General features: G+C 29.7%; 6 protein-coding genes, 2 long non-coding RNA genes and 2 pseudogenes across 10 annotated transcripts; 5 read left to right on the forward strand and 5 right to left on the reverse strand.

Annotated features, from left to right (window-relative positions):
• The first annotated feature begins 8,478 nt into the window (after nt 1-8,478).
• LOC107438668 (uncharacterized) lies at nt 8,479-23,551 on the forward strand. The gene is made up of 6 exons (XM_043049735.3): nt 8,479-8,667; nt 9,752-9,807; nt 12,217-12,318; nt 16,664-16,711; nt 18,631-18,684; nt 23,378-23,551. The coding sequence occupies exons 1-6, from the start codon at nt 8,565-8,567 to the stop codon at nt 23,426-23,428; spliced, it is 414 nt and encodes a 137-aa protein (XP_042905669.1). The 5' UTR covers nt 8,479-8,564; the 3' UTR covers nt 23,429-23,551.
• Nucleotides 23,552-34,144: 10,593 nt separating this feature from the next.
• Nucleotides 34,145-35,292, reverse strand: LOC107438664 (beta-1,4-galactosyltransferase 7 pseudogene; annotated as a pseudogene).
• A 9,221-nt stretch (nt 35,293-44,513) lies between these two features.
• LOC147806150 (uncharacterized) lies at nt 44,514-45,319 on the forward strand (annotated as a pseudogene).
• A 1,662-nt stretch (nt 45,320-46,981) lies between these two features.
• Nucleotides 46,982-49,633, forward strand: LOC147806151 (uncharacterized). The gene is made up of 2 exons (XM_087149562.1): nt 46,982-47,291; nt 47,334-49,633. The coding sequence occupies exons 1-2, from the start codon at nt 46,982-46,984 to the stop codon at nt 49,631-49,633; spliced, it is 2,610 nt and encodes an 869-aa protein (XP_087005688.1).
• Nucleotides 49,634-50,254: 621 nt separating this feature from the next.
• LOC147806152 (uncharacterized) lies at nt 50,255-51,913 on the forward strand. Its single transcript, XM_087149563.1, has 2 exons — nt 50,255-51,133; nt 51,230-51,913. Exons 1-2 carry the CDS (start codon nt 50,255-50,257, stop codon nt 51,911-51,913), a joined length of 1,563 nt encoding a protein of 520 aa, XP_087005689.1.
• A 6,204-nt stretch (nt 51,914-58,117) lies between these two features.
• On the reverse strand, nt 58,118-64,387 carry LOC107438665 (uncharacterized). Its single transcript, XM_071181408.2, has 3 exons — nt 64,297-64,387; nt 62,002-62,240; nt 58,118-58,876 (listed from the first exon to the last, which is right to left on the reverse strand). The coding sequence occupies exons 2-3, from the start codon at nt 62,236-62,238 to the stop codon at nt 58,247-58,249; spliced, it is 867 nt and encodes a 288-aa protein (XP_071037509.2). The 5' UTR covers nt 62,239-62,240; nt 64,297-64,387; the 3' UTR covers nt 58,118-58,246.
• A 4,292-nt stretch (nt 64,388-68,679) lies between these two features.
• LOC147806153 (uncharacterized) lies at nt 68,680-75,325 on the reverse strand. The gene is made up of 4 exons (XR_015428734.1): nt 75,196-75,325; nt 73,442-73,681; nt 70,654-70,729; nt 68,680-68,793 (listed from the first exon to the last, which is right to left on the reverse strand). It is a non-coding gene; the product is annotated as an uncharacterized LOC147806153 (long non-coding RNA).
• Nucleotides 75,326-78,571: 3,246 nt separating this feature from the next.
• LOC107447118 (transmembrane protein 231) lies at nt 78,572-92,234 on the reverse strand. Of its 3 annotated transcripts, none has more exons than XM_043049739.3 (7): nt 92,201-92,234; nt 85,713-85,885; nt 84,787-84,912; nt 84,458-84,601; nt 82,720-82,798; nt 82,535-82,640; nt 78,572-78,790 (listed from the first exon to the last, which is right to left on the reverse strand). In XM_043049739.3, exons 1-7 carry the CDS (start codon nt 92,217-92,219, stop codon nt 78,631-78,633), a joined length of 807 nt encoding a protein of 268 aa, XP_042905673.1. In that variant the 5' UTR covers nt 92,220-92,234; the 3' UTR covers nt 78,572-78,630. The 3 variants fall into 3 exon arrangements, with proteins under 3 accessions (XP_042905673.1, XP_021003241.2, XP_021003242.1); XM_021147582.4 differs by lacking the exon at nt 92,201-92,234 and adding an exon at nt 88,005-88,339; XM_021147583.4 differs by lacking the exon at nt 92,201-92,234 and adding an exon at nt 88,063-88,317.
• Nucleotides 88,534-93,564, forward strand: LOC107447119 (uncharacterized). The gene is made up of 2 exons (XR_001584485.4): nt 88,534-88,677; nt 93,269-93,564. It is a non-coding gene; the product is annotated as an uncharacterized LOC107447119 (long non-coding RNA).
• Nucleotides 93,565-100,493: 6,929 nt separating this feature from the next.
• Nucleotides 100,494-120,010, reverse strand: Dnaaf5 (Dynein axonemal assembly factor 5). The gene is made up of 10 exons (XM_016061956.4): nt 119,130-120,010; nt 115,904-116,114; nt 115,377-115,495; nt 113,836-114,068; nt 111,705-111,914; nt 107,533-107,676; nt 104,204-104,366; nt 103,825-104,114; nt 101,459-101,807; nt 100,494-100,664 (listed from the first exon to the last, which is right to left on the reverse strand). The coding sequence occupies exons 1-10, from the start codon at nt 119,770-119,772 to the stop codon at nt 100,534-100,536; spliced, it is 2,493 nt and encodes an 830-aa protein (XP_015917442.1). The 5' UTR covers nt 119,773-120,010; the 3' UTR covers nt 100,494-100,533.
• Between the last annotated feature and the right edge of the window lie 1,886 nt (nt 120,011-121,896).

The raw sequence follows: 121,896 nt of genomic DNA on the forward strand, positions 1-121,896 counted from the left end.
ACCAAAAAATACAAATAAAGAAACACAGGAAGGAAATTTGAATAATAGTAACAAGCAAAAATTTAGCCAGGGGTATCATTTTTATAACAAACTATTTACTAGAACACGGGGTCTCAAACAACGGTAAAAGGGGAAAAATCTCAAAAAACTCATGCAAGTTTTAAGTTCACGCTGAAAAACAATTGCGAACACGCTGGAAACCCTCATGCAATAATTGCTTCTTTTTAGCATAGAACAATTTTTTTACGAAACTTGAAATTATTTATTTAAAATATACGTTCTGTAAAAAACTTTGTTTGCTTACTCTTGTGCCCCCACTTACTAAGTTCGATATTCATTTCTTGAATGCTTTTTTTGAGCCAAATATGTTTAGTAAATAGTATGAAAGATCTTGTAAGATTCTATTTACATCTATTAAAGAGCATAATTCATTTAGTAACGAGTTTTTAAAATAACTATTTAAAATTAAAGGCATATTGTAATAACAAATTTAGTGAATTCATAACCGTAATTTAATATTTTTGCTTAACAAACAGGCCTGATGTATTAAACACAATTAGAGCACAATTAAACACAATTAGTAAATAGTATGAAAGATCTCATAAGGTTCTATTTACATCTATTAAAGAGCATAATTCATTTAGTAACGAGTTTTTAAAATAACTATTTAAAATTAAAGGCATATTTTAATAACAAATTTAGTGAATTCATAACCGTAATTTAATATTTTTGCTTAACAAACAGGCCTGATATATTAAACACAATTAGAGCATGCATCACATTCTGCATGATGCTGATCGTTAAGATCTAAATCATTCAACGAATCTCTTTAACTGTAATTTATAAGAGAATATTAATGTAATTTGCATCAAAAAATAATAATTGTAATAGGGTTAATAAGTTTAAACATCGATTCAAATAAGCTTGTTTAAAAATATAGCGTAATTAAATAATACCATACGTTATAATAAAGAAGCAATTATTTAAGTGTAAAATCTTAATTTAGGAAACAATCTAACTCAAAAACGTTATAAAAACACAGAAAAATGAGAAAAATAAATATTACAGGTAAATACCTTTAAATTTCGGATGCAAAACTATTTTACTGAAAAACAATCACTTTATGATTAAACTTTTATAATTTTATGACGATGACAACCAAAAAACAAGGAAATTAATATATATATATATATATTGAAGCAATTTGCACTAAACTGGGAATCTGGGAAAACTCTTTAATTTAATTTCTTCTTTCTATTAAAAGAAATTATTTTATTTTAATAAAAATTTCAATTGAAAAAAAATTTTATTTCTAAAATTTAGATTTTGAAGTTTGAGCTTTGAGCTATAAAGTTGTTATGGAAATTAGGCTCATCTTATTTGAAATTTCGTATTTAACTTTCCATATTTTAAAACAGTATTTTGTTTTGAAACAAAATCAAAAAAAAATTTTAAAAATAACTTTTTCGTGGATTATAAGTAGGACCGTACAAATTAACAAATTATCTAAAACTATTTTAAACTGAGATCTTAAAAATATCTCTAAAAAATTAATGATGCCTGATTATCGCTGTTAGAGTCTATACTTATACGTTTCTGGTTTTTTTCACCATCCTTGGCGTTTAATAAAATCAGTCAAAGCATAGATTCCATAGAAGGCATAGAACTTTTAGAAAACTTCTTAGAACCTCGAATTGAGTCATTCATGCTTTCAGAATCCTTATTATTTATTCTTCGTAAAAAATCAAAAAAGCACAGATTCTTAATGGTGATTATAATCACTATTTTGTGATAGATGGCAGTACCAAACATTAAACATGGATTCTGGTGAAAACTTTTTATTTTATTTTTATTTTAAAATAAGTTGTTTTATTTTAATAATAAAAATTTCAACTGAAAAAGTTTATGATTTCTAAAATTTAGAATTTGAAGTTTGAACTTTGAGTAATAAAAAAGGAAAATATGCTCATCTTATATCGAAATTTCACATTTAACTTTCCATATTTAAAAATACAATAAAAAATAAAATTTATTTTTAAAAATAACTTTTAGGCGGGATTATAAGCAAGACCATAGATAACGATAGATTTTGGGGGGGGGGACAAAATGCAAAATTTCGTTACTATAATTTCGCTTTAAACTCAACTAAGGGTCAAATTAAAAAATTTCTAAGAATTTTAATTTTCTCATGTTTTATAATTAAAAAGTATTTTTTATTATTCAGTTTTAACTATTTAGTACTATAGATATTGAAATATATTTGGTTTGAAACTCCTGAGATTTTCCCTTATTATCATATTGTGCTTTTTATCATATTGTAGCTGCGTCAATAATGCAGATTCACTGTTTCTAAGGTTTCATGTCAGAAATTTAATTTTAACCATTACATTTTACATAAACATACAAACTCTAAAATCAAATGCTGTAATTTTCTGTTGTAAAGAATGTGCTATATTTCTTTTTTCTGGGTCAAATTTTATTTATTTTAGCAATTTGTTCTAGCGTACTTACTAGCCCATTGTGCAGCTCTAGTGCGACGTAAATGAAGTACCTACCTATCCACCGCAAAAATAAAATGCAGAATACAGTTTTAACTGCGTTTTAACGCACTGAAACAGCGTCCGTGAGCGTCGAAGGCAATTTTTTACTAGAGAGAAATAAAGTTGATTTTATTGTTAGTCAACTTTCCCGTTATTTAGTAACTGCATTCAGGGAAATGTTAGTTTTCCTTATATTTTATTTATAATTTTAGTACCATAAATTATAAGAGAAAAAAGTATATAATCAAAAAATTTCTAAACAAGAGTGAGGAGAAATAAATAAGGAAAAAGTTATTTATTGAATTCAGCTACGTTAAATAATTCGCTTATTGAGTATTGAAAAGAAATACATTGCGTTCTATAAATCATTTGTTCACATCATGTTATATTATAGCATTTATAAGCTGTACAAATGAAAAAAGAAATTTTCAAAAAAATCTCATTTTATTCAGTAACTTTTAATTCTTTTAATCTTTGTTTCCATACGAGGAAAAAAATGAATTTAATTATTTACATTATTTCAGTTACACGTTTTTTTCTCCAAGATAATTGAACAAAGGAATTATATATTTTTATTTAAGTTTGATGTTAATGATTTGCTCGAAATGCGAAATTATGTTTACAGTTTAATAGGGCTGTCATTCCCAACTAATTGCAATTGTTACTGAAATAGAAGACGCAATAGCGTGATTAATGATTCCAGTTCATCCCTGGATTTACTGGAAGCTATAGGACATAAGCATAAAGAAGTGGGCTCTAGCGCATAATGGATGAATGAAGAGCACTCTTTTTTTTTATCTATAGTGTTTCCTCAAATGTGTTATTCTGCTTTAAGTTGTTCAAATTCGTTTATTATAAGATTTCTTTAAAACTAGGTAATGATTCAAAACTAAAATGAATGTTGAAAAATGCAGTTCTTATATTTGTAAATAATAGATATAAATAATTAAGAACCCATAATATATTTTTGTAGCTAATGAGTTAATAAATTTAAAAAAAAATTAATCTAATTTAAAAATACGAAACTTGTGGTTTAAAGTCATACTGTTTGTAAACTGTTTGTTTGGTAAATTTAATCTATTTTATCGTCTTAAAAGTATTGCTAATAAATTTAAATGTCATTTAATGTAAACTCCATTTTTTAATATATATATATATATATATATATATATATATATATATATATATATATATATATATATATATATATATATATATATATATATATATATATATATATATATATATATATATATATATATATATATATATATATATATATATATATATATATATATATATATATATATATATATATATATATATATATATATATATATATATATATATATATATATATATATATATATATATATATATATATATATATATATATATATATACACTCTATAACAAAAAAATCGACGCACCAAGAAGCAATCATCCGATTGCTTTGAAATTTCGTATGCATGAATGTTTTGAACAGATATGCAAATGTTTAAAATTTGGTGTCCAATGTACGAATAGTTTGATCTCTGGCGCATCGGAACTGCACATCCAGGAGAAGTAATAAGGAGCAGTTCCTCAACGGTTGTTAAAACTTTCGGTTTGTTTGCGATTCAGATTACCTTTCAACAACTTAAAAAATGCCTCGCTGCAGGATTCGCTCTCATTATGAGCAACTTTCAGAGTTTGACAGAGGTCGTATCATTGGATTGAAAGAGGCCGTTAGGACAAATCGGAGAATCGCTCGTCATTTAAGTCGAAGCGATGCGGCGATTCGAAGATGCTGGCGAGGATGGGTGGAAAATGGCAGAGTTCAGCGTCAGGATGGTAGCGGTTGACCTAGGGCTACAACAGAGCGTGAGTACAGAGTGATTGTCCGAGCAGCTGTCACAGCGCCTTCTTCATCTCTATCCACCATCAGACGTTCAACCCAAACACCAGTGTCCACCATGACCATTCACAGACGGTTGAGAGAGCGAAATCTACGCTCGCGGCGACCGTTACGCCACCTGCCACTCACGCCTGCACACTGCCGAGCCAGATTACAGTGGTGCATGGCTCGATCAGGCTACAATGATGCATGAGGAATGATGAACAGAGACACCGACAGGGGACGTATAGTCTTTAGCGAATCCCGCATCCAACTGTGTTCTGACGATCATTGAAGACGTGTTTGGAGACGCACAGGGCAATGGGGGGATCCTGCCTTCACTATTGCACGCCACACCGGCCCTCAACAAGGCATTATGGTCTGGGGATGCCATTTCCATTGACAGCCGAACCCCTTTGGTCGTCATTAGAGGTACACTTACTGCACAGCGGTACGTCGACGTCATTCTAAGACCTGTTTTGCTACCGTTCCTTTCGCAGCTCCCTGGGCTGGTTTTTCAGCAGGACAATGCCAGACCACAATGCCAGGTTATGTTGACCACAAAAACCTATTCTATGCTAATTTTGTTCATGAAAAGTTTTTCTGAGAATTAATTTACTTAAGCATAATTTTATTCAAATACTATCCTTATTTGTAGTAGGGATATACCAGCTTTTACTATTACTTGACATTGGCTATATACGTTGCTGTTTTTCTTCTTTTTTTTAGAAAGTTACATTAACCACCTATCTGAAGAAATCACGGTAAGCTCTAAAAAACACCGAGAAATTTTTTTTTAAATAAATTTAATAAAAAATGAGTGCGTCAGAAATTCGTATCATTTAGAAGGATGAGTTATTTTTTCGTAAACTACGGTATCGCAAACGGAGCGAAAACATTAATAGAGTATGACCCTAGTGTTTGTTTTGACAAGGAAGAATCTCCAAAACATAACACTGAGCAAAATATGATTTTAAAAAAAAGCTGCTGGTGTGTATGTAGTGGTGTAGTGCATTTGCGATAAACTATAATAATATTAAACCTGGTTTATCGAATACTCTGGAAATAAACTACAGCAAACTAGACAAAATGATATAGAATAGATAAAGATAAATAGCCTATATTTGTCCGCAGATTGACATTTATCTTATTGCATCACAACGTTAGACCGCACACTTCACACGTAACTAAAGCAAAACAATAAGAATTTGAACTTCATCATCCTTTGTACACACCAGACCTAGATCCCACTGACTACCACTTTTTCCTCAATTTAGTAAGCATTTTAGCAAGAAAATAATTCTATTAAAAAAAATACCTACTACGGAACTAGCTTTTAGCAAATTTGTAAATGTACTTAGGTACAGTTATATTTTCAACAAATTTCTTCTCATTCTGATAAGTAAATAAAATTTTGAACTTCTGAAGTTTGAGATATAAGTATTTTACCCATCTAATTAAACATTGTTTGAGAAATGCTGAAGCAACATTGTCTTACATCCCAGTAAACATTGCTGTACATTACGGTAAATATTAAATTACGCAACGATCAACGAAGCAACATCAGAGTCTAAACTAAAAATGCTAATTCAGCTTATTAAAACATTTTTATCCACAATAAAACACGTTACATCATTACGGATTAATCAGTTGTCAGTACTGAAGTACAAACGTCAACAAAATGTTAAAAAATCAAATACTTCAATAAAAAATCTTTTAATCTATAGACTTTTTTTTTTGTCTTCCCCTTTTCATTCAAGTTATGTCACATGCATGATATTTTTTAGAAAAATTAGCCATATAATTCTACAAAGGATATCAATACTGAAGGAGCTCTAGTTATATTCCTCTGTATTTGCCATTTATTATTTCAAGTATTGTTGAGATATGCTTCTCAATCAGTTTCAAACCCAACTTAAAAATATCAGTATAAAGCTATAATTTTTTAAAATTTAAAACTCAATCAGGAAAAATTATTTTAATACCTATTGATTTTATTATCCAATTGCGTTTTTGCATTAATGGTTTTTATGCACAGGAAAAGGACAAAAACCGTCCTGAATGCCTTGTTTCAAAATGATTTTTAAAGTAGGAAGGCTGAGTAAATGAATAAACTATTCATTTATTAAAAAAAATTCCCCATTATTTGTTTACATAGAAAAAAGGAAAACAGTATAACTATTTGTGCAACTTAGAACATAACTTTTCATTATTTTGCACAGTTAGCTTTTGTTTAGCTTTATTTAGGAATAGCTAATAAAGGAATCCTTAGTTTTTTTTTCTGAAATCATATTTGCTATTCGAGTGAACAATAATCTAAACTTGTGCCGTAACTGTTTAAGAACATTGAAAAATCAATTAAAACAGCATCATATCGAAAAATGTTTTCTAAAAAGAATATTCTATCAGCTTTTACTTTTCTAAATATTTATGAATGATTGGAAAAGAGAAAGTAGCGAGGGGGGGATATCTGTTGTCATGTTGAACATGATAAACTTGAAAATCACTTAAGTTATTTAACTTACTTTCCAATAAAAAAAGACAATCAATTTTGAAAATCTCCAGGGAATAAAATCAAAATGACATCCGTAAAATTTATCAAGAGGAAGGCTCATTTTTTTGCAATTTAAGTAATGCTAAAAAAAATTTTACACACTAACAATAACAAAAAGAAAACATTGTTCCTTTTCATAACCAACAAATATCCCCTCAGAAAAGGTAATACACTTACTTCAAATGTGTCCAATTAATAGATCAAAAAAATAGGTCAAAAGTCATAAGGATCAGTTTTTTGCCTGTAAAGAACAAAAATTTTATGAGCTAGGAATTGTGCTACTGCCAGCATGATGACAAAGAGTATTGGACCAGAATGAACAATATATAATTCAATAACATATTTATTCGCTGTAAGAAATTTATTTCATTTATTCACTGTTACTTTCTGAATTTCATTTATTCACTGCTCATTGCTACTCTCCGAACATCCCAATATATGTAACACAAATAGAAATTAAAAATGACAGGCATAGCTTATTAAAATATAGTTAAAACAAATTCATAATTGAAAATTCTGTGAATGGGCTTCATTATTTTTTGTTAATCTTAATCGAACATCAGCAATTTATATATTAATGCCTTATATTGGAAGATTACTAATTTTATTTATGCATATGTAATCACATGCTTTAAGTTTTTGAAAAATGCTAGTTGTAAATGGTCAAGGAAACGTATAGTTTTGTCATTCATGGTTTTATAACCAAACTTTTTGTAAACGGTTTCAAAACCATGAAGAAAAAATTTTCTTTACCGTAAACTTTATGGTTAATCGGATGGACAGACAGCTACCAGTTATTTTACCATAATTTCAGAATGAAAATTTAAACAGCGTTCATGGTGTTTGGGAGGAAAACGAATAAGGAGCGGAGATTAATATTTAGTGATACTTAACTTAATTTTTAAAGTGTTCTAGACTTACTTTTTAAAGTGTTCTACTTAATTTTTAAAGTGTTCTAGAATCAGAGTGCATTAAAAAACGATGTTACTTCAATAATCTGAATGTTTTGATCATTCGGTGTATGTGCATCCGGTACCAACTGCTTCAATTATTTAGATTCCACTGTAAAACAACCTAAAATAAATTAATAAAGATGAAGAGTTTTTTTTTTCAGTTTAGTTCATGAGCCTATTATCTATAATTTTAGCGTGATAAGTTTGGGGAAAAATATCCGATCTAAGACTAACAAAAGGAAGAAAGAGAGATAAATAAGGAAAATTCTATTTAAAAATATATCACGTTATCGAAATAAATTGTTTACTAAACATCGAAAACAAATTAATAGTGCTGCATGAATCAATTCTTTACATTGTATTACATTGCAACAATTAAAAAAAGCTGTGCAAATGAAAAAAAGGACACAAGTCTTTTTTTCCATGATAGAAAAATGGGGACCATTTATTTACGCTATTTCAGTTAACCTTATTATGTGTTAAGATAATTGAACAAAAGAAATATTACCTTCATCTTAATTTCAAGCAGTATGATTGCAACGCACGAAATACATAATTGCGTTTACTATTTAATAGGGCTGTCATTTCAACGGATACCTTATCTCACTGATACAGAAATCAAAGAATAAAACTCCTGCAAAATGTTTTCTGTCATGGGAATATTAATAATTTTTCCTTGTTTTGCGTTTGGGTTAACGCAAGAACATCTTAAACCATGTTGGATTTGGGCCATATGTGAAGCAGGTACATTATTTGCTTATACTTTACATTACGTTCAACCAAAAAAAAAACTATTATTCCTTTGATGAAATTGTCAACACTTGAGAATTATCCCCAATCATAGTTAAATGTGTTGCATTGAATGTTGTCTAAAAAAATATGAAATTACACAGCATTCTGAAAAAGATTCTGAATTTTAATCAGAAACTTAAAAATACCTAGAAAATTAAATCTCGTAATATTTCCCTCTCAAAAGTAAAAACGCTATTAACACCACAACGATTTTAATTTTTTTTAAATTGATATAAATTGTGTAAAATTAAATAAATATTGGTTGAGAAAAGCATCATATAAGTTTGAATAAAAATCAGTATTTATTTTGTTGTCAAATTCAAAGAGTAAATTCTTAGCAAAGTAATTTTTTCTTCTTACTTTAATTTGACATTTTCTTAAAGTGTGTTGTGATTTTTTCCCCTGATTCGACGTAAAATAATTAAATTTTTTTTATCTGTTTAAATTGGTTTCCAAGTGCAGATCTTGTTGTATCTTAGATTGCTTTATGTTTTTACTTTTGCGCAAGTTCAGGGTCTGATATTCGTGATTTAGAAAAAGGGTCTTATCCCGATCTGAAATTATTTCCAGTTCTTGGAAATTTGTTCGTCATTATGAGTTTAAGTCAAGAATACAGTACAATTGTAGCATCATACTGTGCAGTAAGAGGTCAATTCACCACAGTTATAAAGATGATTGCTAAAGGTGACAACCAAGTGCATGTTACTTGAAAAGATTTTGATTAACCTATTATTACTTTTAATTAATTAAAATTATTATTATTTTTTTTGCCCTATCCTTTATTATATTGTTACAACTCTTTTTCTTGGGGCATCAAATTGAGGATTTTGCCTAGAACTCCCACACACCTCCTGCATGCCACTGAATAGACTATACTTTTATAATTTTTGATACAATTTTTCGAAAGTTGCGAAATTACGTAAAATTTTAAACGATCATCATGTGTAATGTGTTTACAAAGTAATTTATATACTCTCTTATGGGAAATATTTGTCGAATAAAAAAAACATTTTAAATTTTAAAAACTTTTTTATAGATGTTGAATTCCGAAAAGAATTACTCAGCTGCTATGTCCCTGCATTCACAGAAAAAGTAAGTTCCTTAATTATTTCATTCATTTAAATTTAGGCTTAAAGCAATTCAAATAAAAGACTCACAAGCAATATAATTCCGTTCGTTTAATCATCAATTTACCCTATAAATGACCAAATTCTCTCATTTTTTATGCTGTTCTGTTCATAAGTATTAAATGACATGAAATCAATATAAATATAATTTTTAATTTTGTTTAAAAAGGTTCAAAATATCCATGAAATGTATGCAGAGTACAGAAGTTACAGTATTAATCAATCATTACAGAAGTTACAAATTTGAGATGGAAATAAGTATAGGGCTCATCATAATGTTTGCTACATTATGCATAGCAGCTCAAAGCCGTAAACTTCATCGTAAGCCACAAATCTCCCTCCCTATTATGAACTGCCTGCTGGTGCAAGTTTGAGCCAGTACTTTAACTTATCCAAATTAGCAAAATTTTGTGTTAAACTTGCGTTTTCTTGACAAGCTCGACGTGTCTGTCTCTAGAGCATTAAAGGAGGATACAGCATCCATCTTCAAGTCCATTTGCATATATTTTTGGACCATAAGATCAGTGTGCTTTAATGTGGACTGAGTTTGTCCCATTTAGATCAAACTTGATATTTTATTGGATATATTCACTTAAACTAGATGAAGTATTACAATTTCAGTTCTGAACAAATTTTTCTTGTTGGAATTGAATTAATATCTATAACCTAAGCAGAGATATACATTTAGGGTATTTTCGTCGCATTTATGGTAACCAGCCATTAGATGCGATAATCACGGTTCCTGAATGAGACAGTGCATTTTCACAACGTTTTCAGTTACTTGCATTTGTGTCTGTAACAGTAAAATCTTGCAATCAAATTTCGAAAACTCTCCAGCTAACTTGAGTGCTCTTTGAGTCCTAACTTGAGAGAAAACAATGCAAATTCAAATTGCTTCAGGATGAATGCATGCAGCATTTATCGTCAGTTTATCACAAAATTGAGTTTATCGTCAATCAAGATTACGATCATTTTAAATATGTCTGGAATACTTAAAATAGATCTGGAGCTCTTGTTTGGATGACTATTCAAGTTTCCCTTGTTTTTTGAATGCTGCATACAAAAAATATCACGATATTATCGTTTATAGGCATTTATTGAAAATCAAAACAATGACAACTTTAGAATTAGAACTTTATAACTCCGTGTTGAGTGCGAATAAAAATTTCGATCATTTTCTTATAGATAAAAACGAAATTTATTGTTATTTTATCACAAAATTGAGTTAATCGTCTGTCAAAATTCCGAACATTTTAAGATTAGCTAGAGTACTCTGCTCTGGGGGACTTTGAATGTTCCCTTTGATGTTTTGAGTGCTAAGCGCGGAATTTATCACTATATTATTGTCGATATGAATTAACCATCAACCACACATTCGACCACCATAGAATTATGACTTGAAAATGTTAACTGAAACTGTGTGTTGGATGATATTACAAGTTTTAATCGTTTTCTTATCGGGAAAAACAGAACTTTTTCGACATATTATCTGGAATTAAAATATATAGTCAAGTGAAATTCCGACCCATTTTTTAACTTTCTTATTCATGACTCTATCATGAATTAAAATTGCAACTGCTCTTCTATGCTTGACAAAATGTAAATTTCAAATCTAAAGTTGTCAACTTTCAACAAAAGTTCTATACCTGAAGATAATAAGAATTCATGTTTTTCCTATGTAAACGAAATGTATCGTCAAATGGAAGTTTTCGTCAATAACTGGACAATTCTAACAGCCTTCTGACTATTGCATTCCATTTTCAGTTGTTGCTCTGCTCATAGTGACAGTCCAACTAACAATTGTTTCTGAATGCCATGAGAAAAACTTATTTCCAATGAAAATTTCAACATTTTTCCAACTTAAATTTCAACTACATTTCTGGAACTGATATCAAAACAAGTTTTAATTTCGTTCTAAATAGTTTATAAGTACATTATAAGTACATTCTGATATCACAACTTATAATGGTGGACAGTAATTACAGAGAAACTGACGGGCAGCATTTCTCTGAAAATATGAATTGCTAAAAATGTGTTAGATATGTTTAATAACCTTGATATATAACTACGAATATGTTATCAATATACACTCACCGTGCTTTGTATTTATATTAAAAATTCACACTGAATATCTAAATCTAATAGAAAAATGTAAAGAACAGAGATTGACATTTAACACAAACAAACTGAGATTTCAATCATAATATTTCAGATATATAATAAACTTATTATGTTTAAAATGTGCAACTGGATGGCTTTAGCACTTAAACATAATTGTCATGCGAAAAATTAATTAAGTAAATACAAAGAACACAAATGTTACACTTTCAGGAAAACATTTTATTAACCGTAACCTCATCAAATTTATTTTCAGGACTTCAGTCAGGTTGCCCGAACAATTGTTACATATAAAATTCAATCTACAAATGCGACTGGTTTCTTTAAAGAATTTTGCGACTTAGGCCAAGAACTTCGGGTAAGTAGAATTATAAGCAAAATGTTAAAACATATATATATATATATATATATATATATATATATATATATATATATATATATATATATATATATATATATATATATATATATATATATATATATATATATATATATATATATATATATATATATATATATATATATATATATATATATATATATATATATATATATATATATATATATATATATATATATATATATATATATATATATATATATATATATATATATATATATATACAGTCTTAAAAATAACGTGAAAAGAGAAATGAATGATGCTCGTTGACTGGCGGCATGACTTCAAACAAGCACGTACAAGTTCGTACTAGGGTGATCTAAACACCAGAGTTACACACCTAGTTAATAGAAAATTAGTAAGTTTTATATAGACGCATCATAGCATGCAAATTTCTGATTTTCACAGTACAAAGGATTGCAATTTGGAAAATCTAATCCCGACAGCTTTCAAAAGATCGGTGATTATAATTTTATGTTTTGCTTTTCTCGCTATAACTTAAAAATTTTTCACTGAATGGAATGCATCTCATTTGGTGCCATTGCTATATAAAGCTTCTTAATTCTCACTGGGACGGAGTGTACACCCATGGTACATCCTACTGAGTATCCGGAAATCTTTTTCTCGATTTATGCGGACAGCTAACAAACCTCTATTCCTGCACATCATATGCTGTTTCAATTTTGAGTACATCAGGTTATCAATTTCGACAACAACCATTTTGACGCATTTTTGGTAAATTTTGTGAAACTGTTTTTTTACACTGCAAAATATAAAATATTGCGATCGGGTGAATTACACTGGAAGTGCAGCGGCTTATCGACCTACCAGGGTACAATGGCACTTCCATTCATAGGTTAATTTGCCACCTTAAGGATATAACTTTCACTTCCTAAATATTTGCCATAACAATATTAAGAGACAGTGTACTTAAATAAGGAATTTAATGCAAAACAATCTAGTACTCAGTCAAAATTGTTCGGATTCTTAAGTAAGATTTAAAAGTTGATAGCAGCAATGAACTTATTTATTTATTTATTTTTTTCATTTTTAATTTCACTTGTTAAATATTCTCGAAAAAGTTATAGAATATAAAATTTAAGCAGGCCTCATTTTCAAAGATTTTATATCCGATTCTAATTTTCACGGGTTTTAAGAAAAATATTTATAATAATATAGTTTTTTTGCTCTTTTTGCTCTATATTTAAAAAATTTATGTATGCTCCTTTTATGCTATCTAGTCGTAACAACTAGTGAAGCATTTTTTGGCAAATATGAGTCAGCCAAGCTACTTTATTTTCTAAAATAATTAAATTGTGTAAACTGAACTTACCAGATTTTAAAAGTAAACGAAACAGATTCAAAAGTATCATTGTATTTCATTGATTTTATATTTGAATCATTTTAATATTCTAATCAAAGCAGCTAATTTTATATTATATTTTATTACCACCGTTGAGCAGCTGATCCTATTATGAGTTAACTATCAATGCTCAACTCCGTATCCTTGCAATTTCGAACCCAACACAGAAGACAAGACAACGTCTGGATCAAGCACTGGAAGAAACTAGCCTTCGTGAAGGACTTTTTGATGGAACAGTAGCATATAAATTCCGATCCTGGTGAGGTGCTAGTATCAAGTCAGTAGGGCGTAGGGCCGCCACGCGCCTGAATCTCAGCGTCTTTCCCCCACCACAGGTTCCGTATTTATTCCGCCAGGACGAGTCCACCTGCCGTTCAAGGGGTGTCCGGTCATTAATGGCTAGATAGTGTATATAAATGCCGATTCGTGAGCTAGAATTTGTACCAGGATTGGCATTTATATACTTCTTGGAACTAACAAACACTTTTGCTACATAAGGAGGAAAACTACCGAAACCCTTCACGGTTACCCAGACGTAAAGGAAACTCAATGCTAGTCCAGTTCGTCGAGTATATCGAATCCAGTTTGAGTCACTCTCTGAGGATTTGATAGCGCAAATCCACCAAATTGCGAGGATGCATAATTTCGGCGTTTTATCCGTTGTTCCAACATGACCCGCAAATTTTCAATGGGGTACAAGTCAGGTGATTTTGAAGGCCATTCGAGATATAATTGAATGTCTGAGTGTTCACAAAACTAGTCACATTTTCTTCCAGTCCGATGTACTTTGCTGTTGTCATTTTAAAAAATAGGGGTATCGACAGCAAACTCTTCATGAAGATGTTGACTGAAAGGCAACACCTGATCATCCAGAATGTTCAAATAAACCTGTTGGCTCATGTTAGTGGGAACCTCAGTGAGGGGGCCCATTTCATAGTAAGAAAAACACCCCCAAAACATGACACACCCACCTCCGACTTTAACCTGACCTTGCATACAGTCAGTATAAAATGTTTCATCTGGTCGTCGGTGCATTCGACGACGTGCGCCATTTGAATAAAAGCAAAAACATGATTTTTCAGATCATATTACATTCCGCCTGTCCACGTTTGGTGATTTCTAGCCCTTTGAAGTCGCACAACGTTATGTGCCTGTGTGAGGAATGAGAATGGCCTCTTACGAGATGTTCGACTCTAAATGTTCATTGCAGCACCCGTCGCAGTGTTCTCTCACTAAGGGTTGGAATGAGCCTTTATTTGAAGTGAACTGGAGCAATTTCTGTCGGTTTTGGATACGATTTTGATTGACAAATCGTGAAACACGTCTTCGGTCCCTTTCATGCAGGATCTTTTTCCGACCACAATTCTGACGTCGTCTTTCGTGACCACGTGTATTACACCACTGCTTGTAGACACGTTAAAAAGTCCGCATTGAAACACCAGCAAATTCAGCAACTTCATTTACCGTAGACCTTGGGCACGGCTAAACACAATTGCTCCTTTTTGCCACACTCACTGTCACATCCTTACACTTACCAATATTTACACAAGATTTCTGCTTAAAACAAAAATATCTCACTGATGGCTTCTTACCTTTGATCACACTGATTCAGTGCGCATGCAGTTCAGCACGTCACTTGGCCACTGAGTCATCTAACGAAACCTACCGATTAGTCGGTGTTTGATCACTAGGGGGACTAATTTTTTGTCAGGTGAGCTTACTGTGACAATGCAGTGGTACAAGGACGAGATACTTGCAGCCTATGTGAGACTTTTCCATGGGGCATATGAATCAAATTTCATATTTATGGATTATAACGCCCATAAACAGAAGGCTGAGTTAGCGGACGAATACCTCCAATCGGTGAATGCTCAACTATTAGAGTCCCCTGTAATGTCTCCTGACCTTAATCACATCAAACACTTATGGGACACCCTTGGACGCTCAATTGCTGTTCGAAAACCATCTCCAACAACCATAGATGAGTTCGAGGGTGCTTGATGCAATAGTGAATGATGTTGCAGCAAGGATTGATAAAAACTCTGTTAAACATTACGAAACGCAGATGCGAAAGTTATGTAGCTGTTGAAGATGATTGTACATCCTATTAGACATGTTTTTCTCTGACCGAAAGGGTGTTGGTCAGTTTTTGGGGTAGACAAGTGACCAGTTTTCCTTTTTAGGGTGCAAGTTGTGCCCCTTTTCGTTTTCCCATATATTAGTCTAATATATGATGATATCTGACGAAGTTTGAATTTATTTGCTTTGGTAATTTTTTTTATTGCAAAAAAACAATTGACCCTTTACTTGTTCTCACCAGTGTATGCACATTAAAAGAAAAAAATGAACAAAGTTTATGCGTCTTGCAAATTGATTCTGATTTTTGGGCACGTGGACATATAGATCTCATCATATTAAGGATTTTCTGGAATGTGAAATTATTGAACGTACAGATATGCCATTCGGGTCACTGTACCTAAATCTGATAGCAAACGTTTGGGACTTCCCTTGACAGACAAGCTGCTGCCATGAGTCCTATTACACTGTCCTTACTGTTATAGCTGAAACAAGAGTTAAATCATGTTGATCTTGGAAAAAGCACATCTAGGAAAGTCCGAGTAGGAAATTCTAAAGCCTAGAAGCTAAAAGAGAGTATGCATTCCTTTCTGGAACGTATTTTTTAAATATATTGTAGACAATTTTTCCTATAAAATTGTGAAATATTATTTTTATGTGAAACAACACATCTGCCAAGTTTTTGATTTAGTTTTAAATTATGGTTGTGTAGGTTGTTTCTACTATTACAGAGCAGCTGTTAATGCTCAACACATATTTGTTGTTACATATTATAAGCTATTTGATCCGAAGTTAATATGTTTTGCTTTTGTACACGATTTAACATTGTTTAGCATATCATGATGAAAAGATTTTTATTTTTAGGAAACTGTTTCAATTGAATGTGTAAGAAGTACACTCGATTATTATGCAGTAAGGCATACATTTTTACTTTTTCCCTCTAACATAATAATCAGTTAATAATCTGTTTAATCAACTTGATGTACTCTACTTGATGAATAAATGTTAAAAAGTTAATAGTTAAATAATGAAAAGTTAATAGTTAAATATTCTAACTATAAAATTTTCCGAGATGCTATGGTTTAGCACAATTTTGAATAGATTAAAATAATAGTGAAATGTATGGGTTCATTAAAAGAATATTTTAAACATATTCTGAAAAGTATTTTAAACATATTAAGTATTGTAAAAAGTATGAAGGTCGAAAAATTATCTAAACCATGAAAAATGTAGGGAGTAATATTGTATATACCTTTATATAATTTATATAAAGTTAACTTAGTTTTACTTTATGTAAATTATATATAAAGTAATTATATATAAAGTAATTATATATAAAGTAATTATATATAAAGTAATTATATATAAAGTAATTATATATAAAGTAATTATATATAAAGTATAAATTATATAAAAAGTATAGCAACTTAAAGTTTATGTTCAATTCTAAAGTACTCGTGCTATTTTTTAACAGTTTTTAAAAACATTAAGTAGTGTTGCCACGAAGCTAAAACAATAACATATAAAAATGTAAAATTCTAATTAGAAAACTTTTTATGCAATTTAAATATAATTATGGATTACCTTCTGAAAACTTAAACTCGATACATTTAAGTATTTATTTCTAAACAATGAACATAATAAAATAATTATATAGGTAATGCTCTTAATAAAAATTTTAAAATCTTTATTTAAAATTATCCAAACACATTCATTAAAAGCGATGAAAGCGGTTTCAAAAGGAGTAAATTCAGGTAGAAAAAATTTTGCAAACGCTTATGAGTTTCAAGACTATTCAAAGATTTTATAATTAAGTATTAAAATCCATGATTTCGAAACTTTCTATGCAGTATTTAATGAAAGTAGAATCAGGTAAATAAAATTATACAAACACCTATAAATTTTAAGTTTGTATTAGGGGGACCTGAAACGAAATTTAACATCAAGACGAAATTTAAACATCAAGAATGATAAAGCGAAAATGCCAAATGAACATCTTATGTAAATGTTAGGAATTAACAGATTTCCCCAATTGGAAGCTTCTGCACAAAATAAAAAGGCAAGGAGTGGTCCTCTTTTCTTACTGTCGATGTAAAACAAACTGAAAAGTTTTTTTTCTTTTTTTTATAACCAACAGCTGACTGATTTTTAGTTTAAGGCTACCAATATTCAACTCCATAACCTTCTAATTTTGAACCCAATCCAGAGGACAAGGGAACTCCTGGATCGAGTATTGGGAGTAATTTGCCTTCGTGGAGGACTTTTTGATGGAGCTAACCCGCATTTGCGTTACATGGAGAGGAAGACCATGAGAATCTCCCGCGGTTAGCCTGACGGCAAGGGGACTCTAACCCATGATCCGTCTACCACTGAGGATATTTCACGTCAGCACTGTGGGCGGTGCAAGCCGGATGCGGAATTCGTATCGACTGGGATTCGAGCCAGGTTCGCCGCATTGGAAGGCGAGGGCTCTGTCCCCTAAGCCATCGCCGCTCCAAATAAAATAATAAAAAATATATATATACTTTTTTTATTATTACTATATTTACTTTTTTTATTGGAGGACTTTTAATTATATCTTTTCGTTAAGTGCAAACTTATTTATCCATGTACTCAAAAATATCAGTTTATTTTTCCCTAACTACATTAAGATTTACTTCAAGATCTCGATGTTAGCAAACTACGATTTTTTAAGCAATTTTTCTTCCATAGCATGCTACAAAATATAATGTCAAATATTTGATGCATTTTAAACTATTTAGCATAACTTCTTTTTAATATCATTCCCTCAACAGCCTGTTTATATTTAATTTTTTATTTCTTTTATTTAGGTAACCTGTGCTAACCCTTTGCAAGCTGACTGTGATCGCTTAAATAAAATAATAGTAATATTTTTTCAGTTTTTGTCTTTTTAAAAGGGATTTTGATTTTCTGTCATAAAGTGATGTGTATTTAAAGGGTGGTATTTTTTAGGCTAAAGTGGAATATATCAATTTATGAGTTTCTACAATATATCGGGAATAATGTATAATTACAATCATTCTATTAAAAAATAGAACTATTTTCTTCAAATATTTTGAAGTGACAGTCAATGTTCAGACAGTGTACGTCTAAAGAACAAACTATAATCTTCAAAGTGTTGTAAATTCTATAGTTGAATGCTGAAAATTAGTTCTATAGCCTACAACTTACAGACAAATATTTAACGCAAAAACAAAAAAAAATTCTCATAAAGGCTTTAGTATGAGAAAAATATTTTTTTTTAATCCCGAGTAAGTAAATGTTCGTTAAGATTCCAATTAAAGATTCACGAAAAATTAAGAAAAATACAAAATAAAGTATAAAAAGGTAGATATAAAGCGAAAAAGGAAAATGAATGATAATATTTTGAAAATGATTTAAAAATATTTTCATAGCTTAGTTGCAAGATTATAAAATATGAAATTGAATCGTAAAATAGAGAGTAGTAGGATATATTTTTAAAGCGCGCACACAATGAAGTTAAGAATCGTGTTTAATTTGTAAAAATAACAAAAGTATACCAGACTTTTTAAAATGATTTGTCTATTATAATAATTATAATTAAAATGAAAGGTTTTTAAATTTCATTCGAAACCAGAAAGTTTTGCCTTGTTATAAAGCGTGTTGCAACAAAAGATATTAGACTTGCCCCAATGTTTATCAAAAACTTAAATTTCAAAATAACGATAGTTATAAGTCTTTTTGTAAACTTCATAGAAGTGAAATATAATAGAGCGTGCACGCCCTGGTGCACATCACGATAATTTTTACTCTCATAATGACTGTAAGGCGAATCGAGAGAAAGTATTTTCAACCTTCCGTTTCCCTTTGTTATTTTAATGGAAGAGACTGAATGCTATAATTGTAAGGCCAAACGTTTTAAAAAAAGATTTATTTTTTTACCGCATTTAGTTGCACGGAATTGTTTTTATTTTTTAAAAAAGGACTTCATACGCTTCTCAGTAAGTTAGTTAGTTATATATATATATATATATATATATATATATATATATATATATATATATATATATATATATATATATATATATATATATATATATATATATATATGTAATGTTAAAACAATTATATATTAAATATAATCCTTAAATAGAGCATTTATCCAACGCGCAAACGTTTAAAAACTTTTCCCACAAGAAAGTAATAATATTGATCTAATTATCTCAAAAAATGTGATGATGTGGCTTTAGCAGCTTGGGAAATTGATCAGTCCCACGCTACTGAGACCCATTAACATTTAAATATATTGTCCAGAAAGATATAAAAACCCTCTTTCCAAGGTCAAATGTGCTATTCTCTACCCATCCACCAGCATGTAAGGTTGTCATTCTGGGGCTCTGGCCCTTACTTTAATAAAATTATATTATGATTCCTGCACTTTCCTGTATCTTTTTCAAGAAACACCGGCCACACTACGAACTTACAATGTTTAGGCTTTCAAAGCGTAACAGATAAGTCGGCAGTGATAGTTTCCTGTCGCGAAAAATTATTATTGAAAACTGAAAATGCTATTTAATTTAACAATGGAATACATCTTTTGATAATCGACTTTCGCTTCTTTGATTCGTAACCTTGGATTAGAAATTCGAATGCGTGGGTGTGGTTAAGAAGAACGAGGACTGTTATTTCTCTCTTTGTTTTGTCTTCTTCTCGCTTTAATCACCGATTAGAACTTTATTTTGATGACTTTGGAATTAAGAAACAGAAAAATTAAACGAATAATGTCTGATTCTGAAGAAAAACAGGTGGAAGCTCCAGCACGCGTTAATATTTCTCCGTGTGAGGATAAAAATTATTTTTCCCAACTGGATCAAGTATTTCAATAAAAAATGTGAAATCCTACATTTGGAAAAAAACTGGAAAATAAATAACATATCTGAATACCTGAAAAAAGACTTATTTACCTTCTACGTAAATGAATGCATAGAAATTGAAGAATAGACCTACTCCCCAGCATCGGTACAGAATGGAGCAGCCAAGGCAGTGGATTCCCCAAAATCAGTACAGAATGCAGCAGCCAAGGTTTGTGAATTCTTTTAATCGCTATAGAGTACCTCAGCATGATTCCCAGCCTCCGCAGCCCAGCAATAACAACAGCTGTCCATCAAATGACTATTTATGTGTGACATCGCGAGTGAACAATAAGAATTTACTAACTATAATGGACACAGGATCCAACATCACTATAATTCCGAAACATTTTATAGGACAATCAAAAAAACATTTGAACTCTACTAGGATTTTAATTTCGCAATTTCAAGGAAATATCAAAGGAAACCTCCAAAAGGTAAGTGTTAAAATAGGAAACATTACAAAAGTAATAACATGCGCCTTTATAGACACCCCTCATTCTGTAACTCAATTTCCTCCTGCTTATTTAATGTATGGAAAATTACCTTGTGATTCTCTTGTAAATCAAAATATTTATCCTCCAGTTGATGAAGCAAGAAAAATAGCTGCTCAAAATACCCAAGAGTTTTTTAAGAAAACCAAAATTCGTTATGACACTCATTTTTTGGAACCTAATTTTAAAGTTAATGATTTAGTAATTTACGAAGAATTCCATTATCCTAACACAAGGAAATTAAGTTCACCATATTCTGGTCCATACAAAATTTTAAAGAAATTATCTGAGGTGTCATTTGAAATTGATAAACCTAATTTTCTCACTAAGAAAGAATCAGAAATAGTACATGTAAACAAATTAAGGAAATTTTATCCAAGTCAACAGTTTCAATTGTATGTAAAAAATTCACAATAGCTTTTCAATGCTCGTATTTTCATATGTTTTTCATTTTTATTTTCTGCCCCTACTTTTGGAGTCCCGTTATTTTTTTTTTAATGCATCTATGTCTGAATTTTTTTATTACATGATGGTTGAGAGTTACTTCGGAAAATTTAGGTAAATTTCCTAAATTTTATTTTGCAAATGAAATATATAGAAATGGTTTTTTGAACCGTGGGACTCCTCACATAGAATGTTTCTTTACTTATGTTTTCTCCTCAATTAAGGATCAAGCATGAGTAAATAAACTTAAAACCCTATTTTTTTCCCGTCTAGTTGGGAATATTTTACCCAACTTAGACTATCAATTGTTATCAATGGATAACGCTTATATTTTTATTATTTTGGAATAAAGCATATCATTTTCTACAAAGATTTATAATGCACTTTGTATGTAAATTTTTATGCTATCGAAGAATTTAATTATCATGTGGAAAAGTAAACATTTTAAATTAGATTACTTATATTATTTGTATTATTTTATTTGTATTGATTTCTTCAAGTGTATGTCATATGTTGTGAATACTTCTACACAATATTTGTGAAAATACATAATTACTAATGAGAAAGTAAGAAAAACTATGTAAATGATAAGTGAATTTTAATGACTTCATGAATAATAATTGTTTTAAGAATGAAAAAATGATGATAAAGACTGCAAATATTCTTTTCCTCTTCTTACATGGACGAATAATTCAATAAGTTTAGCAAACTATACGTCTGAACAATGGATCCAGTTTATTTCAAGAGAAGAACTTTTCACAAGTTGTGAAAGTTTGGTTTGATTTATTTTTATATTAGATATGCCATGGTATATTTTGTTTTAGATATTCTAGAGTTGTTTTGATATTTTTTATTCTTTTCAACAGGAAAAGGAAAAATGTACATAATCATTATTAATTATTATAAAGTTATTAATTATTGTTATTCAAAGTTATGCAGAAATATTTAGTTACTTTTATATAAATGTTATTGTTGTAATACTTTACTTATAAATGTATAATATTGGACAATATACCAAAAAGAACAAATTTTAATTTGAAATCGCGTGAAGGGGAAGTTCTGACCAATAGGCTAGCATATTGATCAGACCTTTCTTCAGAGGGGGGGAATATTATGTAATGTTAAAACAATTATATATTAAATATAATCCTTAAATAGAGCATTTATCCAACGCGCAAACGTTTAAAAACTTTTCCCACAAGAAAGTAATAATATTGATCTAATTATCTCAAAAAATGTGATGATGTGGCTTTAGCAGCTTGGGAAATTGATCAGTCCCACGCTACTGAGACCCATTAACATTTAAATATATTGTCCAGAAAGATATAAAAACCCTCTTTCCAAGGTCAAATGTGCTATTCTCTACCCATCCACCAGCATGTAAGGTTGTCATTCTGGGGCTCTGGCCCTTACTTTAATAAAATTATATTATGATTCCTGCACTTTCCTGTATCTTTTTCAAGAAACACCGGCCACACTACGAACTTACAATGTTTAGGCTTTCAAAGCGTAACATATATATATATATATATATATATATATATATATATATATATATATATATATATATATATATATATATATATATATAAGTTTGAAATAGTACAAACTGATAATAGCTTATAGTTAAATAAGTTACTTTCTATATATTAGGAATGTCGCATTAAACGTGTGTAATTGAGGATTTGTAAATTTTGTGGATTTTGGTCTTTTCTGGATTTAATAATCAGTTACAATTTTTATTTTAGAACTGCTACATGAATACGTTGGATGAATATCATAGAAATGGCTATTGCTAAAGTTTGTCAAGATTGCTACTTGCAGTAATCAAAAACATCTTAAAGATGTATCAGCACTTTTTCTTTTTTCTTCTTTTTTTGTATTAAAACATTGATGGATAAAATAAAAGTCATTTTAATGGTCACTTATTTAGAGTCTTTTTATGACTACTTTTTTTTTAAAAAAATGTCAAACCAGTTGGTTTTATGAATCTCTGAATGAAATTAGTGATAATTTATTGTTGGAGATGTTTTACAAATCTTATTGTGTTGTAAAACTTGACTTGAAACCCACGCGACTGCAAAACGAATCGAGAGAAAGTATTTTCAACCCTCCGTTTCTCTTTGTTATTTTAACGGAAGAAACTCAATGCTAAAATTGTAATGCCAAAAAACTTAAAATAAGGTTGATTTTTCTGCCGCATTTTGTTGCACAATAAAAAAAAATTTAAAAAGGACTTTATACGCTTCCCAGAAAGTTAATTTATCAATTTTAGGAATTACAATGGTTTTGTTTATTTTATAAATGAAATTTTAGAATGTTCTTGTCATACTTTTAATTTTGGTACTAAGATATAGAAATTCGAAGTTTTAGAGACATCGTTGTTTCTTTCATTCTCTGTTTATTTAGGTTACATTTTTTTATTCTCTATTAATCAGTTGAAATTTATGTTCTGGGTTATTCTTAGGTTATAGATAATTATGGTTTAAAAAAATAATTATAACATTTTAATTCTTGATTTTTTTTTTCTACGTTAATGCATGTAAATCTATATTTTGTGTCAGTAAAAAAATTTCGGCAGAGATCATTTTAGGAATTTTTTATTTTTTAATGCAATTGTTACGATATTTGTTTACACTTTGACGAAACAAGGCATCACTTTTTAATACTCTAACGATCCTTGGGATGGTTTCATAGGTGACATATCACGTCGGTTTTCCCAAGTCCCAACTAAAAAAGTTTGAAAGTTTCATACCAATTCCCTAAGACAACTTTGCCATTTTTCCTAAACAACTTTATAAAGTATTTCATCACAAAATTATGGTTAACATAAGCATGATTATTATTTAGCATTTTCACATGTATTATATATGTTACCGGCAAAGTATGAAACGCCGGCATTGTATAGAATGCCTAGGCATTGTATAGAATGCTGGATGATTTTAGGCTAAGTATGAAATGTGAGAAGTATTACATACTTTCCCTAGGCATTGCATAAAATGCCTAGGCATTCTATAGAATGCCAAATGCTATTTAGGCAAAGTATGAAATAAACTTCCTGATGTCCTGTTGGGGTTAGTATGCAAATGATGTGTATGTTACTGTAAATAACTGAAATCAGTGGTTGTTGACTTTCACCGGTGAATGTTGACAATCATATAGTCGCTTTGGTGAGTGTCCGAAATATTTATTACATCTGATTTGATATTAATTTATTCAAATATAACTACCTTTATTCGATATTGTAATACTTACTGATGATAGATTAGAAGAAACATCAGTGTTTGGAGTATCGGGCAAACATATACCGGGCATTGGCACTTGACCTTAAGAAAACATCAGTGTAGGGTATACCGAGCAAATGTATGCCGGGCAATGGCACTTGACCTTAAAAAAACATCAGTGTAGGGTATACCGGGCAAATGTATACCGGGCTTTGGCACTTAACTAGACCTAGTAGGACTAGATCTTTGGTAAATGTCCGAAATATATACTAGGTCTAGTGCCACTGCTCAGTATACCCTACACAGATGTTTTTTGAAAGTCAAGTGCCATAGCCCGGTATACATTTGCTCGGTATACCGTACACTGATGTTTTTTTAAGGTTCAGTGCCACTGCCCGGTATACATTTGCCCGGTATACCCTACACTGATATTTTTTTAAGGTCAAGTGCCATTGTCCGATATATATTTGTCGGATACTCCAAACACTGATATTTCTTCTAATCTATCGTCAGTAAGTGTTAAAATATCGAATAAATTTAATTATATCCACGAATAAATTAATATAAAATCCGATGACGTTTTGAATATGTCATATTTTAATGACATTTTGACGAATCGGAGATGTATTTTATACTTTGCCGGTTTCTCATCTGACATTCTATTGAATGTCTAGGCAATGTGTGAAATATAAATAATTTCATGCTTTGCCGGCTAATTTTAGGCATTCTCTACAATGCCTAGGCATTCTATACAATGCCGGATTTCATACTTTGCCGGTAACATATACATTTATCATTTATCGAATTATAGTTTAGAATTTCTCTATTTTTTTCCAATCGCTTGAATATTTCTTTATAAGAAAAACGAAATTTCATTTTCAATAACATGTTCAGTATTTCTTTTCGCAAACCTTAAAGTTTTAATATAATAATATTGCTGGTTTCCTAAGACTTCTTGAATTTAAGATGTTTAAAATAGTTATAAGATTTATTAAAGCAGATTTGGAATTTATTGAACGTTTAACATTGACGATTTTCGGCAAATTTTAATCCATTGTAAGACACTACTTATAACTAGTTGCAATTCTATTTCAGCTTTTTAATGTAATTGTAACTAATATTAGTTTCGAAATTTGACATCCTGGCTAGACTTGTACTGCCTTTGTAATAATTGTATTACCTTTCTCTTTTAAATTACTGTCGTGGACATCACATGTGTATCTCCATGTCCTAAATAAAAATGTTTGAAAGGTGTAGGGTAGACTAACCAGTGAAGGAACACTTAAGCTTCGCTTGCCTTTTAAAAAATCATAATAATTTCAAAATTCGTAATTTTAGTTAAATGACAGTCTCAACATATTTGTTACTAATTGCAAATTATGTAACAAAAAAGGAAGAAAACTTACATAATATTGTTTTAAAGTTTCGGAGGTTCAAATAACTAGTAGTAAGAAGACCCAGTGAAGGAACAGCTCTTACCAGTGAATAGACACCCAGTAAAGGAACACTTAATTTTGGTTATTTTTTAATGCTCTCTATGAATTTATTAGCCATACAAATATTTAAAAGCAAGCCTATTCTTGAAATTATAACACACAAATACTTGGAAAATGTTAACTTTCTTTTGTAATCATGAATTGAAAATTAAAGTATCAACATATTAACACATACTGTTCATTCACTGGGAAATCTATGCCCAGTAAAGGAACATGCCTGTTCCCTCACTGGTTAGAAGTTGTTTTTCGTATTTTTAACATACTTTTGATGCGGAACATCACTAGAGGTACAAGAAAATTAAAGTTTATCTTTTATTTTCATTAACTTAGAAAAACATCCAGTAAAGGAACACTTGTTCCTTCACTGGTTTTTCATCGTTTGGTGATCCAGTGAATAAACACCCCCTTATCTCAGTACTTTATTATGCTATGATGCTTTAAAAAAAATGAAACGTATCTTCAATAACTATATTTTGAATTCTCTTTTTCACAGTGAGAAAAATAAAACTATTGCATGCAATTAATTCCTCTTCAAACATATACATGCAAACACTCACCTTATAATTTTTTCAAAGAAACAAGTTGTTGCAGAGAAAATAACAAATTCAAATATTTTTCCAGAGAAGTCTATTTGACCAGGTAATGCAAAACATCGCTAGATGACTTCCTATTGCTTGGCAGTAAGCTATTGTTACCAATCAATCTAAAGAAAAACTTTCAAATTCTTATTTTTAATCAATATATATGAAATGTTCTTTCACTGGGTAGTGTTCCTTCACTGGTTAGTTTACCCTACATGGGTGTCAAAAGAAATAAGGACGCCTGTAAAAAAACAAAAAAAGACGAGTTTGCATAAATGTACTTGTACTTCGTTTTATATTCGGTTAGTAAGAATTATTATCTCCTAAAAATGCTTCGAGAAAGTTACTTCTTTCTTCCAGCAACAAAACTAAGATCAAATGATAAAGCTAAGAGTAAGTTCATTTGTTTATATTCTTCTTAACTAATTTATTCTTTGTTAGTTTAATCATAAATATCGCTATTACTTGAAGAACTACTTAGAAGACAAAAACAAATCTTTTTTCATTTTTCTTGTCGGAATGAAACGTAGTTCTGTTATTTTAGAATAAAATTAGACTTGACAAGTTAATGTTACCTAATTACTCATAGTAATAAATGACACTGAGGAACAATTTTTGTTTATGTTTTTCTTTTCTGGTACATAATATCTTTTTTTACAAATCTTAGATATTTTCGTGTAGTTGATTTCAAATATACAAACAGTTTCTCCTTCCAAGTTTCAGTTTTTTAATGACATTTTTAGTCTATTTTTTGTCGAAATATACAAGTTAAAAAACGTTACATATAACAGGTGGTCTCTTAAACGTTGCGACAAACTTTAAAGGGAGTTAGAGCACATTATCAGGATCGAGTTTGCGTAAGATCCCATGCCCGGAAAAGTCGTCATGCTCCCTGCAATTAAAATTTATTCTTTATTTATCAAATTAGTTACTGAAGTGGTTTATAAAAGTCAAATTTTTAGAACTAGACAATTGTAAAACTAGCTGTCTAGACCAGAAGTGTTGATGCACATTTGAAAAAAAGTGATTCTACAGAGGGATTCCAAATTTTACAGTTGCAATTAATATTGTTTCTCGCATAAATAAAAAATTGTTATAGGTAATTAAAAATAAATTTGCGTACATTTAAATCAAGAAAGTTTAAAATGATGAAAATTGAAAACTTTTTACAGAAACTACTTGCTGTAGTTGAAAATAGTAATTTCATAAAATGCATCGAGTCATTATAAGTTTGTTTTTTTCAAATGAATTTATATATTTTTTATTTTTCGGTGAAACATTTGTACGCGAATTTTAAGATAATAAAAGAAATGATATACTAAACTTAAAATTATAGTAAATAAATTCGTTTTTTTTTTCAATCAAAAAATTTAACGAAGTTAACAAAATTTATACTTTAAACACAAACTACTAGCTTTAGTTGAGAATAAAAATTTTATAAAATTTATTGAATTTTTATAAGATCTATTCGAAAGTATACATTAGTTTCTACTTTTTTTCATAATCATTTGCAATTTTAATAGTGAAGGAAATAATATAGTAAATTTAATAAAATAGTAAATGAATAATTGTCGCATGCAATAAAAAATTATATTCGCTTATATTTAAATAAAAAAAAATTGTAAATTCAAACTTTGAGCACAAATTATCTGCTTTAGTTGAGAATATAAATTCAAAAAAATGTATCGAGTCATTATAAGTGCTAATGAAATGAATTCATAAGTTTCTTCTTTTTTTCTCACAAACATTTGAAAAATAAATTCAAATAGCTTAGGAATTATTGTATTTTAGATATTAAAACACCTTTTTCAATTAAGCCTCTTACTTTAAAGTCAGTGACTGTCATGAAAGTCCTCTGCTAGACTGTGTGGTTGATTTTATTCTAGCTTTGGAAGCAAATTTTTAAGATTTCAGCTGCTTGAAAGGAAAAATAAATCTTCCCTGATTATGAATTTTCCTTCATCAGTTAAATCTAACAGTTCCATTTTCTGCATAATTTCAGTCGGAATATCTATGTATTACTCACCTGTTTTTGATTCTATAATTCCATTCTTTCGATTCTATAATTCCTTTGTTTTCGATTCTTTTATAGATATCACGAATGTTTGCATTCAAGATAAGTTTGTTTCAGATACTACATTTTACTGACAAATTTTAGCAAATTTCATTAGTTTGAGTTTTAAGCAATAATTATGGAATGGAATTATTATGGAATATTTCAAATAATTGTTTTGAAACAGATTTCATAGATAATCATATTTCTGTTATAGATTTTGTTTGTCATAGATTTAATCGAATAATTGCATTTAATATGAACAAATAATATTATAAATAAATCATGATTTCATTGGATTCATATTTAAGCAGAGTTTAGCTAGAGTTACAAAACAATTTATCAAGTTTTTTTTTAACAACAAACAAACAAATATAACTTTATTGAGAACAAAACACATAAATACAAAGAATATATATTCATCGTCAAGAGGAAAATCCTGTCCAGGCGACAAAGAAAAGTAATACAATAAATTTAAAATAGAAATTTAAAAAAAAAAAAAAAAAAAAAAAAAAAAAAAGAAAGAAAAAAAAGATGGTATTACAATCATAAATTATTTTGCTCATCATAAGACGTCATATATTGTTGAGCACTGTAATAATAGAAAACAAAAAAAAAAACAAAAACAAAAAAAAAATGCATGAAACTATATATATAAAAAAATAAATAAATAAAAAAAAATAACAAAGGTAACATAAGAAATTCATTTGGATTGGCACAAGACTGGTATAAAAAATCAAATGCTTCCTTTAAAGTGAAAAATAGTGATCTAAATCGTCAATGTTCATCACAAATTGAAATAAAGCACGCTTAAAAGAAGAATATATTTTGATGTTTTGCAACTGAAATGGTAATTTATTATATAATTTAGGTGCTAAGTAAAAAAACTGTTTTCGTGAAATTTCTTTTGTAAAGAGGGGAATCTCATACATTTCAGTTGGTCTCCTTTCAGACACATTAGTTTTTAATTTGCATATTAATTTATTGTTGTGTAAATAGAGTAAAATACGAAAAAATACGTTATGGCGAAATGGTAATAGGTTAATTCTTGTATATATATTGGTAGTAGTTACACTTGAATTATTTATATTTAGAGAATTAATAATCTTGAAGCATTTATTCTGAACTGAGATTAAGGGAAGTAAATTAGTTTTATATTCACCGCCATATATTATTGCACCATAATTAATTAAAGAGTAAAACCAGGAGTAATAGAGTGCTTTCACAAAATTAAAATGAATTTTATTCTTAAGGTGATAAAATTTAACTAAAACGAAACGCAATTTTTTAACTAAATTGTTAATATGTGTTTTCCATTTTAAATTAGAATCGATATATAGTCCTAAATATTTGATATTATTTACAGATTGTAGAATATAGCACTGACAATTTTCATTAGTACTTTTGCAGGAGAGAGAGTGAAATTTTAAATTTAAGTTAAATTCTGATTTTCTTAAACTGAAATAAATATATTTAGTTTTATTTAGATTTAAATTTAAGTCATTTATTGTAAACCATTTTGAAATTATGCGTAAATCAGATTCAATTTGAAAAATTAGTTGATTTAAATCAGTGCAAGAATACAAAATTACGGAATCATCAGCATATGTTATTATCTTACCAAAAAGTTTGAGTTGACAAAAGTCATTGATGAATATAATAAACAATAAGGGTCCTAGAATAGATCCTTGTGGAACACCACGGTTTGAAAAAATATAATTACTAAAATTACTTCGGATTTTAACTCTATGTTCTCTGTTTGAAAGATATGAAATAAACCAATTTAACATAATTCCTCTGAAACCAGCAAATTCTAATTTTTTAATTAAAAGATTGTGATTGACATTATCGAAAGCTTTTGATATATCAAGAAATATAGCTACTGTTATCTTATTTTCAGCAATACTATTATGAATAAATTTTGAAAATTCCAAAAGAGCTTTTTCTGTACTTTTGCCTTTAATAAATCCATGTTGATTAACAGAGAAAAAATTAGTATGTTTTAAATAATTGTACATTTTATCAGCTAGAGCTTTTTCAATGATTTTGGAAAAAACAGGTAATATTGAAATTGGTCTATAGTTTGATAAGTAATTTTTATCGCCGGTTTTAAAAATAGGAGTTATGGTTGCTCTTTTTAAAGAAGTTGAAAATATGGATGACTTGATTGAGGTATTGATGAAATTAGTTATAAAATTTATATTATTGAGAGCAAATAGTTTAATTAATTTTACATTAATACCGTCATAGTCAAAGGAGTTTTTATCAGAAAGATAATTTATTAAGTGAAGTACTTCACAATCATTCAATTCTAGGAAAACAAACGAGGTTAAACTTGGTGAAATATATATTTGCAAACTGTTTGAATTTGGGTTTGAGGTACTGTAGGCATTTGCAAATGATTTATTGAATTGATCAGAAGATTCATAGTCGCTTAAAATATCAGGTAAAGTAAGGGATTTGCTCTGATTACCAATAATACTATTTACAAGATCCCATTTTTGTTTATTTGAATCACAATTTAAAAATTTGAATTTGAAATATTCTGATTTTGCTGTTTTAATTAAGTTCTTAAGCTCAGAAACTATAGTGTTGTATGCTGTTTTGTAAATAATATCCCATGGATATTTTCTAGTTTTTTTTAATAGTTTTTTCTTTCTTCGAATTAAAATCAAGATATTACTAGTCATCCAGTTATTTTTGGCTTTCTTGTTTGATTTATGCTTATATTTAAAATTATTTTTTAAATTATTGAGTTTGAAAACAAAACTTCGATATTGTTGATCAAGAGAATCTTGAGGATTGTAATTAAATTTGTAATTTGACAGATAATTATTGAGCTTATTATAGTTGATTGAAATTTTATTTTCAGCTTCCTTAATTTTATTTACCTCATCGTAATGAACACTGCAAAAGGTTGGATAGTGATCGCTTATGTCATTTATGAATATTCCGGATTTGATTGAAAATTTATTTGTTTTTACGAAGACATGATCAATGCAAGTTGATGAGGAATTTACTCTAGTTGGTTTGTCTATGTAATTTTGAAATCCAAATTGGCATAATAAATTAATATATTCATGAGTAATAAAATCATCACTTTCTGTATTTCAGAAATTTTTGAACTGTATTTCAGAATTTTTTTGCTTTCTGTATTTCAGAGGAGCTTAAAATTACTTTTATGGAAATTTAAATAATTGTGAAAAATAGTTTGTCTCTGTAATTAATATGCAAATAATAAAATTTTAAAAAAATTTAAAAACTTTATTTTTAAATAAAGTAAAAAAAGAAAATAATTCTGTTTTTTTTTTTTTTTTTTTTTTTTTTTTTATCAAAAATGAAAAACATAAGTCACATAACTTTTGAAAGACTTAGAAAATGATAGAAGCTCATTAAAAATATTATGCGCTCTATTTTTTTAAACTTTTAATTTTTTTCATTTTTGCTTTATTCTTTGTTTCGGAAAAAGAAATATTTTGTCCTTTTCAATCCTCTTTAAAAGTATAGATTTTAAAAAATTTTGTTTTATTTTATTAACGTCTTCTTTTTAGTTTTGTGTATTAGTTTTTTTAGGGAAAGTCGTTACTATAAAAAAACGAAAACTTTTGCAAGATAAAAAGTGTCAAAATCGTCATACATGGATGGTAAAGACATTTCTAGTGAAAGAAACCACAATTCTAAAAATTAAACCAAAATAGATTTTATTTAAACTTTTTGTATGGTGATTTTACCATTCGTTGTTGTTACTGTTTACCGGAAATTCTGTTTTCTAAAATTTTAGTTCTTTTCGCAATACATTTAATAACAAATACGGAACTCAAAATTAACTGTAACCAAATAAATGGCTTTTTAGCCTTGCTAATAAAGTATCACGATAACTTACCAAAATGATCTTCAGAACTATCAATCATTTTACCATTCATTTGGTAATTTTAATCTTTTAATGTCTTTGTCTCTAGCCAAAAAAAAAGGGAGGTTCATCTGTTTACACTTATACTGTTTATTTAAATGGTTGATAGGAATTAGATGAATAGTAACTATTTCTTATACTAATATAATTTCTCAACGATAGTTAAAGGGACAAGAATGATTGCTTCAAATGTTTAATTAAATTGCTTTAAAAATACTAAGCTCAGATTATTATACAGTTTTATCCATACTTTATGAGTTAGTTTTTATTTATTTATTTATTCACGTACACATGTGGTTTTTTTTGCAAGTACAAGGGACAACTGAGAACGTTGCAGCGAGTACCAAAATAGCGAGGTAACAAATATTGTCACCAAAACCTTAACGAGACTTTTACGACTGTAAAAAAAAGTATTCAAAACAAACACAAGCATTCTGATAGTAAAAATTATTTTTTATCGTACGTAAAAGCATTAATATTAAATGATAACAAGCATTATTGTTATTAAAATAATTGATTGCAATCTATTAATGTAACTTTTAACTTGAATTAAACACAACTGAAAGTAAAATGAACAATAATAGAGAAAGTGAGCTTCATCAATTCTCGTCAATTTTCGTTGTTCGTTAATTTTCTCCTTTGCTTACTTGTTTGATATTTGAAGAGGTTGCTTCAATTTCTGATAGAAGATTCACTTGAATTAATTTTTATTCCATCTCATCTCATCTTATTTTTCTTTTATTTTAGTCTTCTATTATTACGTTTCTGATTTTAATTCTTCTTTAAACTAAGAGTTTAAAAATGAAAGAACCGTTTAATTATTACGACGTGATTCTATGATATTACCTCATTTCCCTATATTTTAACATAAACTTATTTGCATCGGTGTCTAAGCTTATTAGCCGTTTCACACTTTTAATTTTTCGGTGTAAATTGCATTATCCTACTTTAAATTACCACGTTGAAGAGATTGAACAGATTACTTAGATCTTAATGAACAGCTCCATGCACAAAGTGATGCAATCACAGATTGAATTCATTACATATAGCTGTTTGGTAAACGAGAATATTAAATTTCGATGGTAAACTGACCAAATTTTTATAACAATATACCTAAATTTTTTAAATGTTATTTTAAAAATGGTAAAATTATTTATGTTCACTAATTGACCTTCATGCTATTCTGAAACAAATTTTATTCAAAGGAAACATTAATTCATTTAAATTAAAGAAATGCATGGTGGACGTGAGAACTGAGGTAAGCAAACAGTATTCTTCATAGTACTTATATCTTTCATTACTACTTTCAACTTTCAAGTTTGTGTACATGAAATAGCAAATTAGGAGTTTATGCACATTAATGGTTAAGAAGCCTTTTAAAACCGCCATTAATCTTTGAGGTCTTCATATCCAGCTTCGCACCAAGGAGTCAAAGTTATATTGCAAGTTAGTTTCACAACATGCATTACAACAGGGACTTGATTAATGACTAAATAGTGAGTCTTAAGTAAAAGGTATTGTACATCATCAAGGCCTCTTGAAGACCTACCTCTTTTCAACTCGGATTCAATTTCACCGTAAACACTTCTGTCGCGAATTCGTTCCGAAGAATCATGAATATGGTGAAAAGTATTATACATTCCACTACCCACGTTGTTAGGCCGGCTTAGGTTAAGATTGGCATCACGTATTCTTTCGTAGAAATCATCATCTTCCTTACCCCACCCCCAATATCGATTAGATAAACCATTAACAAGTTCAAAGTGTTCATTTGTTAGTATGAGAATTCCACCCACAAATGTTGAATATTGGTAGATGGGATGCAGTTCAGGAGAAGCAATGTGAAATGGTCCATTTCCAGGATATCTGTAACTTAGTTTTGGATTTAATGGTAACAAGTCAACGTCATGCATTGCAAAGTAGTCACAAATGTGGCGAGTTAGTTGATATCCCACATTTATCAGAGATCCTCGATTGAAGCGATACTTGTCTGCTTGATTAATTACATGTATTGAATGAGGGATTCTTTGTTGATTTAAAAAATTATGAATATGAGGAGCAAATTGAAGTAACTCCTCAAATGCATTCCGAAAAGGCACAACCACAGCAAGGTGATGTTTGTCCATGTCATTTTTTTCATCTGTCACTGAATACACGACTCTTGAAAACTTTGGTAAGATAAATGCATAAAGCATAACGCAACATGCTAAAATTATCAAAATTTTTAATACTTTTAAACGTGTATTGATAATACGGTTAACACAATACATACTCACCATAAATTTTTCTTCCTTCTCTAATCCACGTCAGAGTATGTTGATAACCTGTAATAATCTCTATTAAAAGATAGCAAGTTTATTCAGTATTTAAGGCTTCAGTAAGGATTCTGATCTGTCACGATATTGCAATTTTATATGTATATCCTATTTATACTTCTATAATTATAAGAACTCATAAACTGAACATATATTAATCTCAATCATTCAACTGCTCAAGTAAAAAGAAATCTTTCGATTCGAAATATTAATTTTAACCGTTACAGTAACAGTCCTCACATCAGAAAACTTTTGATCATGTGAGGGAATATTTATTTCTACTAAAATAAACGTCGAATGAACGTGAATATGGAAGTAATGCTTTCGGGTGGGAGGAAATTGCTATCTGAAAAATCATTCATTTTTTGTTAGTACAGATGGTAATTTCAATATTCCTTTCGCACATGTAAATTATAGATTCAAGATAAACTTTCACGTAGAGGTAAATACAGTCGAACCTCGCTAACTCGAACCTCGATTTCACGAATTTTCCGATATCTCGAAGAAAAAAAAATTCCCTTCAAATTTCCTATACACTCAATGTTTAAAAAAAACTTGATTTCACGATTTTTTTTCTAATTCCTCGATAACTTGAATTTTTTTCCATAAATCGTGTAGATTTTTTCTCTAAAATTAAAAAAATTAAGAATGGCTGACAAGGCATGGAATGATGTGCCTTCCTCTACGATAATGAATGGCTTCAAGAAGTCTGGATTCACGAAAGTAGTCAAACAATCAATATCGTTAATTCTGCTGAAAACTGCACCGAAAATGATTGGAACAGATTGACCGGACTCATGAAGCTTGATGACATGGAATTTCATGAGTTTGTAAACGTCTATGATGCAGTAACAGTGTGTGGTCCGTGGGATGACGATATCATCCCTCAAACGAAAGCTTCTTGTGAACTATCAGAAGAAGAAGATGAGGAAATCGAAGATTTACCGCCCAATGTTACTAACAAACAAGCACTTTCTGCAGTGGACACTGTAAGGAGATTTATTGAGAAGCAGCCGAATATGTCAGAGGAGACATTTAAAGCTATAGTCCACTTAGAAAGTGTTAGAGACAAACTTTCTTCCACATCTCTAAAGCAAACAACAATTGAATCTTTTTTTTAAATGAAAGTGTAAAAAGTGTTTTTAGAGTAAATATGGAATAGTAAATAAGGCATGTAAAAAGCATTTTTCTTTATTCTACCATCGATAACATGCGATTTTCGATAATTCGAATTTTCGATATCTCGATTTTTTTTTCTCCTCTCCCTTCAAATTCGAGATATCGAGGTTTGACTGAATCTTTTTCTTTTTCCAATGTCTGATATTGCTATAATAATATGTATTGCTTTTCCATCTCAGAAACTTTAGGGGAAAACAACTGTAATGGTTTGAAAGATTTATTTTAGTCGCAAATTTATTGACAAAAATTTCTGGAGTATTTTAAGTCATTCTACGAGTGTGAAACTATGTGGTCAGCAGAGGCCCTGATATCTGATATATTGGTCTCCTCCAATCGGAGAATGTCCAACTATTGGAGTGGCCTGAAATGCCCCTGTGCTAATCACATCAAACACGTATGGGGCACCTTTGGACACTGAGTTGCAGTTCGAAGATCAGCTCCAACAACCATGAAAGAGTTCGAGGGTGCTTGGCGCAAGAGTGAATGCGGTTGCAACAAGGATTGATAAGAACCTTGGTACACAGTATGAAACTCCCATGCGAGAGTTTCGCTCCTGTTAAAGATGATGATACATCCTATTAGACATGTTTTTTCTCTGACTGAAAGGCTGTCGGTCACTTGTTGTGCCACACAAGTTACCAGTTTTCTTATTTAGGGTGCAAGTTGTGCCCATTTTTGTTTTCTCATATATTAGTCTTATATATGATAATTTCTGACCAAGATGATGATACCTGACCATATCTGATATCTGATTATATTAAGAAAACATTTGACCAGTTAATTGTTTTCACCAGTGTAAATTAGAAGAAAAAATGGACTTAGCTCGTACATATGTCCGAGCAAGTTTATGCGTCTTGCAAATTGAAATTCTCAAAAAAAAGTTTTTTCAACATAATTAATATTCTTCAATGAAAAAATAGAACTTACTCAACGGCTTTACAAAGTTTTAAACGAGAATAATTAATTCATTTATTATTTCTATGCAAGGTCGGTAAACAACATCGCTTTTTAATTGAGCAGATAAGTAAATGAAAGGCATATGTGACATCTTTTTTTTTTAAATTAAGATAGGTAAAAATCTCGTATTTTTGTTTTTTGTTTTATTAACACTTCACAGCATTTATTTATTTTCGAATATCTAAGTGGATGAAAATCCAAGTGAAAGTTTCTTAAGGTTTTGGAAAAGTAAAATGATCTTAGTGCAGTTGCAAGAAAAGGTCGACAAAAATGCTTTAATTTAAACATCACAACAAATAAAGCAAAAATGTCAAGTGAACATCTTAATATAAGTATTAGGGATTAACAGATTTCCCCAATTGGAAGCTTCTGCACAAAATAAAAAGGCAAAGAATAGTCTTCTTTTCTTACTGTCAGTGTAAAACAAACTTGAAGGGTTTTTTTTTTATACCCGTCCTTGAACAGCCGACCCAATTTAGTGTTAACTTCGACTTATGTTCAATTCCGTAGCCTTGTAAATTTGAACCAATCCAGAAGGTAAGGAAACTCCTGGATCAGTACCCCCAGAGGTATTGATTTGTTATGGGAACATGGAGGACTTTGCGACTCGACAGATTTAATTTGTAAAAATAATAAAAGTATACAAGCAAATAATTATAATTTTAATACATTTGTTGACAAATAATAATAATTGTTGTAAACAAATAATTACAATTGCAATAAACCTTTTATTATAATTATAATAAAAGGTTTTTTAATATTTTATTCGAGTTAAGAAAGTTTCGCCTTGTTATAAAGCGTGTTATGACAAAAGATATTAGACTTGCCCCTAAGTTTATCAAAAACATAAAATTTAAAATAACGATAGTTATAAATCATTTTTTTAACTTCATAGAAGTAAAATATAATAGAGTGCACATCACGATAATTTTTGCTCTCATAAGGAAACCTACAAGACTGTAAGACGAATCGAGGAAAAGTATTTTCAACCTTCCGTTTCCCTTTGTTATTTCAATGGAAGAAATGTTCAATGTTCTTCTTTACCTTAAAACATGACAGTGATCCAAATTATTCCATTTTATTCATTTGAAAATCCAAATCTATACTTTTAAGATGACCTACCTTGTAAATGTAAACAATTAAGCACACAACTCGAATATCAAGTAATGTAGAGAATATTCATCATTAATTCAATATATTTTTAATTTAAATTCTAAAATGTAGAAAGCGAAGTTTTAGCGACATTATTGTTTCATTCATTCTTTGTTTATTTAGGTTGTATTTTAAATTTTCCAATATTTATTTTTTTAATTTCAGCAGCTTGGATTGAATTAATTTAGCACAGCATAACATTTTCTCAGAGAGAATTATTACTTACCTGTTCTGTAAATAGGGATTTCAGTAAACGCATCCTTAGTACTGTCGAATTTGCTAAAATGGAATAATTTTGCTTTTTAGTGTGGAACTTAGCTTCTTTTATTTAAATTTTCGATTCGTGTTACATTTTTGATAATTATTGAAACTTTTTTCAAAGGCATAACAAAACAAAAAAACATAAACTAACTGTCTCAGTTTAACTACTAACTCATTAACGTTCCCCAACATTTATTTTCCCAGCTCATACCTGACATGATTTGTCAAGCGTAAATACTATTTAAAGAACATGCAATAACCTCAATATTAGGAACCTCAGTTTTGTTCAAGCAGAACAGTAAGCTAACAAACTTCTCATCTTCTTTTAAATATCTGAAAAAACAATCGTCCAAGTTTAATCTATAAAAATGCCTAACATAGAACCCATGTGAAAAAGTTCATTTTTCAAACATCATTCTTGAACGAAAATTCCTGAACGGTGCTCAAAATTGATGGGTAAACGTGTATATCTGGAACTATAAAATAAACACCTATCTGGACGTACCTGGAACCTCACGTACTCATCCACACGGAATTCAAACTCCTCCATTTATACTTACGTATGGATTTATAATACGTATATATATATATATATATATATATATATATATATATATATATATATATATATATATGGCAGTACTTTTACTTTCGTTACTTGTACTTCGTTACTTTTTAAATTTAGTACTTTTACTTGTACTTTCGTTACTTTTTTAAGGAAACAGTACAAGTATTTGTAACGGAAATGTCGAATGAAATCGTTACTTTTTTCTAAAACTCGGTAAGCTTTCTAACAAAAAAAAAAGCTTTCGAAATGCAATTATTTTGCAAAATGAATAAAAATATTAATTAGCAAGTTATTTTCATTCATTTTCGAGTTTTATGCATTTGTTTAATACATTTTAAATAAAAAATTTTGGATTTTGCTATTACGTTTTTCAGTTTTCTTTTTGAACTCACTAATAATACATTTTTGTCTTAATACATTTTTTACTAAATACATTTTTACCTAGTACATTTTTTACTGAAATTATGTTTATGCCCGACCTAGTCAAACAACGCCCAGTCAAATCTCTAAGAACTTAAGAACTATTTGTGCTATTGAAAACTATTATAATTACTATTACTATACTCTAATACTATTACTATACTATACTATACTATACTATAATTACTATTACTATACTACTATAATTACTATACTCTTGAAAACTCGAAAGTATTAAATTAGCCGCAGATACTCAAATTCGTTTACAAATTTTAATTATTCCGTTACGCAGAAATGTTCGGAAAATGATTTTCTCACATGACTTCAGCCTTAGCCATTGTTACAAATAAAACTGTAGACAGTTCTATTTAAACTTATACTGCACGTTCAATTAGTTTTTACTAGCTCAAAGATCACAAAGCTATCTGGGTTTGCTTTGTTTATGTTTGTGCTTTTGAAACGTGCTTCTATAGAGTAAAACAATTTTAAATCAATGGTAATTTAAATAAATAAAAATAATAAACTAAAGATTAATACCAATAGATAAAATTTCTTTTTCGTGCAAATCCTTAAAAAGTTTGATATTAAAATTGCATTTGATTTTAAAATTATATTATGCAATTATATTATAAAATTATATTACAATATTCTTCCGAATTTAAAAATAAATTAATGTCCATAACTTTCAAAATTAAAAATAATTAAATAAATAACAGCAATTTTGCAAAAACATCAAAGAACATAAGAATATTATTCAATAAAATTTTAGGTTACTTTGAATTTTCGATTTCCTAGAAATGTACTTTTAAATCGTTACTTTTTTTGTTTAGTACTTGTACTTTTACTTGTACTTTTTACTCGTTACTTTTTAAAAGTAACGTTGCCATATATGTATATATATATATATATATATATATATATATATATATATATATATATATATATATATATATATATATATATATATATATATATATATATATATATATATGTACATAAATGTAAATTTATATATATATATATATATACATAAGTTTGAAATAGTGGAATAAATGACTTTATATATGTTAGAAATGTTGCATAAAAGTTTCTAATTGAGGATTAGTGAATTTTGGTTGGGCTTTTCTGGATTTAATAATCAGTTACAATTTTTATGTTAGAAATGTCACATGGATTCTCTGGATGAATATCATAGAAATGGCTATTGCTAAAGTTTGTCAAGATTGCTACTTACAGTAATCAAAAACTTCTTAAAGATGTGTCAGCACTTTTTCTTTTTTTTTTCTTTTTTTTGTATTAAAACATTGATGGATAAAATAAAAGTTATTTTAATGGTCAAATATTTAGAGTCTTTCTATTACTACTTTTTTTAAAAAAAAAATTGTCTGAACAGTTGGTTTTGAGAAGCTCTGACTGAAATTACTGATCACTTTTTGTTGGATATTTTTTTGCAAATTTTATTGTCTTATAAAACTTGACTTGAAATCCACTTGACTGTAAGGCGAATGAGAAAAAGCACTTTCAACCTTCCGTTTTCCCTTGTTGCTTCAATGGAAAAAACTCAATGCTAAGAAGGAGGACTTTATATGCTTCATAATAAGTTAATTTATCAATTTTTTGGAATTACAGTGGTTTTATTTATTTTATAAATGAAATTTTAGAATGTTCTTCTTTTTCTTAAAGCATCGCATTGATCTAAATTATTCCACTTTATTCATTCTAAAATCCAAATCTACACTTTTAAAACTATCTACCAAGTAAATGTAAACGATTAAGAACACAACTCAATTATAAAGTAATGTATAGAATCATTCATTATTAATACATCATATTTAAATTTTTAGTTCTTGTGGTGGACCATAACTTCAATAAATGCCAACAGATGGCGTCACTAGTTCTAAGAAAAACATTATTTTTATTTACTCATTCTAATTTTTACATCTTCTGATTTATTCATATTCGAGCTCTAGAATTGTTAATTTAGAGCTGTCAGTTGCATTTTTTTTTGTTATTATCTTTTTATATTATTGTTATTAAAAATGGTTTAAATTAAGTCTTTTTATTGTTTCAATAATTAAAACACGCAACCTTAAACAACTTTAATTATGTTTTAAATAATTCCCAATTTGGTGTTCGATCTGGAACACCTAAAGTGGTGACAACCGGACGAAAGAAATGGATTACTACTTTGTTTATTCTGTGCTTATGATGATGTATTCTACAAAAAACAAAATTTCAACAATTGTATTTTCATTTTATTTATTTCACCAGTGCCAATTTTAAAAGCGAATCCTACGAAATCCAAATCGAAAGTATGGGCAATTCTGATGATTTCTACGAAAAATAAAACGTGATGCCTGAGCCTGGTAAGTTTTGTTTTCCAAATTGATTGGTTTAATCGTAATATTTTCGATTTGTGTTATCGTGCATTGCCCTAAATTTGCTTCGAAACATTTTTTTTTCTTTAAATATAATTATTTTTATGTATCTTCTAATGCAGTGTTTCCCAACGTGGAGCCCACGCCCCACTGGGGGGCAATTTGATTGTTAAGGGGGGCAGTTCGAAAATGGACTCGACAAGAGTTTTACCTATTTGCTCCGGGCCATTTAAATACAATGCTAGATTTCGGTGCCAACATTGTAAGAAAAAAAGCAAATTCTTAAATAATTGCGGTCAATGAATATTATAAACTCGTTTGATGAGACCAAAATATCAACTGGGTTTTTGGCGTCGTCAAGTTAACTAACCTCCCTGCGGCATATGGCAGGCTCCGCGTAGACCCCTTGACGCTTTAAAATTTCGCTAAACAATGCAGTCGTTAGCATCTGAATGGCCCGTCGCAACTTCTGTAGTGTTTCGCAACATTCAGTGATAGAAGTCAATACCATACTATGTCTTTTATGCCTGCAATGCAACAGTAAAGTCTTTATTTACTGCTCACACTTCAACCCATAATTGTATTCTTGAGGCTAGTTATGAAATTTCTTTATTCATCGCTAAATTTGGAAAAAATCATACTATAGGAGAGAATTAAATAAAACCGTCAATATCAGCATTTCTTAAAACGGTTCTTGAAAAAGATGTAAAAGCTATGCCACTCAATAACAATACTGTTAGCAGAAGAATAGACGAAATGAGTGAAGATATTGAAAAACAACTTGTTGACAAGCTAAAAACAAGAAAATTCTCAGTGAAAATGGATGAATCAACTTTGATAGACAGTGCGGCAGTATTGATAACTTACGTAAAATATATTGATAAAGGGCATTTTGCTGAAGAAATGTTGATATGTAAAAGATTAGAAAGCACCACTACCTCCGAAGATATTATATAATAAGCTAATATGATGGGCAAGAAAAATTGCTACTTAAAATTGATGAAAGATGAGAATCCAGAAATGATTCTTGTGCATTGTGTTATTGCATAGGGAATAAAGTTGTGCATAGGGAAAACTTGGTAGCTTAAAACATCTCGCCTGCTCTAAATGAAGTACTTACATTCAGTAATAAAGTGTATCGATGCTATTAAAGCTAATGCCAAATGTGAGCTCCTCTTCAAGCTGTTTTGTGAAGAACAAAATGCAGACCATGTGAGACTTTTACTTCACTCTGAACTAAGATGGCTCTCTAAAGGGAACTGCTTGAAAAGATTCATGAAACTGCTTGATACTCTTAGTGATTTTTTAAGCGACAAACCTGATATGAAGTATCTGTTAACAGTCGAAGGTAAAGCATTTGTGAGTTATTTAGCCGATATCTCTGAAAAACTAAATATATTAAATAAGCAACTTCAAGGAACAACTAAATCTCTTGTTGATACAAAAACGAAGATATTTGGTTTCATTACCCTTATTGAGTTAAGTCTGAAAACAAAAACTTGGATCAGTTTAATTGTCCCCAAAAATTAAAAGTAAAAGATGCCGCTTTTACTTGTTATTGTCGATCATCTGAAAATTCTATCGGCTGATTTAAAAGAATGATTTTCTGATTTAAAACAAATAGATTTTTCAACACGGATGATGCAGCCAATGTTAGTGCATTTGTCTGTTATATGAAGTATGCAGTATCAAGAAGAACTCTCAGAAATGCAAAATGATAAATCAGTTAGAACTATTTATTTTATAAAAGGAGTGATGGCATGACTTTGTGAGAAAACAGAAATCAAGTACCCAAATTCAACCAAATATGCAAAAAAAACTATTGTTACCGTTTCCATCTTCATATTTAACTGAATGTGGATTTAGTGCTGTAAATGATTTACTGGTAAAAAAAAAGGAAATCGCCTGGATATAACACAGTGGGGAGACTTGAGGCTGAAGCCAACCAGATTGGAAACTAACATAAAATCTCTGTGCAGCAAGCGCAAGCATCTCTCTAAATAAAAATATTAAATTATTTTAGAAAAAATCTTTATGAAAATTATTTCGAATTTGAATTTTAGTTTTTCATTATAAGTCGAAATTTTACTTACTGTGTTTCGTCAACAATTTTCAAGAGATTTCTCACTGAAACCTATCATTTAAGTTTCTTATATGAACAATTCAATTTTTTAATATTAAAAATTATGTGTATGTCACATAGGGGGACATAAGAATTTTAGAAAGGCTTGAGTGGGGCACGGTACAAAAAAGGTTGGGAAACACTGTTCTAATGTATTCACATGATAATTTCGAAATGTATATACTATGTTCTGATGGTTAATATCTTATAATATTTAAAAAAAAATTTCAATTTAAGTGTTTATTATTCAATTTATGTGTACTTAAATATGGCTCCTCCAACTGATCCTAGTGTGACTGTAGATCCACAAATTTCTCACGTTGCGGTAAAACCACCGCCATTCTGGAAACAAAACCCGTCTCTTTGGTTCATTCGTTTAGAGGCGCAATTTTCATTAGCACAGATTTCATCTGATGAAACTAAATTTAATCATGTCGTGGCTGCTATTGATTCAGATATTTTGAGTTCTGTTAGTGATATTATATTAAAACCTCCGCTTACTAATAAATACGAAGAATTAAAAAAACGTCTAATTGAATTGCATTCCGAAAGTGAATCTTCTCGTATTCGAACATTACTTCAAGGCCTCGAGCCTTGACAACCCCATCACAATTGCTTATTCGGATGCGTAAGCTTGGTGGAGATTCAGTCGGCGAACCTCTGCTAAAATCCCTTTGGTTAGGACGATTACCAAATAGCACTCAATCCATCTTAGCTGCACTCAACGAAAATTTAAATCAACTCGCATCCATTGCGGATAAAATTCACGATTTAACTCCTCATTCCTCGATTAACGTAGCTCAAGTGCAGGCGGCAGCCCAGAATACTGTTCTTCAAGCCCAGATTGACCAATTATCGAAACAAGTTGAACAATTAACTTCTATTGTACAACAACGACCAACTCGAAGTGATAATTCTTATAATAGATATCCCAGATATCGAAGCAATTCACGTAATCGTTTTCGAAAGTATAAAGATCCAGCTAATGGGATGTGTTTCTACCATACTAACTTTAGTGATAAAGCCACTAAATGCAACTTACCTTGTTCTTTTCGCCAGTCGGAAAACACTTAAGGCGATTTCATTCCGGTCAAAATGACGACCGCCATATTAATCGGGTATTATTGGCCGATTCGAAATCGAAACTTTCTTTTTTAATAGATACCGGTGCGGACATTTCAGTCCTTCCTAAGACTTATGCTCCAAACCTTAAATTACAGGAAGATTTAACTCTCTTTGCGGCCAATGGTACAAAAATTGCAACTTACGGGACAAAACGAATTGCACTTGATTTGAATCTACGCCGCCACTTTATTTGGTCATTTGTTGTTGCTGATGTAAAGCAACCAATAATCGGAGTAGATTTTCTTAAACATTTTAACTTACTGGTTGATGCCAAAAATCATAGAGTCATTGATGCTAACACTAAACTTACTTCAAATGGTCGTATCCCAAAGCAAAATTCTTCCGATTCAAGCATCACAATTTTGATTAGCAATAGCGTATTTGATAAAATTCTTAGTGAATTCCCCGAATTATTAAATCCATCACAACCTACTAATGCTAATAAATCAAATCAAGTTTATCACCATATCGAAACTAAGGGTCCTCCGGTATTTTCGAAACCAAGACGTCTTGCCCCAAATGTTCTTAGAACTGTGAAAAAAGAATTTGATTATTTATTTTCTCAGGGCATCATTCGCCCCTCTAAAAGCCCTTGGGCAAGCCCCTTGCACGTTCTAAAAAAATCAAATGGTGAGTACCGTCCTTGCGGAGACTACCGTCGTCTTAATTCAATAACTGTGCCCGACCGTTATCCCGTCCCTCAAAACTATATTTTCTACCTTAGACCTAACCAGGGCGTACCATCAGATCCCTATTAACCCCCCTGATATACCAAAAACCGCTGTGACCACCCCTTTTGGCGTTTTCGAATACACCGCAATGCCTTTCGGGTTACGCAAAGCTGGGCAGACTTTTCAGCGTTATATTGACCAGGTCTTGGGAAAATTCGATTTCTGCATACCCTATTTCGACGACATCTTAATATCATCCTCTTCAGAAAGCGAACACATTGACCATTTAAACCAAGTTTTTTCTCGCTTAAGAGATTGCGGCCTTAAGCTGAACCAGTGGCGTACGCAGAATTTTTTCAAGGGGGGTGTTCATAATTTTCTGAAACTACTAAAAGAAATTCGAGTCTGTAATAAAGCACTATTATTTCCCTAATTTAGACAGCTAGACAATTTTGACTTTTTATTTAAACAACATTGTTTAGTTAAATTTTGATTTGATTTTTTAAGTTTAAGAACATAATGTAATATTTTCTGAAAAAAGTCCAATGTAGTAACACTTTGAGGGCCACTTTCACATTCATCAGATTTTGTTATGCTACAAACGTTTTCTTCAACGGAAGTATCACATTTGTTCCAGACGCAAGTGCGTGAACGCATATGCAGTGATTATTTATTATATTATTTATTATATTATTTCTTACATTATTCTTTTGTTGGCAACATGTATATATTCTTTGTGTACTTTTGTGATAGTAAAAGAGTTTGTTCCTTTTGATACTTGTTTTAGTGTTGATTGTAATTAGGAAACATTTACGTTTACAACCAACACATTTTGGTGCCGAAACAACTCGGTTTAAAATTAAATACGAATCAGATGAATAATTTACGCAGTCACTCTTTTAAAAACTAGCGAAACGTCAAACATCAGTATTGCTCAATGATGGAGAAACCAAACGATAAAGAACTTGGCGATAGTCTGGCACTTTTGAAAAGAAAAAGAAGAACAGTGCGAGGTAATGTTACTCGATTTATTACGCAATTAAATTCTGATCTTTCTGAAACCTCTGACACTTTAAATGAAAATGTCGAATATATTAGTCATCGGCTTTCCGATTGCTTGTTAGAAATGAAGAAATTGGATAACGACGTTCATAGTTTATTAACAGATGGTGATTATGACAATGATATTATTCAATGTGAAGAATACGTGGATAATGCCGAACTCGCTATCTTTAAAGCAAAAAAATTTGGTAGTAGAAATAATTTTGAATTTAATACGTTCCAATCGCCAGAAGTAACCGTTTCTCAAATACCTGTTACACAAGTACCCGTTATGCAATTACCCGTTTCTCAATCTCACACAGTGAAACTTCCGACTATTAAACTCGAGACTTTTCGAGGTGATATTGAACAATGGCAGTGTTTCTGGGAACAATTTAAATCTTCTATTGACGATAATAATAGTTTATCATTAATTGATAAACATGTGTTTTTGCGAGGATATTTAGAAGATGAACCAAGACGGTTAGTCGACGGAATCAGTGTTAGTGCCAGCACATATGAAACTACAAAAGCTCTTCTTCAAAACCGATATGGCGACAAAAACAGAATAATTCAAGCCCATTTAGACTTTTTGGAGAATATTTCGCCAATACGTAATCCCACTCCTATTGCATTGAATGAAGTATTTATAGAATGCAACAGAAGACTAAATGCTTTAACGGCTTTAGGAGAGGATATCAACGCTTACGGGCGAGTTTTGGCTCCAAAAATTTTACGTGCCTTTCCGGATGATATTTATCGCCGATGGATCATTTACGCAAAAAGAGAGAAAATATCTGAAGGTGATATGAATAAACTAGTGCAATATTTATCTGAAGAAGTAGAAGGTGCTCTCACAACACTAAAAATTCGAGGTGAGCAAAACTTTGATTACACATTTAAAACATCTACTGCAGCCTTGCATGTGAATTCTAAAAAGATCAACCAGACTAAAAAACCATCTCCATTTTGCCCCTTCTGTGAAATTAACGGTCACTGGCCGCAAGATTGTACGAATATAACTGATATCGATACTCGAATCCAAAAATTAAAAACCTCTGGTAGATGCTTCCTGTGTACTAATCGTGGCCATAGTATAAAAAATTGCCTTCGCAGAGATAAAGCGTTCTGCATAAGATGCAAAAAGAAGCACCATGTCTCTATTTGTAAAAATGACAGTTCAAATCAACCTAGCCAATCTATTTCTACAAATAACATCGATACTCGTACACCAAATTTTACTCACTTACAGACTGCTCGAGTATATATAACTGGCCCAACTGGTATTACTAAGCTTACAAGATGCATTTTAGATTGTGGAAGTCAAACCAGTTTCATTCATTCACATCTTGTAGACTACCTAAAATTAGATGTTATTAGCTCTGATTCACTTGAAATTCATGCATTCGAATCATCAAATCAGGCTCAATCGAGACGCAAAGTAAGATTTAAACTATCAAGTATTTGGAATCAGTCAGAAATTTATCTACATGCATTTGAAAGTTCTAACAGATATGCAGTTCATCCATCAGTTCCATTAGAGATTGCTTCTATGGCTCACAAGAAAAAATTTAGGCTTGCTGATCCGAATGACACCATTCAAGAGATGCCTATAGAAGTTTTGATTGGTGCAGATTTTTACTGGACGGTGGTGAATTCTGAGGTTCCTTTCAGACTTTCGGAAACAATTGTGCTCATTCCATCAATCTTTGGCTGGATTTTGTCTGGATCCAGATCTGATACATCTGTCGCTTCTTTATCGTCAGTTCATAATATCAGCATCACATCACCATATATTTTGGATGATCAAGTTAGGAAATTCTGGGACTTAGATACTTTAGGTATTAAAGCCATGCAAGACAAAAAAATGTCCATTCGCAATTCTGAAATATTGGAAGACTTTCGCAGTTCTTATGAAGTCCTAGAAAATCGTCGTGTTGTTAGATTACCTTGGAAGAAAGACGTTACTCTTTCTTCAAATAACTATCACGTAGCATCAAAACGCCTCAATACATTGTGCAAGAAGCTCCAAACAGATCCTAGCTTAAAGGAAATGTATGTTACACTCATGGAAGATTACATAGACAAAAGGCAAGTTGAAATAGCACCGGAAAATCATGATAAAGAAGAAAAAAGCTATTACATACCCCATCACGTAGTCATTAAAGAAAAAAACGCAGAAATTAAGGGACGAATAGTGTTCGACGCCTCTTCTCACACACCAGACCATCCATCATTAAACGATGCTCTAGAACAAGGTCCCAACTTACTTCCAGAAATTTTAGCCACCTTATTACGGTTTCGTCTTCACAAACAAGCAATTATTTGTGATGGAAGTCAGGCTTTTTTACAATTAACCTTGTGGGAAAAAGACAGATGTGCTACTAAGTTTCTATGGTTCAAAACCAGGAAAAATAATGATGAACATTTGCAGCTAGAGAATGAAATTGTGGTCTACCAATTTACACGCTTACCCTTTGGATTAACCAGCAGTCCATTCCTTCTTTCAGCTACACTTGATGAATTATCCTGCATGTACTCCAACATTTAACCCACAGCAGCTAAACATCTAAAAGGCAATATTTTCATGGATGATTTCGTTGTGGGAGTTGATTCAGAAATCGAAGCGAAGACCCTATTTCACGAAATGCGAGAACTCACGAGTCTTATAAGCCTTCCCTTAGCGAAATGGAGTACCAACTCACAAGTTTTGAAAAACGAATGGAAGAAAGAAAAAATAAAGTTTAAAAGTAAGACTCAAGTCTTAGGTGTTCATTGGGATACAGAAGAAGATTCGTTTCATCAAAATATTGAGGAGCATGACCACGATTTATTTAAGGAACCGATCACTAAACGCTTACTACTGAAAACAATCTCAAAGATTTTTGATCCCTTGGGAATTTTCTCACCATCTACTGTAATAGGAAAAATTCTCTTTCAAGATACATGGCTATGCGGTATTGACTGGGACGAACTTTTACCCCCATCTATCGCATCAAGGTGGTCAAAATGGATTATGGACTTACCACATTTAAACAACATTCGAATCCCCTGATGGATTGGAATATCTTCTGCTGAAGTTACCATTCACGTATTCTGCGATGCTTCGGAACGTGCTTACGGAACAGTGTTATATGTACGATTCACAGAAGATACTAAATTTCATGTTCGAATGGTTTGCAGTCGTAATAGACTTTCTCCTCAGAAAAGAATAACACTTCCCCGCTTAGAGCTGTTAGCCGCATTATTGAGTGCTCGATTACTCCATTATTTTTGTACAGAAACTAAACTGGATAGGAACGCAGCGACACTTTGGACTGACTCAACAGTTGTTTTAAATTGGATACAAGGTGATCCAAATCGGTGGAAAACTTTTGTCTGTAACCGAACGAACGAAATTCTCAATTACACAAATCCAACACAATGGCGGCATTGCCCTGGCAATGAAAATCCTGCCGACCACTTGTCTCGTGGTGTTGCACCAACAGAGCTTGAATCCTTGGATCTTTGGTGGCTAGGACCAACCTGGCTAACCGAGTCATCAAAGTTTTGGCCTTCAAAACAACTGAGTTACGCTAATCCAGATATTCATGCTGAACTACGTAAACCAGCTTCTCAATCTTTATTGATAACTTCTTACCAACCTTTTATTGATATATCGCGCTTTAGTTCATATATGAAACTTCTTAGAGTTACAGCATGGATATTTCGTTTCTTGTATAACTGTCGATCCAAGCAACGCATTTCTATTGATCTCACATGTGAAGAGCTTAACACAGCAAAAAACTATTGGATTCTTACAGTGCAAAAGCAATGCTTTTCGGCAGAGCTTAACGCTTTACAAAATAATTCCCCTTTGCCAAAATCTTCAAAAATTAGCCGTTTCAACCCATTTCTTCAAGAAAATCTCATACGATTAGGAGGTAGATTACAGTTCGCATCGCTCAAAAATGAGCAAAAACACCCTTTGCTTCTTGATGGATCTCATCCTTTTGTACATCTTTTCATATACTACACACACGTGAAGCTTCATCACTTAGGTGTTCAAATAGTACTTTCATAGATTCGTTCCAGCTTCTGGATAATACGAGGACGTGAAGCCATTAAACGAGTGCTCTACAAATGTCTACCTTGTAAACTCTCACAGGCATCTAGAAGTCAACAAATCGAAGCTCCTTTACCAAGGGACAGAATTACACCTTGCCTTCCATTTACTACTATTGGCATAGACTTCGCCGGCCCACTTTATGTTCGTAACTTGAAACCTTTAAATACAGCCTATATCGCACTTTTCACTTGCTCAACTACTCGTGCCGTACATATCGAACTAGTCTCTGACCTCACTACTGACAAATTTCTCATGGCCCTAAAAAGATTTGTAGGCAGAAGAGGAATTCCTCATACAATATACACTGACAACGCCACTACCTTCCATGCCGCTAATAAAGAGCTATCCATTTTATGGGACAACTTGACATCGTCAAAAGTTCAGCAATATTATGCCCAGACGGGAATTAAGTGGAAATTTATTGTTGCACGAGCGGCTTGGTGGGGAGGATGGTGGGAACGTTTGATCGGACTAACAAAAAGATGTTTGCGAAAATCCCTAGGTCGAACCTTGTTAGATGAAGAAGGTCTTTCTACAGCATTAGTTGGTGTTGAAGCCGCATTAAATAGTCGACCGTTAGTTTATGAACAAGGAAATGATGATCCTGAAGAAACATTAACACCATCCCATTTTCTTACCGGTAAAAGACTTACAACCATACCTTCACAACCTGCAGCATCTAGTAGAAATCTCCCGACCTGTTCAACTGATCATTCCTCTTGAGATTGATCAGGGTGGGGAGGATGTTCCAGACGCAAGTGCGTGAACGCATATGCAGTGATTATTTATTATATTATTTATTATATTATTTCTTACATTATTCTTTTGTTGGCAACATGTATATATTCTTTGTGTACTTTTGTGATAGTAAAAGAGTTTGTTCCTTTTGATACTTGTTTTAGTGTTGATTGTAATTAGGAAACATTTACGTTTACAACCAACACAACATTTCTGTACAACAGAAAAACTTACATTGGTATTAGATGCTGTCGCCTCACTAAGTTCAGGTCGTGATTTTCTCTCAAAGTAATTAAAAATTGTTAAATTCTTGCTTTTTGACATCCTAAAGATCCAAGAACAGCAAATATATATATATCACGTGATTTTGGTTTCAAAAGTACAACCCTATTATAGTAAATGTTTTTTCTGTATTCTGAGAAATACCATGTGAAAAAAAAAATAGGCATAAGGCACATAAAAATATATAGTCTTAATAAATAATAGCTCGCATAATTTTTACTAAAATTTTTATTTTTGCCATTTTGTCTGAGCTCAAGGGGGGTGTTTAAACCCCTAAACCCCTCCCTTGCCTACGCCACTGAGCTGAACCCAGACAAAGGTAATTTAGGAAAACCCTCGGTCAAATTCCTAGGTTGTCTCATAACTGCCGAAGGTGTAAAACCGCTTCCGGATAAAGTAGATGTCATTAAAAAATTTCCAAAACCAGTTACTATATCAGAACTTCGACGTTTTCTCGCTATGCTAAATTTCTATAGACGGTTCTTACCTCACGCAGCCATGATTCAAATTCCTTTGAATAGTTTACTTACAAACTGTAAAAAGAACGATAAGCGCCCTGTTCAATGGAATAATGAGGCCGAACATTCTTTTACTCAATGCAAATCTGTATTAGTCGCTGCTACAACCCTTTCTTACCCCACACCGGATTCGAAATTATGTTTAATGGTGGATGCCTCTAACATCGCAGTTGGAGCTGCATTGAATTGCATAACACAAAATGGTCCTAAACCAACAGCATTTTTCTCTCGCAAGCTGAGTGCTACTGAAATTAAGTATAGCACTTATGACAGAGAGCTTCTAGCCATTTATCTCTCCATTAAGCATTTTAAGCACATACTTGAAGGGCAATGTTTCACGATATACACAGATCATCGCCCTTTAATTTTTGCTTTCACTAAAAGTTCGAATAATTGCTCACCTCGCCAGCTCAGACATCTCGATTTTATTGCACAATTCTCAACTGATATCCAGTATATAGCCGGTGCTGATAACATAGTCGCAGACACATTGTCTAGAATAAGCGAGATCGAAAATTCCACCATAGATTTAACAGAAATCGCCGATGCACAGACCAGCGACCCATAACTCCAAAATCTTCTTAGCACAACTCAATCATCGTTGAACCTTCAACCAATGGCATTAACGACAAATAAGAAAATATATTGCTGCGTTGCCAGTGGAAAAATACGCCCATACGTTCCGCAGAACTTTCGAAGAAGAATATTTAAACTATTACACAACCTCTCACATCCTAGTATACGTTCTACCAGAAAACTTATCCAATCTAGATTTGTTTGGCCCACCATGTTGAAAGACATTTCGGAATGGGCCAGAAGTTGTCTGCGTTGCCAACAGTCTAAAATCACTAAACATACGCACAGCCCGATCCAGAGTTTCCAGCTGCCTCACCAAAGATTTGAACATGTTCACCTGGACCTTGTCGGCCCACTCCCACCTTCAGATGGTTACCAATACCTACTGACTTGCATCGATAGGTATACCAGATGGCCCGAGGCCATTCCTATCGTCGACATGACGGCTGAAACTGTCGCACATGCATTTCTTTACCATTGGATTGCAAGATTTGGAGTGCCATCCATTATCACAACAGATCAAGGCCGGCAGTTCCAAAGTAATATGTTCTCTACCCTTAACAAAATTCTTGGTGTTCACCAGATACGAACTTCACCGTATCACCCTTCGAGCAACGGCATAGTGGAACGATTCCACAGAACATTAAAACAAGGACTTCGTTGCCACAAAGCTAAATGGACTCAGTCACTACCTCTCATTCTGCTTGGACTGAGGTCTACATTTAAGGAAGACCTCAAGTCCACCTGCGCAGAACTTGTTTACGGCACCCCATTAAGACTACCATCAGAATTTCTGGAGGCTCCAACTATCAATACGGACCCCTATGACTTTTTGCAGCAATTAAGACAATCTATGCAGTTGTTGAAAGCCACACCAACATCTGCACGTGGCAGCAAAGGCATATTTATTCACCCATCGCTAAGCAAATCCACACATGTTTTTGTGAGGCACGATGGCGTTAAAAAATCTCTTCAAATGCCTTATGACGGTCCCTACCTCGTTTTAAAGCGAACCGATAAGACCTATACATTGAACATAAATGGAAAACCGTCCGTCATCAACATTGACAGACTAAAGCCAGCCTTTTTAATAGATGACGAGCCAGATCACAAACAAACAATTACTCCCACACAGCAAGTGGATCCACCTGTTCAACGGCCAGACACAGGAGCTGCAGACATCACAACTCGCTCCGGCCGCAAAGTACGGTTCAACCCCAGATACTTATAGCCTCTCAGTGCTTAGGCACTTGGGGGGAGTACTGTGGTGGACCGTAACTTCAATAAATGCCAACAGATGGCGTCACTAGTTCTAAGAAAAACATTATTTTTATTTACTCATTCTAATTTTTACATCTTCTGATTTATTCATATTCGAGCTCTAGAATTGTTAATTTAGAGCTGTCAGTTGCATTTTTTTTGTTATTATCTTTTTATATTATTGTTATTAAAAATGGTTTAAATTAAGTCTTTTTATTGTTCCAATAATTAAAACACGCAACCTTAAACAACTTTAATTATGTTTTAAATAATTCCCAATTTGGTGTTCGATCTGGAACACCTAAAGTTTTAATATGTAGAAAGCGAGGTTTTAGTGACAGTATTGTTTCTTTCACTCTTTGATTATTTACGTTGCGTTTTTCTAATTTTTTTTCATTACTCCCTATTAATCCGTTGAAATTTATACTCTGGGTTCTCAGGTTATGGGTAATATTGGTTAAAAGAAATAATTTTATCATGTTAATTCTTGCTTTTTTCTACGCTAATGCAAGTAAATCTATAATTTGTATCAGCAAAAAATCTTCGGCAGAGATTGTTTTAGAGATTTTTTATTTTTTTAATGCAATGGTAACGATATTTGTTTACACTTTGACGAAACATGGCATCACATTTTAATACTTTAACGAGACTACTACCGATCATAGGTAACTACCGTAAATATCAAGTTGGTTTTCCCAGGTCCCAAATAAAAATGTTTGAAATTTTCATTACCATTTCCTAAGACAGTTTTACGATTTACAGACATTACAGTTTTACCTAAAGGCCTGGTTTCTTAGGACAGGACGCCGTCAGCTGAAAATCAGCGCTAGCCTCTGATTTGTTCATTTGTGAGTTTGATAGTATGCGTTCGATGACGTATACTATCAAACTCACAAATGGACAAATCAGAGGCTAGCGCTGATTTCCAGCTGACGGCGTCCTGTCCTAAGAAACCAGGCCTTTAAGACAGTTTATTTTCCTAAGCACCTTTATAAAGTATTTCATCACAAAATTATGGTTTACCTCAGCATGATTTTTAGTTAGCAATTTTATATGTATTATATATCTTCATCTTTTATATAATTAGTTTAGAATTTCTCAAATTTTTTTCGATCGCTAACTAGATGTGCTTGAATATTTCTTAATTAAAAGAATAAAATTTTCTTTTCAATAACATGCTCATTTATTCTTTAAGCAAAGCTTCAAGTTTTAACTTACCAATATTACTGGTGTCATTAACAAGAAATTCTGAATTTAAGAAGAGTTTAGAAGAGTTAAAAGATTTAAAGCAGATTTGAATTTATTAAATGTTTAACATTGACGATTTTCTACAAATTTTAATCTATTATAAGACAAGACTAATAATTAATTGCAATTCTATTTCAGCTCGTCCTCAGATATTGGGTAATAAAAGTTATTATATTGTTTTACTTCTTGATTTTTTTTTCTATATTCTTGCAAATATATCATCGCAAGTATATCATTAGAAAAAGGGAGATGAAATCGTTTTTAAATATAACAGCTTCAGTTAATTTAGCTTTTTTACTTTTTTAATGTAATTATAACTAATATTAATTATTATTAAATTCTTGACTAATTTAGTTTAGTAATTATTCTTAACTAATTTAGTTTCAGTTAGTTTAACCATAAATATCACTACTACTTGAACTACTTAGAAAACAAGAAATCTTTTTTTTTTATTCATTTTTCTTGTCAGAATAAAGCGTGATTCTGCCATTTCAGAATAAAATTAGACTTGACTAATTAATGTTACCTAATTACTCATAGAAAAAATGACATTCAAGAACAATTTTTGTTTTGTTTTTTCTTCTGTATGAGATTTTTTTTTAACAAATCTCTTAGATATTAGCGTGTAGTCGATTTCAATTATGCAATAAGTTTCTATCCATAAGCTACATTCTTTAATGGCAATTTTAGTCTATTTTTTTCGAAGTATACAAGTTAAAAAATGTCACGTATGACAGGGAATCTCATAAACGTTGCGACAAATTTTTAAGGGTGTTAGAGCACATCACCAAATTTGCATAGAATTTTGCTTAAAAACCCACCAAATTTGCATAAAGACCCATGACCGGAAAAGTTGCCATACGACCCTATGGGCTCTGTTATAAACTACTTTTTGATGTGCTTCTGAACAGATCATAATAGGAAAACAACCCTAGCCGCGTAAGGCGACATTTCCAAGTACAGGTTACTATACAATTTTAGTCCTGAAGAGCTGTAACTCCTCTAGAAGCATGACGCAAAATTTTTACGACCTCATGTTATACATATCGCTTCTTTAACTTGTTCATTTTGACAAAAAATAGACTAAAAATATCATTTCAGAAAAAAAATCTGCCATTTTAGGAGCAAAACTAATTTTAGGTTCCCCCACCTAAATTAGGTAAGATGAAGTATTTGTAACAAAAAACGTGTTTCCCAGTGTTCTCTTTGTGTTCACTAGTCGTTGAGTACTTACTAAACTATTGTACTGAACTGATTAATAAATTAGTTGTTATCCTTCAAAACTGCGTGGATACATCAGATATTATGATGAAGAAAAATGGTAAAGTATGTAAATACTTCTTCTGATTTAAGTATCTTCTTATTTCGCAATGCAAAATAGTTTATTATTGCTTAAAACATCAAAAAATATTTCATAAAGTCTTTGAAAAATAAGTAAGCGATAAATAAATTATGATCTTTGAAAAATAAATAAGCTTTATATAAATAATGAGCACTGAAAGATAAATTAGCTTTATACCGAAATTAGCTACGATGAAAAAGTAACTTTTTTATGCTCATTCTACAAACATTATGATCCACTTCGGAACAAGGATTAGTTGCGTTAGAACGCAGTTTAAAGTTTTAAAACAGGAAAAATAAAATGAAGGATACTAGTTTAAATCACTCGGAAAGTACGACACTAACTATAAATATGATTAAGGATGTATTTCGCAATCAGTCTAATATAATATATATATATATATTTCTCTTACACGGTGACAAAAAAAAAGTCTCATTACAACTTCCCGAATGGCAACGCTAGAAAATCGACCAATGATTACCACTAAAAATGTCACATGCCAAATCTAGTTGAGGTGGCTCAGCACATAGCGCTTTTAAAAACGGAAACTGAATCTCTTCCGAAATTCACTCTGTCAGCTGCGGCAATCTCATACTATTAAGCTAGGCAGAAGTGAGTAGTCTTTGTCGATAGATCTCTGTTTTAGTATTTTGTCGAAAGCGCTTTATTTCACGAATTTATTTGACGATTTTTGATAAATTTATTTTAATGACTTAGTATTTACTAAAAAGATGTAATTTTTTTTTAAAGTTGTTATATGGATTTGAATGATTGTTTTGAATTCTTAGAATTTTGTGCATTTGCAATGGACCTAAGTTAGTAGCGAGCGAAGGGAGCTTGGTTTGCGAAGCAAATCATATAAGATTGCTTAGCGATTTTCGGGGGTTGGCGAGCGTTTGCGAGCAGGGGGCTCAGCCCACTAGTATATGCTAAATAAGAAGTTCAATAATCAATTAATTTTTTTATCTGTTATATTTCTTTTTGTTCACGTTTCATATCAGAGAAAATTGACTAACTCAAGTTCAAAAAATTGGAAGTGAAATGTTTAGCTTTCTGAATTTAGTGAAATCCCTGTTTTAGATTTTCTATTGTCTATAAAACAGAAAATGTGTCTATAATTAGTGCTTCCTCTTCTGGTTCTTCGGATAGTTCCTCGGAAACAAACTTTTCTGTGTCTCCCACTTCTGATTTCTCATCTGTTTCTGCTTTATCTTCAGTATCCACTTCTGACTTATCTTCTACATCTGCTTTTTTCATATCTTCAGTATCTTCATCTGTTTTTGGTTTTATGTGACTCTTGTCCGAATGAACTGGTGCTTTATGATCCAAATCAGAAATCGGTTCTGATTTGGAAGTAGAGCCACTATGTAACTTTCCATCAGCACCAATAACCATTATTTCTTGAAAAGGGTTGATGGCTCTTCCATCCACATGAAGAGTTACAAGTGTTGGTTCAACGAAATCTTTGTCACTCCTGTTCAATTTCACTGATTCTCGATGATCAAGATCCATTTCAGAAATTAGCTGCGATTTGGAGATTGAGCCATGATACATTTTTACATCAGCACCAATAATTGGTGTTTCTTCTATGGCTTTACGATACTGAAATTCAACTGGTGCAAGTGTTAATCGTTTTGCTTTTGTGTATTCTCCGCCAATACGGCGAGTGGGTCCCAATGGCTCTTGAATAGGTATATCCAGATATTTCATATCTCTGATTTCCTAAGAAAAATAATTATTTTATGACAATTCCTGATAAGCATTAATCTAACAAATATACTACACAGTAAAACATAAAGTATTTTTAAAACAGGCTAATGTAAGTAATAAATTATATTTTGTTAATTACCTTTAAAAAAAGGGGCTATTATTCATTGGCGTAGTTTTTATATTCCAAGAGAAACCCGTACTTAGTAATACTTAGTTCTTATGGCAAAAAAGAAGCAGGCTTATGTGTAGTAAGTTTATTACCTACACTTTTCTGTCTTAAAACCCATATAACTGGGGAAGGGGGGTTTCGCAAGTCCGATTACATGTTGAGACTAGGAATTATTTATTACAACTAAATAGCATATGGTGTTCGCTGCTGCATTATGTGATTACACGACGCAATGGTGTCGTTTTCAGTACTCAATCAAATCTGGTCCGAAAATTCATTCAGCATGATAATAAGCACACACACACATACACCAGCTGATTTCAGCTGTCTTTCTCCTCTCGAGTTGAAGGTATACAGTTACCTTTAAAAATTGATGTGCGCTTAAATGAAATTAAGTATTAAGATACGCAAGTTAGATGTTATAGAACATTTACTTTTTAAATAGAATCCAATAGTAGTAAAAGAATGTGAAAAATATCGGACAAAGAGACCGTTACGAAAATTTATACAGGCCTTCAAACTCAGTGATGTATGAATTATATAATTTGTAATTTGAAAAGTTCATTGATTTTGATAAGTTGGTTCATGAATTTCAGTGAAAATTTTGATAGTAGCCCCAATACCTTAACATTCATTAACATTATGTTGATAAAGACTTTATTTACATTATTGATTAAAGATTACTGAAAGAAACTATTTCATAAATTTAAAAACTCATTCCTAATGTGCAATTCTTTGACATTTTTTAATAATAATATTAACGTAAACGCCTTGAAGCAAATCTATTTTTAAAAAACTGCACTACCATCAGAAGTTGACGTGGGTAAAGTGAGAGTCAAGTGGCACAGACTGAGTTATTCTTGTGTTTTAGAGAAAGATCAGGAAGAGTGTTACACAGAAAGAGAAACGGAAAATCTGAAGAGAGGAGATAAACATCTTACTTGGCTTGTTTTCACCGTCTTTCCAAATTCTGATTGAAATTTTTTCGCCCAACTATTTTAAAGGGAAAGCAAATATAAAAAATATCTATTTTCATTCGATTTATTTCAATTAGAATTATTTTTAAACTAAAAGGTAAATAACGATCTAACACTAATTTTTGGTTTAGAATATTTTCGCGTCTAAGATTATTTTATTATACATAAATAAAATAATCTTACAAGCTAAAATAGTTATAATAAAAATAACTATTAGAAATGAAATTTTCAAAGCGCTGGCTGAACTAGTTTTAAAATGTAAATTCCACCGCTAAGCTTTCCGTCAACTTAGGCTGGTTGAATAAATACAACAGAAATATAGAACTAAACGATTGCACTTACGGTGAGGATATAATTTATTGCATTGTTAATTCAAAAGATATCGTAGAAAATCACAAGATTTTACAGTATCTACTTTACTTAGGATGTTCCTCAACATTAAACAAAATTTTAAACAAAAGCAATTTAAAATTTAAATGCTTGATTGTTTTATCTTATGATATCATCAACAATTTATTTCCGTCTAAGGCATTCGCATTTGGGACAGACATTGGCTCATATTTCAGTTGATGAGCTAAAATTTGCCATTCCTGTGTCCAGGTTCGTCGTTGATCACACCATTGGAAGCTCTCCTGCCTGTGATGCAGCGTCAAATGTAACCGAAGCCATTGTCGCCGTCCTGACAGTCCATGCTGCTGCAAACGTCGTCGAACTGTTCGTGCAGACACTTGTTGTCTTGCAAATGACCCCATTTGTTGACTCAGAATTCGTGACGTAGCAGTACGATTCTTCAAGGCCATGAGGATAACATGTCTGTCTTCTCAGCTGTCAGTGATGGTGGGTAGCTGAGATCCATCACGGCGTTCCATTTGACCGTCATGAACCCATCGATCCATATTCTGCTAACAGTCATGGGATCTCGACCAACGCGAGCAGCAATACGTATAGCAATGATAAACCGCAATCCCGTTAGGCCACAATTCGACCTCGATCAAACGCAGACAAGTGCTGGTAAGCATTTCTCCTTCTTACACGAGGCATAACAAAAACTTTTTTACCCAAGAACAACGCTCAAATTCAGTTTCTGTATGAGAAACTTACTGTTAAATCTCTTCTTTTTTACACATTGTAGGCGTCACTACCACCGCCAGCTTTGCATGAATGCGCTGATAAGCTAATCATTTGCTTACCACAACATACTTTATTCGCCCTGCAAATTTCACGCTCGTGGTGTGACGCCTTCCTGGTGTAGCAATTTTAATGACTAGTAGTGCAAATATGTAATTTGATTCAGACTTTTTTAAAATACATGTTTGGTTCACATTGGTTTTCTTTGTATCTGGCGCAAAATCAAAGTAGCTTTATTTAATGGAACACATTGTAAGAAAATGAATGAAAACTTCTTATTCGGCAACATAACTGTATTATAAATTATATATTAGGTATTAGTTCTAACAATATGCTACATCTCTGCACTGTAAAAATGGATACTCATAAAACGATAAAAAATCGATACGAAACTTTTTCATTTTCGACCAAGCCGTTTCCTGATATATGTTTTGAGCAAACAATTCGTCAAAGTGAGTAAATAACTATCATCACTTCCTCAAGGAAACGAATTTCGTCAGAAATAACTTTCTTTTTCAAATGCTCACCAGTATATATTGGCATTCATTATTCGGATTCCCGAAAGACCAATCTTTCCGAGCTCGGGAGTTCAGTTCCCTGACCACCTTTCAAGCTGAGGAAACAGGAGACTGGAACAATCCCCCGCAATGTACTGCGATGAAGTTCCGAGTTGAAGAAATATTTTCGATATATTTGAGAGTTCGCGTTTCGTCAAAAATCGTGTGATTTCGGGATGAAATGATCTCAAAACTGACGAAATACTGCTCAAGGATTACTGAATCGTCAAAAGTGAGAGTTTTATTTTTGAGAGTGTGTATGCTTTTCAAAACAGTTCTCGTAACAAAATTTATTAATCTATATACCTCATAAAGCTCTCCTTCATCAACAGTTTCTGGATCTACCTCTGGTGGTAACTGATCTAAGGGCACTCTAGGAATTTTTCCTTTATAGACATGACCATCACGCCCTATTATATTCGCATCTTTATCAGAAGTGGGGGGTAACCATAACTTAATAAAACTTAATCCTCTGTGCTGATGCTGATAGCGTGTTAAACGCCTCCTTTCCTGTTCCAAAAATCTTCTGTCTTTCAGAGTCATTGCTAAAAATAATATTGTATTGGACTATCATACCAACGTTATATTTTGGACATTAATTCGAAACTAATTATACTTGTATAATTAACATAAAATTAAGAGAATTTAAACAGCCCGATAGCACAAAGTTTTTTGAGTGGATTTAAAATAGCAATGTACAAAATAAAGGGTATTATTATCAATATTAGGTTAGCTGGGTTTCAGCTATTTTTTTTTCTTCATCTTATTTAATTTTTTTTTCTTATTTATTTTCTCATTTCATTGAAAAAAAAATTTAAAATTTTTTTTTTAATTTTTATATATTTAAGAAAAATAAATAAAATAGAAAATGTTTTTGAAAGGATTGGTGAAGGTCTACATTTTTTGGCGACTTTTCGCTTGCGTTGGACTAACCAAAAAATACAAATGAAGTATACACAGGAAGGAAATTTGAATAATAGTAACAAGTAATAATTTTGCCAGGAGTATCATTTTTAGATCAAACTACTCATTGGTATTGTTTTCAGATTTATACTTCACTAGTTTCCAAAGTACTTACAACTTTACCAGAGCTCAGCATTTAGTTCTTTAAAAGTTTCCAAAGTATTTAGCTGAGTTTATTTCATTTAAGTACTTTATACGTTTACTAAAATTTTATCTTAGTATGAGCACAATACACAGAAACACTTTATTACCAACTTAGAAATTGTGGTATTCCAAAAATGAACAAAAGAGAAATCAAATTTTTTTCCACACAAGGAAAAAAATAACAATGATCTTGTTTTCAAGGATGTTCTTCTAAGGTTCTATGGTCACATAAAATTACAGGAAAAAGTATGCTATTTTTATGCTTGATTTGAATTTGCAAGAACTATTCATTACTGTTTTGTACGTATTTAGCCACCGTTTTTAACGTTAAGTATTAAATTGGCGAAAAATGACAAAGAAGAAGCTTGAAAGCAGTTTGGAAAAAAACAACGTTTATGATTTTATTTTTCAATGCTAGTAAAGTTACTCCAACGCTGCCTTGTTTGGGCTCATAAAAATTAGCAAAATTTGAGATTTTAATAATTTTCATACAGGGGAAAGGGTAGACTATACTTGAGGGTGCCCCCGCCAAGTTGTGATCGCGATTGATCACCAAGCTGGGCGTTGTTGAAAACCAATCGTGATTCTGATTGGTTTAGATTTTAATCGTGATTCTGATTAGTTTAGAATTTAGCGTTGTTTTTAAATGAATTTTTAAATGTAATTTCAGAGATTCGTTAGTTCTACATTGGATACCGGCTGGTAAGGTTATTTTTGCTTCTGGTACTAAAAATGAATACTGTCAATAAGATAAATCTTAAGTTTCTGTACGATTTTAATAACAATGAAAAAAAAGACAGTGATTGACTGGTGTATGAATGAAGGTTTAATTAGTAATAGATATAAATGTCCTGTTTGTGGGTTACCACGACATTCCGGGCAAACAAGTATGGCGCCAAACATAAGTCGCCAATTTCGCCAATTGGCACCCTCAAGTATATTTTTCCCCAAGGGAAATATTTCGCCAAATTGGCGTTTTTCAAGGAAGTTAAATGTTTTTTTTTAAAAAAAACATTTAAGCTATTTGTTTGTTTAAAAGTCCAAACAGTTCTTTTCAAATTAATAATATATATATTTTGAAATTATATCGTCAAGACTTGGCGATTATTCTTTCACAGATCACAATGTGGAAATTTCCCCCTAGAGCACTCTTAAAGATGTTGATAACATGGCAGCAATAACTTTCAGCGTTTGAAAAAAAGATTTATTAGTATTGTAATTTTTATCAAATAAGTAAAAATTTTCTTGCACTGCATTAAATTTCAAATTCAGCAGTAACGTACCAAACATTTTTAAAAAAAAGAAGAAAAATGACGGCACATTGGATTTTTTATTATGCTTAGTCAGGTTATTTCTGCGATGCAAAAATTGCAACAAATCTAATCTAGGCAAACATTGTATTTTCAATAAATCATTTTCATATAAATAATTCTAAGCAAATATAACTGAAATTATCTCATGAACTATACAAAATAAATGATATTGTAGACGTACCTGAGAAATACTGAAATTTTGAACTTCTTTTGTAAAAAGCTTATGGAAAACGTGTTACAAATTGCAAAACAAATATTTAATTTTGTGTTTAGTCACGTGCTTAAAATAAAAACTAACTAGATCAAAGACTATTCGCTATCGCAACGAACTATAGGGGGCGTTGTTGTATGAGACTAATACCTGCGATTTCTATATGAACAGTCATTCAGTTACTCTAGAGGCGTCGTTAATGTAGCACGTAGCATTGCAACGTTCCTTCTTTATTGTGGCTAATTAAATTTAAAAAAGAAAAATGCTTGATATTCTTTCTTATGCAAACGAAAACAAAATGGTATCTCTTTTTATTAGAGAAGGAATATCCAAAACACATCGGAAAAATACTTGTACATTAACTGAAAAAAATATGTATATTCTTATAAGAGTTAAAACCTAATGCTCGAGAAATAGTATTACTAAATTTAACGATATAGCATGAAAGGCCCATTTAAACTTTACATTCTATAGTTTTAAGAATCATATTACTTCAAAAATTAAAATGAACAGAAAGTATACATAAGCCTTATAATTTTATGAAATTTAATTTTGAAAAAAAAAGTTTTATGACAACAATTTTTATCAAAAAATTTCAAGTTTCAATAAAAAAACATTATTTAGAAACTAAGAAACGTAAAATAAAGAATGCTGACGAAACAAAAACAAAAAAAAAAAAACAATTCTTTTTTGTCGCCATTTTTAGTGCTACGAAAATTCGCAACGCGTAAAAACGTTGACAAACGATAGATAATTTACTGGATATCCTTCATCAATTATGGTTGTTAGATAAGTTCTTCGTCGTTGTTATGCCAAAATCACTTGATGTAAAGCACTCTATATCGATATTTTATAATTAAATATTAATTTCACCTTTCATTTTGATTTTTAATTTCTTTATCAAGATTAAGTCAAAAAAATACGCACATTAGGGAAACCTGTATTAAAATATAAACTAAGAAGAAACAAAAATGTAATGGAAATCTGTATAATCACTAAAGAGGGAGGTGGGATGTGTAAGAAATTTGAAGAATGCATTAAAAGTACAGAGAATATCATGAATATGAAGGATTGCCGAAGCTAAAAGAAAACCGATGCCTTGGAATAATGGGAATAAAGTAAAATTAAAACAGCTCTTAATCGAATGAAAGAATTTGATGGTGAGGAGATTTTATACGGCATTAAAAGATACGAATGAAACTTTTCAAATAAATCTTTTTTGAAAAATCTTCAAGAATAGAAAGAAAATCTTGAAATTTTGTAATAAAATATATCGTATGTCATTCTAAGTAAGATATTTTCTTGATTTGTATCTATGAAACTTAATAAAGTTAATAAAATTTAATTCTTAAAGGCAATACTAATTCTAGAGTTAAATAGAACTTTTGCATAGCTTGCTAGAGGCTGTTATTTCACATTATTTGTTTATAAACCCATTTAAAAGAAAGTTCAGTTAAATATATTTATCTGATTGAAACCTATTAACATTTCATGACCATTTTCGGTCTACTTTTTGAGTGCAATAACTCTGCATCCAATTTTTTTAAAAACTCAAAAAAAGATGCGTATAAAAAATTATTCAGGAGATGTAGTTTCAAAAGCTTTAATAAACTGCAATGTAATATTGCAAAAATATATATTTTAACATTTTACTTTTCTGACTTGCCTCATAAAAGAGATTGGCCTTAAGCAAAAATTATGACCATTTTGTGACTATGGCCGGTTTGTGAACAAAAACTAAATATAGTTTGCAACTTCAGAAAAAAGCAAAAAGTAAATCCAATTTCAAGCACCAATCTAGAGCAGAAACTCTTGTTTGCTTGTGACTCAGCATAAACTGTAGCAAATTTGGAATGGCAATTCAGAGTCAAAATGTATCGCTAGTTAGCAAATTAAATTTAAAGCGAAAAATTCGGCAAATTAAGAACTACAATTTGGAAGAGAACTGCAATTTATTTTATATTTTATAACCGTCGTTGAGGAGCAGACCCAATTTTTGGGTTTACGACTACTATTGCTCAAATCGGTAGCCTTGAAATTATGAACCCAATACATGACTGGGTCAAGTATTAGGAGAAATTTGCTTTCATGGAGGAATTTTCGATGGAACTTACCCGCATTTGAGTTACATGGAAAGAACGACCACGAAAACCACCCACGGTTAGCCTAACGGCAAAGGGACTCTAACCCATGATCCGTCTACCACTGAGGATATTTCATGTCAGTACTGTGGTTGGTGCAAGCCAGGAGCAGATTCATATCGACCAGTTGTCATTAGGATTCGAACCCACTTTTCCTCACTGGAAGGCAAACACTCTCTTCCCTGAGCCATCGCGACTCTAACTACAATTTAGAACAAAACTTTGATTTATTTGCAATCGCGATTTAGAAGAAAAACTGGGGTCAATTTCTAACTAAAATTTAGAGCACAAATAACGACCGATTTGCAGCTGCAATTTCGAGACAAAAAATATTGCTAGTTTGAAAATTGACTTTAATTCAAAATCTATGACTAGTTAATAACTGCAATTTAGAGCCACAAAGGAATTGTTTCGTTGCAAATGTTGTGTTATAAACTATTGCTATTTCAGGAATAAATAAAAAAATTCAAAATGTTCTATTGTTTTAGAAAGACGTGGAATCCGACAGTTTGTAACCAAAAACAGGATACACGTGTGTTATATGCATGATTTATTCAAATGTATGAACAATGCATTCTTGGACACATGGCATTTTGATAAATAAAAAACTCTAGAACTCAGTCGACTGTCACGGAAGACACAAATCACACTTTTCAGAATAAAATCTATTCACTACAAAACGGAGAAATATGGTTTATCCTATTCACATCCGCCTTTATCAGCATTTGCATTTATATGAAATAAATCATCTTTTCAGATATGTTTTAAACTTTAAGAAATAATTCGTTTCTTAAAAATATTTTTTCATTAATCTTAAAATGAACTTTAACATTGTTTAAATGAAATAATATGTTTAGCACATTCTAGAATGCTTGTGCAATGAAGTTTTATTGTTTCATCCATCCAACGTAATATCAACGAAAAATAAAAATATTTTCTCTGACAGTAAATGCTTATGATTTCCACTAGAATACATTTATTTTTACATTATTCAATATTTTTTTTTTTAATATAATTGAAACAGTCGATAAAAAATTGGAGGAAACTAAAAGCGTAGGCATAAGGATCTCTGAAAACTTCACTTGACAGTGGTTTTATTTACCTCTTCAGCTTTCATACAATTAATTCAAATTTTAATAGCACAATATTACTGATTTACCACAATAGGTAAGTAATATGAAAGAAGATAGAAATGTATGGTTTGCTGCGTTCTGATTAGGAAACTTATTTCGTAGCAAATTTTAAAATGCATTACAAAGTTCCTCCACAGATGGCGCTACTATAGAAAAACAAAAAAACAATGTTTTCTTATGCCTGTTCTAGCATCCTGCTCTAGACCATTCTAAGTAAAATATTTGGTTGGGAATCCGGTAATTTTGCCCTAAAAGAAAAACCACGTTGCTACTGCAAAATAGTAGTTATTTCGTGAACATTCTTTCATAGCTTTCCTCAATTAAATACGCCAGACGTTAAATTGAAGAAAACAGTATTTCATACTTTTCCACAATTAAGCGTGACAGAGCTGCAGTGGGTCAGGGAATAGAACGCTTCCCTCTCAATAAGGTGACCCAGGTGACCAGGAATCCTAGCGTGAATTAGCCGATACTAATTCTGACCCAGTGCCAAACGACCACAGTGCTTAAACGAAATATACTCATTAATAGATTATGGGTTAGAATCCCCTTGCCGTCGTGCTAACTTTATGAAGGTTTTCGTTGTTTTACTCTAGATGTAATGCAAATGCAAGTTAGTTCCATCAAAATGTCCTCCAAGAAGGCTAATTGCCCAATGCTTCATCCTGAAGTTCCCTTATCTTCTGGATTGGGTTCACAATTATATGGATATGAATTTGAACAATGATAGTCGTTAACACAGAATGGGGGCTGCTCAAGGCTGGTTATAAAATATAAAATAAAATTAAGTAAACCATCTGTTAACAAACATGATCACTTTTAAACTAGGAAAGAATAAGCGTCTGGCTTTTTAGCTAAAACACACCAAACCGTACAAGTCTATCTTCTTAATATATTTTTGATATAAACATGCAAAAAATCAAAATCATTTGAAATAAACAAGCGAAAAAAGCGAAAGAGTGGACTTTAAGAAACTTATTGTATAGTAATTACTGTCTTGTCAAAAAAGGTCATTTCAAAATTAATCCTGAATGACTACCAGTATTTTTAGAATTTTCATAAATAAAATATCAACAAGATATAAATAAAATACATTTATTTAAAATACAAATGTATAAAAAGACATATATATGTATATCAGGTAAAAGTCTTAACTCTCCGGAACTTTTTTACACGTCAGTTTACAATTTCACCTATAAAATAAAGAAAATGCCATTAGATACAATAATGAGAGTTGTAGACACATTATTAAATTGCAGTAATTATATAGGAACATTATTAATGTTGACTCATGACATAAACGTCACACGAATAACAATAATTCTACAATAATTCTTATTATCTGAAACGGGACTGTTTTAATATCAAGCAAATATTTTTCATTATTTTCAAAAATTAAGTAGTAGCTAACAGAAGAAAATATTCATTTAGTTAAAAAAAAATAATAACTTTTTCATATAAGCTTTTTTGTAAAAAATTCAGACGTTAAATAGGTTAAATAATTAATAATAATTAAGTTATAGGTTAAAAGTTTAAACAAACACTGCATCTTTGCATTTTATGGATGCTGAATATTTATAATACTTTTATTATAATTACAAACTAAGAAAATGTTGATTAATAAATATTAAATACATTACCTTACGAAAGTTTAAGCCCAAACACAGAGAAAGAGAAATTTAATTTATACCATCAAAATTTATTTATTAATTATCAAAAATATTAAAATTGGAAAATAATATTTTTACTATCATGCATTACTTAAAGTTATAACTATCCGTAACTTTTAAAAAAGTATTAAATTCTTTTACATGTAGCATATAGTAATTATTATACAATAATAGTTTTATAATAATATCCAAACTTTCAGTAAAAATATGACCTCTACTTATTATATGTATTTTTTTCCTTGTTACTTGAAAAACTTTTACTTAAAACGTACAATAGTATTACTTAAAACTTAAGTATTTAATCATCTATAGCATCAAAAATGTATTATAAGTCGCTCAATAACTTAACGAGATATAAGTGTGTAAACTAATTAAATTTTTCATGCGCAGACAAAAGAAAAAAAAAAAATTCTGATTTGCAATTAAACGTATTGTATAAACTCTCTAAAATTTACAATCACGTGTAAGAAATATTTAGAAATATACAGAAATTTTACTAAAATCTCTAAAAATGAAGAAACAATAAAACTTAACTCCCGAATACTGTATTTAGAATTAAATACAAAAAAATTTATTTAATATTGCAAAAAGAAAAACTATAAATATTTAAAGAAACATCCACATATTTTTTAAAAAGAGCAGTTTAATCCCTTATTATGTAGTCTTATGTTTGCATCGATTTCAAAATTACAGTTTAAAAACATTTTAGAATAAGTCAATATTAGTTATAAGACTTATTAAAACTTTAACTTTAACCATGAACGTCAAAAATAAAATTTTAATGTTACAACCCTCACTATATGACGACGCACGTATTGGATTTAACCCATTTTTTCAATTAAATTGAGCAATGTCTTAGAATTTTTGGTTCAGGTATTGGGAAAAAATTCCGTTTTAAATATGAGAAAAAGATCTCGTTTCTAGTATAAGAAAAAGATTAGCTTCAAAGATTTTCTTTATAAATATATTATTCCATTTTTATGAAACATAAACGAAGAAAACGAAAAACATAAATCTCTAACAGTTAGCTTGATAAAACTATTTAGAGGAGTGTTTCAATAACTATAATTTCAATGTAACACCGTTTAACTGATAATAATAATAGTTAGTTAAAAATTGACTGATATATGCTATACTTTTTTTAATTGCTTAAAGTACGAGAACATGCAGCACAAATTAAATATAACTACACTTATAATTTTTTTTTTCATTTTTATGTAATAACTTTTATTCGAAAAAAAAGTTTAATTTTTAGATACTCTTTGTTAAAAATTGTAGTTTTAAATATATATTTACTGGAAAGAGGGAAATTTCATAGTTTAAACTGTAGTTCAAAAGAGATAAAAGAAAATAAATTAAATTATGAAGCATACTATAAATTACCTCTGAATTTAGCGCCTTCCATAGTATTGTAGTTGAGGTAATTGTTGACCGAAAGGAAAAACATTTCCTGGAAAACCTTGAAGTAAAAAATGCATTGTTAATGAAATCACACCAAATATGCATACTTATTATTGCATTAATTTACGTATTTAAGTGTGATACTACTTTTAAAAACTTAAAAAAGTACTTCATATACTTAATAACTCTTCTTATTTTCGGATTGTTTACCAAAACTTATTTGTAATCAATATACACACTATCGTTCGTAAACTAACACTTAAGTAACAAAATAAATTTAAAAAAAAAACATTATCGAAGATGTTAATAACAATGTAGACGAGATTGATAACATCTAAACCAGTTTGTTTCTCAAATAAAATTGAAAGACAAATGTAAAAAAAATGACCCACCAAAAATGCTTAAGTGGTTGTAAACTATCATAGGCATTAATGCACAATCATGAACATAAAAATTCCGATGATTTAGCAACCTCTTCAGACGTCCTTATAACGAAAATTTCTCAATACATACTTGAATTGTCGAATTATTTGGGTGATCAGGAACCCATTGATGTAAATGTTATGAGACAGTAAGAGTCATACTTCATGATACACATTTTTTTCTCATTTAAATTATTTTAGTGGACCAATGAGAATCTCTGTGTAAGTAATAATATTTGAAAACATTTTTCAATTGACAAATTTATGCATTGATATTTTTAAACACGCTTTCATCATCATTGATAGCGATTATGATGAGCCAGATTTCGTTAACGTATATTTTTCTAACATAAATATTATTTTTTTAACAGAAAAATGTAAATTTTTACTTCATTTTTAACAAAGATGTAAAAATTTTAGAGTTAGACCTGTAGTTGAAAACGTACTGTATACTTCATTCTTTTATATGAATGGTATACCTTTGCACTTATTAGAAATTTTAAAATCACTTTTTTCTTAGCTTTATTTGAAAGTCTCCGTTTAAATTTAACAACATACATAAAGTGCTATAAATTTTTTTATTTTAATTAACAATCCATACTCATTTTGTTTTCGAAATCACATTTATTTTTGGCATGCACCAGATTCAAAAATTTATTTAATTATTTATTTAAATATATTTTCTTTGTTAGTCGCTTTCATTTTTCACGAAGACTATTGAAAAAGGCTAACAAATAAACTTCACATTTATATTTCCTGACGGTGTGAATTTAAAATTGATTCTTTTGTTTGCCGTATCAAAAACAAATAAAAATTAATAATTCATATCTTCAGATGAAGTAACTAAGCGTTTCAAGTTTTGCTCAAAAGAGATATTGTATTATAATATTAACAAGTTATCAATTGCAAAGTTTATAGTTACGAGTTTATAATTACAAAGTCATCTGTATGTTTTATGTATGCATCTACTCTAGTATGCCCTTAAATAGGGCATACGAGATACAAATAAACACTATTATAATATTATAACCGTCGTTGAAAAGTCGACCCAATTTTGAGTTTACAACTACTTACTACTACTCTGTAACCTTGTAATTTTGAACCCAATCCAGAAGTCAAGACCAAGGCCTTGAGCAAGTGTTGGGAAACATTTAGTCTTCGTGGAGGACTTTATGATTGAACTAACCCAAATTTGCATTACATGGAAAGGAAAACATTGAAAACCTCCCACAGTTAGCCTGCCGGCAAGTAGACTCTTACGAATGATCTGTCAACCGTTGAGGATATTTTACGTCAGCACTGTGGTCGGTGCGTGATTCGTATCGACCAGCCATTGCTTGGATTCGAACCTGGTTCACCTAATTGAAAGGCGTACTCTCTATACCCTGCGCCACCACGGCCTTGTTTAAAATAGATAGAAGTTTTTTTCAAATTATTCAGTCAAAAAAATTCTTGTTCCCCTTCAGAGTGGGTGCATTTATTTTAGTAGCCCTAAGTTTCCCTCCAACTATTATTAAAGAGAAACTATTCAACTTCTTCGAAAGACTATATTCTAAATTTGCAGAATTTATCTCGATGAATTCTAAGAAAATAATTTAGTTGCTTAAAAATGCCATTATTTTGCGCCACCCATGATAAAGGAAAAAACTTTTGAACTTTTTCTGCTGTCTATATTCTACATTTATAGATGATATCTCGATAATTTTTTTTAAAAAATTTAGTAATTTCAAAATAACTGATAGAATTGATTTTTTTAAATTTGTGGTATATTCCCACCGGCTTTTTATAGAATACTTCTTGGTAAAACATAAAACATGCGAATTATTATATAATTCTGCTGGGTAGTATAGTGTATAACGCTTATTATTTAATAGAATGACAAGTGCTCTTTAAGTTCAAAACAGTTCATAATATGATTATTATTTAAAAGACATTTATTCCTCATTAAAAATAATATTTTGAACATTTTTAGAACTGCGTTTTAAAAAAATATGTATATATGTTACCAATAAAAATATGAAACTTTGGTATTCTATAGAATACCTAGGTATTTCATAGAACGTCCTGGTATATTCCTTGCCTATAGGAATTCGGCAGTCTGCAGAATTCCTATAGGCAATATGTAAAATGTTCAACTGTAACATACTTTGTCGGCCAGTTTTCTGCTCTCTATAAAATGCATAGGTATTCTAAAATAACACTTAAACTTTGCCGGTAAAATGCAGAAAGTACGGGAAATATTAAAATAGCTGTCATGTTGTGACACTGCCGCTCAGCTTTATTAAAAAAAGTCAACTACAATAGTGACCAACGCTCTTCTAAAGGAGGGGAAAAGAGGCATCGCTTACCGAACTGTCCAAAATTTGAATTCCATCCACCTGGACCACCAGCTCCTGTAAATACTTGACCTCCATATCCATTTGATCCAGCTAAAGCTCCAGCAGAATTACCTCTAGGATCATTACTTGTTGAACATCGAGGCATGCCATCAGGACCCCAAGAACAAGACTGGCTAATGGAAGCAGAATGGGCATAAGCAAACAAGGTAACCACAACTAATGCAAGTACGCAGTAATTCATTTTCTTTTCTAAAAAAAATAGTAGTTAAGAAAAATTAAATAATATCTCTATATTTTCACCTTATAATACAATAACAAAGACTTAAAGACGACAAAGACATGTTTTGTTGATAGCTTTAATCTAATAACGTAAAGCTTGCGAGAGCTGCAACAAATAACTATACATAAATAGAGAGTATTGGAAATATTTAAGCTTTATTATTTATGTCGGTATTTCTCTTTAAAGTTTTGTGCAAGGTTTTGTGGTGTAGATGTTATAGTGCAATATTTTGTAGTATACTGAATAATTGATGCGTATTTTTTCACCCCGTGAAGAACGGGTATTCAGATATTTTAAAATAAAACTATTGTTTAAGAGATAAAGCCTCTACTGGAATTAAGCTATAAAAGAAAACTATTTCACATGATTGAATCGTACCCTAAAGATAAGTTAAAATAACTACAGATATTATTATTAACTGGAGCTAATACAGCGATGAAATTCAGCCATTACACACCGTCTCGAAAGTTCAACAATTTTTAAAGCCTGTTCCAGAATCAGAAACAAAAACTTAACTTAATTCTTTCAAAAAACACTTACAAATTGATTTTTGATAATTTGAAATGCTAATCAATAAAATCATATGAAATATTTAAAACTAATAATAAAGCTAATGAGCAAATAATAAAGAAAATGATTGGTTCCAAAAATTCAAAATGAATCCATTGAGAATTTTAAAATTAATTTGTTTACCTAGCTTAGCGTTGATGGAAAGCATCATTATAAACCTGAAAAAATCTGATTGATGTAGTACTGCAACTCGTTAACAGGCGAATTTATAAAATATCGAATCAGAATCGGAAAGAATTTACAAAATATTTCGAACCTGAAATACTGAAAATTTAAACAATGTCATTGTTATTTGAAAACGTGCGGTAGGTTACTTGAAGAAGTGTTACATCAGCAATTTTTTTTTTCGCATTTTCAAATGAAGAGGAGAAAAGAAAGTAACTAAAAATATTTTGGAAAATATGGGAAAGTTACATATTTCCTAAAAGGATTTACACAAAATGATAATTATAATAATTTAAGAACTGCTGACGCAATTTCCCCTGAAGCTGAAAAAGACTTTAGTCTCATACATTTGTTTGGCACAGAAAAAAAAATAATTCATTATCAGTGGAGGACTTTCATGGAGTTTACCCTAAAAGACTCCAAAGAGAAAAGAAGCCCGTTCTTGGCCATGCCCTTTTGTTGTGTAATGTTTTTTCGAAATAATTTACTTGATTTTACATTTTAAATATTTTTTTACAAATAAAACATATCAAGTAATTTTTGAAACCAGAATAATTTCAAGAAAATAGATTGTGAGTTACAATTAATCGAAAAGCTAATGTGCAAATATTTCTTTCTAAAAATTGCAGGTGATGGTTTTGATTTTAAAGAAAAAAATTTAAAACACAAAAATAATTAATGTTATGAAATTTCCAAGTGAATTACTTCAAAAAACAAATAAAAAATATTATTTAAAATAATAACTTACTTTGTGAATAATGTCAGTTGGAATAAAAGATGTCTCCTAAGAGAAAAATAAAACGTTATTCAGTTGTCTTTGCAAGAAAATAAATGAACTTATATGGCGCAGTTTTCTGACTTATATATTCTAAGACCCACAAAATTAAGAAATTTTATCGTCAGATTCTTGGACCGTGACTATTTATCACATATTCAAAGTAATAAAAATAAGATTTATTCGAAATGTCAATGAGTTTTTATAGCATTTCTGGTCATCGCGTTATTGTCTCAAATAAAGATTAGCATTAAATGCGCGTCACTTTCAACAAGACCATTCCAGCCCACAACAAAATAGTTCTTTGAAAAATGAACTCTCTGATACACTGAATCGCTTCCGTAATTGGTGAAAGAGAAAACGAAGAATTACCGCCTGTATAAATTTTCAGCATGAGTTGAGTGACTGGATAGGTGTGAAAACAATGAAGAATTTCAATATAAATGCTGCAATTTAAACAAATTATAAGAATGATAGATATATTCCTTTTAAGTCTTGGTGGTTGGCGCGGTTAAGAGGTTTTCTTACTAATATTTAGCAAACGATTTTTTTTTTCCTTTCGAGAACAATAAACTGATAAATAATGATTTTTTTGTTTATTCAACAGTTTCAAATGGGTAAAATTGATACATACAGAATGATTATGTAAAGCGTGGTATTTAACCTTGGAATGTTTCTTCGGAGAAAATGGGTTATAAAAAACATTCAGATTTTCTAGAATCTGCATGAGACTTAAAATAGGCCAAAGCCAAGGATCCGCAAACGATCATATGATGAGCAAGTAGGAAGAATAACACGTTTCCTGAATAACACGTGCGAATGTATTAAATCAAAGAATTAAAGTCATTCAGAAGTAAAAATAAGTTAAATATGACAAGCACTATGTTCTACAAAAAGTGCGCCTCCGGAAAATTTACAATTTAGCTTGTCTACTGTACAATACATAGTATACAAGTTGCAATTATGTATAATACTTCTTATTTGCATATCTGGTAAATATTTATTTTCTTTGCTTGGATATTTCGCAGGAGGAATCTATAAACCATGTTTCTACAAGAACAGGCCGGTAAACAAGATCAGTTTATAACCACGTATGGAGATCATCGATCCGTTTTAGCATTTTTGTATAACAAATAACTATCTTTTTACACAAACATTTTTCAATACTTAATTTTCGATTAATTAGAATTATTTTATGCTCCTCATAAATACGATATTTTTGTTCCCAATTGCTAGTTATCCAAGTGATTGGTTGCAATACCGACTTGTTAAAAAATTTGGGACGTTGTTACAAATGATTCATTACTGTACAAATAAAATTTTCTCCGGAGAACAAAAACCAGAAAACACTGTAACACCTTACTGAGATTCATAAAGTAATATTTAGGAAAACGGTGGAGAAAGGGATGATTCTGCTATATACATGTCCCCATATGACGAAGATCCTAAAGCAAAAATTATGCACATTAAAATGGAAGACACTTGAGCACTGGACACTAGAACTCTGATCTCTACTCATGCAATTTTCACGTCCTCGTTCCCACAGGTTCTTACGGACAACTATTATTTATTATTTTATTTACTAAAAGAACGAGGAAGAGAATCGTGTAATATGTAGTATCAGATTTTATTTAAACATTAGCAACGGGCAAGCAACGGGTTATAAAGTACAGTTTGAGAATGAAAACTTTTTTATTTCCCTTTATGCTTAAGAAATCTGAAATTGTACAGTTCCCAAAATTTCTGGCTAATTGAGTACTAACCTTTCACCCTTAACCTCCTTTAAGCCTTTCTCAAACTAGAATGATTTAATTTTATAAACTATAACTAAACTATTTTTACATAATGAATTTGGAAACAAAGTTTTGAAATATATTGGTCTATAAAACTGTAGCTTTCGGCACAATTCTAGACGATTTATTTATATCCGTCGTTGACAGCCGACCCAATTTTGAGTTAACGACCATGGAATAGTTGATATTTTTAACTCCAAAATTTTCCACTTACTAAGATTTTTACAAGCAATTTTTTTTAAAAGTGAGCAAATATGAACCTTTTTCAGTTCATTATTTTATTTCATAACCGTCGTTGAACAGCCTAACCTTAATTGGGTTTTCGACTTCTAATGTTCAACTCCGTAGCCTTCTAATTTTGAATCCAATCCAAAAGTCAAAAGAACTGCTGGATCAAGTATTTAGAGAAATTGTCTTCGTGTAGGACTTTTTGATGGAACTAATCCGCATTTGCATTACACGGAGAAACAAACTATGAAAACTTCCCACGGTTAGCCTAATGACATAGAGACTCCTACCCATAATCCGTCTACCACTGAGTATATTTTACGTCAGCACAGTGGTCGATGCAAGCCGGCAGCGGAATTAATTTCGACCAGTCATAGCTACGATTAGAACCCTGGTCACCTCATTAAAGGCGAGGTATCAATTTCCTGAGTCATAATCCTACCTCTCCAAATAACTCCATAATCCTACCTCTTTTACCTCGTTGGTTCTATCGCTTTGAAACGCGAAGTTCCAAAACAATTATTTTGACACCAAATGCAGTCAAATCGTCAAGTCCTCAAAAATGTTGCTATATCGATAAATGTTGCTAAGTTGCGATAAATGTTGCTATGTTGCTTCCATAAGCGTTAAAAAAAATTAGGCGTTATTTTCTCTATAAATTACATTAGAATAACGAGATTTTATTGCAATTTCTCATATTAAACTGGTTTTTATTCACATGAGCACTTAGAGCATATATATCGCTAACAAAAAGGCGGACAATTCGCTGATTTTTTTGATTTTTTTTTGCCATGAGGAAAACGTTTGAAATTTGCTTTGTATTAAAAAATGACCGTCAATTTAAAATAAAATGCAAACATATGCCAAGAAATAAAAATAGGAAATTTTTAAAAAAGGATTGTTTTGTCCGAATAAAGCTATACTGAGAGTAAATATGTCGCAATTTTTCCGCCTCTATGTTGGCGAAATGCATGCCAAGAGTGCAGTTTGTATCGGACCAAAAATACCTTCTTTTTTAAAAAATTATTATTTATATTTTTACACAAATATTTGCTTTTTCTTTCAATTTGACCCTCACTTTTTAATATTAAAAACAAAAATTTAAAAGATTTCCTCATTGCAAAAAATTTTAAAAAAATTCGTTAACTGTCCGCATCTGCTTTCTCAATTTTTTCCATTATTTTTCCTACATTTAATAGTTTCTAGTAGTTTCTGAGAAAATAACTTTTAAAATCATTTATTTAAACATTATCAAGGACCTACTATTTCACAAAATTTATTTGAATACAAAAAAAATAATCAATAAAAGAGACGCTTAGAGTAAAATATCACACAAAAATAAATTTATTTATTTACAAAATAGATTTCAGTAAAATATTTTCATGCTCTACACTTTCTGCTTAATTGGATCAATTACAATAGATGGCAGCAATTGATTCTGGAAAACACGTTTTCTGATGTAATTAATTAGATAAGAAATTATCATGAAAACAGCCACATATTGAACCAAGGCCCACTTTAATAACTGCCAAAATCCAACTGTATATCTGAATATTTATTAAGAAAAACATACGAAAAGAACAATGGAAAGGTTTATAAATAAATAAAAAAAAGTTTTGGTAACAGAAGGGTAAAATCTGTTAAAATCTAAATTCAGGATGTTACAACTAGTGCAGTATAATAAAATAAATTATGTACTTGAAAAAAGTTTAACACAGATTTAATTCTGAACACAACTTATTAATGGGTTATACATAGGCTATGAAGAAAAACATATATATATATATATATATATATAGATAGATAGATAGATATAGATACATATATATATATCAAATAATAATTGAATTCCTGTCTGCAATTGATTAGTTTAGTTTAATTTTTATCAAAAATAATTTTATTTTCTCTATAACTTAAAATATTTTATTCGTAAATTTTCCGTTCTCCGTTTAGGCATATCATCTAGTTTAGTACTCGAACCTGAAATCCCGGCTTCTCATCCAAAATAATGGGTTTCTTAACTGTCAAATATATGTACTTCTTCGATTTTTGGGATCTCAGAATATAACCTTCATTTGATTTGCTTTTGGTTACTTGATTATTACTCTATCTTGAGACAGACGGAGAGAGGGGTATGACATTTTTGTGTTATTTCACCACCAACCGCAGAAACTGCTTCGGCACTGACGACATGATAAAAAACCCTGATAACAATGCTATTTCAGTCCGTGCTTTCATTTCAATTTCCATTTTCATGTACTCTATTTTGTGGATATCTTTTTTTGTGTATTGTTTAAATATTGTTTCAATTATTCACTATTTACTGGTATTGCTGTTGGTTCAATTATTCCTGCTACTATGTTTTTATCAGATTCATATCAGGTAATAAATTATTTTGATTTATATTTCAGGATGCTTGGTGATCACCCATTTTTCACATAAAAATTAACCTTAAACTATAGATTTGACTTTACAAGGCAAATAACTCTAATAACAAAAGTTACTACATCAATTACCCTATATTTACTAAAAATCGACAAAAGTCCTTCATAATATTTCAGACAAATAAAGAAATATTTTCATGAATCATCTGATCGATTTATATTCATAAAAGTTAAAAACAAGAAAAAAATATAAAAAAATAATTAATTTTTTTGCAGAAGTAAGAATTTTTCATTATTATTATTTATTGTGAAATTAAGAGCGCTATTGTGGTAAAAGCATTCTTGAATTTCGTCACTCTCCAAAATTGGGCACTTGTGACATCCATGAAGAAATAGTATCCATCAACTATAAAAATAGTTTTGAAAAATCTCTGTTTTTCTATTTCAGACCTGATTGTCCAGCCTAATAGAAAAAGTTTGCAAAAGTTTTCTCTTCAAGAGTTCTATTTTGATTAACCTTAGAAAAGTAATCCTGACGTTCATTAAAATGATATAAAAATAATTGTATATAATACTTAAAAAAAATTATTTTCAAATTTACGTAACTTTTTAAAAACATATTTATTGGCTTAAATATAATTTTGAAGAAGGACTTATGAGTTAAACGATACAAAATTTATTCTCAGGATATATCAATTAAAAAAAAATATTATATTTTCAAAAATCAAATAGCAAGTCACTTTATTGTGGTAACCACATTCATTCAGTTTCAGAAATCTTTCAAAATAAGATTTCTATTTGTATAAACATTTTAGTTTAATCCATCATAATTTACATGGGAAGAACTTGCAGGCATACAGTTACATTTGTAAAAATGGTTTGATTATTTACAACAGAAAACAAATTATTTTTTAAAAGAAACTATTATTAACTATTGACTTTTTTTAATTTTGGTGTAAAATCATTAAAGCTAATTTCAATTACAAATAGTACTATGCTGATGCTAGTAATATATATACAACTGATGGTGATTAGTTAAAATATGTCTAATGGTTATTTAATTGTGTTTCCAAAATTCCTTACAAAAGTCAAAAGTTGAGATTTGACTGAAAATATTTAGAAAGAGCTTACCCAAATAAAGATTGGGTCAGACTATTTTGATTTTCTGTAATAATGAAGTCAACAAGAAAATTACTTTAGGAAATCTTTCCTAAAAATGCTAATTTATTTATTTATTTTCTTATTAAAAAAAGGTTTTTAAAAAAATTGCAATATTTTGGACACAAAAAAAACTACCAACATGTGCACATTTGTGAGATACTTCAAATATGCATTCTTAGCAAGTGAATTTATTAAAATAATTCAGGTCCAGTTCTTTAAAAAAGAGTCTTATTTACCCTCAGGTTTTTATAAAATTCCAATATAAAAATATTCTAAGATACATGCTAAATATACAAGATCTGCACATCTAAAAACTGATTTAATAATTTTTATTTTCAGTATGCCACTTTACTATTGGTATTAAAACATGATACTAGAGTGAAATATATCCCCTTTTTTGTAAAATGTTCTACATTGTTGAAACTAGTTAAAGCAATAAATAAAACCCAGCATGGCCAACAATTTAAAGCGCTAGTGTTTTTCATGCTCAATATATTTCGCAGCTTAAGTAATATTTAGTAGCTTTAGTAAATACTTAATCATGATTTCTGATAGAGAAAAAGTATGAAAAAAATGTCACATTACAGAAGAAACATCAGTGATTAAGAAAAATGCTAAAAAAAAACTAAGTACTATATTTGATTCAGAATTTTATATTTTTTTAGCATCGTATTAACTAAAAAATAAGACATGGTTGCAAACTATTGACAGATAAATACAGGATATCAAATTGGCAGACGTTAGTGCAGGAGTGACTGAATAAAGAATTTGGCATCATAAAAGTGAGAATTTGCTGTAACTTATATTTTTTATAACCCCACAAACTTACACGGCATTGAATTTTTAAGGTAAAATAAACAAAAAAGTTCTAATTTATATTATTGCAAACTGGTTTTATTCTTTTGATCATGCATCAAATTTTCCATTGAATAGAACATTTTTTTCTCTAAACAAGCTGAAATTAAAATTAAAATCATGATATTTTTTTCATAAATAAATACTTTTGCTAACTGATGAGTGAAGCAAGCTAAGATCACAGAATAATCCTGATAAAGTTACAGTGCAACTTAGGGGGTTGGTGAGCAGCAGTAAGCAGAGCAGTAGTTACTCTTAAGAATAAAAAAGATAAAACTTTCATATTATTATAATATTTTGTTACTTGTTTATAATATTAATGAGAAATATAGTAAATATTAAAAGAATAAACCGAAGAAACTGAAGCGGGAATAAATACTTAATGACATAAAAACTTCATTTGCTTCGCAATATTGAAGATGCTAATAAAAATTATATGTTTCGAGTGCTTAAAAATGGACACCCATTAAGACTCACCAGATATCTGGTGAGTCTTAAAAATGAGTGCCTATTTTTGAGCGCTCCAATTTCAAATTTTAATACCATTTTCAATAGTAAATGTATTTTACTAACAGTTTCTGTTAAAAATAACAAACACTAATTTTTTGATGAATTATCAAAAATATTACAGCTAATCGTGAAATAAACCCTAATTCCTTTATAATAATTAAAAACAACAAATATTTTATAACATAAATAAAACACAATAAGAGTAAAATGGAATATTCTGCATTATTGTTATAAAAAAAGTAATCATACAATTTGGTGCTCAAAAACACATATATTTAAAATTAAAAAGAATACTGCTGAGTTGAATAAAAAAATTACACAAAGGAAATAATTTCTTTACAAAAGAAACGAGAAAAAACACACACAATTTAGAAAGGATACAGAATTGTTTCTGCAGGATACTTGATCAGAATATTAATTTTAAAGGATTCACTCTTTGATTTTGAAGGTTTCCAAACTGGATATGTGTTCGTAAAAACTGTAGTAACTGGAATAGAATAATTTTATTAAAAAAACAAATATATAAAATTAAGTAAACTTACAAAACTCTATATGATATAACTTACAATTCCGTTTAGAATATTCCAAAAAAATCTCTTCCAAATTATAAGGAGGTTTAATAAATGAATCTTTAATGACTGGGACCTGAAAATAAGTTATATATATAAAAATTGAAATAACTTTATTTAAAAGCATTTCTAATTTATTAAAACTTTATTTGAAGAAAAATTTCAAAAAAATTATATAATTATTACTTTAATAAAACAGACAATGACACAAATGAATTGTTACATTAAAGTGCTTTTATTTATTTCTGAGAACATTCTAGAAAGTTTTTTCATTAAAATAAAAAATAAAAAACCCTAATAGGCAAACAATGTTACAACAAAAATGATAAATCATTAATTATTGATGGCTTTTTAGAAATTATTATTTGCTTTTGGTAATTAAAAATTTTGATTTCCTTTATATTTTTTATAAATTGATTAGATTCATTGCTTTTATATTGAATTTTATATAATTTCCGAAAAGTGTGACAAGATTTCATAAATATAAATAGTGTTATCAGTTTGCTTTGCTAATTGTTTAATATTAATATATGCTTTACTTATAATACAGCTTTACTAATTAACTCATCCAAAAATAAGAAATTTCCAAATTTATAAATAATTTCCAAGTAAATGTGATAAGTTGCATTTAAAAAGCAATCCTTCAAAATCTTTTGAACAGTGAATACAATTTTAATTTAGACAAATTGCTTATTCATTGCATAAGAAAATGAAGTATAATTCCAACTTTGTATCCAATTTATGCATAAAATTAATTTTACTCTACAAATGGTTAACTTTACTTCATATTTGAAATTCAAATTGCATTGATATTTTAATGAAATAATATAAAAAATAAATTTAAGTAGTGTTAATAAGAATGATTCAAATAAACCATATGAAGAAAATTAAATGAATAAAAAAAATTTATTTAATTTCACAAATAAAGTAGTAAGAAAGGTATACTTGGTGCACCAAAATTGATCAAAGATTTAAAACAGGCTGTTAAGGAAAAATGAAAAATTATATGGCTAGCCACATTCTGCCAGGAAAACAAGTGATTCTTGGCACCGATTTTCAAGATTAATAACAAAGATTATCATTGAATTGCCTTGCTAACTAAAAACTATAAAAGAATGTTTTTAAAATAAAAGTTATTCACTATGACAATGCGGTATAGTCTAAGAACAACAAGAGCTAATATTTCTATTGAAATGATTTGAAAAAACATTGTTATATAAATTTTACAGTGAGCAGCGCCATCTGTTGATATACTTTTTTAGCTAATATAAACATTTTATGAGAAGAATGCTTAGCAGAACAAAGCAAACCATTCATTTATATCTGCTTTCATTTTACTTCCATGAATCCTTCCAATTGTCCATCATTTTGGGACACTTGGTATCTGAACTATTATATTCCAATTGTAGTTTAACTTTCTTTAATCACATGTTAAGTTCTTGTGCAGTAAAATTTTAAAATTTTATTGATTTTAATATTATATTATATAGTAGTTTAATAATGATATTGTTAGTTATATTTATTCTCAAGTTAGATTATTAAATCAGAAAGATTTTATGAAATATAAAAAAAAAGGCAAAATCAATAATTTAATTGGATCATAAAGGAAATTGGGAAGAGCCAGTAATGTAAATTCGTGAGATTTTTTACCTTTCTTTTCAAAAATATAATTTTGTAAAAACAATTCGAAACAATTAAGAAAAAAAGGAATTCTATAAGAAAGTAGACTAGTTACATTGAATTTTTCTTCCTCTCCGCTAAGTTTTAATGGTTCTCTTTGGTTCAAGCTTAAATCTCCCATTACAATGAATTCAGAGCCATTGTAAGAAGAACTATGATGAATAAAAGCAGCAGATTCCATCCGGAAATGCGAATAAAGCTATAAAAATAATTTAATTTAGAATTAAATTATTATTATTAATTATTATTATTATAAATTATTATTAATAATTATTATTAATTAAATTTAGAATTTTATTTTTAACATTTTTTATCAATACACTTTTAAAATTGATTAGACTATTTAATGCCAATCAAAAAGACTTCAAAAGAGGATTAACTTACTGACAACTTGTAATCAAATATCAGAATGATTTTTGCTGCTATAATTTCTTGATTAGAAAGTGGAAAATCAATCATCATTTCTAATTCATCTTTAATGCCATCTCTGTTGGAATCTCCTTCTCTATGCTATTATTAATGATATAACATTCTTATTTTCAATCATAAATAATTAATGAAATGAATATTTTTAAGAAGTATAGCTTTGTATCCATGCATTACTACAATTCAAATAAGTGTTATAGTTGAAGGTTTTTAAGAAATAGTAATTTTTGAAATACTTTAATACAATCAAACTTGAAAAAAACTAAAGGAGACAGGGGAAAAATTTCAAATATCTAAAATTTTGAATTATATAGTGCGGCTTTCAGGAGAGCTCCTCCATACACCCGTCTCACGTCGTGGGGGGTACTATGGTTATGAGGAAAGGTCACTTCGAATAGGGGTGCGAGGAGAATAGTTTTGTCTTGATCTTAGTGTAGGTCGTCGTGAGTAAACCAATCAACACCTTTTTTCCTCCATTTCATCCCCATTAGAAATGTGCTCTCGCTTGTTACCATAGCAGCAGACAGCCCCAAACTTTCAGTCTGGAGGAGTTCTCCTCAAAGTTGCACTATACATATTCTTTCAAATGGACTACACAATTAAATCAAATGCACAATTAAATATTTATTTATTTAACATAAACTTTATTTAAGAATATACCGCTCAACCATTAATTACTAACCTAATGATTCATCAATTTAAAAAATAAGGCAGGTAGTTATTTATTTATTGCAATATTGAATTTATGAATTTATACAAAAATAGAATTTTGTGCATTAGACTAAAGGGCATTAAAAAAAAGTTTCAAAATTTATGTTCGCCATTTGTTCATATGCATAGTTTAAACAAATGTAATCTTTCTTTTTTAAGAAAAAAGGCTTTACCTCTATTTCGGGTAATGATTGAAAAACATCTTGTTTCATAACTTCATTAATATTTTCATATGTACTCCAAAATATCATTTGATTTGGAGGTTTAGTTTCAAGAATGATAAGCATCTTGTGCTTAAATGAGATATCAGGTTGCTCTCGATAAAAATCAACTTTCCGCCAGAAACCTACAATTTTAAAAGAATATTACTTAATGAATAAGAAATTATGTGTGTCATTTTCAGGTTAACATACATAGACATGCAAGATATTACAAAACTAATGTTCACAACTGTAAAAGGTAGTACAACTTCCTAAAACAAACAACTTTTGCCTTACAATGCGTAGATGGAAAAGTAAAGAGCAAAGTTACTAGTATCTGCTTGATAAAACTAAAAGAGCAAAATAATTAAAAATTATAAAAGAATAAAAATCTTTATTATGAATTGTGATTTTGATAACAGAAGGGGCTGAACTCTTTTCCTACAGCAAAACTAACAAGCTATTGAATCTGGTTTACTCTCTCGCTATTTGCTAACTTATATTTTCTTGTTAACTTCTGTCAATTTGTTGCTTAATGTTTGAACAAGCAAAATTATAATTTCATAAATATTCATTCGCAAAAACATGTTTAAGATAAAGAAAATATACCTAGCTATGCTATGTATGCAATAATACAACAAACCAGAAATAAAATCATAACCGAATCACGGTAGCAAAATTAGAGATTTCTTAGAAAATTAGGCAACATTACCTCTTCTTCTGAGTATCAAAATCTTAATTACTCCAAAGGATATTGCCTTAATATTTACTAGGTTCAAATAATGGAATAAATGTTTTAAATATCAGAAAAATATTTGAATTCATAATATCTTTCAATAAAAACAGAATCAAGTGTTTAAAAATATCACTCTGTAAATTAAGTTACAATAAGCTTGCAGTCAATTTCTAAATGGAACTTGGGTGGATCCTAGAATAGCTCACACCTTGACGATTTTTTTTAATCTCTCCAAACTAGGTTTCCAGATGATATTTCGGGGAAATTATTTTGAACGTCCTTGGATTGATTGGAATCAAGCAAAAAAACTTCTTAAACCTGAATGGTTATTTGATATGTATAACTACGTGAAAATTGTATTTCATTAGAAAAGAGGCAAAAGGTTTATTTTTTGCCATTTATGCTTCTGATCTCTTGCTGTTAGAATCATGGTTAATATTTCATTTTTCAACAGTTATTTCATTTAAAACCGTTTTTATTTAATTTTTTTTGTGCTGTACCGGTTGAAAATGGTGTGCGAATGAAAGAGTGAATTTTTTACTTTATTGAATGCAAAAGGTAATAGAGCGATGATTGAATAGAGTATGAAACAAAATTAAATTTTGAAAAAGTATGAATGCCCTAAATGTGGAGAACAAATGAGTAAGTAAGGTAAGTTATTTTTTATTTCATTAAAAAATATTTTCATAAATTTGTTATAATTTAAATTGTTTTTTTTAATAATCAAAAAGCAACATTGATCCCAGTAATAATCGCTAACTTGGCGAGACTTCAAAAGGTCGCCAATAGGTGGATTACTCTAGGATTTTACCTGTAACTTTTCTGAAGGATTGTTTATGCTTACTTTCTTATAAAAATGATCATTTGTTGAAACCATTAAAATAAATGGTCAAATGATCGACCACTAGCCCGAACATAGACTTTATATCGGTTACTGAATGAATCAAACATACATTAGAAGATACTTGGCATTTCCCAAGCAAAATAAAAAAAAATTTAAAAAAAGGATGGCAGATAAAGTTAAGGAAAATAAAATTTACTCCTCTTTAAAAATTAGGGTAGATCAAAAATTTTAAATTAAACAGAATCACAAGTCTTCATCAAGATATAAACAAAGACAAAATTTTATCAACTAAATTAAAAGCATTACACTCTCAAACACTAAGAGAAATTGGGAAGCTTTCTGTATCAGTATCCAAAATAATCAACAAGTCTCAACTATTTCTAAGCATTGATCTATGAGAAATTAATAAAAATAACACAGCAAAAGGTCAACAGTAAAGTGAAGTACTCATAGACACATTCAGGTAAACCTCCACTATTTTTCTTTTTTTTTAATTATGCAAGTTTAAATCAGTTTGTATCTTGGCGATTGTAGTTATCACGAACATGTACCGATATGGATAAATCTGCAAGAAATCACTGCCATACCTTAAAAATTAAATATTGCTAACCTAAATGAAAATAAAATTATTTATAACTACTTAATAATAATTATATAATTTGATTATCTAAAAAGTAAACTTAACCTTGAGTGTAATAAGCTAGAAGAAATGGACAAATAAACTTTAATAATACTGTAATTACATAAAACGCTGTAGTACATGAGCACAAACTAGCTTTGTATCTGAGTGTTATGGGTAAGGAGAATAATTCGTAAATAGCCATTCACATAGGTGACAAACCAAGGATAGAAGTATGAAATTAAATAAAAGATAATTTTTTTCCATATATCATGTGAACAAAAGGGTATCTTTAAGCTGGTACTTCAATACATAAGGTTATTTTAATTTTATTATTACTAAGTTGAGGCCTCGGAGACGCAGATTGTGGTTTATTTACAACTACTTATCACCATGGCAACAGCAGAAAGAATAATAAGTTGAGAGATTGTAAATGAAAATTTAAAAAAAAAATTATATGATTACATTGAGAAAAAAATTATAGTTTGGTAGGTTTCAATGTTAGAAATAAAACTGCAGAAGGAAAAATAATATATTTAATTTTAATGTCATGTAAATTTGAAAATTTAGTTGGTCTGAAAAATTTCGCAACTGTAACTGCGATTTTTACTTAAAGCTCCGTAAGTTGTTTTGTTTTCCTGCTACTTCTTGTTATTTGTTGTTGTGTAATATACGTTGCTCCATATAAAAAAAATTAACTTCCAGCAACAAAACTGTGAAAGGATTCATACAAATTTAAGTAGGTACTATGTTAATATACGTCACAATATGTATCAAAAAATACTTATACTAGTTTTGGATGTACTTATTTCTGAAACCATTTGAAGCGGCTGTCATCTTGATAACAATATATTTATGCTTTCTTCGTAATTATCTTAATTTGATTGTTAAACGTTAAAATTTTTGAGTTCTAGTCAAAATAAATGTAAATGTGTTGCATTAGCTTTTTTGATCTTTATGAATTCGTAGTTATCAGTATTTAAATTATGTCAAATTTTTTTACCCCTTTCTCCCCCTTGTCAATATACCCTACCCTACTCACTTGTCAAGCTACATAACATGAGCATTTCTTAGTTAGGGGATATTTCCGTATCGTGATTTGCCACTCTAGCTACAATCGCCAAAGCGCCTAATTGATTTTTAATAAAAATTTAATAAAAAAAACTTGAGAATGTTCCGAGGGTGGCTACGAGGGGGTGATTTCCGTATCCTGATCTGTGGCAGAATAATCGCTAAGTTTTAGAAACTTCCGGAAGCTAAAAAAAAAATCACTTAAAGGGACCAACTCGAAAGGTATAACTTGTAACCACCCCTGGGCAAACGTCTACATGATTGTTTGTTTTTTAATTTGCAAGTTTAAATTTTAAATTTATTTGGCATTTTGGCGATTGTAGTTGGCACAACAGATGATGATACGGAAATATCCCCCGATACGAGTTATACCCTTTGAGTTAGTAAGGATATTTCCGTATCGTGGTCTGTCGCGCCAGCTACAACTGCTAACGTCCCAAATAGATTTTAAACTTCCAAAAAACAAAAATAATTTAAAAACATGTATATGGTTGCCTGGGGGTAGATATGTATCATACCTTTTAAGTTGGTTACTTTCTATAATATTTTTTAAATTCTCGTAGGTCTCTGCCTGGAAGTTGCCAAGACTTGATGATTATTCCGCCACAGATCACGTTATTGAAATCTACCCAGTTTTGGCACTGGATTGCAAAATATTACATTTAAAGCAATTTTAAATAATGTGTTTTAAATCAACACAATTTGCTAGCTTTTTAAATTTCATTAGATTTCTCTTTAAAATTTAACAGTGCTTGAAGCATTAAGATATTTTTGATTGTGATTGGTTTTGACTAATTTTTTGAATCACTTTTCTAAAAATATTTTTCATCTAATATATTGCCAGTTGGTAAAAAAAAAAAAAAAATGAATGCTAAACAAACTATAATGATAATAAACATCCAATTTAATTTTTAGGTAAATCAGATAAAAACTTGAAGAAGCTATGGTGCTCGTAATTAGCAAATAAAACTGGGTGTATTTAAAAGAGAAAAAATTTTGTTCTACAGTTCATTTTTCTTATATTTGGCTTCCTTTCCAAATAGCACCAAGGACAGATGCCCCCTTTTGTCCCCACTAGCTGCCTCTCTGATTAAAGTTTACTACTGAAAATATAATTAAAATGTACAGTGAGTGAAATGAAAAACAGACCACCCTGAATAACTCTTGATCTAATGATCGGATCTTCCCTTTCTAGGACTCCGTCTTAATGGTTCGAAGGGATAATCTCATATATGCTAATTAATTAGTACAGAACATAAAAAAATTAACTGACCACTCAAGATGACTTTTGACTTACTAATTAGATCTTCGCTATCTAGGACTTAATCTTAAAAGTTCAAAGGGGTGATCTCAAATATGATAATTAATTAGTGTAATATTTAAAATTACAAAATCAGAAATCGAAACATACACTCTCTGAATAAACATAATTTTTTTTCGATGGTTTCGGATTTCTGACACCCAAAATACAGGGTAGTCGCAATCTGAAAATATGATCTTAATAGTTTGGTCACGAGATGTTTATCCAAAGATTATTTCATGAAAAAATATGACTTTTCTCATGCTCAAGTTCGATTTCTCATGCAGTTGTCAACCAATTTTGTATTTTGCCATTTAAAATGACAGTTTTCAAGATTGTGTACAAAAATTTTATAACTTCAAATTCAAATGTTTTTTGATTACTAATATATAAATTAATAAAAAATAATAAATATTTACTGAAAGTTATGTTTCGCTGGAAATTATCTTTGAATAAACTAAATCTGTTCAGAGTAGTCTTTTTTTTTTTTTGCATTAAAGGTGTAATAGTATAATCGGAAACTTTTATGTGCTTTTGCTTAGATTTTAATATTTTCTTTATTTACACTAAATACTCATAAACTGATTAAATTTAAAATAAAGACATCTCAATTACTATACAGAATTACCATCTCATTTAATTTGTTTTATTAATTTATGATTATTTATGTAAAATTATGTACATAAAATAAAATTATAGATGCTCATGAAGATTTCCTTTTAAATTCATGGTTTTAACAATAACTTAATTAAAATCTTAATCAAGATTGATGTTTTTCAATGCATAATAAAGTTAATAAAAATATAAAGCAAATTTAAAATGGAAGATTTTAATATTGCTATCTGAAAAAAAAAATCGCCAAATTTTGGCTACAATTGGGTGCTTGCTTGGTTGTCGTCGCTTGGGTCTAAGAACATTGCAGAACAGAGCCTACTCAATTACTTCATAGCTTTCAGTAAGACGGTTTAAAAGTCTATAAAGGACACAGACATTCATTTTTATATAGAGAGAGACTAAAAAATTATTTTACTATACCGATATTTTTTTACTTAGCAACTAATTGAGAATCTAGAGTTATAATATTCAATTTCAGAAAATGCCCACAAAAAACATATTATTTAGACATATTATTAAACATATTATTTAGAACAGAAAAACAGTAATGCATAATGCAATAACAAAATGAATTTTTAATCTCGAGAAAAAGTATGCTACCATATCACTTTTAAGTGACAAAAATATCTTCGTCATTAGGCAAAATACTATAAATTTTTTAAAAATTATTAAATTTTTTTTAATATTTGAAATAATTAGCCAATATTTTATGTATTGTATTGAAAAGAAAATTTCATTTAAAAATACCTGCATTAGGATAATTAAGATCTTTATAATCTTTGTCATTTTCCTTCAGATATTGATTGTCAGATTTATGCCACAATTCTTTTACTTTAGACCTATGTGACAATAGTTAAAAAATAAAAATTTATAAAATAGTTTTCTTTAAAAAAAAAAATTTGTAACACAAAGCACGTTACAAAAAAAAAAATTTTAACGTTCAATTGCATCTTTCAAGCATGCCAGTATATTAAAAAAAAACTAAAATAACCACATTTTGTGAGAAAAAAATATAAATAAGATGCCATAAGAAAACAAATTAAGGAGGAGATGCAACCTCCCTCCCCCACCAGCAGAATCAGATAAAAAGCAGAACAGCTGGCATTCAGAGATTCCTTAAATTAATATAGAATGTAAAAAATGCACTTAAACAAATTTTAAACAAATCTTTAAATAAGTATTCTTTATATTATGCAGTTTTTAATTACTACATTAATACCAATTTATGAACTTTAATGTTAATCAGAAAACAAAAAAACAAGAAAAGATGTTTTACCTAACTTCAGGAACTTCATCAAATAAAATTGAGAGTATTATGGGTATTAAACGAGGAAAATATGAATATTTTTCTATTAATTCTAACATCATGCAACCAGCAACCTCAGTAGCAGCTTGCCAAACAACTGGAGAGTGATCAAATAGTATTTGAAATAGCTTTTTGAATAGTCTTTAAGAAATAGCTTTTTCAAATTCATCACAGTTTAAATAATCCATGATTTTTCCTGAAATATACATTAAAAGAAATTATTACTCATTAAAAGAACAAACTATGAAATAAATGACCAAATAAACATGTTCATACATATATACATTTCAACAATCAAAAGTTTGTAGCACATGCACTTCATACGTAAATAATTTAAATTTAGTTCTATGACAATCTCTTTTAAAGTAATTTTTATGAACTGCTTTAATATAAAGGGGTAAGACTAGAATTTTGAAATTTTATCTGCTTTTACTTAAAATTTTATATTTTCGTTATTTGCAGTAAGTACTCTAAAGCAGATTGAATTTTAAGATTTCCTTTTAAATTTATAATTTTAACAATAACTTTATTAAAATCTTAACCAACATTGATGTTTTTCAATGCATGAAGTTAATAAAAATATAAAACAAATTTAGCAGGAAGGATTTCCAAATTGGTACCTGGAAAAAAAAATCACTAAATTTTGGCAACAATCAGGTACTAGCCTGGTTGTTGTCACTTTGATCTATAAACATTGCAGAACAGAGTCTACTTGAAAATTAGAACTCATAACCACCCTGGACAAACCAGTTCATACTGTACATCCAGGTGTATAAGTCGACTTTTTTAACCCCCTAAATTTGGCGAAAATCAGGCCGTCACTTGTTCACCAGTTATAAAGTCGGGCATTTATTAATCGTGAAATATCAATGCTTAATGAACTATTAGATAGAAATAACTAACTCTGTATCATGTTATCCTTTTCAAAAACTATTTTCAGTATATTTTATTAAATATTTTCAGTATGCAATTAATTTTGCGTTTTCAATCATTATATATTGTTTGTTATTGCACTAATTTTAGTATTTTATATTATAGGGTTCACAATTCAGAGGATGTACTGAATCATAAATATCTGAATATGTTTAAAAGTTTATCTCATCTTTTAAACTTTTTCTTTGGTCTGGCATGGGAGTCTCGTATTAGACTTCCAGTTTTATTGACTGTATGGTTCATGGTTTTGGATGTGCGGATGCAACTGGAAATTAATGTTAATCTTGGTCCATGAGAACTTGTCTCGTTTTTTGTTTTTCAAGTTGTTTTATGATTATCATGTATATTTCTGGAACTGTGTAACTTATTCAATGTGGAATAAATTAAGTGTATACTGAGTATTTTAACCTATCTACTTATTATTTTTAAACATATTTATATTTATAACAAGTTACATCCATTAGATAAAAATATCCAAACAGATACACTTGACCTTTTGTTTTAACATATTTTTTAAGTTTCTTTTAAATCAATGAATGAAGTCTTTTCATTTAATATTTTCAAATAAACAAGACATTATATTTCTAAAGAAATAGTAAGAAAGTTGCCTGAAAAAATATCAAAAATAGTTTGTTTGTTTTTAAAAATGTCAAGTCATGTGGCTTTTGTGCTAGATTATGTGACCGACATAACCTGTTAATAGACCTGTTTCAACCAATTTCAGTCAAAATACTATGTACTGATTTCTTCATAGAGTTCTTGTCGGACATGCTTGGGACTAAATTTTCTGCTATAAAAATTTTCAACTTTTTTAAATACACTTTAACAAAACCATAGACTTCAGAGTAATTTCCACAGCAATGAAAATAATCATAAGCCTTAAATAATTATATACGCATAACTAAACTGATTAGCATGGTATCTTGCAAGAAAATTTTAAAAAAAGTAATTTCAAAACACATAAGGGAGTGTTAACATGAGATAAGAGTAGACAAATGGAATATTTCTGATGTTTTATCAATCAAAAATTTTTTATTTTGGCATGACGGAAAAAATGTGTTACATTTTTATAAGTAGTTACAAGACGAAACACAAATTTGTTAAATCCCCCCCTTAAAAAATCTAGGTTTTTTATGGTGGAAAGTAATTTCTTGATGTTTATTTTAATTGCAATTTAAAATCTTTTATTCAGCATCTTTTAACATTAGGACAGGCTGAATAAATATGCTTATTCGAACTTAGTCTAAGTTTCGTTACCACCATTAGAGTTTTCTAAGAACTATAGGAAGGCAAATATAATGTTTAGGTATTTACTGAGGCGGATGTTGCAGACTCTTACAATATTTGAAGTGCTGCTCAATGGGCCATAAATGTTTAGAAACACAGGCGTAACGTTTCAAGCGTGTTAGTGCTTGCTCTTCACAAAAAAAAATTTCTATGGTTAGTGAATTTTCAAAATAATAATAATAGTAAATAAGTGAGGAATTAATTCCTTTTCATTAGCAGGATTTAAATTAGATACATTATATTTAAAATAAAATTAACAAAAAAATCAAACCTGGAATTGAAGCGTACGAACAAATAACTTTTACTCTTTAAAAAACAAAAATCTTGCAATTAAAATTTTGACTAGTTTAAGTGCTCAAATTTTTAACTGGTTTTCTGTACAGGATGAAAACACTATTTTCAAACTCTTTCTGACCACTATAAGCAGAATTATAAACCAGGAGACTCAAAACTAAAATGTAGAAAAAAATTTATACAATAAAAAATGTATATATATTTTTAAAAAATCAAGTTTGTTCAGTAGACTAAAAATGAGAAAATAAATTTATAAAAATTTTCACGCATAGCAAAAACTACGAATGCAAAATTTTACAATAAACTTCAAACACCACTTAAAATACCCCTTTTTTTCATTTTGGTGACAAAAATTAACATTTCTTTTTTAGTACACTTATCAAACATAATGTTTAAAAACATTTCAATTTCCGATTACACTTTCGAAAAGGACTCTCGTTAGTGCTCTCCGTTAAAATATATACTCCCATTGCAAGTTTTATTACTTGAAATAAATTTGTATTATCTGGCAAAAATCAAAACATTTTAATATTTGGGTAAAAGAATAAGTTTCCTAAACCTATTTTTAATTAAACATTAATGAGAATAAAATCAGATGCATATGGACAACTCTCCTCAATGATAAAGTCAATTTATTTGTTAAAACGTAATTATTTCCTTTTTTTTTTTTCCTTAAATGTTTAAATTATAAAAACCAATTAGACAGGTTTCCTCCCTTCCTCTGATTTGGAACTCATGGAACAATTTATTTTTTATATTTTTTCGATTACATTGCATACCGGGGATGTGGAGTTATTTTGAGGTTTTTCCTTCTTTTTTTTTACATTAACGATGTCTATTTTATAAGGTAAAAGAGCTTATAAATGTTTGGGAAACATATAGGGGATCTAATAAAACTATTTAACATTAGAGCGTATAAATAATTAATAAATAAGAAATAAAATAAGCGAAATGCGAAGTTCTTTTTGACAAGATTTTAAACTGTATTAATGCGAATTATTCATTATAGAGGAACATCAAATATAATTTTCTTTTTATTGCCAAAGAATTTTTGCCTCCGAAATAGCCTGTTAACGAAACTACATTGTCAATGAAATGACCTATCGACGAAGTGGTTTTATTATCTCACTGATTCATTATATACTGTTTGTTTTTTTTTCCTTTGCTAATTTTTTCCTTCATTCACTCCCTGCTTCAATAATCATTCACAATAGTTATTAAAATTGCTTTTGCTAATTTCATCTACAATAATGCACATTAAAAATTAATCTTAGAAATAAATGTGTTAAATATGACTAGAAAAAAAATTTGTAAAATACAATTAATTGTAATGTAAAAAGGTTTCGTTTTTGCAACGTGATGTGAATAAAAGTAGGCAGTTTTCAAATAAAAGGCATCTTTTCTCGCAACTTCAACATACTATAAAGATTTTGCATCAGGCTAGATTTAAAAGATTTCAACACAAATATACTAAATTACGAAGTGCAAGAGGCATAACGAGTGATCCAAAAAATCATGAAAATAGTTTCAAAATTACGTATGACTTTGCCTACGAAATACAAACAATTTGTCTACAAATTGTGCCTTTCATTGACAATTTCTACAAATTGTCAATGAAAATAACCCTGTCGACGGAACGACCCTGTCCATGAAACGGTCATGTCGACGAAATGATTCTGTCGACCAAATGATCTGATCGATGAAGTGATTGTAGCTAAAATGAACGCGACCCATTTCATCGATAATCACTATACAGTTATATCACATTAATGTGACAGACCACCAAAAGCCAGAATAACCATCTTTTGCAATACAGACCTGCAGGAAGTGAGTCAATTAGGTTCCTGGAGGTGTTCACTTAAATGTTGAAGCATGCCGACTCCAGTGTAGTGAACAGCTGCCCTGGGTTACTTGGCTGAGGATCTATGACACGAACAAAACCGATCAAGGTGGTTTCATAGATTCTGGATTGGGTTAAAGTCCAGGGATGGTAAACTCATCTTGGTGCTCTTTGAACTATGCACTTATACTGCAAGCTGTATGACATTTCGCATATTTCTACTGATAAATTAAAGGAAAACCAATTCCCATGTTTATTCCAACGACAGATGACACACTGAGGAGTGCTCCCAGAGAATGCCACAAAACATTTTTTAAACCACAATGATCCCTCTTCCAGCTTTAAACTTTAAGATATTGTTGCAGGATGTTTAATTTCCTTTCAGTTTTTTAAATGGCGTATACACCAACGACTATCTGTCTTGAGAATAAAGCACGATTCGTCGGAAAAAGCCACCTTTCACCATCCAGTAGACATTCAGTTGTAGTACTGGCATGTAAATTTCAGCCTTTGTCAATGATGAATAGCTGTCAGCAGAGGCATTAACCAGACGTCCGCTGCTGAGACCCACACGCAGCAATGTTGCCTGTACCATTGTTGAGGAGACAACTATTGGTAACCCCCTCGTCCGGATGGTCAGTTGTTCAACGGGTGCATGTATATTCGCTTAGTCGCGCTATCGTTCATTTCTGTCATCTATGGCCTATGGTGCACCACATTAGCCTAGTCTGCACCACATAGTTTTGTTGGATAGTTCCATTTTGACATCCACAGCATATTTTTACCTCAGCAGCATGTTGACAGTTTATAAAATTAGCAGTTTTAACAATTATTCCACCCTTGGTCCAAAAGCCAACGATCATACCCTTTTAGATGTTGGAGAACTACTCTATTTCGGCATCACGCTTACGATTGCATAGTTTTCCAATTCCCTCAGACACCCTTTATATATGCTCCACCGCGATGTGCTGCCACCTGCCTTTCCTGATTGTTTCATCTTCATGTCAAAAGTAGGTGGTGGTAGTAGCAAATTAATGTGACTAGACTGTGTTTATCGCAGTGTATACTTTTTATTTACCATATATCTATTATTAAAATTAATGTTTAAAATATATTATGAATAATGAACCTCACATTTATTTGAACATCATGACAATCATCCCAGTTTTTGACTGTTTAATCAGCTTTTAGCACTTTAAACCAACTTTTAACATCAGAAATCCAACCTTGATTTATGTCTTTTAATTCCCCTTGCTTAGAAAATTGTGAAAAGTATTAGGAAGTAAATATTATGCATAGTTTTATAAGTCATTTAACTGACTAACTTCATTCTTACTCATCCACTATCAAGCTAATCCTGCATGCTTAGCCAAGATATAACTCTTGATCAGAGATAAAGATACAAAGCTTCATTGCTTATTTGTTTGCTATTTCTTAAACTAAATACTTTGAAGACTATTTCACAGGGACTGAAACTTCTACAAATGCATAGATTCTTACACCAATTTTTATAATAAAAAAGTTAAATTCCTTGTTACATCAAGTTAAGCTTGTTTTTGTTTTTTTTAAACTTATCAATTATTTTTTTATCAAGATAGTGAATGCAATAAAAATTGTTGGATTTACTCTAAAAGTGTTCACTAAAACTTTCAGAGAAAAAGTTTCAAATATGTATTACTTATGTATGTCAAACTAGTTTTTCTACAATTAACATTTTACTTAAAACAGATGTAATTTTATTTTAAATATGCTTCATCATTTTAGCAACATCAATTGCTCTAATACCTGATCAGACATTTTACATGCTATTAAAATTTTTGTTATCTTAGTTATCATGATACTTGACAGTCTTTAAATTTAAAGATTTTTAACTTATATGCAGTCAAAAATTTTAGTTGTTACCTTAGTTATGACTCTTGAACTGAGAGACATGGTCACAAAACTAAAAATACTGTTGTTATTTGCAAATTGGCAATTATAGAAATGATAATACTGTTTTTACTGAATGGAAAAAAACAGCAGATCAAACATCAAACTTTCATCAGCATAATTAAAAAGATTACTTCAAATTGAATAATTTTATGAAAATTAATATTTCTATACATGTTTATGAAATTCTTTATTTTTATAAATAAAAATAAAGGAGTAATTGATATATTTTTTCCATATGAGGCAGTATTTACCTTTGTACAATCGAACAATGGGAACATGAACTCAAAGGGACATGGCATTTTATTTGTATTTTCAGTTCAAAAATTCTTTTTTAGAGAAAGAAATCTCGCACAAATCGAAGTTGTTTTTTTAATCCCAGAAAATATTTTCTTTCCATAAACTCATACTGTGAATATCAAAAAGTTATAAGTTATTTCTAAATCCATCTAAGTTATTACTAAATCCATCTATCCATCAAGTCCAAACTGCGAAACAGTGGGACCTGTAAAAGCTTGTTGAAGTTTATAAACATTTAACGAGTGAGATAGAACCAGAAGAGACTATTACAGAACTTTTAACTAAACATGGCATTCATTTTATTATTACTTTGACGGTATATCATTAATGCACATTACAGAATTTTCTTATAAAACTAATTTTATGTGATATCATTGTGATTAAAATATTTTGATAAAATACAAAGAGTGTTCCATTATTGCTAGATTAAAATATTTTTTATTCTTTAAAATAAAATATGTTTCCACAAATAGAAAATTTGCAAGAATGTATTAAAGACTTTTGCTCAACTTTTTTGTATGTAATCACGATTATTTGCTTAAAAATTATAAAATAATTACAGTCAAACCCCGCTATAGTGAACCTTCAAGGGACCGAAATTTCGGTTCACTATAACCGGGAGTTCACTATATCCGTTACGCAGGCAGTTTCACTAATGGTTCCCAATCTCCTCCCTTTTATTACATTATATTCATATAAATGACTGAAAAATATTATGTAGTAGCGAAAAATATGTTATTTTTCATCACTCTTCGTCTTGCGTACAAATAAAAATTAGTAATCTTTAGCTGATGAACAATCCTCAACATCAGATATGGAAATACTTCCTGACTCTCAGATAATTTTTCCTGAATTTCTGTTATTCCGCTTTTTAAACCTGTCTAACCTGCCATTCGATCACATAAAAGTAGTTTCTATTGATGGCTTTAAAAATCGGTATATGTATTTATTTTGAAATACAAATTTCAAAATTATTACAAAGAAAATGGGGGGGGGGGAATAAGTCGAAGACAGAAAAAAGTTCATTATATCCAGCTTCCTCACTTTTTTGGTTCACTATATCCACTAAAAAGTAACATTATACGTGTATAGCAAGGCACGGGACCGAGCATTTCGTTCACTATATCCGGGAGTTCACTATAAGCCGAGTTCACTATAGCGGGGTTTGACTGTATATAAAAATATTTAAAAATGTGTGAAATTATAATAACTGTAGTAATAACAGGAAAAAAAATGTTGGCAAACCAACTCATCTTTTTTTTACATGGTATTTTTTTGGGGTAGGTAGGTGGGTAGACAGCCCTGCCCCTATGTACTTAAAATCATGATATTCATTTACAATTTGATGGTGAATCAAAAATTATTTCACATTAACGCTTATGGAATTATGTTCCACTGTGTTTATGTAACGTGTAATTTTGATTGTAAGAATAATTCTATAATAATATTACAAGCCTACATAAAACATAGTTCCTTAAAAAACTTTTTTTTCTTCTTATAACTGAGTCTTTAAAACATTTTTTTTATTTCATTAATTTTTTTATTTCATTGACTTTTTTTTCTTCACAAAATATTATAAAGCTTATGTTTAAAAAGATTAATAACCTTTGCAAAAAGTACTACATTTTTAAATGTCTGTGATGATGAGTGTGAATTGTACAAAATCAATATTTTTGCATGAAACTTAAAATGAATTATTTATTTACAAATGAAAATGAACTTAAACTTTAATATTTTTGATATGTGCTATCAAATTATCACAAAGATCATTTGCAGACATTACATATCTTTTTGATTCAACTTCATCCAAAAGCACATCAGGAGCAGCAAATCCTATGTCTTTCAGCAGATCTAAAGGAGAATGACGAATTACAAATAATTCAATATTTATCAAAAAAAATATTTTTTAATATTTATAAACACTGATATAAAATAGGGCAATTCTCAAATCTTTTATAGTAGGTGGTTTCAGTTGAGTTTTGCTTAGGAACAAAAAAATAATGCGATATTGAATTCTTTCTGAATTCAAAATACAAATGTCTGTCGACAATAAACTATTAAAACGAACAAATATTAATACTCTATTATTTTGGGACAATTTTAAAAGTACTATTTCTGTTTTTTTCCCCCTAATATTAAAATAATACAATAGTTTTTTTGGGATAAAGAAGAATAAAATATAATTGCAAAACCAACATATTTATTTTTGGAACTGAATGTAACTGAGTTGTGTGTAAGCCTCAGTTAACCATACGTGAGTACGAGTATATGTAACCGAGGCTTGCATGAACTCGGATACAAAAATTATTACTGATTAAGAGCAAAATTACCTTAAATAGGATTAAAATCTGTAGAGAAATATAAAAATATATTAAAAAGAAATGTTAAAATTGGGAAACAATTAGTATAGTTTCCCTTATAGCTCTACAAATTTTGATAATGAAAATTGAAATCCTCCTCTTCCCCCCTCCCAAAAAAGGGTACTGAATATAACAATAGATTTTCAGAGCATACAATTATTGTGAACAAATTTAAAATATTGTTCAAATTTCATCCATTGAAAAAAAAAACATTTCTTAGATGTTCTAAAAATTAGAAAAGCCAAAGTTGTTATTATTTTTGTACACTAGAAATAATATACTTACTCAAAACACTTTGCCTAATTTTCTCATTTTTGTCATCCATGTGGATTAAAACATTCTCGTATATGCTTTTTACATGAGCCTTGTACATGTTCCAGTCATAGTCACTAGGGAATGACTTAACATATGCTTTCAGAACCCTGACAGTCATTATACGAACATCATCAGATTCATCATCCATGCAACGTAAGAGCTGGAAACAGGTATTGTGTATTTTTTGATCATCAATGCAATCATTCACAAGAGGCAAAATCGATTCAAGAATTTTGCAAGATAGAAGTCGAGTAGTAGTTTCATCATCATCAGCTAATGTAGCAAGAATGGGAAGTATTTCATCTCCCAAATGTTTAACCTGAAATTAATATTTTTATATAATGATGGTCAAAGTTGGCCACACAAACATTCAAAGCTTTAATTTAAAAATACTCTTTGGGGTCAAATTTGTTTTAAAAAGAAATTGTTCGTAAAATGCTAAAAACTTTGTTGTTATGATTAAAACAAAACTTTGTTGTGATTAAAATTCTAATCTAGTAAGAAATTTTCTGTAATTTCAAAACAACTATTTTATTAAAGCTGTCAGAAAAACTTTCTGATTTTTGAAAACTTTCTTTAACTTAAAAGAGGTAAAACCTTCTTCCATAAGTTTAAATTATACAAATATTATATGCAGATAAGATTGAAGTTCCTCAACTGACTTTGTCATGGATCTTGTTACACAACCAGTTTAGCACAAACATAAGATGGTGCCACACAAATCATTGAATAAATTTTACATTCTGTTGCCCAGGCATCATCATATATGTTTCTACCAAATTTTTGACTATCTTATTTTTTGTGTAGTATTAAGTTAGTTTAGTACTAGTAAGAAACTTTTTAAGAGTTGCAAAAAATACAATTTTATTTTCATCATAAGTTGACGAAGTTGACTTCATGCACTTAAAAAAATTTAGCTTATTATATTTTCAAGTTAATTTCTGTAGATAACATCTGCCAACACAGATTTAATGAGCTCTCTGATTTAACATGAAAGCTGTAATGAGACTTATGATATTATTATAGATGAGTTCAACTGTAATTTATTTAAGTCATAAATAAAAACAATCCAAAGGTTGTACAAAAATAGTTAATTCAACTTAGCAAATCATATTTTCAATGTGTCTAAATAAATTAAAGAGCATATTAACTCTTACTATGACTTTTATTTATGAGAAAATTAACTACAATATTTAATAGAAACAATTTAAAGTTTAAAATGAAAATTTAAAGTAAAAGAAGAAAGCTCTTAAAGTTTTATACAGACTATGCTATAGTTTTGTAGAAAAACAAGCATATTTCAAAAATGAAACATTCTCTTCCACAAACAAATATTTTCAAAAAAAAAATTTTGCAATATAATTTATGATTAAACAAAATTTAAAATTCATGTAGCATTTTTGAGACTTTTTAAAGATCTAAATTTTATTTTAAGGTTACCCAAATATTTTTATTACCCAAAAATAACCATTTCTTAATAAATGAATGAATGAAAATATGTAAAATAGCAATTTCTAAGAAACCTGTATAAACTAAATTAACAGCTAATTTTTCTTCCTTTTAAACATAATATGTATAAAAAATTTTGATACTTCTGATAAAAGTAGATAATTGCAAATTCATTTTTATTATTATACGAAGTGTTAATGTATAACTTTCTATTTTATATCTTCGTTATAACTCTTCTTTCCTATTCAAAAAGTAAAATAGAAAAGAAATTAGAGTTTGTTTCATCGAACTTCTTATTATATATGAATACTTATTTATATTAGTTTAGTTTATATTAAGTCTTTTTTACTTTAAAAAAAAAACAATCACCGTAGCTCCTATTTTTAGGCATAATTTTGATTGTTTTGTGAAATGAAATATGTTACAACTGACGAGAATTGTTTATGATAAAGAAAATTTAATGCTCCTGGTGTATTTTCTTAAAAAAAATAATAAACAGATAATTAGAAAACAAAAGAAAAAATATTTTTAATTTTCAACTCACTGAAAAAAGAATTGTTAAAAAAAAATTTTAATTTATATATTTTAAAAAAAAAAGAGATTGGTTAATTGAAATGTTTAGAAAATGAGCATCATTCTTACAGAGCAAGAAACTGAAAAATACATCACTTGATATCTTAATTTTTAGTTATCCTCTGTATTGACACACTATTGCCACTTTTCTGACAAGATCATAATCATAAAACATAAAATCTCTTGAAACTGAGATGCGAGGAAAACAAACCAACTGAATATAAATCCTCTGTATATTGAGTAAACTAATAACAAAAAAGGTAATTTAAGTGACAAGACTAACAGAAATTATAAAAAAAAGAAAAAAAACTTACTAAAGCTGGATTAGAACTTTTCCCAACAATCTCAAATAAACTAGCCGCTGCTAATGTTCTCAGCTTGGAAGCAGTTTTTCCAGCCATCCAGGTCAAGTTGGGAAAAATACCTGAACGGATGAGTGTCAGGATATCTTCTGACATACCCTCACATTCTGTTGGTGATAAACAGTTCAATGTTGGTGAGATTAAGGATAAAATAATGCTTCGAACTCTGGCATCTTTGCTTGGGTGAAGATTGTTCAGAAAAACAGGAATAACAGTTTTTATTGCTTCTGGATAAAGATGGTCTAAAATTAAAAAAGATGGATGTAAAACTTTTTCATAACTATTATTTAGATATTTGAAGATATATTTCAAAGACATATTTTGAATTTACCTGAGAGCAATAAATAATTAAAAATTGGCATTTCTGGGCTTTGAAGATTCCACAACTCATAGTTGGAAGTCAATGATTTCAGGAAAGGAAGCAAATGTTTTTCAAATAAAGAAGGCACAGTATATGACTGAACAACAGCCAGCTTTACTAAAAGCTCTTCTGCCTGAACAAGAGATAATAAAAAATACATAAGAATATAGAACCATTGCAATCATGCATAGAATGCAAAAAAAAAATAGGTTTATTTTTCACTGACATATAAATATTATTCAGATATGGAAATAAGTAAACGTCTTGACATGATATCCTACAATTAATTAGTATTATTGCTAAGTGCTGTTAAATGCATTTTAATTCCTACATATAGTTTAAATGATTCACCATCTTTTCCTGACATAGTGTTTTCAAACTAGAAGAGTCATTAAATTAAACCTTATATTTTAAAGGTTGATGAAACTATTAAGCAAAAAATATGTCTCATAAAAAGTATATTAATTTTTTCTGACACTCAAACTGTTTGAGCATTAATCATCACATATTTAACAAAGATAAATGATTATTAAAGAAATTTCTAATTTTTCTCAAAAACAATTTTCTTATTAGCTGAAAAAATTAACTGTTTTGCTTGAACACATTGAAAATTTAAATTATTTTTCTTTCGTAAAAAGATTTCGAAAAACAAAATATGAAATATTTGCTTTTTAATTTAGACCAGTGGTTCCCAACCTTTTGTGGACCATCGCCCCTTTCTCTTTTTGCTCATAAACCATTCATTGCTGCTAGTGAGCAACCAAACGCTAAGTTATATTTGATTTTAATTTAAATTGTAATGCAAATAAGGAGGCAATTTTATCCTGCCATTTTTATTAATTAAAAAAAATTTATGCATCTTTTTTTTTTCAAAAAGAAATGATATTTAAAACGGAATAATCAAAACAAAAGCACGTTTTTTAAAATTTGTATTTTAATGTAATCAAGAAAAAGTTAAAACGGTAGCAACTAAAATTTGCGAAAAAAATGAAGAGTGAGAAAGTACATTTTTACCACTTCAATGACTGCCCCGTGCTGATTTTTGAGAATCTCAATATCTGCCATTGAACACTTTCTAAGAGTTGGAAATTGCATTAGCTCTTTGCAAACAATGTTTGACTTGTAGATATCAAACTTGGCGATGAATGAAGATATGATTCCCTTAGCATTGATAATGTTCACTTTATTTCCTTGAAGTTTCACGTTGATTTCGTACATTTTTTCACAAATATTCGTGAGGTACGCAGTTTCCAACTTGCATTGCTTCAAACTCTCACTTAAAGCAGAATCAGTGGCGTCAAAAAACTCAGTAACCGAGTTAAACAATTTGAAAAAACGACGCAAACAGTTTCCTTTTGAAAGCCATCTCACATCTGTATGTAGGAGCGAGCGTTCGAAATCTTCATGCAGGGCACCACTCAACTTTTTTGCAGCCAAATGCTGACGTTGAAAGACACGATGAATGGTGATGACCTCCGGTACTTTTTTTTTTAAGGTGAGCTAGAAGCCCAGTATGACGACCAGACATGACAGGAGCACCATCCGTTGCACAAGCACTTACATTTGTAAAGGGAATTTCTTTTTCCACAAAATAGTCTTTGACCAATTTAAAAATCTACGATCATTTTGTATCAGTGATCAAAGTTCTTGTAAACAACATTTCCTCGTTCATCCAATCTCCTTACTCTCATTTATGAATCTCACGTAAGCTAATACAATAGCTTTGTTATCTATCACAGTTGAGACACCAATCTGCAACGCAAATTTACCTTCTCTCATAAATTTGATGAGTTTTGATTCAACGTCTGCGGCCATCTCATCAATAAGCCTGGAAACAGTATTATTGCTCAGAGGTTTTATCCTATTACTCGATCCCTCACACAACATGATTTCAACATTTTTTTAGTAACAGGTAAAATAAAAGTTACCCAATTGTGTGAGGTTCAGAGTTACATAAATGTTTCGTCTATCAATCAGTTTCTCCTATTACATGCCTTCTAAAATCAGGGGGATGGGAATGAGACGAGAGAGGAACATTTGAGGAGAAGAAGGTATATAAAAGACCATGACTTTCAACAAAAGAGAATTCTTGAAGGTCAGATTTCCGCCAGCGATACCAAAACGAATGACGAAAACGATCCCGAACTTGAAATGTTTTAATTTTTAACTATCGTAATTCTTTATCTACACCAGAACCATAAGCTTCATATATGTTTTCAATTTCGATCTCAAATAGCTTTTGTCTTATTAGCAATTTTTAGCAATTATTAGTAATTTTTATCTTTTGAATACGCGTCGCCCCCCGATCACCCCCCTAAGAATTATCGCCCCCTTGAGGAGCTCTATCGCCCCGTTTGGGGCGATCGCCCCCAGGTTGGGAACCACTGATTTAGACTCATTAAAATCAATTCTAAAAAATACCTCTGAGTACAGCAAGTTATGGATAATTAAGAAAATACATTATAAACATTGTATTAAATAAGTGCTAATTTTTTTAATTTTTGTATTTGAAAACATGATGAAATAAAGATTAAACTATCTACAATAACAGAAGAAAATGTATTAGATTAATTTCAAAATTCTTTTTAAAAAATCCTTTTTTATAGGCTTCTACTGTGTTGTTCTCACTTAAACATAATCCAATACATATATTTTTGATTAATTTTAATATTTCAATGAAAACTGAATGCTTGATAGCAAATCAAGGATAATAAATTTGCTTTATATGAGATATTTTTCTAGATCACTTAATTGAAATTTTTACAGCAAAAAAAAAAATGTTCCTCCAGGTCTAGAAGATAATATATTAAGATATTTTTTTAAATATACACTTGTTAAAAGCTTTGTTACCTTAGGCTTATGCCTGTAAAATGTTGTAGATAAAAGTTATAATGGAAAGAAACTAAAATATGAATTCACATTTCCTGAAGATGAACAATGATGTACTTCTAAAATGTGATTATGATATTTAAGAATTAAATTATACATCCACTGGTAAGAAGCTTTATTTGAGTATGCTTGCACACAGCAAACTATAGTTAATAAAAGAAATAATATGATAGAATATTAATATGTAGGAGCAAAAAAAAAAAATAATAATAATAATAAAGTATAAAAATTAACTATATTGAAAACATAAAATGGTTCAATGTATCTCTTAAGCCATGTAAATAGCATCCCAAAATAATCAAATTAATAATTGAATTTAAATAACTCCTTTTGTTTGATAACAAGCAACAAATATTTCTTACATAAATATATAATACTAAGCAGTAACAGCAAAGCACTGAAAAGCCAACCTTTTGAATAATAGTGTCAATTTTTGACAAACCAGCTACGGATAACAATATGGTAAAAATAAATTCACTGCAGTTGTGGTCAATTTTATTTCCAGAAGACAGTAATGCTTCAACGCATAACAATAAATGTGTTTGTTCATCTGCCTAAAATTAGAACAAATGAATACAAAAATAAATATTAATATAAAATAATTCATTTTTTCAATGTTTGAAAATAAATTTTCAAATTTTGAAGTCTACTTATTTACATTTACAGGATTTCCAGTTCTATTTACATAAAGTTTCAGGTTGGAAAAAAAAAGAACAAACTTTTAACATAATTTATATTTCATAAAAATGAAAATTACATTTAATACAATAAATAAATAAACAGAATCATCATAACATTATGTAAAATGGATTTTCAAAAAGTTCAATAACATGAAATTTTACAAACTAGTTTAAATCTAAGCGGAGCTCTAGTTTAGTCTCTTTTTTTATCATCCTAGAATGCATTTTCTTTTCATTAACTAAAATAAATGCTGTCAAACTTAAATTATTAATTTCTTGATATTGTAAGGTTCAAAAATTAAAATCACACATTTCTACATTTTTATGATTGAGTAATGTAAGTATTTTCATTTTTTGTTTCCTAATGCACTGTCCCAAAAGAAAAACAATGGCTGATATTAGGGACCTGCCACAGGGAATGGTAGAAGAGTGGAGAGGGGGGAAATGGAGATTACATTTAAATATTGCTATCAAGACAAAAGAGGTAATGTAATAAATATAATTTATTTTCTTAATCGAATGGAACCTAACAAAAGTCAATGAAGAACGAAGTTTGTTTTATACTCATGCTTTAAACCTCTGACATTACTATAAAGATAAGCAAAATAATGTATTCTGTGCATTTTTTACCTTGAATCGTATGAAAATAAAACCAAGCTGACCAACTAATGGGTTAAAAGTTAAGAAGATTTTATACTACATGAAACTAGTAATTCTTCACTGGGGGAATTAGTATATAAAAGAAGTAATGCCTCACTTGTCCAAATATCAATGCCAATAAGGTAAGTAAGTAAAAATCAAAAATCATTCTTTCTACACATGAAACCATTAAATTTTAAACGAATGATTTTATCAGCAAAGCTTTGATTTAATTCAATTGAGTGCAAAAAATACATAGGAGGATCCAATAAACTGCTTATCTTAGCTACATCAGCAGTGTAAATAGGAATAAATACAAAACTGTACTTTATATGCAAAAAAAAATTTTTTTTAACTATCAGTCCTATTGAATTGGTTTTAATCTCCCTAAATATTTAGCATATATAAATACATACTCAAAAGAGGAAAGAATATGTCTTTTTTCTAGATAGCAATGTTCGATGTATGCGTTGATTAACAAAATTTTTATTGTTTTTTCATAAAACATTCATAACTTCTTCACTATAGACACTGGCTCAATCTTATTCTTTTCATCATGAAAAATGCGTAAGAAACAATACCTCACTTGTCTAGATTAGCAATGTTTAAATATATCTGCTTATTTTACTCCATATCTTAGCTTTGTATTTGCAGGTCCTAAGGTGTCTACTACCTTTTTTCTTATTCTACAAAGCAAAAGGAAAGGAATGAGACCTCTCACAACAGTTTATCACAAAATTGGAATAGTGGTTGTTAGAAAAGATACTAATATGTCATTTTCAAACAATGTGCTTACTTACGTTCAGTCTGCATGTAAAGTCAAAATTAATTTCAATAACTTGATCATATCAAATTATAGAGAATAATTATTTTAAAGTACTGTAACACAACCTTTAACTACTTAAGAGCATAGAAGTAATAAAATGAGAAAGTTCGTAGAGGCCTAAAATAAAAATTAACTACCAAAAGCCCCTTTAACTGAAAATAAAAGAATTTTTTAAGGATGTAATAATGATCTAATCTGATAACATTTTGTTAGTTTCACTGATCTTTCAAATTTCAAAATCGAATTTTAAACCATGAATATCATTCCTAACCTTTTATTTAGCTTTACTGATAAAAACGTATAGAAAAAATATTGCTCTTTTTTTACTTATTTAAAGCATATACCGTATATTCCGGCGCATAATACCATATACTCCGGCGTATAACGCGCACCTGTAATTTCTACTACTTTTTTTAAATTTTGTGGGTAAAAAATGTCTGGCAAATCTCTTCTGGTTGCATAAGAAAACCAGAAAGCCTTTTAGTGTGGGACATGATTAGGTCCCACCTTACAGATAATGCAAACAAATTGTTGAAAGAATGTAACACCGATATGGCAGTTATTTCGGGCGAATTGACACCATTAGGTCAGCCATTGGACATCTGCTTAAACAAACCATTTAAAGTCAATTTAAAAAAAACAGTGGAACACTTGGAAGTTGGAGGGCAAAAAAACCTTTACGAAAGGAGGACATATGCGTCATGCAAGTTTGGAAGCAGTGTGCGAATGGATATTAAAAGTATGAGATGAAATTAAGCCTGAGATGGTTAGAAAATCATTCAAAAAATGCAGCATTTCAAATAATCTGGACGGATTAGAAGATGACTGTTTATTTATGGATGAGGGTAACTCACATGATGAAGACAAAACAGATTGTAATGACGTGCCTGAAGAAATAACGGAAGACGAATATAATGAACTATTTATGTAATAACGAAAATCAATAAAGTATATAGGTAAAGGTATGTTATTTCTTTAAAATAAAAGTATTTTTCTCTATTTAATTTTTTTTTAATCCATAATTTTTTATATTCGGCATATACCGTGCACCCGTAAATTCCAATGCTATTTTTTGCATTAAAAGTGCGCGTTATATGCCGGAATATATGGTAATTTTTTTCTTAACTTTATATTATATATATAATTTTTTTCTTAATTTTATATATATATATATATATATAGGATAAGTTTAAAAATATCATAAGAGTATGAGTTACTAGTATAAAAAGATTCTTCTCCCAAGTTTTTTTTTCCAGCAAAATACAGATTAAGAAAATTAAATACAAATTTTACTTAATTATATAAGTACATTGATAGCTTTGAAATGCTTTTCTATAATTTTTGAGCAAGAAAATATTTAATAAATATATTGCATAATCACTATAATATTAAACCTACCCAATAGAACTTTATTAAAAAAATAGTAATACAGTGCACTCCCGATTATCCGGGTTAATCACCGGGACAGGTCGCACGGACAATCGAAAAACACGGATAATCCGAAAACTCCTTTAATTAAAGAAAAAATCAATATCAGTACAAAAAATATAAAAATTACTGACATTTGCATGCTGTATAACATCAAACTAGGAATTTTACTTATAAAAAAATGTGTAATGCGTCTCCGTTATATATCGATACACATGTTTTACGAACCGCAGTAATGTCACCGTAATCAAATCCTCCCATCTAATAAAGTTTCCACAGAGCAGCAGAATGAGAAATTGTATTTCCTTCATTTACTGCTTCAGTTACTATCATCACTATTTGATTTAACAACATAATGATGTCTTCATCTGTCAAATACTGGAAGTCAGGCTCACATGCATCACTTTGAAACCAATCTTCACAATTTTCTTCGTTAAGAATTTCGAAACCTAAGATTTCTTTTGCTTGTTCGAGAATAGTGTTATCATATTTTTCTTGAACATCTGAAGAAGATTGTTCATCAAGCGATATGATCTTTCTCCAAGACCTTCTATTTCTCCAAGATCGTGATAAAGTAGACGATTTTACCTTGACCATGCTGCTAATATTCCATACACTTCAATCCAATAACGAATATTGCTTCCAAACATTTGGTAATGTTACAACTTCGTGAATAAAATTTTTTTTAATCTTCAAAATGCTTATCCTTATATTTTTCGTGTGACTCCGGAATCAGCACGGATAATCCGCAATCCGGATAATCCGAGCACGGATAATCGAGAGTGTACTGTATGCTCAATTTTTTAAACTCTACTCAAAACCAATTATTTTTTATTTGTATAATGAATTTCAAAGATCACAGAAAAAATATAGTCTGAATAATAAACAAAGTATTATAATACACAGTTGTAAAAAAAAAAAATTCAACAGCATTGACAATTCAAAATGTAAATAATCTGAATTATCAAGTCAATTGATGAGAAATAAATGCAATTGTGCTTAAAATTACCTTTCTCAACCTTGAAATGGAAGAACTAGCAAGAAATTTTAAGATTTCTTGAAAGCATTCAACAGAATATTCACTACTGCATCCTTGAATAGAGGCAGCAAATATTCTTAAATTGGAAGATGAGGGGGTCTTATGGATCAATGTCATAATTGTGTCACAAAGCAAGTTAGGATCCACAAAATAACCTAGCAGTTCTGCAGCTTTTATGGCCTGAAATTGAATAAATATATTAATAGAGAGTAACACAATACATAAAATACTTTAATGCAGTGTAGAAACAAACAAAATAAAAATCTAATCATCAATTAAATTTATAAAAATGTATATACTAGCAATAATAAAAGAAAAATGCTGCCATAATGCTAGAAAGCATCAATATTTATCTAACCTAACATAATTACAGCATACATTTATATTAACTAATTTTCAATAATATTATTTCTAATATACTAAAATAAAAATAAATAAAAATAGATAAATAAAACCAATAAGCTTTCCAATGAAAAATCACGAATTTAATTGACATTAATAATAAAAATTTAGGAAAAAATAACTTTTTTAGAGAAAGTTTTGGTCAAAAAACAAAACTACAATATTAAAAACTAAAAATAGCTAGTCAGTAATAAAAGAAAATAAATTACTTAAAACATTATTATGAAGAAAAATTCAACTAAGTTTTATTCCTTTTTCAGTAGTTTATATCAATGTATTAATTGTTTGTTTAAAAGTACATAAAATATTTATGTAGTACTTTGTACGAAGCACAAACTATAATCTGTAATTACTATAATCGAAAACTCTCTGTAAAGTTGAATGTAGAATTAGATGCTAAATAATTACAGGGTTCATAATAATTTTTAAAAAAAGATAATGCACTTTTATTTGTTATTTATTCTGATTTTCTACTTAAAGGGGAAAAAACCGAAAAAGAAATACTGCTAGCATATTGACTGCTATTGAACATGACTTAAGAATAAACATTTTTGATACTTCTACATTTTGGAGGGGGCATAAGAAATCGGCAACTATAATTGGCTTGAGTTAATAACTTGTGTAAAGTATATCTGCTAACAAATGCAGAAAAAAACTGCATTTTTTTTCAATATTGAAAGATATAATAGGTTCCAAGCCTCCTCAGTAAAATAATAATTTATGATTAAGATCGAGATTTTAGAATATTTTTATGTGTGCTCCCCTTTTATAAAATATCACTTAACTTTTCTAAATGATCTTTACCTCTTCTTTCATTTCAGCATGCTAGTTTTTTATTTTTTGTCATCTAAATTTAAACATCTGTATGATTAAATGAATTTGCTTAATAGCAGTCAACACACCAACATTAAAGACAAGTATAATTATCCTTATCTATAATCTATACCTGCATTTGCAGAATGCTACATTTTTTGTTTATTTTCTTTCAAAATTAAATAGAGTATACCAATAACATCCAATTTTTTACTGTACAATTTCAAACTTTTCATTTCAATTTACAATTTCAGGCTTTACATAACAATTTACAATTTCAAACTTTACATGTGAACTTAAAATTTTATTTGCAAACACAATTCACAAATCATTTAAATATTTTTATAAACAAAAATATAAACTTAACTCTCTGGTGCTTTAGAAATAAGAACATTTATGAGGTTCTCTCCATATGGGTCATTCTACAAAAAGTCTGCTACTTGAGAACGTTGATAACTTTACCCAAAATGTTTCTTAAATTATTTAAATTTACTTTAGAAAAAGAATGCAATTGCATGCAAAAATTTTTTTACAAATTTGCCCAACAGCAAAAAAGTTAGATAGTAATAAGGAATACAGTGATCTAACTCTAGACTTACCAGGGACTGCCGCTTTAGCCCCTTCACATTCTATAAATAAAGGTGCTCAGCTTGTTCAAAGTATGCAATTTTTCAATAAATATTGTTTTGTGTACTTATATTTACATTTAAAAGACAGTTAGTGAAATTTTTTTCCTCAGAAATCTTAAAAACATTTCTGTGTTTTATAGGAGCTTTGTTATTTCTTTGGCAAAAACTGCTACCAAACAATCCTTTACTCATCTCCTGTAGAGGTAATAATATACGTCCTTAAGTAGTATGTCTATGAAGCAGTCAATGAATCTTACCATTTCAACACATTCCTTTGACTCGTCTTTAGCACTAAAAGCAATACCATCAACAGCTGCTGTTAACTGTGAAGTAATTTTCTCTTCTGAATGAAGAATGATAGAATATAAAACTTTAGAGCATTTTATTCTGGTATCTGCCAGCCAATCAGATAGCTCAGTTAGCAAAGGTGGGAAAATTTTATATGAGTTTCTTTGTACTAAAATGCGACATCCAACAGGAGGACGATCTTCTGCAAAAATAAAGGAATATTTTATCTTATTCAGATAAAATTACAAGTAGACAACAATTATTTATTAGTGTGTAATGATACAGCTATAACCAAATCTTTTAATGAATTTTTAAATGTCCATAAAAAGCATTTTTTATAGCAATAAAAACTATATTCAAATCAAATAACTGTAAGCAATATTTATTGATTACTAAAAAATTTTTTACAATACCAATATTTTTTTACTTAGCAACTTATTGATAATCTAGAGTTGTAATATTCAATTTAAGAAAATGCCCACAAAAAATTACTAAATACAGGGTATCTGCTACATTTTAGATTTTCAAATTCATGACTAATTCCATGAATTTTTCATGACTTAACGAAGTTACTATTTTCTCAACAAAAACACAATAATAATTTTAAAAAAGCATTATAATGACATTAATTGAAATGATAGATATAAACAAAACTGTTACACACTGCATCTTTATGTTTATAGATTTTAAAAAATAGAGTAAAGAGAGATGTTGAAGCAATAAAATAGCTGAAAAAAATTACAAAAACAAATAATTATTTATTTTTTCTGCAGAATTATATTCTAAAGACACTTTTTTTGTTCATTTGAAAGAAAAGAAATACTCCTGATTTTTCTGTTCTCATTTCCGAATAAATAAATTTTCGCAATGACTGGCTTACTTCATCTAGAATTTCAAAATTGATAAAATAAAAAAATACAGAAATAATTATAATAATTCTGAAATCACAGAAGTTTAAAAGATAGTTTGCTCTAGAAAGATTTTCCTTTCATATTTTGAAAGAACACCATAATTTTTAAAGATTATGATAAAAACAATTTATATCTTAATAAAATAAGACTGTAAGTGGGGATTTTGTTACAAATTCAGATAGTCGGAACACCAAAAAATTGGAGGGGGAAATTCATTTAAAAAAAAAAAAAAATTCATAGATCTAAATCCATGACTTTCCATGATTTTTTAAAAAAATAGTTAAAATCATGACATTTCATGACAAATTTTGTGTAATACCAAAATTCATGACTTTCCATGATTTTTCATGACTTTCCAGGTGCGCGGATACATACATAGCATATTATTTAGAGCAGAAAAACAGTAATACATACTACAATATCAAAATTTATACTTAATCTCTGGAAAAAGTAAGCTTTTAAGAGACAAAAATGTCTTCATGATTGGACAAAAAAGAATAAATCCTTTAAAAAAGTTTCTCGTTTTTTCAAAAAATATTTGAAACAATTAGGCTATATTATAGGTATTGTATTAAAAAGAAAATTTGATTTAAAAATACCTGCATTAGGATAATTTTTTGGTGTTTCTTGTGGAAAATCAATAAGATCTTTATAATCTTTGTCATTTTCTTTCAGATATTGATTGCCAGATTTATGCCACAATTCTTTTCCTTTAGACCTATGTGACAAGAGTCAGAAAATAAAAATTTATAAAATAGTTTTCTTAAATAAAAATAATTTGAAATACACCAAAACATGCGCAATTGCATCTCACAGGCATGCAACAAAAACAAAACAAAACAAAAATAAACTCAATTTTATGAGAAAAAATATATATAAATAAAATGCCATAACAGGAGATGAAGCTTCCCCCCCCCCCTATTAGCAGAATCAGATAAAAAGCAGAACAGTTGGCATTCAGAGATTCCTTAAATTAAAAGGTAAAAATGGTACTTAAACAAATTTTAAACAATTCTGAAAATAAATATTTTTTACATTGGGTATACATATATTAATTACTACATTAACACCAATTTATGAGGTGTAATGTTAATCCGAAAACAAAAAAGAAGAAAAGATGTTTTACCTAACTTCAAGAACTTCATCATATAAAGTTGAGAGTATTATTGGTATTAAACGAGGAAAATATGAATATCTATCTTTTAATTCTAACATCATGGAGCCAACAACCTCAGTAGCAGCTAACCGAACAGCTGGAGAGTGATCAAATAGTCTTTGTGCTAAATAAGAAATAGCTTTTTCAAATTCCTCACAGTTTAAATAATCCACGATTTTTCCTAAAATATACATAAAAATATTATTAGTCACGAAGAAAACAAACTCTGAAATGCTCAAATAAACATATTTATTCATTTACATTTCAACAATGAAAACTTTTTATCACTTCCACTTTACACTTAAATAATTTAAATTTAGTTCTTTGACAGTATAAAACTTATTATAATTTAGTTCTATGACAATCTCTTTATAAAGTAATTTTTATGAACTGTATTAATATAAAAGTGTAAGAGTTCAATTTTGGAATTTTATCTGCTTTTATTTAAAATTCTATATATTTTCTTTATCCCCGTGGCAGAATCGAGGCAACATTGTCGCAGAACGTTACCAAGTTCTTGCAGAAATTTTTTCTTTTGGAAAGTAACAAATTTTGGTTATTTTTTCTGCAGAAATTTTCAAAAGATTTATCTTTTCTTCAGAATTATATTCAAAAGATACCTTTTTTGGGCATCGTAGTGGGAAAAAAATGATTGTGATTTTTCTATTTTCATTTGATAAAAAAGTAAAAAATTTGCTTTTCTTTTCTGCAGAAATTTTCGCTCTAATATTTTTCATGCAGTCATTATTAATTTCCACATACTTTTTAAAATCCAATATTTTTTTATGATATTATTTATTACAACAACCGAATCTCAAAATGAAAACACTCATTTAGTAACCCTTTTCATCATCCGATTCGTATGATTTCGTTGCCTATCTGTTTTTACATTAGTTACTGCTACGGATTTCATGATTTTTTTTTAATGTGATGATGATTTACAAAATACAAGAAAGGAAATAATCAGTGTGTTTCCCTCCTACAAAATGCCAGAATATTGCCCATAATATCAGAATAAAAAAAATATGTATTTTTTTAAAAAGTTTTTTTTTATTTGATCCGAAAAGTTTTTTTTTTTTTTTTTTGTTGACGTTGAAGTTTTTGTTACTTTGAATTAGTAACATATATATTTGTTATCCTTAAAATATCTTGCAGAAAGATATTAGTATTAGAAAAGTATGTCGCAGAAAGTTCGAAAAAATTCTGCCATACGATTCTTTATTTACAGTTAAATACTCTTAAACATATTGAATTTAAAAAATAAGACTTAATTACCATACAGAATTACCATCTCATTTCATTTGTTTCATTAAGTAATGATTATTTAAAAAAATATGTACACAATCATAAAATAAAATTATAAATGCTTGATAAGATTTCCTTCTAAATTTATGCTTTTAACAATACCTTTATTAAAATCTTAATCAACATTGATGTTCTTCAATGCATAAAGATAATAAAAATATAAAACTAATTCAACACTGAAGATTTCCAAATTCATACCTTAAAAAAAAAAATCTTTAAATTTTGGCAACAATCGGATACTTGCCTGGTTGTCATCACTTGGATCTAAAACCATTACAGAGCAGATCCTACTTGAAAAGTACAACTCATAACGATCCTGGGCAAACCCGTACAAACCATACATCTAAATATATAAGTCGACTCTTTTATTTCCCAAAATTTGATAAAAATCAGGGGGTCCCTCATACACCAGTAATAAAGTTCGGTTACTAGTAATAAAGTTTTTACTCTTTCACAACAAATGTATATTTTATTTAACACATTCACATTGTTATTCATCAAACATAAGAGCTTAGGTGCAATCTGAAAAATATGGTCCGAGTAGTTTAATAAAAGCCAAAAGTTTAGAGGCCTTAACATAAGTTTTATATCTCACAATTTTTGTTATCTTGAATTCTGATAACATTAAAGAACAGTTGAAGCAAAAAACAAAACAAAAAAAAAAAACATTTTTCTTTTTAACTGAAGAATAGCAACATTTTGTAAATTGAGATACATTTTCAACACTTTAAATATTTAGTATGAACCCTAATTTTCTTTTTAACTGAAGAATAGCAACATTTTGTAAATTGAGATACATTTTTAACACTTTAAATATTTAGCATGAACCCTAATTTTCATTATGGATTTATTTGGATACATTCTTTTTAAACATTTTAGTGCTACTTTTTATTAACAAAAATAATACAAAACAGAGGTCTGTCTAGGTCTTTCTCAGAGATACCTATTTTGTGAAAATTTAGACATAACTTATGAAAATTAAAAATTATATTAAAAAATCAACACAAAAATATGGTAAAAATATGGATTTGTCGTTTTTTACGGATTACAAAAATAAAATTGTAAGAAAAAGTATTTCGTAAAACTACCGTTTTTCCTAAAGTTGAATTTGTGAAGGTACCACTAAACGGTAGTAGATTTGGCCTGGACAGACCTTGCAAAAGTAAGTTCCTTTTTTTAAAAAACAAGAATTAGTCGTAGGAATAGTAAGAACTAGTAAGAATAGAGTAAGAATTAGTAGTAGGAGTTTGCTATAGCAACAATAGAACAATATAGTTAATATTATCCAAAAGAATATATGTTTGATACAAAAATTTAAAATAATGCAATGAAATGAGAGAAAAATTTTTACCCTATGATTTGAATGAAAGTTAAAAATAAATTTAGCTTATCAGTAGGAATTTAAAAGTTTGTTCTGCTCCTTAAATCATGACACTACTATTCTTCTTGCCCGCTCACCATTGGCGACCAAATATCGAGGGCTGACCAAGTAGTCTTTTAAAACATTGTATTTCAAATCAATGTATCGTATTCTTTTATAGTAGTGAGTTATCAGTTGAAAAATATTAAAAATTGAGAATAATAATTTCAAATTATGAAAGGGAGATTAATTAAATATGCAAAGATATGCATCATTCTAAGACTGTAATTTATGTCAACAGAAGTATTAACATCTCTGTACGTTTTTGAAGCATTGTGTTGGCCTATCAAAGAAAGAATTCTTGAATTTGGAATAGAGGAGATGAAGAAACTTTTCATGAGTTTTAACACAAATTTCTTCAATAAACAAGCGGGTGTTAAAGTCTTCAATTTACAATTTTTAAAAGAAATAAATAACGTCATATTAATATCAAATTTTGTAAAACAGAAGAAAAAAATTATTTATTCTTACCAAGAGCTTTAATACACAGTACGCGTGTTTTCATATGCTGGTGAGTTATAGTCCCAAGAAGTGGTGTTAAAAATGTACCGCCAATCATATGAAATTGGGATTCTTTAAATGCTAGCAAAGATAAGCACTCGCAACCTTTTCTTTTCATTTCAGGGCACTCGTCTACGATACAAGCTGAAATAATTGAAGCAATATCATTTAAATTCAACAAAAGACTACAATTGGTCCTTTCAATAACTTCATTGATTAGTTCTATCTCTAAAATTCTAATTTCTTCCGATTGTTCACGCTCATCAGTTTTTCCAAGACGATTAGCTAATGCTTTGAAGAGAGAAGACAGAGATTCGGAACAAATGGAGAAGCGACTAAAAATAATTTTTAGGATAGCAACAGATAATTCACGACATTTTTCACTTCCATCAGATAAAGAAGAAGTCAATGACTGAGAGAGAGAATCTAGCAATGAATTTAAATTGCTTTCCTGAAATGAATCAGGTTTCAAAATTAGAATATAGTTGTGGATTTCTTTTAATGCGTTTCGACGAGAGAGAGCATCTCCCTTTTTCAGGGTAAAATAATTTTCACAACAGTCGGTCAAACATTTTACAAGGTTTTCATCAGTATTTACTGTTTGTTCTGCCATATTGAAATGTACAAATAGACAGTTTTTAAATGCTAAAATTAAAAAAAGTAAATTTAAAAACCATAACTCTTATTTTCGTTACCATCGCAACCCATTCTTAAAAAGAGTAAACAACAATGAAAGTTTAGTTGAGTTTTAGCTTCTTAAAATATGAGCAATATGAAAAAATGTCGATTTTGCATATTTGCATGTTTTGCTGTGAATTGACTTTCCACATTGAAAGAAAATTTTCAAAATCAGAAGGTTTTTTTGCGGATTTAAGGTATGATCTAATTCTTGGAATTAAAATGTTCATGTTAATTAACTGCCCGCACTGTCTTGGCTGACCGCCCTCTTATAACCCTAAACTTTGGCGATCTGGTGAAATGGGTGATTGCCAAACGAAATCTATCGCCAACTGCTTGGATGCCCGCATTTTGAACGTGATTGAAAATGGCGAAAATGTTTGAGCTGGAAAGATGTAACGAATACGCTAGGAAATACATATTTTTTACTACAATATTTTTATTCATGCAAAGTGATTTCTAGATACTGGACATTAGTATTGCAGCGCTTGCTGAATTAATATAAAATAGCTCTTGGTGTCGACATTTTTACTGGCTAGCATTGCATATTGCAGGTATCATTTTCATCACTTTTCTTAGCATTATTGTCGGATCTGTGTTTTTATTTAAAGCAAGAATTTTTGTTGTTAATTATAAAGATTATTTTTGTGTGTGTGTGTGTATTGAATATTATTTGAAAGGAAATATGAATGACAAATAAGTTATAACTGTAATAAAACAAGGTTGGATGGAAACCACTTTTTTGTTTCTTATGAGTAAAAGGTTAAATTAATAATATTTTGCACCGTGATTTTAAGGTACGCATTAAAATTATCAACTTTTCTTGTATGAATATGCTTTAGTGGTATTAAAATAAAAATATTGATTCACATTTTTTTCATTGTTGGTTTTAAAAATTAGTTTACATGTGTTAAAGTTCTCTGTTTACATATTTTATTATTTGTTTGATGCTTCTATGATTACATTACTACTATAAATGATTTTTTTAAAATTTAGAATAATATTGAGAAGCACAAGTTGTATTGTAACACAAATTGTGCTTCGTGATTTGTATATTCAGTTGCAATGCTTCTAGTTTAGTTCTAGGTTGTTATCATCATCAGTTACATATGGAAATAAGGCTTCTGCATTTACTGAATTTCTCACAGTTCTGACCTGAGTATTGTCACGACTACCAGGTCAGTCTTGTTGAAAATCCAGTTTTGATCCTTCAGTACCTACAGAAATAGAAATCTAGGTGAACCAAATGAATGTTATGAAGAAAACTGATTGGATTAGTATACATTTTAATTTGTTTTAATGATGTAGTTAATAGTACTAGGGTAAATTAGAGTTAATATATTATATATAGTATACATTTCTTATTATTTGTGAGATTCTGCTTATTAAACATTACTATAAGTGACATTTTGAAAATTGATATTATAGTTTGGAATAATACGAAAGGAGTAGAATAAAATTTTGATGGTTGATAGGAAGCACAAATATGTAACACTTGTAATGTAATGATGTGTTGTTTTGTTATAGGTTGACTTTCTTATCAACTCATAAAACGCATTATTTTAAAGCTCCTTCAACAACCTCAGTGTGCCTGTATGTCTGAAGTGGGAGTTATGTGTAATTTGTTAAATTACTTCTGTGTATTGAATTTTCTTGAATGTTATTTGAAAGGAAAAAGGAGTGACAAATGAGTTATAACTTTAATAATACAAGGTTGGAAGGAAACCACTTTTAAATTTCGTATGAGGAAAAGGTTAAATTAATAATATTTTGCACCGTGATTTTAAAATACCCAATAAAATTATCAACTTTTTTTGCATGAATATGCTTAAATGGTATTCAAATAAAAATATTGATTCCCATTTTATTATATTGTTGGTTTTAAAACTTAGTTTACATGTGTTAAAGTTCTCTGTTTACATATTTTATTATTTGTTTGATGCTGCTATGATAACATTACTACTATAAGTGATATTTTTAAAATTTAGAATAATATTGAAAAGCACAAGTTGTATTGTAACACAAATTGTGCTTCGTGTTATGTATATTCAGTTGCAAT

The sequence above is a fragment of the Parasteatoda tepidariorum genome, chromosome 8, assembly GCF_982258835.1.
Source record: "Parasteatoda tepidariorum strain Cologne lab strain chromosome 8, Ptep-v5.0, whole genome shotgun sequence".
Classification (NCBI taxonomy): domain Eukaryota; kingdom Metazoa; phylum Arthropoda; class Arachnida; order Araneae; family Theridiidae; genus Parasteatoda; species Parasteatoda tepidariorum.

Excerpts from the sequence above, each read along its gene's own strand:
- LOC107438668 (XM_043049735.3), top strand. The coding sequence starts at position 8,565 with ATGTTTTCTGTCATGGGAATATTAATAATTTTTCCTTGTTTTGCGTTT. Across the intron at positions 8,668-9,751 it reads TTGGGCCATATGTGAAGCAG|ATGTTGAATTCCGAAAAGAA; the intron begins GTACATTATTTG and ends ACTTTTTTATAG. Across the intron at positions 16,712-18,630 it reads GTACACTCGATTATTATGCA|GTAACCTGTGCTAACCCTTT; the intron begins GTAAGGCATACA and ends TCTTTTATTTAG.
- LOC147806151 (XM_087149562.1), top strand. The coding sequence starts at position 46,982 with ATGGAGAAACCAAACGATAAAGAACTTGGCGATAGTCTGGCACTTTTG. Across the intron at positions 47,292-47,333 it reads CTTTAAAGCAAAAAAATTTG|AAGTAACCGTTTCTCAAATA; the intron begins GTAGTAGAAATA and ends TCCAATCGCCAG.
- LOC147806152 (XM_087149563.1), top strand. The coding sequence starts at position 50,255 with ATGGTTTGCAGTCGTAATAGACTTTCTCCTCAGAAAAGAATAACACTT. Across the intron at positions 51,134-51,229 it reads ATCACTTAGGTGTTCAAATA|GCATCTAGAAGTCAACAAAT; the intron begins GTACTTTCATAG and ends AAACTCTCACAG.
- LOC107438665 (XM_071181408.2), bottom strand. The coding sequence starts at position 62,238 with ATGACTCTGAAAGACAGAAGATTTTTGGAACAGGAAAGGAGGCGTTTA. Across the intron at positions 58,877-62,001 it reads ATGAAGGAGAGCTTTATGAG|GAAATCAGAGATATGAAATA; the intron begins GTATATAGATTA and ends TATTTTTCTTAG.
- LOC107447118 (XM_021147582.4), bottom strand. The coding sequence starts at position 88,143 with ATGGCTATTTACGAATTATTCTCCTTACCCATAACACTCAGATACAAA. Across the intron at positions 85,886-88,004 it reads TCTAGCTTATTACACTCAAG|GTTTCTGGCGGAAAGTTGAT; the intron begins GTTAAGTTTACT and ends TTAAAATTGTAG. Across the intron at positions 84,913-85,712 it reads AATCATTACCCGAAATAGAG|CATAGAGAAGGAGATTCCAA; the intron begins GTAAAGCCTTTT and ends CATTAATAATAG.
- Dnaaf5 (XM_016061956.4), bottom strand. The coding sequence starts at position 119,772 with ATGGCAGAACAAACAGTAAATACTGATGAAAACCTTGTAAAATGTTTG. Across the intron at positions 115,496-115,903 it reads GATGAAGTTCTTGAAGTTAG|GTCTAAAGGAAAAGAATTGT; the intron begins GTAAAACATCTT and ends CTTGTCACATAG. Across the intron at positions 111,915-113,835 it reads CAAAGGAATGTGTTGAAATG|GCCATAAAAGCTGCAGAACT; the intron begins GTAAGATTCATT and ends ATTCAATTTCAG.